Source organism: Carettochelys insculpta, chromosome 10 (genome assembly GCF_033958435.1).
Source record: "Carettochelys insculpta isolate YL-2023 chromosome 10, ASM3395843v1, whole genome shotgun sequence".
Classification (NCBI taxonomy): Eukaryota; Metazoa; Chordata; order Testudines; family Carettochelyidae; genus Carettochelys; species Carettochelys insculpta.
Window position 1 is genome coordinate 12,655,090 of NC_134146.1, and position 121,896 is coordinate 12,776,985.

The window sequence follows — 121,896 nt, forward strand, 5'->3', positions numbered from 1 at the left end:
AAGAACAACAAGCTCAGCACCCATCAGTGTTTGATGCTTCACTATTTCCTTCCCTCTTTCCCTGTCTGGTTCAGAGTGGCTTAGTTTCTTTTCACTACTTCCACACCAATCTACTATATAATCTACCCATTCTCTGTGCAGTCTGCCTCTCTTATTCAAACCGCCCATTATGCCGAATACCGGGGTCTTGGTTTTTTGTTCATTATTCATTCTGCAAACATCCATGAATAGCTATAACTAGCATTGTATAACCTTCTGCAATTGGCTCTCTTTTGACTGTATCTTCCTATATAATTCCTTCTTGGTGACCTTCTGCATCCACCCTATTCTCAGCATCTTTCTATAACAACTCCTCTCGAATGCCAATATTCTTCTCTTCAAATCTTTCGTTATCGCCCTTGTCTCACATCCGTACAACATGCTGCTGAACACACACATTTTCAAGATGCTCAACTTCATTCCTAAGCTAATCACTTTGCTTTTTCCAGATCTTATCCATCTCTTTCAAACTCACTCTTGCTTTTGCTATTCTAGTTACTATTTCCTTCTTACAGTCTAGATCATACATTGTGTTGCTCCCCAGATACATGAACTTCTCTATGTTCTCTATCCTATCTACACTGATCTTCCCTCCTATTTCCTTATCTCCAAATATCATTGTTTTTGTTTTATCAATGTGCATAATCAATCCGTACTGCTTCCTGCCCTCATTTAGCACCTGAACCATTTTTGCTAGCTTCCCCTTATCTTCCTTAATGATAACTAGATCATCCGCAAACCTCAAGTTGTTAATTATTATCCTGTGCACAGATATGTCTTCTACCTCTTCCTTGATCTTAGCCATTGCTCTCTCTAGATGCATGGTGAACATACTCAGCCATATCAGACCTCCTTGTTCTGATACCTCTACTCGTTCTAAATCAACTTCCCAACTCTCTGCATGATCTCACCACTGCCTCCACATTGCCATTGATATCCTTCAACAACCATATCAGTCTGCCATCTACTCTGTATAACTCCAACACCATCCAAGTCACTTTCTGATCTATACTGTCAAATGCCTTCTGAAAATTAATGAAGCAAGTGTAGATGTTCTTGTTCTTTATCAAGTTTTCTCTGCTATCAATCTTAGTGCCAGTATCCGCTGTACAGTACTTCTATCTTTCCTGAACCTCACTTGCACGTCCACTAAATGTTCTTCTATCTGTGATCTTAGTCTCTCCATCAGTATCATCATCAGCATCTTCCCTAGATGACTTGTTAGGGCAATTGTTCTGTAGTTCTTGCACTACAATGCACTTCCTTTCTTGTGTATTGTCACTAGCACGGATCTTGTACATTCCTTAGGTTCCTTCTCTTCTTTCCATGCCATATTACATAGTCAGTGTGTTTCCTGAATCATATTTTCTCTGCCATATTTAATCATCTCTTCCATGATCTTATTTCCAGGGCTCTTGCTGTTCTTTAGCTATTTCACTGCTCTTTCTACTTTTTCCTTTGAAATATGGGTCATGCTCTCGATGCCCAGTGGAGATATCTCTTTCAGTTCTTCAATCAGTCTCTCTGAGACACTCTGGTCGAACTGTGCTTCATATAGTCCGGTGCAATATCTCATCCATTGCTGAACAATCTTCTCATTCATGAGCACCTCTTCATTCTTGTCTTTGTCGCCATCTGCTTTGGCTGCCACTTCCTATTGATATTCCTGATCATTTTATACACCTCCCTGGTCTTACATGCACCGTAACACCTCTCTATCTCTCCACACTGCTCCTCTAAACATTTCACCTTCTTATCCCTGCCACCCATTTAAACTATTCTTTCCCAGCAAAATCTAATTCAGTAGTTGGAAGGAGTGCAGCTGACAAATAAGGGAAGCCAGATGTATTAGTTAATCAGAGCTGGATGGTTGTGGAGGATCAAGGAAATAATTAATGCCCAAATGAAACCTCTTGAGAAGCAAACATCTGGGCAAGAATTTATCAGAAAGGTCTTAAAATTAGCCAATAATTAGCTTTAGGAGCAGTAGGAGACATTGGTGTTGTTTGACAAGTCATAGATAAAGATTTTGATTGCATAACATCCAAACCAAACTGATACTTTACAGAGGAAGTTAAAATTCTACTTTGATGTCTTGTTGTTAAGGTCTTACTAGGGATAAAAGCATGGCTAGCTCTGAATACTGTGTAGAGGGCATTGCAAGGTAAGTAATGAATAAGTTACATATTCTATGTCTTTCAAAGGGAAATGGGTGCTGCAGTAAAGATGGAGATTGTGTTAAGTATTTGAGATGATTTAAAGAATATCTACTGAAAGGTATAGATTTTTGAAAAGTTTCGATAGGGTACATAAAATTGCAAAACACTTTGAGTCTTCCTCATCTCTGTAGTTACAGGTTACAAGGCCCCTGACTGATAAACAATTAGTTATTAAGTACAGTACTAAATTGCCCTTGTGCCAAATGACCCCACAGAGAAAAGCTGTCTGTCTGATTACAATAATAATAGGGCTCTAACAATTGGATTTACTTAGCTAGATGTTAATTGATCCACTTACATCTTCCACAAAACAGTTTATGACTGTTGCATAAAAGATTGCCAAGCTTGAGGGGAAAATTAGAAGATGTGGTGAATCAGGGGTTATGAACTGCCAAGCTCCATTGGAGGAAAGCTATTTTTAACAACAGTCTGAGTGTAGCTGGGCATTAAATGGATTAGGCAAAGTTTAATTACAGTTAGAGTTTTGTGAACCCTTTCGTTACAAAGCAATCTTAATTTTCACGTAAGAAAAATAGTGCTACTTTAATGACTCAAGATTTAGGTTATAAATAACAGGCAAATAAATCAGTCATTATTCCTCATTGTGTTACATTTCTCCTGATCAGAGATTACTGAAATTTTTCAATTTAAAATATATAGCTTGGATAGCTACCAGGTAAGTGTTAGCTACTAAACCAATAGCAAACAGTCCTGTAGCACCTTAAAGACTAACAAATTTATTAGGGCATGAGTGTCTTACATCAGGAATTGCAATACACACCAATCGATAGGGGAACACTTTAACAAACCTGGACATTCAATAAAGAATTTAAAAGTAGCCATTCTTGTACAAAAGAATGGTACCACAAGATTACAGCGGGACACATCTGAACTGGAATTCATTTGCAAATTTGACATATTTTACCTAGGCCTGAACAGAGATCACAACTCTCTTCTGCATTAAAAGGGCAATTTCCCCACCTTTGATGTTCAGAGAAATGGAACACATCCTACCTAATTTGCTTCATGAATTGATCCTACTAGTGACAAGCCTTACCCATTCAAGCTCATCGCCTAATTAAATTTGTTAAGCTCTAAGATGCTACAGGACGGCTTGTTATTTGCAAAGCTACAGACTAGCACAGCTACCCCTCTGAGCTCTTAAACCAGTATCTTCTCCAAGAGAAGGAAATAGCTGATGTACTGGAATATGGAGATTAGGCCATCCCCAATGCAGGCATGAGATTTTCTAAGTGGATAATTTTAAGTAATTGAACAAGGGCTCTTCAACAGCACCAGACCCTGAGCAGGAGATGAACTGAAGTTTTGAGTTTCCCCTCTCCCATTACACTATGTAATGCCTCTACTCCACTCACTTTCAGACATATTTGTATTGTCCTACTTCCCTGTTAGAGGAAGGACAGAATCCATGGTACCCCCTGACCATGCATGAGCTAAGTAGGGAAGCTGAAAGAATGACACAACTGCATAGGCATTCAGATACTGCAGTGAAAGCAAAACAGAGAAACCCAAAGGTGTCAGACAACAATCACCCTCTCCCCAGAATGTGAAGCCATTATTTCCATGTCTGTCTAGGCCAGCATATAGGAGTCTAAATATCAGTCTCAAAGCCTAAATACGGGCACTGTCATTAAATAACCACAAGAGATCTAAAGTGGATACAGCATATAGAAAGTTACATGCAAAGAGAACATCTCATCATGTTCATTGCAGATACCTAGGACAACTTGAATGAATAGACTTTGATGTACAGTAGAATGATATTACCCATGTCACGTAAACATTATAACCTGTCCATATCATGGCGCTATAGTTATGGCTCGTACCCGTACTTTTTGCGCCCAGAGCACTTTGTGCTATCTGCCAAGTGCTACAGGCCTGATCCTTAATGGGCTGAGCGCCCTCCGCTTTCACAAAATGAAATAGGAATTGACAGTGGATTGATTGCAGCAGTTGAGTTTAACTGACTAGAGCATGTTAGTGTGTTGATGTTTCCACACTGAAGTGGTACAAGTTTTAAATCACTTTTAATATACTTTGTTTTAAACAGATTTAATCACTGTCCTATCGCTGCTGTGTTTTACTCCTCCCTCAGCACACGGGCGTGAATCTTCTGATACGTCAATGTAAACTACAAATACTTCCATATGAAATCTTCTACATGGCATGAGATTATTATGCACCGTTTATAGCAGCCACAGTACAAACCAGCTTGTAGTTTTATCTACTTGCTTGTCGGTCACTTTGAAATAAGAAACAAAAATCCAAGTGCAAAACCTTGGAAAATGTCCCTAAAAGGGTTGTTCAGCCCTTGGTCACAAGCTTTAAGTACTATTTTTCCAGACTGTTGGTCCACGTCATTGCTTAACTTCACAAACTACAGTCTCTCTTCTATGACAATATTTTAGGCGGAATCATGCTCCAGTGAAGATAGCAGCAAAACTGCCATTGACTTGCGTGGAGCCAGGACTTCATTTTTTGTTTCTTTATAAGCCACAAAATACTTTTGATCTGAGCTGCTTCTACACTAATGCCCCTTCGCAATCTGGGGCACTGGAAAAGGGTCTCTCAAAGAGGGACTCACAAGCCAGACTGCCCCTTCATGGCTGGATGTGGTACTGTATAGTAGGGGCTGAGGTAATGTCTTCTGCCAATTGTCTCTTTGGCCCTGCAGTGATCTATGTCTTATCACTACTCATTGCTCTTGCCAGCTCACTTTAAAATTTCACCCTGCTTGGGATATGAATGCTGCACAAAACTCCAGTTCTCAACCTGGTGCAACCACAACCTGTCCTGTTCCCCTCTGTAGTCCCATTATCCCCACCCCACGGTGGAGGTGGGCTTCCAGATTTCTCCCCAGTAGAACTCAGGAAGTCCCAAACACTGCTAAAGAAGACTCCATCTATTTGGGTTGGGACATTCAGCTCCTCCAAATCACCTAGCCTCCCTGTGCCTGAAAATGGGTCCACAGGACTACTTTTCTAGAATTTAGCCCCTTTCCCCATGCCTAACACTGAGACTTGCCTCCCCATGGCTCTTTCCCCCTCTCTCTTGTCTCTTGGACCTGTCTGTCTTGGGTGTCTCCCCTCAGCCACTTCCTAGCTGTGGCTGATGGACAAATGAAGCCTGACACACCCTTCAGTTATAGCCAGGAGAGCTAATTTGAGGTCTCACTCCTGCTAATCCTTCATCTTTAGAATTTGCACACACCCCACCACACGATGTAACAAAGAAAGTCCACCTTAAGGCTACTTTACAATATAAAGTGGCCTTAGTGTAAATGAGATACAGCAATAACAATATTTTAAGACCCTCTAACTCATGTATTTTAAACTACTTTAAACTTAGGTCTATGGTGAAGTAAGGCATGCACACAGATCCAATTTTCAATGTCTTTTATTAGCATGTCTAAAAATGATTGTGTTTATTTAGAATGTTTCCTTTAAAAAATACGTGATGCCAACAGCACTACACAGGTCTACTTTCATGTGCACGGATGTTCACTGGGCTCAGCTGTCTGGATTTTCAGGATATACTTGTGCACTAACAGCATCTGGAGCTTTGGTAGCAAATCCATACATTCTATTCTGTTCTTCATCTCTGGGTCAGCAGCGGTCAGACTAGGTTTACTGTACCTTCTTGAAGACTTGTTTACATTTGACACCGCCTACCCTTATTTCCTGAAATGAAAATATGATTCGTAAGTGAAATTTGCATGCAGTAGCCACGTTTCTAAAACACCGGCTTATATGCTTAAATCAAACATTAAACTGGCCATTACTTGGATTCATATTAAGGAATAAATGTTAGAGTAATTAGATAATAGGAATGGATGATAATGATGATGATGATGATGATGATGATGCAGCAACAATTAAAAGTGGATAGATCAGTGGAAAGAAAATAGCCAATAATGAGACAAGGGCCAAATATCAAGCCTAGGATTTGACTATTGCAAGGTTTCTCACTTTTGCACCCTACTTGTCATGGGTATTCAAGCAGCATTATTTGCACATGCAAATTGAGCAGTACCCAAGGTACATGTTCAAAAACACATCTTTGCATGTGCATAAAGACAGTGTCCCCAACTAAAGTGTGGGTAATCCAAGTGCCTACAACAGAAGCTAGCTCAACACTTGAGCCAGACTGATGAATTAACTGGAGGAAATATTCTGAACAGTCTGAATGTATGTGCTATTTTTCTGCTTCATTAACAATTATGTAAAAGAAGGAGCCAAAGGGGATGCAATCCCTAATTTATGTTTGGACAATTCCCTGAAGATAATGGTTACTGAAGAACTGATGAGGCAGAAAAGAAGCTATTTGAAATGATCTGGAGCATTTTGTAGTGCTCTGGATGTCAGAGGGTTTTGCTCAAAAGTTGGACTTAAGCGAAGCCTGATTGGTTTGATATCCAACACTTTTGCCTGGTGGCTCCCATAATGTGTTCCATAACACAGTATAAGACTTTTATTTTAAATTCAGTTGCTAGCCACTGGGGCTGCAGAAACAGACACCACAGCATGAACTGTGACAGATAAACTGTTACAGTGATATCTACCCGGAGGTTTAAACATCAAGAAAGAACAGCTCTCAGTGAAGTATGAAACATCTTGTTTATCTTCAAGTATGTTCATACTGAAGCCTAACAGGAACACAGCAACAATTTGTTGCTAATCAAAGCACCCCAAAATAACCATTTTATGAAAATCTGCATAATATGCTGCAAGTAGCACCTCATTTTGGGGTCACAAGTGGGCAGTGATTAGGAAACAGCCACCACTTACTTTTTCAGATTTGTCTGTTGAATTTTCTTGAGGTAATTTAGCAAGAATGCACGGAATTAAACCAATACCATAAAGCAAAAGAAGACCAAGTGAAATATGTCCAAAGATAAAAATGCCCATGATTTAGCAAGGGATATTGCAGGAATACAAGAGATTAATGAGGGGAATGGAAGGAGAGCAGAAAATGATGAACAAAGCAAGTCATGTAAAGGAAAGCCGAATTGTATAAAATGATTAGACACAAATGAAGGCAAAGGAAGGTTGAATGTAATTGGACAATTATTTAAACAAGGAATAAGACAAGAAATATAGATAGAAAGCCTTCAAATACACAAGATACATAAAATAAAATCAAAGAGATAATGGAGCCTCTAAAAGATGATGACAGTTTTGTTGGCTCACAACTATTAAGAAAATTTAGGTAAACCCTGAATGGTTAATTAACATTTTGGAGTGAAATCCTGGCTCCACTGAAGGCAATGGGAGTTTTGTCACTGACATCAATGGGGCCAGTATTTTCTCTCTGAAGTCTAAGGCTCCAGTCCTGCAACTTGCTCTGCATAGGTAGACTTCTGTTCTCACTTAGTTCTACTTTTATACAACAGCTTGCAAAACTGGGACCAAAGCCACTTAACAAGCAAAGAGGATCTGTTTGAGAATAATCATGGACACAGCAAGAGAGATGAAGTGGAAAAACATTAACAACTGGGCGATTCCCATTAGCAGTAATTACATTTACCATGCTATTTGCAATATTTTCCCCACTGAATATAGAAAATATAGAACTAAAGAGAAATGCCACAATGTGGTAAATGGTCATTTTAAAATATCCACTGCTGGTGGTGTTCTGAGAAGATCAAACAAATTACAATTCTACAAACTTGATGTCAGTGGTGGCAAAAGTACTGAGAAATGGCCCTGAGAGAGAGAGTGCTGCACTTAGACATTTCTGGCTTAACTGAAGAAACCCAAGTTGGAGGACATTTTCTGATAAAATCTTATTGAACATTTTCAGGGTGTAAGATGGAGTTGGAAATCCTGAACATAATATGCCTGGGCTATAGGAAAGATCTTGATACAGTTTTGTACAAAAGACTAATCTAGGACAGCAAGCAAATAACTGGGATGAGCTGCTTGAATGGATGGCTGGATTTCAAAGGTACTAGGAAGAGGACACAATTCAGGAAAAATGGAAACAACTATTGGAGCTCTACAAGGGCTGGTATTAAGTGCATTTTTTTTCACTTTGGTATATCAAGAATCTGGAAGAAGGGACGTGCAGTAAAGTTATGAAAACTCACTCATTAAAAACGACACCCACAGATGGCTATGGGCAGTCAATATGAAAGAAAAAGGCTATCATGGACAGAAAGAACTGGAGAACAGTCAGAGAACTGCCTGTTTTAAGTTGTGGTCGTGAAACAGAATTTGAGGAGGGAAGGAAAAAAGGAAAGAGTTACAAAATTCAGCACGGGAGAACTATTAGGGTGCAGGCAGATATTCCTCTCTCAAGGCAAAACACTCAATATATTATAATACTGTGCAAAAGAGTAGATTAATATTTGGATCATTGTGCAAAGTTCAACAGGATCATGAAATAAATATTCAAGTGTCTTACAATGTGTTCTTGGTAATTTGCCTTGGTACCTCAGAAAGAGTCTCAGACTCTCACAGAGACAGAGGCTTTAAGATCTCAGTTATTCAGAAGTTTTACAAGGAATGGGGTTTAGATTTTTTTTTATGTATAAGGTCAAAGGAGGGGAGTCCACAATGCCAGTTCCAATGGGCCTGAAGATGCCTTTTTGAATTAGTGGAATATACCAGAAGTGACAACATTTATATAAGAAAAGCCATTGAAACAGTTCACTTTCTTCCTCCAGAGTATTTTGTATACAGCAGTGTCAGAGCTTGACTGGTACAAAACCATGTCATTTGGCACGTGTTAGGCTGAACTGAAAATGGCAATGGAGGTTACACCGCTGCTTGAATCGGAGCCCTGTCATTGGGCAGAAGAGTCCTGGAAGCAGTAGGCCTGCTGTGCCCTGGATGAGGGAGGCAGGCAGGATGATGAGAAGTACTTGAATGCGTAGGTAAGTGCTTTGCTGAAAAGAGAGAGAGCAACACACATTCTTATACATGGTGAGACTCCCCAGCTGTGTTGAATCCTTGTAACAAGGATTACTTTTGCCCTGGCTCCTTTCAGACTTCCCCTGCCTGGAGCCTGAGTACTCCAGATATATGGGGACTTGACCACCACTACCACCTGATGAAATAGGTCTTTGCCCATGAAAGCTTATACTCCAAAATATCTGTTAATCTATAAGGTGCCACGGGACTTGTTGTTTTTGAAGATACAGACTAACTCGGCTACCTCTCTGATACTGATTGCAGAATGAACTAACAAAGGCTAAAGAGCAATTAACAGAAAATATTTTAATAAGAGCTGTTTTATTTCCAGCGGTAAGTGCTCTGCAATGTCAGTGGGAGATCCAGCTTTGACTTCTGACCACTATCCCCTCACTACTTCTCTCTTCAGCAAGGTCCTGGGGCATTACTGAGACAACGTGTTCAGTCCCACAGAGCGAATGAATGCTCAAAAGAAGCTGCACGCAGATTGATTCAGAAGCAGGATTAGGAGGCTCAAAGGGGATTCCTATCCATTATTCCTTGACACAAAGGTGGTAGCTCTAGGCCAGCTTTCCAAGTGATGTAAACCTAGGGTCAATGAGGGTATATGGTGGACTGTGAAAAATGCATGAATGGGTGAAATCCTGACCCCACTGAAGTCTGTGACAGTTCAATTGGCTTAAACGGGACCATGATATCATCCATGGAGATGACACACAAGGGAGTTAGGCAGCAGTGTGGAGAAAACACATGGACTATCTAGATGTGTTCCCGGTCTCTTCCCTCCTAACGTTTCACAGACCCCTCTATCCAATACAGTTGTACTAAGTTGGCTCTAGATGCTGTTGCAGAGGTCTCTGATGGTATCGTGTTACTGATCTGGAGATGGGGATTCAGCATCCTGAAAGGAAGACTCCTAGATGCTGAGTGAATGTAATTTTGAGTGGGGCTAGAGGTCTGATTTGCTTTCTTCAGTGGGAAAAATGCCCTTTACTACATCAAATGAGCTTCAGAGAGCATGTTATGGACCTCTACCTAGAAAAAGAAATCTGTTATAAACTAATTTCTATTAACTAGGAAATACAAAGACAATGGTCAGAAAGAACTCAGCATTTTAAAACATAGCTGCTCTCTATTTTCCAGAAATCAATCTGGCCCATATTTAAAATGAACAATGGCATTTTTCAGTCCCTATGGCTTATGTTTTGGGATACCAAATTTCATCAGTCCTCATCCTGTTTATATCACTGGGTGCACGAAAGATATTTCCGTTTCATGTCGTCCTCTATGAACACAATTTAAATGGATGGATCTGGGAATAGACATTTAACACAAAGAGTGCCTGAATTTAGAACATTGCTCTTTGCAGACGGGGCATGAGAGAATAATAGCACTGCATGGAATGATTGTGTTAGAAGCAAGTCCAATGCAACACCAATGTTTAATTACTCCACGGTAAGCCAAGATAATCTGCAGCAAGCTGTGTGCTATTACTTTCATCCATTTGAATAAATAAAAGAACTATGACATCTAAAACATGTTCCATGACCATACCAGATGCATTTCATCTCCTTCGATCCACTGGGTCCAGCCACGGCCTTCTTTTTCTCCTTTCTGAACGCAAAGAAGTTTATCTCCATCCCAACTCACTTTAGTCTAGCAAAACATACACATGTTACTCAGCATTACTCTGACAACCAGTTTCATCTGTTACACTTACGTGGAGTCAATTTCTTTAAAGGAAAGCTCCAGGGCAATGCAACAGATATCTTAAACACTATCTCTTTACAAAGAAGAGTACATCACATGCACACACAGTTTTTTTAGGCTTTTTGAAGCCATTAAAAAAACAATTACATTCTAGTTTGGCAATAAACCCTAAGTCACAGGAAATGAAGCTGGGTGTCTGAAGCCACCTGAAAAGCAGGAGACGCTGAAAGCTGTTGTTGGGCAAGTCAGAGCTATGATTCTTAGGGATATTTCTGGTGATGCAAGGACTCTGCATGATTTCTTCACAAACGCTGACCCTCAAGTTCATTGGAAAAAGTTGCGTTACTGTGAATGTAAGAATGCCCTCCCCTTTTTGATGCACACTTGCACTCTTTTCATTGCTGTTCGAGCTAGGATAGTTCCAAAAGGGCTTGTGAATTTGATATTTTACAACTCCCTTTTTCTATCATTAGGAACCCTACACAACCCTTCCCTCAGATCCTACACGTGCCCGGAACCAACTGGACATAACAATAACTGTAAAAGCCTTTCCTGTGCATCCAGTGCTGAGCCACAGTTCTTGTTCCAGGCTGTCCTACATCAATCAGGACTTTCTGTGCAAGTAAGTTAAAAATAGCATCGCTGTCCCTCCTTTAGTTATGGGGATGCTGAAACTATGGCAGATTTCCTACACTACATTTTTGGTTTTATGAAATGCCTTTTTAGGCCCTGGCTCAGCAAGCCTCTCTTATTCAGCAAAGCACTTAACATGCCCTTAAATTTAAAAAGGGGCATAAGTCCCACTGGATTTTTAGAGTTATGCATATGCAGAAGTGCTGGGCTGAGGGGGGCATAATTCTGCAACCTCTTACGCATAACTGCCTGAACTATTCGGTGGGATTTCTCTCATGAATAAAACAACTCAAATGTGTAAGCATTTGCAGGATCAGGCCCTAAGGGAATACAGCTTATTTATCTTTAAAAGGAAACTACTAAGTTTTAACTTGTAACATTGTACAATGGGTTGAAACCAAACACTAGTTTGTGATACAATAAGGACCTGATTTTCTGATACATAGGTTTTAAACCAGTACAGCACAGTGGAGAACTGAGTCTGTACACAGAAAAAGTAAGGACTTACTATGCAGATCTTGAAAACCTTAAAGCCATTGCCTTTGTGGGCAGTCAAAAATGGAGAAAAAATTTAATTCTACAGACATTATGGAAATTCACTGGTTTCCACCTTGCTTTTGTAAAAATGATGTCAGCCTACATTTGTCATGCTCAGGGGTTGAATACTGAGTATGGTTTAAATACTACTCAGACCTATTCTTTTTGGAGGATGTGTATATTATTAAAAATAATTCTTAAATGTTAACCACATTAGGCACCATCCATAAATCAGGTACAGCAGGCGGTCTCTACCCAGGGAGAACTTTAGACTAAACAAGCATAGAAAATGAATCATGAGAAAGATTGCCAGGGTAGATAATCATAGGAGAGGCACTGTCTGCACCATATGGGGTCTCTGAAGACAAACTATTCTGAATGTCCTTGCTGAATGTCTCTCCAGTTTTTATAATGCATTCAGATTTCTGGAGGGTTTTCTCTCTAAAATAAACCCAGTACCAGATCACATTCAAAAACAGCTGTGATGGGGTGCAGTCACAGAAGACCCCTTGGGATGTTCCATGGTATGCTGACTGTGCCTCTGACATCCTCCTCTTTGCCTTCTGGGGCTCCCCACCCTCCTGTTGTGCTGGGTCAGAACCTCTGGTCTCCCCCAGCCAAGGTGCAGAGTTGGGACTTCTGTCCCCCTGCAGAGCAATGCAGACATTAATTAACCACAGCTCTGGGAGGATATACTTCTAGGGCACAACATCTGGGAAATCAACCCCCAAAAGGGATCAAAACCCCAAATAAATTCTCTCTATGGAAAAGATTTTTTGGTAAGCACCCTTTATCAATGACAAGAAGTAGTAACACTCCCCACGCCATAACTATTTACACTTGGCTTGATTTATAAACCAAAGAGATTTTATCGAGCAAAACCAGCAGGATCGAGGTGGTTATAAGTAAAACAGGCTGATCAAAGTGAGTTACCGAATTAAAACACATATCTAATTCTATTTCACTAAGAATGAAATTACATGTGTGTTTTTATCCTAACCAGTTGTTCTTCTATCAGGTGAATGCTTCAAGTCAGAAATTATCTTATCCTGACCTGGGTCTCCAGTACACTGTAAAATTCTTTTTCCTTCTTAAGGTAAGTCAGTTAATTTCCAAGGCAGACTGAAGACAAAGATGAAAGTACTCTCATGACCCTCTTTATACCTTTCCCCTCTGGAGAGAAGTCCATTGTTCTCTTTGTGTAAAAGCATACTCCAAGATGGAGATTGTCACCTGTCCATGTCCGTTTTAGTGGTCTGAATGTATACAGCAAATTTCTTCAACTGCGGATTGGCACCCATTAAAACCTTATTCCCCCAAAAAGCCATCCTCTCACAATATGATAGCCACATCTCCTGTTGAGGTCTTTACAGAACAAACATTTGGAATACAATTATACAGACAATGTTCAACTCCAAATACAAAAATGTTACATGCACAAAAATAGGATTTACAGATCCAGCAGTTTATACAACTGAAAATGATAGCTTACAAGAGGCATTTTGTCCAAAGCATCTCTGAGTTATTCATATTTATATTCATAATACATTTTCCATAAAGCACGATGTTGGTCTGTCACAAAAGCTACCTGCATTTTATTGTGTTAATACATCACTACATGAAGGACTACTGATTCCAGCATTCAGCACATTCATCTGACAGGAGAAGATATGCATTAAATTATTGTGAAATGAGTCACAAAGGGTTAAAATGGCCAGTTACAACATCTGAAATGCTAAGATGTTCTAGCCATGCAGGAGATTCACAAGCTTAACACTAGGTGCAATTTCTCTCTCTTTGCAATGTCTATTTGGAAAATAATTTAAATTAAAGATTCAGTTGGCTTCCTTACTCTTGGCTTGAACCACTCCATTCAGAATTAATGATAGCTGCAGATATGCACCATGCTACCATGGCAATCAGCAACATTGTTCTATCCACCCCCATCTGCGCTAGTATACAAAGTGTAGGAAGGCTATGTGGGCTCAGGAAAGGCACTAACGGAAATTATTAAAGCAAGAAGAAATATTGCTGAATGTATAGAATCATAGAACACTAGAACTGGAAGGGATCTCAAGAGGTTATCAAGTCCAATTCCCTGCCCTCTGCAGGACCAAACACCATCTAGATCATCCCCGATAAGTGTCTATCTAACCTGCTCTTAAATATGTCCAGCAATGGAGATTCCACAACCTCCCTAGACAAGTTATTCCAGTGTTTAACCACCCTGACAGTTAGGAAGTTTTTCCTAATGTCTACTCTCAACCTCCCTTGCTGCAGTTTAAGACCATTGCTCCTTGTCCTATCCTCAGAGGCCAAGGAGAACAATTTTGTTTCCTCCTCCTTGTAACCCTCTTTAAAGTACTTGAAAACTGCTATCATGTCCCCTCTAAGTCTTCTCTTTTCTAAACTAAACAACCTCAGTTCTTTCAGTCTGCCCTCATAGCTCATGTTCTCTAGACCTTTAATCATTCTTGTTGATCTTCTCTGGACCTTCTCCAATTTCTCCACATCTTTCTTGAAATGTGGTGCCCAGAACGGGACACAATACTCCAACTGAGACCAAATAAGAGCTGAGCTGAGCAGAAGAATGACTTCTTGTGTCTTGCTCACAACACTCCTGTTAGCATGCCCCAGAATTTGGCAACAGCATCACACTGTTGACTCATATTTAGCTTTTTGTCCACTATGACCCCTAAGTCCCTTTCCGCAGTACTCCTTCTTAGACAGTCACTTACCATTCTATATATATGAAGCTGATTATTTGTTCCTAAGTGAAGTACTTTACATTTGTCCTTATTAAACTTCATCCTGTTTGCTCCAGACCATTTCTCCAGTTTGTGAAGATCATTCTGAATTATGAGCCTATCCTTCAAAACAGTTGCAACCCCTCACAGCTTGGTATCACCTGCAAACTTAATAAGCATATTCTCTATGCCAATATCTAAATCATTGATGAAGATAGAACTGATCTCAAAACAGATCCCTGCGGAACTCCAATTGTTATGCCCTTTCAGCATGACTGTGAAACATTAATAACTGGAAGTCATCTTGTATAAAAGCCATTTCACATCTCTTACTTCTGCATGCACACAAGAGCCTGTCCTTTCCTTGACCTGTTTGGGAATGGCTGGGAGGATGAGCTCTATGGAATGTGTTAATGAACTGTTTGGAGTTGGGAATCCAGCTCCCTTGTACCTGTTTTTCCGTGGTCATAACGGTTTCTCTTTGGAAAGTGATTTACGATTCTCGAACTAATTGCCTCTGACACTGGGCTTGTTTGTGTAAAGGTATAAACTACTAGAGTTAGCTGCATCAAGCAGCCTTGCTGGACCTGGTTTTACTAGTGTCCAGTCTGGCTCATCTGTTGCCTTATTGAATTCAATAAAGCTGAATGTTAGCTGCCTAAACTCAGAGAAGTCTTGTGCTTCAACATAACTACTCCTTGAGAATGGTTATCCAGACAGTTATGCACCCACTTTATTGTGGCCCCACCTAAGTTGTCTTTGCTTAGTTTATTGATAAGAAGATCATGTGAGACCATGTCAAATGCCTTACTAAAGTCTAGTTATACCACATCCACTGCCTCTGCCTTATCTGCAAGGCTTGTTATCCTGTCAAAAAGAGCTATCAGATTGGTCTGGCATGATTTGTTCTTTACAAATCCATGCTGGCTGTGACCTATCACCTTATTTTCATCCAGATGTTTGCAGATGAATGCCTCAATTATTTGCTCCATTATCTCTCCCAGCACAGAAATTAGGCTGACTGGTCTGTAGGCTCCTGGGTTGTACTTCTTCACCTTTTTATAGATAGGCCCTATGTTTGCCCTTTTCCAGTCCTCTGGAATCTCTCCCGACTTCCAGGACATTTCAAAGATGATAGCTAAAGGCTCAGAAACCTCCTCTATGAGCTCCTTAAATATTCTAGGATGCATTTCATCAGGCCCTGGTGACTTGAAGACATCTAATTTTTCTACATAATTTTAACTTAGTCTTTATGTTTTTTATCCTCTAAACCTAACCCCTTCACACTGGCATGCATTATGCTAGGCATTTCTGGATCAGCCTTCTTGGTGAAGACCGAAACAAAAAAGTCATTAAGCACCTCTGCCATTTCCAAGTTTCCTGATATTGTTTCTCCCTCCTCACTGAAAAGTGGGCCTACCCTGTCCTTGGGCTTCCTTTTGCTTCTAATATATTTATAGAATGACTTCTTGCTATCTTTTATGTCCCTAGCTAATTTAAGCTCGTTCTCTGCCTTGGCCTTTCTAATCTTGCCCCTACATACATACATTGTTTGCTTATATACACATCTTTTGTAATTTCTCCTACTTTCCACTTTTATACGACTCCTTTTTGATTTTGAGATCATGCAAGATCTCCCGGCTAAGCCAAGGTGCTCTTTTGCCATACTTTCTAGCTTTCCTCTGCAGCGGTATAGTTTGCTTTTGGGCCCTTAACAATGTCCCTTTGAAAAACTGCCAACACTCTTCAGTTGTTTTTTCTCTTAATCTTGCTTCCCATGGGACCTCACCGACTAGCTGTCTGAGTTTACCACAACTGGATTTTCTGAAATCCATTGTCTCTATTTTTCTGTTCTCCCTTTCACTATTGCTTGGAATCATGAACTCTATGATGTTATGGTCACTTTCTCTGAAACTACCTTTTACTTTCAAATTGTCAAAGAGTTCCTCCCTATTTGTTAAAATAAAATCTAGAACTGCTTCCCCCCCACTAGCTTTTTCTACCTTCTGAAATAAAAAATTGCCGTCCATGCAGTCCAAAAAATTTTTGGGTATTCTGTGCTTCACTGTGTTAGTTTCCCAACATATGTCTGGATAGTTGAAGTCCCCCATCACCACCAAGTCCTATGTTTTGGATAATTTTGTTAATTGTTTAGAGAAAGTCTCATCCACTTCTTCTACCTGGCTAGGTGGTCTATAGTAGACCCACATCATAACATCACCCTGCTTTTTTACCCTATTTAACTTAATCTAGAGACTCTCAACATGTCTGTCTTCTGCATCCATCTCCCCCTCAGTCCAGATGTTCACATTTTTGATATATAAGGCAACACCTCCTTCCTGTTTCCCATGCCTAACCTTCCTGAGTAAGTGGTACCGTTCAATACTAATATTCCAATCATGCGTATTATCCAACCAAGTTTCTATGATACCAATTATATCATAGTTGTGTGTTCGAGAACAAGAAGAAGTCCTGTGGCACCTTAGGTTCTCGAAGATACAGACTAACACAGCCACCTCTCTGATAGCTGTGTGCGTTTATTAGGATTTCAAGTTCCTCCTGCTTATTACACATACTTTTTGCATTTGTATATAGGCATCTAAGACACTGATTTGCTCTTGCCTCACCAGTTCTGCCTACTCCCTCTTTTTTCTCTGCCATTATAGCCCATGATCCCTCCTATTTCCAACCCAGATCCCAGGTCTCCAGGATTTTTACTTACCCATGGGCTTTGGTCACCTGTCCCCATCAAACCTAGTTTAAAGCCCTCCTCATTAGGTTAGCCAGGCTCAGTCTAAGTGCATTCCTCCCATTCCTCGAACGGTGAATTCCAACCCTGCTTAGCAGTAGTTCATGGAACAGCATCCTATGATCAAGGAAGCCAAAGCGCTCCTGGCGACACCATCCTCACAGCCAGACATTTACCTCCAGAATGCACCTTCCGTGGACAGGAAGGATTGAGGAGAACATCACGTGCACTCCCAGCTCCTTCACCCATACTCCCAGTGCCCTGTAGTCACACTTGATCTGCTCAAGGTTACACCTTGCAGTATCATTCGTGCCCACATGGATGAGTAGCATGGAATAGCAACGAAGGGTCCTGTGGCACCTTATAGACTAACAGAAAAGTTTTGAGCATGAGCTTTCGTGAGCACAGACTCACTTCTTCAGATGCTGGTCTTGGAAATCTACAGGGCCAGGTATAAATAAACCAGAGCAAGGGTGGGGATAACAAGGTTAGCTCAGTCAGCAAGGGTGAGGCTTACTACCAGCAGTTGATCTGGAGGTGTGAACACCAAGGGAGGGGAAGCTGCTTTTGTATTTAGCCAGCCATTCGCAGTCTTTGTTTAAGCCAGAGCTGAGGGCGTCGAATTTGCAGATGAATTGCAGCTCAGAAATTTCTCTTTGGAGTCTGGTCCTGAAATTTCTTTGCTGTAGGATAGCTACTTTTAAGTCTGCTACTGTGTGGCCTGGGAGATTGAACTGCTCTCCTACGGGTTTTTGTATATTGCCATTTCTGATATCTGATTTGTGTGCATTTATTCTTTTACGTAGAGACTGTCCAGTTTGTCTGATGTATATAGGAGAGGGGCATTGCTGGCACATGATGGCATAAATTATATTGGTAGATGTGCAGCTGAATGAACCCACGATGGTGTGGCTGATCTGGTTAGGTCCTGTAATGGTGTTGCTGGTGTAGATATGTGGGCAGAGCACACATATGTTACATATGTTAGTCTGTTACAGATCCAGACTAACACGGCTACCCCTCCGATACTTGACACCATGCAAGGCGTTGCATTTAGCCGTATGGAATGGAAATCTATCAACCTCACAAGAAAGCTTGCACAAACTCAGACAGACATCATTTTCCTCTCCAAATGCAAACGAATGGACATCATACCAAATGGACTAAAGGTGAAAAATCCTTTGCAATCTACTTACTGCACAGACTACAGTGAGAGATTATGCCATACACTCTCAAAGAAACTGAGGAACCACCTAATCAGCATCCTGTACAACAAACAGGAGAACATCAAAAAAGAGCTCTCAAATCTGGAGTCTTTCATAAAAAACCAACCTTCAACACAAACTTCCACACCGCTGAACTTTACTAAAATAAGACAGGAGATCTACATTAGACACTTCACTGCTCTACAGAGGAAAAAGGACTGCAAGCTGTCTAAACTCCTGCCTGCCACACAGAGCCACAGCAGTGGTACCACTAACTCAGCCAGCAATATCGTCAATCTGTCCAGCTACACACTCAGCTCAGCAGAAGAGTCTGCTCTTTCTGGGGGACTCTCTTTTTGCCCCACCACCCGCACAAACATAATACAGTTCTGCGGTGATCTGGAAGCCTACTTTCGCCGTCTCAGACTCAAAGAATACTTTCAACACAACATTGACCAGCACACCGTTACACAGACACCCTCCCAGCAGCACAAGAATAACTCCACGCGGACTCCTCCTGAGGGTAGAAATAACAGCCTGGACTTATATATAGAATGCTTTCGCTGACGCGCACAGGCAGAAATTGTGGAGAGACAGCATCATTTGCCTTACAACCTCAGTCGTGCGGAACGCAATGCCATCCACAGCCTCAGAAACAACCCTGACATTATAATCAAAGAGGCAGATAAAGGAGGAGCTACTGTCATCATGAACAGGTCTGACTACAAGAAGGAGGCTTCCAGACAACTCTCCAATACCAAATTTTACACGCTACTTTCCTCAGATCCCACCGAGGAATACACTAAGAAACTACACCATCTGCTCAGGACACTCCCTACACAAGCACAAGAACAGATTTATACCAACACACCTCTAGAGCCCCGTCTGGGGCTATTCTACCTACTACCCAAGATCCACAAACCTGGAAATCCTGGACGCCCCATCATCTTGGGCATTGGCACTCTCGCTGAAGGACTGTCTGGTTATGTGGACTCTGTCCTCAGACCCTATGCCACCAGCACTCCCAGCTATCTCCGAGACACCACTGACTTCCTGAGAAAACTGCAAGACATTGATGACAAACCAGAAAACACTATCCTAGCCACCATGGATGTAGAGGCTCTCTATACCAACATCCCACACAAAGATGGAATAAATGCTGTCTGGAACAGTATCCCTGATGATGCTACAGCACATCTGATGGCTGAGCTCTGTAACTTTATCCTCACACACAACTATTTCAGATTTGGTGATGATATATACCTTCAAATCAGTGGCACAGCTATGGGTACCCACATGGCCCCTCAATATGCCAATATTTTCATGGCTGACCTGGAACAGTGCTTCCTTAGTTCTCGTCCACTAACACCCCGTCTCTACTTATGCTACATTGACGACATCTTCATCATCTGGACCCATGGGAAAGAGACTCTGGAGGAATTCCACTGGGACTTCAAAAACTTTCACCCCATCATCAACCTCAGCCTGGAACAGTCCACACAGGAGATCCACTTCCTGGACACCACGGTGCTAATACACGATGGCCACATCAATACCGCCCTGTACTGTAAACCCACTGACCGCTACGCCTACCTTCATGCCTCCAGCTTCCATCCCAGACACACCACACGATCCATTGTCTACAGCCAAGCACTAAGATATAACCGCATTTGCTCCAACCCCTCCGACAGAGACAAACACCTACAGGATCTCTACCAAGCATTCTTGAAACTGCAATAGAGGAAGTGAAAAAACAGATCAACAGAGCCAGACGTGTGCCACGAAGCCTCTTACTACAGGACAAGCCCAAGAGAGAAACCAACAGAACACCACTAGCCATCACCGACAGTCCTCAGCTAAAACCTCTACAGCGCATCATCAGGGATTTACAACCCATCCTGGACAATGATCCCCCACTTTCACAGGCCTTGGGAGGCAGACCAGTCCTTGCCCACAGACAACCTGCCAACCTGAAGCAAATCCTAACCAGCAACTATACACCAGACCACAGTCACTCTAACTCAGGGACCCATCCATGCAACAAACCTCGTTGCCAGCTCTGCCCACATATCTACACCAGCAACACCATTACAGGACCTAACCAGATCAGCCACACCATCGTGGGTTCATTCAGCTGCACATCTACCAATATAATTTATGCCATCATGTGCCAGCAATGCCCCTCTCCTATATACATCGGACAAACTGGACAGTCTCTACGTAAAAGAATAAATGCACACAAATCAGATATCAGAAATGGCAATATACAAAAACCCGTAGGAGAGCAGTTCAATCTCCCAGGCCACACAGTAGCAGACTTAAAAGTAGCTATCCTACAGCAAAGAAATTTCAGGACCAGACTCCAAAGAGAAATTTCTGAGCTACAATTCATCTGCAAATTCGACGCCCTCAGCTCTGGCTTAAACAAAGACTGCGAATGGCTGGCTAAATACAAAAGCAGCTTCCCCTCCCTTGGTGTTCACACCTCCAGATCAACTGCTGGTAGTAAGCCTCACCCTTGCTGACTGAGCTAACCTTGTTATCTCCACCCTTGCTCTGGCTTATTTATACCTGGCCTGCAGATTTCCAAGACCAGCATCTGAAGAAGTGAGTCTGTGCTCACGAAAGCTCATGCTCAAAACTTTTCTGTTAGTCTATAAGGTGCCACAGGACCCTTCGTTGCTGTTACAGATCCAGACTAACACGGCTACCCCTCCGATACTTGATATCATGGAATAGTAGTCAGTAGGCTGGATAATCCTTGACAACACTTCCATAATGTCTCGGATACGGGCTCCTGGCAGGCAGCATAACTCCTGGGATTACATGTCAGGGTGATAGATGGGTGCCTCCGTTCCCCTCAGAAGATAGTCTCCTACTACCACTACCCTACGTTTCCTCCTCATAGTGGTGGCAGCAGACCTCCCAGCCTTGGGGATACAAGGCTTCTCTGCTTCTGCTGTAGGGGGTGATTCCTTATCTCCTGTGTCTCCCATATCCAGAACGGAATAATGATTTCCCAGTACCACAGTGGGAGGATCGGGAGCAGGAGTGGAGCACTGACTGCGGCTGGAAGTGACCAGTTGCCTGTGTTCCCCCTGATCCATCTCCACCTCCACTGATGGTGTGTCAGCACTCTTTGGTGCTGGGACAGCTATCTTAACCTCAGCTGTCTCCACATGAACACTGTCCAGGAACTGCTCATGGAGTCTTATACTCCTTAGCCTGGCTACCTCTTCCTGTAGCTCCACTACCTGCTTCCTGAGAGCTTCTAGCATAAGACAACTTCCACATTGGATGGTCTCCCCAGCCTGGACTTCAGTAGGTGGGAACTGCAAGTCACAATCCCTGCAAAACTACACCAGGGTCTGGGTTGAGACATTCCTGTTCAGGAGGTCGGTCTGACTACAGGTGCAGGTGTGGGAGACAGAAGCAGTGCTGGCACACGTATTGTGAGTCTTCCTACCCATAGTAGAACTTCTCTGTCACACTCCCTCTTAAAACTGACCTGTCTGGAGCCCCCGGCCTGCTTTGCTCCCCTGATCACTTTGACTCTGGCTTGTAAAGCCAGCAAACCTCAGTCAGGCACCCCCCTCATTAGTCACAGAGGAGAAGGCTGATCCTGAGGCCGATCAAAGGCAATCAAAGGAACAAGGGATCAAAAAGATTTCAACCCTCCCAGGCACACAGTCCCAACTGCCACAGTAACTGAAACTGAAATCACCTGCAATTCAAAATCAAAATGTAAACAGTCAGGCAGACTCAACGTGGTAATTTGGAATATAGTTTTTTGTATAAAAGTTCTAGACAATGCAAAAATGGAACTAGCTCCCCTCTCAACTCTTCCTCAAAACTCCCTTCTCAAAACTCCCTCCTGTTTACAATCACCTGTTCGCAAGCTTCTCTGGTTGCTTACTAACAGGCTTTATAGGCTCTGGCTTTCCTGATTGGTAGCCCCGCCCCCACGGCTATGGCTCGACCAATGAGCAGAGGGTTCTAGATTTCAAATCCTAACTGTCACCCTCAGCACACGGGCTTTCAAACAAACATCTCAGCACATGGATCTCCAAACACACACACAAATAGATGAACAAGCCTAGTGCATAGTCACAAGTAACCCCGAAGCACAAACACACACACTCCAGACAGCCACTTACCCCGAGGTCCTGTGATCTGCTCCTCCTTCACTTGGAGAGCACCCTTCTCAAACCTCCCTCCTGTTTGCAGTCATGTGTTTGCAAGCTCAAGCTCATGCTTAAGGGACACTTCTTAAGACAAAAGCATCAAAACCCACCCATTATTATTTTTAACTGCAGGATGAAGCTCTTTAGTCTGGTACTGTCTCCTGTGGCAACATCTGTAATTCAGCATGATGTTAGTTAGCTGGACAACCACTTGTCATGGATGTGGTTAAATTTTCCGTTGGCCCATGAAGTTGGTTATGAACAACAGTCCTGGCTTTCAGTGTTCTCTGCTGTTATTTAGCTGTAACTTATCCCTAAATGTCTTGTAAGAGCCCAATAAGCAGTGTAAGTGTGGGTAATGCTGCTAGACAATATTGTCTTCCCATGGTCCAGCGAATTCTGTTGTTCAGCACAGTCAGGTCCTGAGGGTGTCAGACTAGAGAGGTTCAGCCTGTAGCTTGACTTGTGTAGGTTTTCAGTAGTCTTTATAGCATAGAAGAAACTAATCAAATTGCATTGGAACAAATCAAAAGCAGTTTGGGACAAACAACAAAGAGATTAAGTGAAAAATGGGAAAGGCAATGCGGTTGCATGGATTAGACTGAAGGCAAGATTCACACCTTAATTATCCACATAAATATAAAAGCCCTAAATATTCTATAGAAAGAAACATTAGAGATCAAGATCAAGGCATTCAGAGAGTGGGGTGTGTAATTTCAAAACAGAAACATGCATTTGCATTAGTGAGTTAGACTCTAAAGCTATGCTGGTTTATACTGGCTGAGAATCTGGCCCACTAACCTTCCTAGAGAACCGAGTCAAGTACATTCTTCCGATTGCAGAGTACTAGAGCATGCGTGTCCAACCTTTCGGCTTGCCTGGGCCACATTGAGTGAAGAGGAATTGTCTCGGGCCGCATATAAAATATATAATATAGTTAATGTATACAAATCACATAATAATGTTAAAAGTTTATGATCTTGTGGGGCCACATTACTAGCTGTCCAGGGTTGCATGCGGCCCATGGGCCGCGGGTTGGACACGCCTGTACTAGACGATGCAATTGAAGTGATAGCTATGTTCTGCAAAGCACAGCCACAGAAAAAGTTAAAGTCCATTTGTCCTGTAATGCTGAAAACAGCATAGAAAATCACTTCCAGGAAAGAAAAAATCATAAAGAAAATGCTCAGTCCTACCCACAGTGAAGTCAAATGAAGCATTTTCTACTGACTTCAAGTGGGCAGGTGTGGTCCCAATGAAAGCTAAATATAAAACAAATACCTGTGAATATTAGTCACAGCTGGGCAAATTTGGTAAATATTTGTTTTAATAAGAGCTGTAAATTTGCATTGGTGGCATTCGCAGTGAATGAATTCACAGTTCACAATGAATTCATAATTCATTCCTATAAACTTTGTACCAGTGATTTTTTTTTTTATTCATAAATTAGAAAAGCTGCAAACATAATTGTGAAAAATGTGTGTGTTCTCATGGTTATTACCAGAAAGGTGAACATGGCTGTCTTAAAATTAAATTGATTAATTTTCTTTGGTTAACAAATTCTTCAGTCATCCAATAAGGGAGCAGAAACAAGAGCTGGTGACTTAGGCAACCAATAGCAACTAATCAAAGTAAATAATTTGTCAACAATAAGTTCATATAAAACTGTGAAACAATTCTGAAAAATGAAAAAAATCCCCCAAAATGGATCCTCTATGTGAAGATAACTTATGGTCACAAAGGTGAAATGTATGGAGTAACTAATTCTCTACACACAGTTTGCACACGTAATGTAAATCATGAGCCACAAAGCAGCAGCACACTGGGCTCAATTTTATACTAATCTTATACTGTTGTATACCAGGAATAACTCCATTTCAATCTGTGGAATTGTGAAGTCAGTGTGAGACGAGAATTGTCTTATGTTCATTCAACACTCACATCACCAATAATAAACTTTACGCTTCTTTGGCTAAATTATAAGTGATCTGATAACTCCTCACTAATCTAGTTCAGCTGGGGACAATAAAGAAATCTTTCTAGCAGGAAAGGGAGATTTTCTTTTTATTTTTTTCAGCTTTCTAAGGTGATTAAAATTCTGCTTGAGCTCAGAAAAATGCGATGTTTTTATGTTCCTTTTTTCCAATCAATGAGACATTCTTTTATGTGATTTAACATGACCCACCAGAGGCACGAGGCAAGAGATTGCATTAAACACTTTTATTAGAATTCCTAATTTTTTGCTTTCTCTTTTGGATGCATGGATGTATATACACACTTGAATAGTGTAAGCAAACCAAACCTTATGTTATGCTCATTTTCCTACAGAGTTCAAAGAAAATATAATCAATCAGAGGATAGCACATTGTTCTCCTCATCTTTGTTCTGAAGGTAACAGAAATGGCTACCTGAGGAAAATTCATCTTCAGTAGTATTTTAATCACCAAGGCTTTTTTCCCCTTTAGTTCAAATTCTAATGGCTGATTTTAAAAAAAAGGCAGCTGGGAAAATACTACTGAGAGCTAATAAAATTTTCCCTTTAACTCAAGGGGAACAGAGCAATATTTTTTGCAACAGAAAAGTATGCTGGTAACTGTGGTATCTGGAGGTACAGCAGAAGTTCAGAGTTATGAACACCAGAGTTACAAACTGGTTAGCCAACCACACATGCCTCATTTGGAACTGAAATTTCATAATCAGGCTGCAGCAAAGAACCCCCTTTCCAATCCAAAAAGCGAATACAGTAAAGTACTGTGTTAAACACAGTATCAGAGGGGTAGCCTTGTTAGTCTGTATCTGCAAAAACAACGAGAAGTCCTGTGGCACCAGATGCATGATGAAGAGGGTCTCTGCACACGAAAGCTTATGCTCTGATAAATCTGTTAGTCTATAAGGTGCCACAGGACTTCTCATTGTCTTTGTGTTAGACATACACTACCCTAACAAAATACACTGAAAGTTTTTAAAAAAGATTTGACAAGGGAAGGAAACTAAACCAGCCCTGAACGAACTAGACTTCTATGGTCAGAAAACTGATATGGAGTCCATGCACTTCTCAAAAATCACTGTGCCGTTTGGTGCTGTGTGTCTCTTTTTGGCAGTCTTGCCAGGACTACAGAGGAATGAATGGACCTGGATACTGTACTGCTCTTGGATTAGTTCTTCCACAAAAGCGCATTGGCTGGGCTATGTAAGGGCTCGTGCACGGGATGTGGCAATATGCTTAACAGCAGCGTGATTTCTAAAGCACACCACCCTTGTTGCTCATTCATTTGCCCAACAGGTCCTGTTGCTGCACACTAAAGGTTCCCTAGTCTCCTTTATCATGGCACTGCTCCAAACAGCACCCCCGTAAAGTGAACCAATATGAAACAATTAATGTGCAAACAATATATTAGTGCCCTTTAGAAATCACTCCCCTGTAGAGCACATTACCCACTCCTGAAGAAAGTTTGCACGGCTGTTGCCTGTTGTATAGTGCCACCTGATGGACACCATATACGTCTAACAGACCACCCAGACTCTGGAGGAAATAGGCTGGACTAGAGAAAGATGTGAAGAGACAGTTTGGGAGTGGAAAAAAAAAATCCAGGTTCATCTGCTAAGATCTTGATGTTATAAATGAATAACAATTCACTAAAGCTTGAGCGTCCCTGATTTCTTAAAAATCCTACATTATCTGAGGGATAAGAGGAATATTTCGGTCTCCATTCCTGTCAGTTCAGTGGCATACTCCTATAATATGAGAGTATGTGTACACTATGAAATTTACCATAGTCCTGTTTGTAGCCCTAGATTTTATAAAGTTGAAGTTGAGCATCCGCACCTGCCCACAAAGTTGACTTAGAGTATCCCCACTAAGCGCCCAAGTTTGACTGTTACAGCATGCAATGTAGGAACCTATCTCCAAGTTACCTGACCCCTGTTGCATTCTGGGCTTTTTCACTGCTGCTTTATGGGAAAAAATTCCCCACAAGTGGTCGTGGGAGTGTGATGTCATCATCCCACACTGACTGCGTTCAAAACAAATGGCCCTTTTCAGAATCTCTTTCCCCAATGAGACATTGTTTGAGTAGTCTGAATCATGGACCTTTAAGCCAAATGTGCTATGACAGCACCCACTTTCAGCTTCCTGGAGTGCACTGCCCTCATTCCCCTCCCTTTCAAGCCAAATGGCCAGTTTTCAGATGGAAAGACAGAGTGCCTCACTTTCTAGTGCTTAGTTTCCCTCCCCCCATTGAAAATCACCAGTCCCCTGGGGAAGGAACACCAGTGTGTGCCAAGTGGATTGGCAAAGGTGCTCAGGCTACGATTATCTTTGAACACTTGTGAAACAAACAAGACACCACAGAGCCTGTGTGGCTCCCTGAGCCACATGCTTTGGGAATTGGGGGTTAGGGGGACCAGCCCACAATTCCACATTGGCCAGGGCCACCCCCACAGTCCTGTGAAGCCGGGGGAGCCAGGGGGTCATGAGGCTTCCATTAGCATGGTGAAAGCACCAGGCTCTAGGGCCCCAAGCAACAGCCATCCAGCCCCCCGAAAATCTTTGCTGCAGGGGGAGATTCCTCCCAGTGACAACCATCCAGCCCCTGAAAATCTTTGCTGTGGAGGGAGACTTCCCCACAGTGACAGCAAGCCCCCAAATCTCTCCCGCCTTTGGAGCTTCAGTGTGTGCAAGCCAGAACATGCTGCTGTCTGGAAGCCTGGAATGCACTGCATAGCAGGCATGCATTTTTATTGGGTGGGGGGCTAGCCACATGGTGTGGTTGGGCGTTAGATAGACCCCCTCAGTGCATGGCCCCTGCAAGTGAGAGGGGCTGCCCCAGTACAAATGTGACCTGCAGAAAAGAAGTTTCTTGACCTCTCATACAAGCATGATCCCCCACAGCCAAGCCACCACATGCTGTGTTGAGTTGGGGCTGGCGCACAAGATGAAATGAGTACCTGGCTTTCCTGATGGCTCCATGATGGAGCTCTATAAAGTAGCTACATGCGATCGCCACGTTGATCATAAAAAAAAAAAAAAGAATTCAAAATGCCAGGCTTCCCATTTCCTACTTCCTGCTCACCAGAAAGGACACCTTGAGGGGAACTGTGGGACAGTTTCCAAGGCTAATAAAATTGATTTTAACCCTGGTTAATCTACACTGTTTTACCACAACATTGCAAATTCAATTTTTTGAGTAGCTTCATTGGGAAGTCAGCAGTACATAAGTCAGTGTTACAGCCTCTTAGAATCAACTTATTGAACGCTGGGCAGTAGATGGAGAGTTTATAAAATCAACCATAGAGGTTTCTCCTACTGTAGACCAGGCCTAAGAGAAACATAAAACTCCAAAGAATATAAATAGTATTAATCCAGAATAAAATTGCACTTGAAACATCAACATGCTACTATATTACTGGCATGCACCACACAAATACTAAACCATTTCAATCTTAGATTAAACATGTTGCAAAAAGGCTCTAGTTCATTCCCATTATGAGTCACACATTCAGAAGGAAGCTATGGAAGTGCTCTGCTGGGGATTACATAGTAGAAGATAAAGCAGTTCTTTACCACTAGAGACTTATTTTTGTATAATGATTATTTCAGAGACACAAGGTGGGTGAGGCAATGTCATTTATTGGACCAACTTCTATTGGTGAGAAAGACAAGCTTTTGAATCACACGTAGCTCATCTTCAGGCCAGTGAAGGAACTCCCAGCATCACAGCACTGTTTAGAATATGTCAGTGACTCCTGGCTGGGAGCCACACAAATGTAATTTGGGATTTTCAGATCCATAATTGTCTTTGCTGCTGCTTCTACTTCCAATAGTAAAAAAACCCTCTAAACCTTCCTCACCACTGTTCATTCTCTTAAAAGAAAAAACCCTCTTGTATAATTGTGAGCGTTAACGAGGGCACAGAATGTTGGCAACAAAAGGAGAAGAAATCTGCCTGCCTAGAGTAGGTCAAGACCAAGATATGTACTGCAGAGCCACAGAACTCCCTAGCAAGCAACATGTGCTTACCTGGGAGGGAAATGCCTGTCCTGAAAATTGCATAACTTCTAACTGTCCATTTCCGCATGCCATAGAAATGGGGAGAAAAGGCAAAAGAGCTTGTAAAAAGGTTTTATGTATTTCACTGCACACATTAACAAACAGTTAGGATGCATAAAATTAAGTGGTATTGTGGCGAGAGCTGGGCAGTGAGCAAGGACTTCTCGCTTATATGTCTGACTTTGCTAGGTACCTGCAATGTGACCTTGGACAAATCACTTAAACCACCATGAGTCAAATGCAGCACAGACGAAGTGGGTACACTCTCCATGGAGATTATAGGGGGAAACCAAAACCACGTAACACAAATATAACTCACAGACTGAAAGAGCACCAGGGCAGAGTAACTGGCAAATTATCAGGCAGGGGTATGAAGACAAATGGTCCACCCTAGTTTAACGTATACTGCCACCAACTCCTCCTGACAGTACTGTGTCTGTGCTCAGGCATGCAGCAACTTCTCCACACTCAGGCCACAATCTCCAACAGCTGCCTGCATTTTAGGCCCCTATTCAACACTAGGAGCTCTAAAGTCACAACTGAAGACTATTATTCACCTGTACTAGTTCTATTTTGCCCCTATTTCCTTTCACTCTTTTTTGCTCAAGCCTCTTCTGCTTTCTACTTCCAAGTTACAAGAAGGTGGTTGTAAATACTATTAATTTACTTACAATGGTTTAATTTTTGCTGTCCAGTACATGGGTGCTTTAGTGAGAGGTGTGCGTTCATTCAAAATAGACTGGACTCTATCCACTGCCCCACATGGATATTCTAGAGAAGCCTGAGAAAACAGAAGCTTGTAACCACTCAGAAGGCAAATAAATCTTTCTTCTTTTGTCTCTGAGGTTTGTTTTATTATCTTTTTCTTTATATTCTGACACATTTTTGATAAGCTAAGCTGCACGGTGTCCATTAAACTGCTTTTCTTCAGATATCTTAATTTTGCTTTGGTGTTTAAGTCACTGAAAAAACGATTGCCTGATCTGTTCATGTGTTACAAACATTGTAATTTAAATATGCATCCAAAGGAGCATTATTTTCCTAAAAGGAGAGTTCCTTATACACAATATGCATGAATCAGACGGGTAGCCATGTTAATTTTTAGCTTCACAAATAACAAGCAGTCCTGTAGTACCATAAAGACTACCATAACATATTTATTTATTAGGTAAGGAGCTTTTGTAGGCAAGACCCACTTCCTCAGATCTGGAGTACATGCATATTACATGCATGCATATTACAGCAGCAGCACTATTGTCTTCCAGCACATGCCAAAGAAAATTTATGAATTGAAAATTCAGTAAACACAGAACAAACCTATTGACTATCGTTTTGCACTTCCCCCCACACTAGTGTAGTCTTCTTGGCAGTGAGGTAGGTCACAATTAATATGCTTAGTGATAAATTATATTGACACAAAGTCAGAAAAATGGACTACTGAGCTTTACTCTGACATTGATGTGAACTTTTTTTTAATCAGAAAACTATTTTTCCTTTTGTGGCCCAAATGCAAAAGCCTTTGATGCTCGCTTTCCAGAATGCTTCCTGTTGATTTTGCTGGTATCAGGAAGCTGGCTACCTACTCAGGCCAAATAGTGACTTAAGAAAATCCAACTCCATTAACTACAAATAAGGTCACAGAAAACTGAGAGAATTCTTGGCTGTCCTTGGCAACAGACCCATTTGAATATTTAATTAACAGCCTGTCACTGACACTGAAGTTGCCCAACATAATACCAATTTTCATTTGAGTCCAGTGTTCAGCTTTCAATGATTCAAACTATCCTAAAATTGTTTCCAGGTGAAAGTTCCATCAGCCAAAATATCAGTGGAATTTTGGTGACATCGGCGATTTTATCCAGTAAGGTACTTGAATAAAATGAATCAATGAAAAGCTACAGACTGTTCTGTGAAGGTGATCCCATCTTAAATTACTTTACACTGTTATTGGTGAAATGTTTGATTACCAGCATATCTACAAGTACATTATTGAAGCCTGACCACTATACAAATGTTGTTGGCTTCACATGTTACAGACTGCTGGCAGTTCATTATTGGCATAAAAATAAAACATATAACGGACACAGAAAATACTTTGATTTTCCAATCTGAGAATACACACTTGCCTTTAAGGAAGGGGATTAAATTCACGCTGTGGTTCTTTGAGAAGCATCAGCAGTCAGTGAAGCCACTAATAGTTGAGGATGCTCAGTTCTTTGCAGGATGAGTCCTTTTTGTATAATTTAAAGCAAGCCAAGAACACTATAAGGAAAAAACTCTGTGTTATACAGAGAGGTACAGTTGTTGTTGCCGACTCACCAGACCAGACATCAGGAGTATAAAAAGGGCATGTGTCAAAGGCTGAGAAAACTAGGGGCAATGTCCCTAGAAGGGCAAACACTGGAAATACAACTTGAACAGCAAAAAGTTTAGGTTGAAGTTGTGCGTTTTCTTATTTAAGGTAACACAGGCTTGCCACAGCTTTGCCCTTTCATTCTCTACAAAGCTTTGGAGCAGACCCATGTACCACGAGTCCCACAGTTTATTGCTGAAATGAACAAAATTATGGTCATTTTCTAATGTGATCAGACATGGAACAGAAAAGTCACAGAATCACAGAGCAGGAAGGGACCTCAGGAGGTCATCTAGTCCAGCTCCCTGCTTCAAGCAGGATCAACCCCCACTAAGTCATCCTAGCCAGGACCTTGTCCAGCCAGGAGTTAAAAACCTCAAGGGATGGAACTTTCCCTATGTCAGAATTTGAATTTACATCTCTAGCAATGAAAAGATAGTTGAAACAATCCGTTAATCTACCTTTTTTTTTTTTTTTTTTTTTTTTTACAATATTTTGTCAGTATTTCAAGTACTACAAAGAACTGTGAGCACTGTGGAAATGAAGTAGTCCTAAACATCAACATATTCTGTCTTTGAATCTGTAAGTTGTTTTCCAAAAAATAAAAGCAAGTTACAGCAGATGGAACATGAACTCAGGGGAGGAGAAGAAATGGTAGGTCTCCTCTGAACACACGACATGGCTCCTTTGCACATAAAAGATTACGTGGGTGATATAGTCACCACTGGATCAGAGACAAAAAGACAAGCTAGTATAATACCGACAGACCTGGGTTGCTGGCCCCAGGGATAGAACCTGCAAGCATAGGTTCTAAAGCCCTGCACTCTACCACATGAGCTAAAGGCCAGCCAGCTCCCAGCAGAGGCTGTAGAGCAGAGACTTCACTCACCCTAGATGAGGTCTCAGTGCCACTGGGTACGACACTAGTAAAACAGAGTAAACTTTAAGGGACATAGTAGCTACGTCCACACAGGGATGCTATATTGAAATAGCTTATTTCGATGCAGTGAAATCGAAATAAGCTATTTCAATGAATAGCGTCTACACGTCCTCCAGGGCTGGTGCCATCGCTGTCCAACGTTGACATTGGGCAGCACTACATCGAAGTAGGCACTGCAGGGGAGCATCTACATGCCAAAGCGGCCCACATCAAAATAAGCGTGCCAGGAACAGCTGCAGACAGGGTCACAGGGCGGACTAGCACTTCCGGGGCAACAGCAAGCCGCTCCCTTAAAGGGCCCCTCCCAGACACACTTGCACTAAACAGCACAAGATCCACAGAGACGACAACTGGCTGCAGACCCTGTGCATGCAGCATGGATCCCCAGCTGCAGCAGCAGCAGCCAGAAGCCCTGGGCTAAGGGCTGCTGCACATGGTGACCACAGAGCCCCACAGGGGCTGGAGAGAGCTTCTCTCAACCCCTCAGCTGACGGCCGCCATGGTGGACCCTGCTATTTCGATGTTGCGGGACACGGATCATCTACACGTGCCCTACTTCGACGTTCAACATCGAAGTAGGGCGCTATTCCCATCTCCTGTTGGGGATAGCGACTTCGACATCTCGCCGCCTTACATCGATTTCAACTTCGAAATAGCACTCGCCACGTGTAGACGTGGCGGGCGCTATTTCGAAGTTGGTACGGCTACTTCGAAGTAGTCGGCTCGTGTAGACGCGGCTAGTATGAGTTAGTGCCACATGGAGATTCTTCCAATCCTCTAATTATACAACATGAATCCTGGGATGTGCCTTAGTTGACAACACAATCTGAAATTATAATATTGAGTATATTTGCAGAATCAAAGTGCTACAGGCCCCTGGGAGTGCTGTGAAACAAAGCAGAGGAAGATGGTGACATGGAACGCAATCAGTTCCTTCATGTTTCCCAGTTGGCGCCATACTCAGCCCAAGTATATGCAGCTTTTTAACTTTAAGAACATCGAAATAGGACACAGACCTGCTACAAGTTTCTGTGTAAGGATAAAAGGGGTGAAAAACAAGGGTGATTTCATGGTAGGGTTCTACAACAGGCCACCTAACCAGGAAAAAGAGGGGGATGAGGCTTTTTCAACAACTAAAAAATCATTTAAAGCACAGATTTTAACTATCCAGACATCTGTTGGAAAAGTAACTCAGCGGGGCACAAATTATCCAACAAATTCTTGGAATGTATTGGAGACTTTTTTTTTTTTTCAGAAGGTGGAGAAAGCTACTGGGGGACATCTGTTCTAAATTTGATTTTAACAACCAGGGAGCAACTGGTTGAGAATTTGAACATGGGAGGCAGTTTGGGGAGTGATCATGAAATGGTAGAATATGTGATTCTAAGGAATCAACAGAGAGAGAGAAAACAAAATAAAGGCAATAGATTTCAAGAATGCAGACCTTTAGCATATTTAGGGAGTTGGTGGGTAAGGTCTCATTGGAACTGGGTCAAAGAGGAAAAACAATTGAAGACAACTGGCAGTTTTTCAAAGAGACAGTATAAAGAGCACAAATGCAAACAATTCCACTGAAAACGAAAGACAGGAAGTATGGCAAGAGACCATCCTGGCTTAACCAGAGATCTTGAATGATCTACAACTCTAAAAGGAGTCCTACAAAAAGTGGAAATTATGTCAAAACACAAAGGATGAAAGGAAACAGATTATACAGGTATGTAGGGGCAAAATTAGACAGGTCAAGGCACAAAGTCAGCTCAAAAAAGCTACAGTCATAAATGCTAAGCAAAAAGAAATTCCACAAATATTTCAGAATCACAAGGAAGACCTAGAACAGGATAGGCCAATTACTAAATGAAGAGACAAAAACAACAACAGAAAATGCGGAACTGCTTAAGGATTCTTTGTTTTGGTTTTCACCAAAAAAGCTGATGGCAATTGAATGGCAAATGTCAGTGAAAATGGGAGAGGATTAGAAGCTAAAATAGGAAAGGAACAAAGTTAAAAATTACTTAGATGAGTTAGATGCCTTTAAGTCACAAGGGCCCGATGAAATGATTCCAAGAATACTCAAGGAGCTGACTGAAGAGTATCTGAGCCATGAGCTATCTTTGAAAAGTTATGGACTATTGGAGAAGTTCCAGAAAACTGAAAAAGGGCACAAACAGTGTCCATCTTTAAAAAGGGAAATAAGGACAACTCAGAGAATTACAGACCAAAGAGCCCAGAGGAGGAAGAACTGTTACAGGAAAAGAAGGCAGAGACACAAGAATCAATCTGTGGGTCAAGTGGAAAGGCTCTGAATTTACAGGCAGATTATTCAACACATATCTCATTAAAATGGCACCATTCATAATGGCCTCATACTTGCACTGTGTACACTTTTTTCTCTGAATAGACATGGTCTTATTTAAGACTCCAAATACAAAATAGATTAGTAATGTTAATTCCTCCAGTAATACTCTGAGCTAGACCCTGCCGAAATATTTGTTAATTACCTTAAGGCTTTATGTAACGTTATCATCTCTGATGAGGTAACAAGCTCTGTGGACATGGGAAAGTCAGTGGATGTGATATACCTTGACTTCAGCAAAGCTTTTGATATGGTCTCCCACAACATTCTCGTCCCTAACTTAAGGAAATATGGATTGGATCCTTGCACTATTAGATAGGTAGAAAGCTGGCCTGATGGTCAGGCCCAAAAGGTAGTGGTCAATGGCTCAATATCTGGATGGTGGTCGGTTTCAAGTGGAGTGCTGCAAGGCTCGGTTCTGGGACTGGTGTTATTTAACATCATTATTAATGACCTGGACAAGGACAGGATTGCATCCTTAGCAAGTTTGTGGATGACACAAAACTAGGGGGAGAGGTAGATATGGTGGAAGGTAGAGAGAGAATCCAGAGTGACCTGGATAAATTGGAGGATTGGGCCAAAAGAAATCTGATGCAGTTCAACAAGGAGAAGTGTAGAGTCCTGCACCTGGGGCAGAAGATCCCAAGCATTGTTATAGGCTGGGGACCGACTGGATCAACAGCAGTACGATGGAAAGGGACATAGGGGTTATGGTGGATGAAAGGCTGGCTATGAGTAAACAGTGTGCCCTTGTAGCCAAGAAGGCTAACAGCATACTAAGAACATTTTGAGCAGATCTAGAGAAGTAGTTATTTCCCTCTATTCGACACTGGTGAGGCCACATCTTGAATATTGTGTCCAGTTTTGGGCCCCCCAGTATAAACAAGGATGTGAATTTGCTGGAGCAGGTACAGCAGAGGGCAACAAAAATGATTTACGGGCTGGAGCACAAGACCAATGATGATAGGCTGAAGGATTTGGGCTTGTTTAGTTTATAGAAGAGAAGACTTAGGGATGAGTTAATAGCAGCCTTCAACTTACTGAAGGTGAGCTCTAAAGAGGAGAGTGAGAAACTGTGTCAGATGGCAGAACAAGAAGTAATGGTCTGAAGTTGAAGAGGGAGAGGTGTAGGTTAGATATTAGGAAAAACTACTTCACCAGGAGGGTGGTGAAGCATTGGAATGCGTTGCCTAGAGAGGTGGTGAATTCTCCATCCCTTGAGGTCCTTAAGTCCCAGCTTGACAAGGTCCTGGCTGGGATGACTTAGTGGGGGTTGATCCTGCTTCAAGCAGGGGGCTGGACTAGATGACCTCCTGAGGTCCCTTCCAGCCCTATGATTCTGTGATTCAGTGATCATAGTACCTAATTCTGACCTTAAACTTGTGTAAGGCAGAAGTGACTTGAAAGAAGCAGACAGACTTGTGGGGGAGAGATCAGAACCTGTCCTATCAAGTCTACTTATTAAACTACTAAACATAATTGAAATAAGATTAAATTTATTTGTAACATGAAAATAATTAAACTATCATAATATGTGCATGTGGAACAATCACATCCTTTCACAAATTTATGGCTCAAATAATTAGTAAAAGTAAAGAATTTTTGTAGGTAATAAAAGATTAAATCAAATCCAAACAATAAAACATGACAGAGGGAAATCACTGCAAAAGTATACAGTAGAGTTGTGCATTTATGTGACTAGAGGCATCCTACATGCATTTCTCAATAAGATTTAGAAGTGCCAAACCACAGTGTAAAATGAGGTTTGCTCTGGAAACACAAAGAAGATAGCGTAGACTGTAGCTTCTGGGGATACCTTCAGCTTTAATTAGTGCCCACTCTTCTTCATCCACACATACCCATGTGGCAACCTCCTCTTATCTTTGGTTTTACAAAATGTGCTAATGGACACTGAAGTTTAATTGGCAGAGTCTTGGAGTTTCTCTAATGTCCCATGTTGCTTGTTTGCTTTGAAGAGGAGGAGCAGAAAACTTGAAGACATCTCTGACCACGTGGGATTGAAATACTCAAGTGTCTCCCATACAGAAACTTTTCATGCAAGACCGATACTTGTATATTTTTAATCAAAACAGAATTACTCAAAGTATGCCAAGATGCACACAAACTAGATTTGTTCTTGTAACTGTCTTATGATCTATTCCTGGTAATAGAGATTGCTTTAAATCTTCGGTATTTAGATAGCAGGGAACTGAAGTATCACAGTTCAGATCAACTGCACTCATATTCCCCTTCTGTGGTCCACCAAGGGCTCCCATTCCCGGATCCTGGTTCCTACCCATCACCCCTGTTGGCCAGAAACCTGCCCCTTCCTGATAAGAGTATTTCCACTTGCATGCCTTCACTAGTTATTCCCAGCAAGGCAGACTACTTAAAAAGCCAGTGTCAGTGCTTTGCTGCCTCTCAGGTTAACTGCCATCAGTTACAGGTTACCGCGCACCTCTTTCTATGCAAACATTTCTATCCTTAAGCAAGGATTCTGGTTGATGTCCATCCCTTCCCACCCTTCCTCAAGCAGTGGGGCTCCTCTTTGGACAGATGACCCAGTCCATTTACTCAATCAGTTTAAATTCAGGCTATTTAGCCAAAAGTCCTTTCTTTGTTGGTGATGACTGAGGAACATGATATATGTGAGCCTTTCAAAGATGTGGAACCTCTCTGGTGGGTTTGCAACCTGACCAATTTTAGTTCTTGGAGACGTGCATGAGGTAGAACATATCATGCATAAACCATTCTTCTAAAACAATGGCCCTGGAAGATACCTAAACTTAATTCAGTATGGTCTCCCACTGATACTGGAGGAAACTGCCCTGTCACAGGAAGAATTTGCCTCTTTGGGACACAAGAAACCAAGAGAGAAGTGCAAGTGAGTATTGTTTCTGTCTCCTTAGGAATTATTACTGCAATCACCATGAGGGATGGCCAATAAGTGGCACTAAACATGATCATGGCACAGCATAGCAGAGGCTAGATCAGAAGACATCCAAAGCATAAGACCTGATTAAATCAGTGACAAACCCACCTTGTTTTTTTCATACTTTCCATGAAGTGCTCATACAAGCCCAGATTGCACGTCTATTGTCATTTACTAACAGTACTAACATGATGTCAAAAGGCCCCCGAAAGTGTCTCATGGTAGGAGAGTCTCTGCCCTGAAGCACTTCCATTCCTCGCCTTGTCCATTTAGACTGTGAGAAATAAAGGTATTACCCACAGAGTACAGATGAGAGACTGAGGCACAAGGTCTCTCTCTCCTCTTTCTCAAGGTCCTATATGGAGTCTGTTATCTCAAGTTGCAGTCCAGTGTCATGACCACTGATCCACCTTCCCTCTGACAATACTCACATCACAATTCCCCCCAGCACACAGAGGGAGCGTGCAAGATGCAGCATCTCTTTGGAACGTGAAGCCATGAAACAGCTCATGCCAGTGCGGAAAAGAGAAGGAACCAGGGCCAAATTCCAGCTCACTTCTGCTCCCTTTGGAGACCTATGCTAGGGAGGAACAGTCCCAGTGCATCTTGTGCCCTCTCTCCATTCTCATTTTTGCTAGACTCAGAAGCTATCCGGTCCAGAGTGATTAGTCACTCTAAAGCTGAGGGACAGCATGTTACACCTTGTTCTCAGGGCCTGGAGAACAAAGGAACCTGAGACAGTTCCAGTGCACAAGTCTCCTACAATGTGAGAGAACTGGGATCTCATTCTTGAAAAAATAAAAAAAAATCCATTTATAATTCCACAGAAAGCACTGAACTATAAACTACACTGTTACCCAAGGCAATTATGATAGGTATACTGGGGTTCACATTACTAATGTATTTAGTTCAGAGCTGCAGTTACTGATCATTTACAGCGTTGATGGCCAAGATCATGGATTTGGTGAAAGAGGGATGTAATGTCTGATCTCAGGTATGTTCCCCTAGATTCATTCATTCATCCCAGGGGAGGGACAGCTGAATTGTTAGAGCATTGGCCTTGTAAACCCAGGGCTGTGAGTCCAATCTTTGAGGCGGGGGGGGGGGGCTTACAAGGCAGGTTAGATTAAAAACGATCTTCCAGGGATGGTGATAGCTCCTGCTGTGAGTGCAGGGGACTGGACTTGATGAGCTCTCAAGGTCCCTTCCAGGTCTACAAGGGGGGCATGGGGGGGTGAGATTCCTGACAGAAAACTTGGCACAAGTGCTAATCTTATGGGAATTCTGCATTGTTGCATATGGAGTCACAGTAAAATTGCAGTGTTCCTATGGGACTGAGTTGCAGCAAATGATGTCACTCAGCTAGTCCATGGCAGGCTTTCCAGCAAGCCCAGTGAATTCTGGGACCTGTCTTTGGGAATTCTCTGTGACTCATGCAAACCACACATGGTATAAATATATAAAGCATAAGTATAAATGGTTGTATACATCTCTGACCTGATTTAAGAAGCTGCCAGTAACTAGGAATACCACCTTCGGGGGGAGGGGGGGGCGTGTTTGAAAAGAGAAGAGAGGAAGAAAAAAGGCCCTTTCTCCCTCCACTACCCTGCAAGCTACCTACTCATTCCAGCTCTCTGGATCTCATAAGCCTTCCTTTTCCTGACATTGCTGGATCAAAAGTAAATATCTACATCCTGTGTCAGAGAAGAATCTTGATCAGTCACAGAGATAACCAGTTTTTTAAAGAATGGGAGCCATTATTTACTCTCCGTTTCACTTCCCTGCTGCACCAGCTTGGAAAAGAAATGTTCTTTTGCTCATGAGTAACTCCTGTACTCTGGGAGAACGCAGAGATGGACTGGACTAATAGGAGATATAACAGCCAGTCTGACTCAGCTAAGTAGCTTGATATTCTTGAGCCTTTCCTGCTAATTGGTACTACTGGTCATGAAGTACCTCTTGCCAGAGACAATATTTTGTAAAAGCTCGCAAGGGAGAGTTTTTGGAGCTACTTATCTACTGTAAGATTGGCTCTAGTTTTGTTGTGTTAAATGGGTGTGCTAAGAGTACTGTCTGTAGTATAGCAAAATGCTCCATTGCAGACCATGCTGGATATTTACATATATGTCATATATAACATGTACTATCCATGATTTTATATATATATATCTATATCTATCTGATACTAAACATTGAGCACAAATATTAAGCATGAATAATAATAAAGCCTAAATTGACCTTTATCTTTATTATACTCCTGTTCACTTATGCTAAATATTTCAGAACACTTTGCACAGTTGAAGCTATGACTTAATTAGACAGGAAAGCATACATCAGGGTTAGAAGGTAAGATTATTTTATTATAGCAACAGAATAAGTGTTACCCTCACACGCTAACTACCACAGAACAGACTTAGGAGGTCACTTCACTCTTTAGCGCCTCAAACAGGTGTGTTCACAACAAAAATATGATGTTCTGATGAAGTGACTCTGTGCTCACGAAAGCTCGTGCTCAAAACTTTTCTGTTAGTCTATAAGGTGCCACAGGACCCTTCGTTGCTGTTACAGATCCAGACTAACATGGCTACCACTGATACTTAACAAAAATAAAGAGTACACTACAGTACCAGAAAAAACAAGGAGAAAGCTGATCAGTTAACTCTAGGTTCAGATGACATATACAGGACCTTTTACCGAAAAATGGGGTACAGAGATAACTTGAGTGGTGTAACTTTGGGAGCACACCTTCCTACACAAGATGAATAGAACAATGCTACATGAGACAGCTTCATGGCAAATGGCATCATCCATATAGAATCATCCCCTGCACTACGTTATTATTGGCCTAAAACAATAAACTTGACTGGCATTCATTATGGTCTACTGAACGCATTTCATAACAAACTAGAGCATGGTCAAGCAACTGACTATACAATTGATCAACACCATAGAAGGGAGCAAGGCAGAGAAAGCGGACAGAAAGGACAACAATTTCTAAATATTAGGGCCCTCCTGTCAGTCACCCTTGCTCATATCAAGATGTAAAATACCCCACTGAAATTAATGAGGTTGCTGCCGTAGTAAGCACTACTCAATGTAAGGGTGGCACAATTTGGCAGGAAATGTCTTTTTGAATAGCAAAGCTCACTGTACAAGTACAATTTAAACCTTAATGCCTGTTCTTTAGTAAAAGAAATAGCTTCGCATTAGACAAGCTAAACCTGTTTACAGCCCTGCCTAAATGAAGCTGTCAAATACACAAACAAAAATGGTAAGTACAGCCACATAAAAATGGTTTACCTCTGCAAGGCCTGGGATTATTACTAATTACTTCTAATCTTTTTTGTCATGCAAGAGTAACAGTTCTAATTCTTACCATGCATTTGCGATCATCCACCCCAGCTAAATCCTCCTCAAACTCTTTTCCTACATCAAATTCCATGATGTAGTTCCTAAAAGTGCTTAGTGTCTTAATAATCATATGATCTCCATTCTGAATGATTTCTTTGTCAGGTTTTAGCAAGTTGGCAATTTTTCGCACAGCAATGTTTACATCTGAAAACAAAACAGGAAAAAAAAATTGCAGTAAAGCCACTAATCTACAACAATACAAGACCTGAGAGGACTGGGGTAGTTCCAAACCCAAGTAAAAAGTTCACTTGCAGTTTTACTGATGCTTATTTCCAGTGAGCTTATTTGCTTATTTGGAAAATCCTTATAAGCTTTAAATTTGTTACTGCAACAAATGTGTTTCAAAATAGACAGACAAAAGGAAACACATTGCTAATTCACACTAATTCACTTTGATTACCCCAAAAAGCTATTTCTGTAGAAACAACCATTTTGCATGCCTCCCTGCCAGCTGCATACAACATTTTTACATAAAGCACATTTTGTTGCCTTTGCACCTACGTACACTCATTTTCTTCTCATTTGAATTTTTTTAAAATTTTGAGAGAATAATTTTGATTGCTCTTTAAAGTTCTGCAGTTGAATCTCTATGTAGATTAATGGTAGGAAGGTAAAAAGCAAACACTATTTAAAGCAAATCTAACAGAAGTATTTTAACGAATGCATTAAAATAGTGGCTGAGCCTTTGACTGTCCCAGAAGAAATTAAATCCATCCCAAGAGTGACATTTGATTATTTACCAAAGAAGTAGGAGAGGAATCTTACCCAGTGCTTTCAGATACTCCTCAAAATTGTCATTGCTAAGCATTTTCCAATAACCATTGAAATTTGCAGGCATTTCTGGTGTACAAGATAGCAAAACCAAAGCCTGAGAACAGTGTGCTGATTCTGCACCACACAGCTCTATGCCTGTCCTCTCTGGTGAGTCTGAACTCTGGTTTCTTTTATCTGTTCTTGAGCCCCTGCAGTTACACGATCCCCTCCAATCCGATTACTGCTGAAGGGCTACCATTAAATCCTTCCACAAAGCTGAACCTTTTAGATTTATGATGACAGCAGGATGGCTTCATTTAAATGGAATGGAACTCACCTTCTGTACAATGGCTGGAAGGCCCCTAATTACCTGGGCATCCATTTAACCGTAGTACTACCTTCTCCACTTAATGCTGCTTAGAAATAAAATGTCTGGTTTAAGGCATGTGTGTGGATGTTACAATAGGCGGACACATTGGGTGACTTCTGCAGACAAGTGAAATCCCATTTCTTTGGAGTGTTTGAGAATATTTGCAGTGTTTTTCTCTCTTCCTTTCAGAAGGGAATCACACAAACTCTACCAGTGAAAAGTATCAGAGGGAGCCGTGTTAGTCTTTATCTTCAAGACCAACAAGAAGTCCTGTGGCACCTGGTAGACTAACAGATATTTTGGAGCATAACCGTTCATGGCCAAAGACCCACTTCGTCAGATGAAGCAGATCTTTGCCCACGGAAGCTTATGCTCCAAAATATCTGTTAGTCTATAAGGTGCCACAGGACTTCTTGTTGTTCTACCAATGCAATTGTTTTAGTTTAGTGTTTAGTTATAAGCCACGACTGTAGAGTCATCTTCAAATGAGGGGTGTTGACAGCAAATATTGACCGATACGTTAATTGATAGCTCAGGAAAAGCTAGTCATTATTCAGAAGAGATTATTATTAGGGAGTAACAGCCAATTCCAGTTACCTTATGTCTCCATCAGTGCTGCATGTCTTTATTAATCAAACAGTTCTGTTAGTTAAGGGAATGCAAACAACGTTCAGACACTGGAGCTAGAAGCATTTCAGGAGACATTAAATATTGCTGAAATGAGCAAGTGAAAAATTAATGCTGCAGTACTAGATTATACAATAGTAAGATATCATTACTTGAAGGAAGTAGCCCGAGATGTAGAATCTTCCTACACTTAAGGATCAGTTGTAGCTATCGTTTTAAAAACAAAGAAAACATTTCACATAAGCAGTAACCTGCCTGTGCCACCCACTAATGCAAGACTTCATAGAGTTAAACAGTGTAGCTAGATCTGATAAGAGTCTAGATAATTTGATGACCAAAGACCCCATTTTTAACTGTGCAAATTGAGATGATCAAATCTCATGCTTTTGTAAAGAAGTAAAATCTCCACAGGTCCAGGAAGAAATGTTTTTCTTAGATATATGTTGTATGATAAGCTAAGTGGGTTATAAAGAGAGGATATATCAGAGGGGTAGATGAGTAAGTCTGTATCTTCAGAAACAACTAGAAGTCCCATGGCACCTTATAGACTAACAGATATTTTGGAGCATAAGCTTTCATGGGCAAAGACCTGCTTCGTCAGATGAATGAGTGGGGGTTCCAGAGGAGGGTTTAAATATAGGCTTATGAAAAGGAGGGAGTCTCAGTAAAGGGGAGGGCCAGAGTTGACAAGATCTTTTCAGTCACGGAGGATGTGGCCCATCATCAGCAGTTAATGTGGAGTTTGGAACATCAAGAGAGGAGAAAACAGGTCAATTCAGTCAGGGAGGATGTGGACCATTATCAGTAGCTAGTGTGAAAGTGTGAACATCAAGAGCGGAGAAACTGCTTTTGTAATTGGCCAGCCACTCCCAGTCTCTGTTCAATCCTCGCTTGATGGTGTCAAATTTGTAAATGAATTGCAGTTCTGCAGTTTCTCTTTGGAGTCTGTTTTTGAACTTTTTTGGTGTAGTATTGCTAATCTTAAATCTGTTACTGAGTGTCCAGGGAGATTAAAGTGTTCTCCAACAGGTTTTTGTATGTTACCATTCCTGATGTCTGCTTTGTGTCCATTCCATCTTTTACTTAGAGACGGTCCAATTTGGCCAATGTATACTGCAGTGTGTTGATGGAGATGGTGTGGTTGATGTGGTTAGGTCTTGTGATGATATCGCTGGTGTAGATATGTGAGCAGATTTGACACTGAGGTTTGTTGCAGGGATTGGATCAACAGCCTCTGCAACAACTCTGAAGTCATCATCCAAGAGGCTGACAAAGGAGGTGCTGTTGTCACCATGATTTGGACAGACCACAAAAAGGAGGCTGCCAGGCAACTCTCCAATACCACATTCTACTAGCCACAGCCCCATGAGCCCACTGAGGACTATGCAAAGAAACTAGAGCATCTGCTCAAGACCCTCCCTACAAAAACACAGGAACAAATCTACACAGACACACCCCTAGAATCCTAACCAGGTTTATTCTACCTATTACCCAAGACCCATAAACCTGGGAATCCCAGATGTCCCATCAGCTCAGGCATTGGCACTCTCACTACAGGACTGTCTGGGTATGTGGAGTCTGTACTCAGACTCTGTGCTCCCAGTGCTCCCAGCTTTCTTCGAGATACCACCAACTTCATTAGGAAACTACAATTCTTTGGTGACCTTTCTGAAAACACCATCCTGGCCACCATGGACATAGAGGCCCTTTACATCAATATCCCACATGAAGATGGTCTTCAAGCTGTTAGGAACGTTATCCCTGATGAGGCCAAGGCACAGATAGTGGTGGAGCTTTGTGACTTTGTCCTCACTCACAATTATTTCAGATTTTAGGACAATTTATACCTTGAAATCAGCAGCACTGCTATGGGCACCTGCATGGCCCCACAGTATGTCAACATTTTTATGGCTGACCTGGGACAACGCTTCCTCAGCTTTTGTCCCCTACTACCCCTCCTCTACTTGTGCTACATTGATGATATCTTCATCATCTGGACCCATGGGAAGGAGGCTGTTGAAGAGTTTCAACGTGATATCAACACTTTCCACCCCACCATCAACCTCAGCCTGGACCAGTCCACACAAGAGATCCACTTCCTGGACACTACTGTGCAAATAAGTGATGGTCATGTAAATACCACCCTGTGCTGGAAACCCAGAGACCGCTATGCTTACCTACATGCCTCCAGATTCCGTCCAGGGCACATCACATGATCCACTGCATACAGCCAAGCACTAAGGTACAATCGCATTTGCTCCAATCCCTCAGACAGAGACAAACACCTACAAGACCTTTACCAAGCTTTCCTGAACTACAATATCCACCTAAGGAAGTGAAGAAACAGCTTGACAGAGCCAGATGTGTACCCAGATGCCACCTGCTACAAGACAAGCCCAATAAGGAAAACAACAGAACACCAATGGCCATCATATATAGCCCCCAGCTAAAACTTCTCCAATGCATCATCAGTGATCTACAACCCATCCTGGACAACGATCCTTCACTCTCACAGACCTTGGGAGGGAGGCCAGTCCTTGCCTACAGACAGCCTGCCAACCATAAACAAATTCTCTTTTATTCTTAAGCATACAATATTAACTGTACTGAATCTTGTAGAGCATGGCAAGAGCCAAAGGTCATTTTAATTTATAACCTTCTCAATTCAGACCATGTAAATCCGGAAATTAATCAGCCACACAGCAATATCAGGGTGACATCATAGTTTAGTGACCACTCCCTGAGCTACAGGGCAAATCCCAAGGTAATGTATTGCTGCTGAGGGAATGGCAAGACATGATTATCCTCTAGTACCTTCCCGTTAGCCTTGGACTGGAGATGGACTATCATTCTGCTAACCACTGTCCTGGTTGCAGCTTGCCTTCTGCCAGTTTCTCTGTCTTCATGTCTTGTGTCTGAGACAGCAGAAGAATGACAGTTAACAAACCCATGTGTCAGTATGCAGCCACCAGAGACGGTGTTGTCCCACAACACCTTATCAGTGTGAGCCGAGAGCAGTACAGTAAAGGGTGTGCGTTAATCTTGGGGTATGGGCCCAGACAGCTGTAATGCTTGTCACAGCATGCAACACCAGAGCTGAGATGGGAAATGACAACACAGCAGTGTGGTTGCACCATTGCAGGTTAGGCTATCACAAGCTAAATTACCCCATGTCTGTCTACCCCAGCCTTAACATGCACTGAAACGCAAAGCTACTGTGCTCAGAGACCACACTTGAGGCAGTGCAGTTTCTTCCCTCCCTTTCTTTTGAGGAATCTTCTAAAACAAAGTTGAACACGACTGGATGTGTAAGATGTTGTCAGCCCTGCACCTGGAGGAATGCATTTGAATGGCTTATTGTGACATTTAAGAAAAAGCTGCTATGACATTTAAGAAAAAACTATTCAGTAAGCATCTTAACTATGTTCACTGCATTATTCATTATGCAAACACTACAGTTCAAGAGACACAATCACACTCAGCTGTAAGAATGGCTATACTGGGTCAGACCAAAGGTCCATTTAGCCCAGTATGCCAGGTGTCCCAGAGAGAATGAACAGAACATGTAATCAACACGTGATCCATCCCCAGCTTCTGGCAAACAGAGGCTATTGACACCATCTCTTCACATCTTAGCTAATAGCTATTGAGGGACATATGCTCCATGTACTTCTCTAGCTCTTTTTGAATGATATTATAGCATTGGCCTTCACAACATCCTGTGGCGAGCAGTTCCACAGGTTGACTGTGCATTGTGTGGAAAAAATACTTCCTTTTGATTGTTTTATACATGCTGCTTATAAATCTCATTTCATGACCCCTAGTTCTTGTGTCCTTAGGAGTAGTAAATAACATTCATATTTACTTTCTCTACACAGCAGTCGTGATTTTATAGACCTCTGTTATAATGCCCTTAGTTGTCTCTTTTCCAAGCTGAAAAGCCCTGTCTTATTAACTTTTTCTCATATGGCATGTGTTTTGTACCCCTAATAATTTCTGTTGCCCTTTTCTGAACCTTTCCCGATTCCAATACACCTTTTTTGATATGGGGTGACCATATCTGCAAACAGTATTCAAAATGTGCACGTACGAGGGGTTCTACAGCAGCAATATATTTTTTGCCTTATTATTTATTCATTTCTTAATGATTGTTAGCTTTTTTGACTGCTTCCTCACATCAAGTGGATATTTTCAGTGAATGGTAACAATTTAGGACTCATCCTTATATAGTTGGGATTATGTTTTCTAATGTACATTACTTTGCGTTTACCAATGCTGGCCAACAAAATGGCAGATGAAATTAAGCCAGATTTTTTTTTGGATTATTTTATAGTTCATTGCAGTATGCATGTAACTTAACTATCCTGAATAGTTTTGCACTATTTGCAAATTTTGACTCCTCTCCATTTTACCCCCTTCTCTAGATCATTTTTCAGCATGTTGAATAAGACTCGGGGACACAGTCCTGGGGAACATCAACATTTCTTTATCTCCATTCTAAAAACCGACCATTTATTCCTATCCTTTGTTTCCTATCATTTACCCAGTTATCAATACATAGGAAAATCTTCCCTCTTGTTCCACGACAGCCTGTTTTGCATAAAAGCCTTTAGTGAGGGATCTTGTCAAATGCTTTCTGAAAATATAAGTACACTATATCCACTGGATCTTCCTTGTCCACATTTGTTGACTGACTCAAAGAATTCTAGTAGATTGGTTAGGCATGATTTCTCTTTACAAAAATCTATGTTGACTCTTCCCCCAACAAATTATGTTCGGTGATGTGTCTGAAACGTAGATGTGTTTGGTCCTTCATTATCATTTCAACCAGTTTGCCTGGTACTGAGTCAGGCTTACTGGCCTGTAATTGCCAGCATTACCTCTGGAGCCTTTTTTAAAAACTGGTTTCACGTTATCCTCCAGCCATTTGATAGTGAACTGATCTAAAGGACAGTTAGTAGTTCTGCAATTTCACATTTGAGTTCCTTCAGAACTTGTGAGTGAATACCATCTGACCCTGGTGACTTACTACCATTTACTTAATTAATTTGTTCCAAAACCTCCTATAATGAAAGCTCAGTCGGTTCCTCAGATTTGTCACCTAGAAAGAATGGCTCAGGTTTGGGAATTTCCCTCACATTCTCATCATGAAAACCAATGCAAGGAATTCATTTAGTTTCTCTGTAATGCCCTTATCATTGATCCTCCAGTGGCCACTGCTGTTTTTTTCAGCTGGCTTCTTGATTCTGATGTACTTAAAAAATGCTATTACTTTTGGCGTCTGTAGCTTCACTGTAAATTCTTTTTTGGCCTTCCTAACTACATTTTTACATTCATTTGCCAGAGTGTATGCACCTTTCTGTTTTCCTCACTAAGATTTAACTCCCACTTTTGAAAAGATGACTTTTCATCTTTCACTGCTTCTTTTACCTTGTTGTTTGGCCACGATGACACTTTTCTGGTTCTCTATTTTTTAAAACTTGGGGTACACATTAAAGGTGAGCCTCTATTACTGTGTCTTTAAAAAGTTGCCATGCAATAACCCACTGTTTTGGGTAAAAACATATCCCTTTCAAATTACATCAGATTTACTTATTAGTAAACAACATGCCCATCAACATAATATTCAGCTAGTATATAAAGTTCTGTAATTGTGTCTGAAACACCAAATTTTGCTGCCATTCCAAACATAGCCACCTGACAATCCAAACACATTTTATGACCAACAATATCAGCTAGCTGATGCAACATTTCTTTTTCTTTTATTCTTTTCTCAACTATGTGCTGTCCAGAAATCCAGAAGACATGGTTGACTTAGGCCTTCTCAGACACACAAAAAATGCATTTTTGGAAAATATCTTCTTTTATTGCAAACTTCTAAGCATTACACACAAAGCAGAATGCAGCATGTGTGTGCTCCGAAAGCCAATGCAAAACACTTTCTCATTGTTAAAATTAATCCCACAACACCAAAAGAGCATGAGGTGTGAATAATCGTACTGAATTTGTATGATTTTTATATAGGCCATCCAGAAATTGCTGAGTTGGGAAAACTCAGAGATTACTTGAGGGGAAAATGGTAGATAAATTTCACCACTCCCTATAAATTATTAACAAAATCTTTCAAAATATTGGCTGGCATTACTAGGCTTCAGAATTGCTGGGACATCCCTGGGGGCTATTCCTGAAGCACAAGAAGGGAACAAAGACAGTAGAATGAAGTGGGTTGTTTGGATATTCTCACCTGAATGCAAGGAGAGACCAGAAACTCCAGCGCTGCTTGGTATTGACATAGCGGTCATGGCTGGACTCCCTTGTAATTCAGCAGCCATAACAATAGCTTCAGGTTTTGACAGCCAGCTACTCTAAATTATATTAGGGGACTGGACAAGCATGTACTGGACTCAGGAAAAGGAACGACCCCTCTTTCAACTTTTCATTAGGAGTTGAAATTAATGAGACATGCATAAGTACCTTCCTGGGTCAGAGCTGTATTTCTGATTTATGAACATATATACACACAAAACTGAATGGTATTAAATAAAAAAAAAGCAATCATTTTTGTTTCAGGATCTTGTAAAGTAGAAATGTGGCAACAACTATATATTTTTGCAGTTTATTGAAACTATTCCTTAGCAAGAAATATGATATAATTTTATTCTTACTGCCTGCAAACCACCAACACATTCAAATTGAAAAAGTTCTTGGTGTTACAAAAGTACAGTACAAGCACTCATTAAAGCCACTGAGGTCATTTAAGTCACCACAAGAATCCTTCAACAATTATTAAACATTTTAATATTTGTGTTAAAAACAGAAGAAATGTAAGATGTTAGCTATTAGTTTGCTCTTTAATTAACTCCTAGTGGAGATCCTAAAACTAACAGCCCTTTGTATATAACAGCTTAGGAAAGCATGGACTCGGTACAGAATCAGTAACAAAAACTTGTTTGAATTCTGCTGCAAGCTTTCAGAAGCACAGCTAGCTTCAAACTCCCCAAAACACACTTTGCTTTCTTCCATACATAAATATTGTGGGCTTTTTCAGGGATTTTCCAAAAGTATATGCCATTGTCTTCCCCCCATGACATCAATCACCAATTGTGTGGTGTAGTTTCAGAAGCTGAAGTTAAATCCCGTCTATTTTCCTCTCTCACTCTCTTCTGTGTAGATATTATGGTGTTTAATATAGGAAATGACAGAATCTGGAATGAGATACTTCACACTTAGGCCTTTGCATAAGGCGTGTCGTATACGTGTGGCACTGATTTCATTCTGAATCCATTCTGTGACCAAGTGGATATTGTGCTGGAATTGAGTTAGAAGTTTTGATTCACTGATGTACTGAACAGGGTCAGACCTAGCACGGCTAATACAAACCAAACCAAACTTTTCTACTATTTCTTGTATATGTTCGTCTTTCCAGAGATTAGGTGTACTAAATGTCTTCAGAATGTCAGCTCCACATAGCAGCTTTAACTCTGGAGGAAATGGAAAAAAAAAAGGTTTTATGAAGATCCTTATTAAAGATGAAAAAAGTTGCATAGATAAGTTTAAGTTTTTCACTTATTTCTGGTATTTTTCTCAAACTTCACCAGCCAGATCCCAAAACAACTCCACTGGTGAATTATGTCTCAGCCCAAAGGTCTTAAAAGATGATTGGCGTGATTTGAAATGACAATTACTGCAGCATTTTTATAGGGAACAATACTGAGGGCATGAATTTGGCTCATAGGTATTAGGCTGGATAACAGGCCACACATTGAAGAACTAGTACTCTACTTATTGAATTTCTATTCCCTACTCAGTGTAGGCTTGATCATCTAGTCAAGTTAACAGAAAAACTCCAGTTGACTTTCACAGTGAAGGATGAGGCAACTACTATGCATTCAAGTCCCACCAACATTTTAGCCGTATGCACTGGGAATGATGCTATCCCAGTTGTGAAGTCATTCTCTTTTTCCAGAATCCTCCTAATACAGCTGAGGGAGCTTCCAGCATTTTTCCAGAGCAACCAAACTTAATATTGCCGTTGCGTACTGGTGCAGTAAGGCTGTTAGAAACCTATCTTCCATTGCAGCAGCATCTCCTAAATATAGGCTGGCAGGGAAAAAAAATCTAACATTAAATCAAACTTTTCTAAAAATTGAAAAATAATGGACTAAATCCCAAAGACTAGGGAATGCAGCACAAAGGCTGCCTCAGTCCTTAATTCACCGTTGCATGGGAGGACATAAGACTTTGCAAAGGTGACCATCTGTCCCATATTGGGTGGGACAGTCCCGTGTTTGGAATGCCAAAAAGGCATCCCAACTTATTTTAGGAAAGGGACAAATTGTCCTGTATTTGAGCCATTCCCCCCCAACCACCACAGGAAGCAGGGGGAGCATGGGCAGCTGCCGCTTCCCCAAGGCTCTGGGGGAGGGCCAGCAGCTGCCACTTCCTGGAGCTCCTGGGGATCGCCCGGGGCTGCCAGGGATCACCGTGGGCTGCCACTTCCCAGGGCTCCCAGAGAGCTCCAGTGGCTGTCGCCTCCTTCTCCACTCCCTGGGGCTTGGAGGAGCTGCCCCTCCCCCGTGTATCTCCCTGTCCCGTACTTGGGACAAGGAAATATGGTTGCCCTAGTCTTTGCAATAGTTAAGATCACATATTTTTCCAGTACCCAGTGACCATACAAGCAAGAAGGGGTGAATGAAGGACGAATTAGTATTACTGTAACGTGGATGTTCCTCCTTTAGTTGGTTGATCTCAGAACTTCCTTACAGTTATTGTCAAAAGTATGTGTTTATGGCTTACATTCCTACTATATTTAAGCTGAAGGTTTCTCTCTCTCTCTCTCTCTCTCTCTCTCTCTCTCTCACACACACACACACACACAAAGAGTTATGAGAACAGTTTCAAAGTCAAGCACTCAAAAGTTAGGAAATGTCTGAATTAAGGTTGTCCGTGAGACTTAGGCTATGCCTAGATTCCAGGCTTCTGTCAGGCGCCCAGAGGTCTCCTGACAGAATTCTGCCACTCCACGAGCCTTCTGCCAACATCCCAGTCATCCTTGTTCCATGAGGAAGAAGAGATGTGTCAGCAGAAAGGGTCTTCCCAACATTTGGTCATGTGTGGATGGGCCAAATGCAGGGAAGCTCTCTCCTGACAGAACTGTCAGCAGGAGCTATTCAAACACATTGAACAATTTGCATAGCTTTTTCTCACAGTGCTTGGCAATCTAGACACATCTCTGCACAAGCTTTTTGACCGTCTTTAATTACATTGCACGAGCACAATGGTTTATATAGGACCATCTCGTTCAATACAGAGTGGACGCGGCTCAGCAAAAATTACCTTTTCATTATTTCCCATCTCTTCGCTGTTCAGCGTGTGGACCCATGCTGTATTTACTGCACTCTATTCAAGCCCCACTCCAAAGACAGAATTCTTAATTTCCTCATGGACTTTTCCAGAGTGCACATCATCATCATAATTTACCAACATTAATTTATTTCACAGCACTCTCATAAGGTCAGGAGACATTATCATTCCCATTTTACAGATGGAAAACTGAGGAACACAGATTAAGGCCAAAAGTATCTACTAATTTTGGGTTTCCAATCTGAGCTCCCTAGGACCATAAAAAACACTAGGTAATGCTGCATATGTTGAAAGCACATCTCCAATTGATTTCATTTGCACCAGTGAGTGCTCAGCAATCTGTAAATCAGACACCACTGCCTCAGATCAGGTACTCAGAAAGTGAGGAACACATAACTGGTTTCAATGACTAGCCTCGAATCACGCAGGAACTTCGTGAGAGAGTCAGGGATAGAATTTAATCTTCCAGAGCAACATTCAACAGCCTTAATGACAAGATCATCCTTCCTCCTCCTCCAATTTTCTGTCTCATTAAATACAACTTCTACAACAAATGAAGCAGAAGTCTGACAGGCAAATGTCCCTTACTGCACAATTCTGACTCATTCCCAGAGCAAGTCCACCACCTGTAGGGGCCCCACCAATTTCACAACCTTGAAAAATGCGTCACAAACTGTGAAATAGCACTTTCCCATGAAATCTGATGTCTCCTTGCTCCTAAGAGCACCCCCTCAAAGGTGCTTTCTAGCTCTGACTGATCAGGGGAAGGAGAGCACTTGTCCCTCCCCAGCAAACTGCTCTGGCAGTTGGAGGGTGGGACCAGATCAGAACCACCTATGGGTGCCTCCCTCTGCATCAGGACACTGTGGGGGACAGGGCAGCAGCCTGAGGACCCTGAAGCTGGAGAAGACTCATGGAGTTGGATTGTATCTTCCCTGTGCTGCTGGAAGCACCAAAAACAAAGAGGGCTTCCTAATGCTGATTGAGCATGGGAGGGACTGGACTTGTCCATCTCCTACATAGCAGTTGGGAGGTGAGAAGAGACCAGACAGATCCACCTCTGGAAGCCTCCCTCTGCTGCAGGACACTCTCTGGCCTTTAGTACACATGCCACTTGTTCTGGAAGATGATCCTCCAGAAGATGTTTTCCGAAGGATCATCTTCCGGAAGAGTGCATCGACATGCTGAACGGTCCCCTGAAAGAGCCACCCCTTCTTCCAGAAGAGCACATCCACGCATACACTGGTGCTCTTCTGAAAGAACAGGGCAGGGAAAGGCATGGACAATGTCATATGGCCAGGGAACCCTTCCAGGGCCGCTGGCCACCAAACAGGCCCTTCCTGCACAAGATGCTGAGGCCTGCCACATCTGTGTGCAGCAAGACAGACCCAGGTCCCTGTCCAGCGCAGGTTGACCAGGGGGCATGGACCCCCAGCAGCTGCAGGCCAGCAGGCTTGGCCTTACCTGCAGGCTAGCCCTCCTCCTGGCCACCCTCCTTGGCCTCCTGTGGAGATGAAGGCCCAGGCCCCTGGGTCCTGAACCCCCACCACCCCTGCCGGACCATCCAGTGCCTCTGGACTTATGCCACCAACATGGACTGGTGGGACAGGGTCATCATGGGGGAGTGGAATAATGTCCACTAGCTGCAGAACCTTCAGATGAAGTCGGAGACCTTCCTGGAGATCTGCAGCTGGCTCGTCCCCATGCTCTGACACCAGGATACCTGGATGAGGCTGGCCCTCTCCCCAGAGAGGTGCATGACCATTGCCTTCTAGAAACTGGCCACCTGGACAGTTACTGGTCCACTGGGCAGCAGTTCGGGGTGGGCACATCCACCGTCGGGGCCATCGTCCTACAGGTAAGCCCTGCCCCGGGCCCTGCTCCACCAGAGGGAGGGAGGGGGCTGGTAGGCTTGGGGAACCCTGGGAGCCCGAGTGGGAGGGGGATGGGCAGGCATAGCCCGGGGGGATACCACATGCCTGCTGCTGGAGGGGTCCCCCAGCAGGGGAAGCCTGGTAGGGAGGAAGGGGGTGGAAGGGGAAGGGGACAGGGACCCCCGTGTATGCCCATGAGTACGCATGCTCCCATTCCCCGCAGGTCATGAGGGCCAACGACCATGTGCTGGTGCGGCAGCGGGTGTGTGTCGGGGACCTGGATGCACTCATCGAGGGCTTCGCTGTGCTCAGGTTCCCCCAGTGCTTCGGAGCAATCGATAGGACACGTATCCCCATCAGGGCCCTGGGCCACAGCGGTGGCCAATACGTCAACAGCAAGGGGTACCACTTGGTCGTGTTCCAGGAAGTGGTGGATGCCTGAGGGAGGTTCACGGACATTTACATCGGCTGGCCAGGAAGGGCACATGATGTGCAGATCCTGTGGAACTCCACCCTGTTCCACAGGATGGAGGCCGGGACATTTGTGCCCTGGTGGGAGAGTTTCACCAGAGAAGTTGCAATGCCCTCTGCCTCGTGGGCAACCCGGCCTACCCACCCCAGCCCTTGTTGATGTGGCCCTACGTGGGTCACCTCACACCCTCCCAGGAGCTGTTCAATGCCTGGCTCACATGGTCCTGGTATCCAATTGAGTGCACCTTCGGCCATCTGAAGGCGCAGTTCAGGTGTCTCCTCACATGCCTTGATGTGGGGGTGAAGAATGTCCCGCAGGTTGTGGCTGCCTGCTGTGCACACCACTTCCTCATCGCAGAATGTGAAGGAAACCTGCCCCAGAGCTGGACAGTGCAGCCGGCCCCCAGGTACAAGCACCCCGCTGCGGCCCTCGACATGTGGCTTGACCGTGATGGGCTCCAGATCTGTGAGGCACTCTGGGAAGCATTCACCCAGGGACAACTAACCCCCACCCTTCCCCACATGTCCCCTTACACACGCACCCACGCGCACACCCCCAACCCCTCCTACCTTCTCCCACAATAATCAGGGACACTGGGGGGGAGGGTGTGCAAAACATAAATATGTATTTAATCCACAACATAGAACAGTAGAAAACAATGTAAATAGTAACTAGGAAATAATAAAACTAACATCTGTTAATGTTTAGTTTAGCCATGGGGCACTGACTAAACTATATACATGGGGGTAAGGGAGCAGGGGCATTTCAACTTGGACAGGGCCTGGGACAGGGATGGTGGGGGCCCTAGTCAAGGGACAGGGTGGAGGGTTGCAAGCCCCAGTGCCTGTGGGGTACTGATGGGGCCAGGAGCTCTGGCAGGCAAGGCTGGTCTGAACTTGGCCCAGCCTCAGCACAGGGGCTGGCTGGGGGAGGATGGGTCACAGCCCATGGGTAGGTCAAGGGCTGGGGGCACAGGAGCAGCCGAGGGACCAGTGGGGGAGATGGTGGTGGGGCAGCTGGGGGGACAGCGGGGGAGGACTGGAGGATGGTTCACAAGGGCCCCGCACACCGTGCGGAGCAACCCCACCACCTCCCCCCCATGTCCCACCTCCAACCGCAGCTCGGCCTCATCAAGGGCCAGCTGCCTCTCGGCAAGGGCGTTCTGGGCAGAGGGCTGCGGTGTAGGCTACAACCTCGTCCTTGTGGTCCCAGCACCTGGTCCAGCACACCTGTGGCCACAGTGCTGTTGGGCTGCTGGGTTCTCCAGCCTGGACAGGGCTGGCAGGCCCTGGTCTCCTCATCCGGCTCCCCCAGCCCTCGGATGGTGCCATTGTAAGAGAAAGAGGGTGGGGTGTGGAAGTCAGTGCCACACCTGGACCCTAGGGGGCATGGCCCTGGCTCCCCTGGGTGGTTGCCCCCCTCCCCAGACTAATGGGAAGGCCGTATACCAGGGGATGCTGCCATGCAGGCCTGCATGCACTCACCACGCTGGCCCCTGGGGCATGGTGCCGGGACTGGGGCACTGTCTGTGGTGGCCCACCCTGGCAACAGGCCTGTGGGCTGGCAGGGCTCAGCCATGGGGGGTCTGGGCACAGCTGTGCTGCCTGAGGGGCCCTTGGCACACTCGGGGGTGCTCCATGGGGGAGGGAGCCAGATGCCGCCTGCAGGCATGGGTGTGCCCTGGGCCCTGACAAGGGTTGGGCCATAGGGGCCCGGTGTTGGGGCCCGGGTGTGCCCCTCCCCTCCAGGCTTTGTCATGGTGTGCACTTACCTGAGGTGGCCTCGTACACGTCCGGTGACACCTGACTGGAGGGGGCCTGGCTGCTGGTGGTGGACGGCAGAACAATGACAAGGGTTCCGTCCAAGGACTTCCCACCAAATGGGACATCAACCGTGGCAGGGCCCTGCTCCGGTGCGGCAGGGGGCTCATGTGCAGCCATCCCCACTGTGACCCAGGGTGGTGAGGTGTCGTCCATTGCCAGGAGGTCCTGCAGCTCTTTGCAGAAGGGGTAGTGGTTGGGGCACAGCCAGATCTGTGGGTGCTGTCCTGGGCCTGCATACACCCCTGCCGCAGCTCCTTCACCTTGCAGTGCACTTGCTCAAGTGTCTGGAAGGGGTGGCCATGGGCAGCGGGGCCCTGGGTGAGGCAGGCAAAGGCTGGAGCGTTCCTCTGGTGCTTGCTGGTGTCTCAGAGGACCTCGTTATCACGCCAGAGCCCCAAGAGATTCTGGAGCTCTAGCTCAGTCCATGAGGGAGCCCTCTGTTTGGGAGCCCGGCTGAGGTCCTGGCTTGCCAGCTGTCTCTCAGGGTCTGGGCTCCGTGGGTCGCACAGAGCCTTGGGGGAGTGTGGCTGGCAGCCCTGCACATGCTACCTGTCTCACACTCTCAGCTTCCTGCCACAGGGCCTCAGGGTCCTTGCAGCTTTAAAAGCTGCAGGACCTGGAGACCACAGAGGCCTGCTGGGGTCGCCTAGAGCACCCTCCACTCTTCGGCTGGCTGCTGCCATGGCACACCGCTTCTTCCAGAAGAGGGCCTTCTTCCCAATTCCTCAGCAGAATATGGAATTTGGAGGATGGGGCGCCCTCTTCTGGATTCCTTCCGGAAGAGCACCTTACGTGTGTAGATGCTCCATGGATCTTTCGGAAGATCCTGCATGTGTAGAAGCAGCCTCTGGGATTGGGCAACATCCTGAGGTTCCTGCAGCTGAGTTGAGGGCAGGGGGAGCACTTATTGTCTCTTCCAAGCCAATCAGGACCGCAGTGAGGAGCCCCTAATTACAGTGCTCTCAGAAGCACAGGGGAGATCAGACCCACTTCTACCTCCTGGAACCTCCTGCGGTTGCTGCCTTCATATTCCAGCCTGAAGGCAGCATGTAAGTGACGGTGGCACTCTCAAGGCCTCCCCACGACAGGTTTGCAACACCCGCCCACAGATCATCTTTTGGATTGGGACCCCACACTTACAACTCTGAAATTTCAGGTTTAAACATCTGAAAAGGTGAAATTTACCAATTTTCAAATCTTATGGGCCTAAAATTGGCTACGATCGGGCCCTCAACATATTCACAGAATAAGGCCATTGTCCTGCAGAAGAAATGTGACTATCTACTTAAAAAGCATATCAAATTTAGGCTGCACCAGGAAAGAGAAGTTACTCACTTGTGTAGTAACAATGGTTCTTCCAGATGTGTCCCCGTGGGTGCTCTACAGTAGGCGTTGGGCTTGCCCCAGCACTGTAGATTGGAGATTTCTAAGCTGTATCTCGTCAGATCGCGCATGCGTAGAAACACGCTAGTCCTTTGCATGCTTTTGGTCACGTGCGCAATCTGGTCCACGCCAGTTCCTCAAAACGACCACTCCGGGTGCCTCTGAAAAACAAAGCAGAACTCCGAAGGAGGGAGGAATGGGTGGGTAGTGGAGCACCCACGGGGACATCTCGAAGAGCCATCATTACTACACAAGTAACTTCTCTTTCTTCTTCGAGTGGTCCCTGTGGGTGCTCCACAGTAGGTGGCTACCAAGCAGTGACCCAAAGATATGGAGGTGGGTACCGGATTATGCGTAGCTTGCCCCGAGAGGACTGCTGTTGGTAAGCGTGCATCCTCCCCCAGTAGCCGATGAATCGCGTAGTGCTTGGCGAACATGTCATAGGATGACCACATTGCTGCTCTGCAAATGTCCTTCAAGGAGACTCCTCTGGAGAAGGCTGTCGAGGCCGCCATTGCTCTGGTGGACTGAGCCTTGGGTGGAGTTGGTAAAGGGGTTTTACGTAATGAGTAGCGCATCTTTACACAGGATGTGATAATATTTGAAATTCTTTGCAAGGATAGTCCTTCTCTTTTTGATCTGCATGCAAGTGACACCAGCAGTCTATCCATCTTTCGGAAGGGTTTGGTTCTGTCTATATAGAAGGCCAGTGCCCTTCTCACAGCAAGTGCATGAAGCCGTACTTCTCTATTCGAGGTATGTGGCTTAGGATAGAAAGATGGTAGAATTATCGGCTCATTTGACATGGAACTCCGAGAAGATCTTTGGGAGGAATGTGGGATGTAAACGTAGTATTATCGCATCTTTGAAGAAAGTTGTATAGGGAAGGGTCGCCATTACCGCAGCCAGCTCACTTACTCTAGGAGCAGATGTGATAGTGAGAAGAAATGTTGTTTTTAAGGTAAGTAGGCGAAGTGAAATGGTGGCTAAGGGTTCGAAGGGTGGCCTAGACAGCGTGTCCAGAACCAGATTTAAACTCCACAAGGGTGATATTGTCTTCCGAGGAGGGTATAAATTCGTGAGGCCCTTCAGGAACCGCGCTGTAATAGGATGGGTGAAGAGAGTTGACCCTTTTACTGTGTGCCAGAAGGACGCTATAGCTGCCAGGTGGACCTTTAATGACTGTAGGGAGAGTCCCCCTTGTTTTAGATCCGGTAGATAATCCAAAATTGTAGGAACTGGGACCTCCAGGGGGCTCAATTGCTTGGATAAGCACCAGGAAGTAAAGCATTTCCACTCGTACACATAAATCTTCTGGGTGGAGGCCCGCCGGCTGCATTCTAGGACCTCTTTAACCTTTTCTGAGCATAAAGTCTCTAAGGTGCAGAGCCAAGGATTAGCCATGCCTTGAGGCGTAATGTTCGAGGTTGAGGGTGCCTCAGACCTTCCTGGTTCTGTGTGAGGAGGTCTGGAACAATCGGGAGGGGGAGTGGTTGGCAGCACGACATACATTGTAGCACAACAGAAGGAAAGCATCCCCCAATGAGCCTGGACTGATGCCCACTCTGGAATAAAATTGAGAGCATTTCTTGTTGTTGCAGGTTGCAAACAGGTCTATTGGAGGAAACCCCCATATGTTGAAGATATGGTGAAGCAGATCCAGACGGATCTCCCATTCGTGATCGAGAGCAAAGTAACTGCTCATCCAGTCAGCCTTCACGTTGCTGATGCCTGGTAGGATTATGTTGTTTGCAATGCACCAGTTCCACAGGTGGACAGCCTCCACACGTAATGCGCAAGATCTGGCTCCGCTCTTTCGATTGATATAATACATTGTGGAAATGTTGTCGGTGTTGACACCAACTACACTGTGTCGTAGGTATTGTAGGAAGTGCTTGCATGCACTGAACACTGCCCTTAGTTCCAGCATATTTATGTGCATTGCCATCCTTCTGTTGGACCACTGACCATTGCCCTTGCACTGATCTGTTTCCCATGTGTGCTCCCCAGCCTATGTGGGAAGCATCTGACGTGAGAAAAACCGTGGTTTGCGGTTGGTGAAAGGAGACCCCTGACAGCAGATTCTTGGGGTCCTCCACCATCTCAGTGACTTTTGCACCGCTGCTGTGGGTGACACCTTCTTGTGAGTGGTATGTTTCATTCGTACATATGTGGTCTCCAGCCAGTGCTGGAGGCAATGACAGTGCAGCCTGGCATTCTGCACCACACATGTAGTGGCAGCCATGTGTCTCAGAAGCTGCAGGCAAGTTAATACTTCCACTGTGGGGCTGCATACCAGCACCTGTATCGGAGACTGGATAACATGAAAACGTACAGTAGGTAGATACACTCTTGCCATGATGAAATCAAGGCGCACTCCTATGAACTCTATGTCCTGTGTAGGTTCTGTCATCAATTTTTGGAAGTTGATAATGAGGCCCAAGGAGTGGAACGTCTTTATAGTAATGTCTATCACGCGTAGCACATCTATTCACGAGGTGCCTTTTAAGAGGCAGTCGTCCAGGTACGGGAAGATGAAAAATCTTGACGATGCAGGTAAGCTGACACTACTGAGAGTGTCTTTCTAAAGACTCTCGCACTGAAGACAGGCCAAATGGCAGAACTTTCTACTGGAAACGTTCTGTGCCCAGGGTGAAATGGAGAAAGCGCCTGTGTGAGGATGAATAGTTATGTGGAAGTACACATCTTGTAAGTCAAGGGCTGCGAACCAGTCCCCATCACCCAGTGCTGAAACTATAGAAGTAAGAGTGACCATCTGGAAATGCTGCTTGCGGAGGTAACGATTGAGAGCCCGTAAGTCTAGTATTGGTCTCCAGCCCCGTCCTCTTTTCTGTGAGGAAGTAACATGAACAGAAACCTTTCCCCTGAAACTCGTCCGGGACTCTCTCCACCGCTCCTATGGAGATGAGGGGATCGACCTCTTGTTTTAACGAGATCTCATGAGGGGGTCCCTGAGGAGGGACTGGGTAGGGGGATTTGTTGGTGGAAGTGTGCGGAATCGGATGGTGTATCCTGCAGCAATAATTTCCAGTACCCATTTGTCTGTGGTGAAACTTTCCCACTGCCAGTAGAATGGTTTGAGAAGGGGTGAAACAGGGGATGAGGTGACTATTGGCACTGAGTGATGGGTGTGGTGTCGCAGTCCTTGACATAGTAGTCAAACTTGCTGCCTGTCTGCCTGTGGTGCAGGGTTACAGCCTTGCTGGGCACACTGCCTAGATGGTCTTTGATGCTGGTGGTGCCCCGGCCCATAATCCCATTGGTACTGTGGGAGCTGAGGTTGGTAGGTGTGGCGTCACTGGTACAGGTAATACCTCTTCCTCCTGTAAGGAGGGGTGTACATGCCCACTGTTCTTAATGTGGTTCTCGAGTCCTTGCTGGAGTGGAGGACTGCGTCTGTGGTTTTAGCGAACAGTTTTGATCTATCAAAAGGAAGGTCCTCAACATCTGTAATTCTTTAGGGATGCCAGATGTCTGCAGCCAGGATACTCGTTGCATCACCACTGCAGTGGCTGTGGAACACGTTGATGTGTCCACCACGTCCAGTGTGATTTGAACTTCTGTAGGTGAAGCTGCGTACACTTCCTGGACTATAGCCTTTCGGATTGGCTTCTTATCATCTGGGAGATAGTCCATGAGTGATATTAGTTTTGTATAATTGTCAAAATTACCATTGGAGAGGTGTGCAGCATATAGTTAGTCATACACAGCAGTCGGGTGGAGGATGAATATACTTTCCACCCAAATAAATCTAATCTCTTTGCATCCTTGTCTGACACCGTAGATTTGTACTGTGGTGTCTTTGACCTCTGCTGGGAGGACTCAACGACAAGGGAATTTAGTTGGGGGTGGTTAAATAAAAACTCCCTTCCCTTTGATGGCACAAAATACTTTTGTCTGCCCTCTTATTGGTTGGCGGAATAGAAGCTGGAGTTTGCCAGATGCTTGTAGCAGCCTCTGCGATAGCCTCATCCAACGGGATGGCTATCTTTGATGACGTAGGGGGTCTCAGATTTTTGAGGAGTTTGTGCTGCCTCTCTTGTACTTCTGCCACCTGCATATCCTGAGACTGGGCAACCCTTCTGAACAGTTACTGAAACTGTCTAAGGTCATCTGGAGGGGATATATCTCCTGGGACGACTGCCTCATCCGGAGAGGACAAAGAGGCATCCGTGTGATATGCCTCTGTCTGTTCCTCAGACACTTCCTGTGTTCACTCCCCTAGATGTTCCAAGGGGGGATTGACAACAGGTTCTGGACCCTCTCGGAGGGGAAAGATGATGCCTCCTTGGAGGAGAAGATGAGGACTGTCTATATGAGGGGCATGGATGCAGAAATCTATCCCTGGACCTTGAGTAACGTCAGTGCCAGTGATAGTCCTCCTGATGGTACAGGTGTTCATAGTGGCAGGGACATGAGCCTGGTAATGAGGATCTGGAACGTGAGTGTTGCCTGTATCTGTGATGGTGGAAGGAGTGAGACCATCTAGCTGATATAAATGGGAGGTGGGGATACCCTGTAGGGGTATCATGTAGCTGATGCGATTGTCAAATGTCGAGTGATGGGTGCCTCAGCCAGGGAGAAGGGGGCTGCAGAAGTGGAGACTATGGCTTAAGGAAGGGCAATGGTGGTGTCAAAGGCCATTCCAGTATGTATGATTCTGGAGGAGAGCTTGGACACAGAGGGTATGGTAAAATGAAGAAGTCCGGGGAGGGCCTTCAGTGCCGTGTCTTAGAACATGTTTTCCTTGGTTCGTGAATTAGGTGGGCTAGTGCAGATACAGATGGTGCTATGCCTGGTGCTGAAGGTTTTGGTGCCGGTATTGCTATCGCCAGTTCCGCGCTCAGTGCCTGGGCCAGTGGTTCCGCATGACCAGAGGTCTTTAGCACTGCAAGCCCCCATTCTGGAGCCTCTGGTTCCGATGGTCTCGGTACCAGGGTTATTTGTCTTGGTGCCACAGTCTCCGGCACCTGCCGCTTAGATGCCTGTGGGATCTTTGGCGCTGCATCTTTGGAAGTCTGAGACCCTGGCACTGCCTCTTGTTCCCTGGGCTTTGCGTCTCCTTTACATATAGATGCATTCCGGCTCTGTACCTCACTCATCCTGCTCGTGGATAATACAGGCAAGGATCGAGTAGGAGACATTTTCTCTCTCTTATGACCAGAGGAGGTCAGAGAAGTCACTTTCCGTTTCTGAAGTGCTGATGGGCCCTCGGGGGGAGTCAGCTCAGTTGTTTCAGGCTGAAGAGCCTTATCAAATAAAATCATCTTCAGCCTCATTTCTTTGTCCTTCCTCGCTCTAGCAGTGAGTTTAGAGTAATGAGGACACTTCTGAGGCACATGGGCCTCGCCCAGACAGTGAATGCATTTGCTGTGGCCGTCAGAGGCCGGTATAGCCTCACGGCATGTCTTGTACTTCTTGAAGCCTGCCAAAGACTTTTTTTTCTTCTTCTTCTGTTTTTGCTTTTTGGGTGCTTTTCAATAACTTCACGTAGCTTAACCTTAACGAGGGTGCTTAATGGATACCAAGACAACAGTCTATAGATAAGCATTAACAATCAGGCTATGCTAAGGATAAGAAAAGTCTGGTGGCAGAGCCCCCCCCCCCCAACCCCCCGCTCTCTTCCTTCTTCTTCCCCCTTTTTTTTTCCTACTAAAACTATATACACTAAAAGATTTCAAGGAACAGTTCTTAAAAACGAGCAACCAGTAAAAACAAATAAAGGATTTTATCTTTTCAGACGTTGGAGCCGAAGTGAAGTCTGTCTGCAGCTGCTGGCGGTTGAGAGGAACTGGCGCGGACCGGATTGCACATGTGACCAAAAGCATGTGAAGGACCAGCATGTTTCTATGAGTGCACAATCCAATGAGATACAGCTTGGAAATCTCTGATCTGTGGCGCCAGGGCGAGCCCGACACCTATTGTGGAGCAGCCACAGGGACCACTCGAAGAAGAACATGAATTATCTCATTTCCTAATTTGCAAATGATTGACTTTTCCACCTTAATAATCTTCTTTTTAAGTTGTTTCTCTGCACAGTTTTAGCTTTTCTAACAAACAAACTGAGAACCCAGAAATTGCATCATGTTGCATTATACTGATCTACATCTGGATGCCTCCCTCTGCTGCAGCAGGGTCATGAGGTAGGTTGGAACCACACCAACCTTTACCACTTGAGCTGAGTAAATGACAGTAGCAGTAGTTTGTTAATCTTCTATGCGGACCAGCACTACAGCAGAATGGGGCACTTTTTGCCTGGGTGTCTCACAGGCATTAACTGATGCTGAGTGTACAGTACAAGATAAATTTGAATTTATTTATATTGATTTTCTAATTCTGGAATTTATAAGTTCAAATTTGACCATCCTCACTTCAAGTGCTCCTCACAAAGTCGAGTCATTGCTGCCACACACAAATTGTCTAACATTGACTATTGCACTAGTGCACTGTGGGAAGCTATCCCACAGTTCCCTCATCCCCATGGCATTCTGGGTATGCTTGCTGGTCTTGGTGTCATCTTTCCACATTTCAGGGATTAGGAAGGGAATGAGGAAAATGCAAATATGCTGATCCCTGGAAATAATGCAGAGACCCTGAAAGTTACAAGAAAGAGGACAGAAAAGTCTAGGAAAAAAGAATTTTTGGTTTCTCCCCACATTACATTGCCAATATGGGCGCAGCAACTAACCTCAACTGTCCATCCGCTTTTCCCACTTCCCATTATTGCCTGCATGTGACCCCTGAAATGAATGCATGGGCCCAAACTGTTTTTTAACGTGAGAAGAAAGAGGATAGAAAAGTATAGGAAAAAAGCAGCAAGCGCTGAGGGACCCGTTGACATAGTCACTTCATAGGGAATCAGCTCATAAGACTTCCTGGTGGCAGATCCCCATTATGGGCATTTACCTAGCGGCAGCAGAGGTCCCTGTGTATCTTAGCTGCCAGGGGAGACTTTTCCCTGGCAGCAGCAAGCCCAATAGCTGCCGATGGGAGACTTCCCCACGGTGGCAACAAGGCTTGGTAGGGGCAAAAGGGGGGGGTGGTCCAGTGGGCAGCCAGTTGAGGTGGTCCTTCCCCACAGCAGCAGCAAAGCCCCCAGTATCTTAATCACCAGGGGAGACTTCCCCATGTTGGCAGCAAAGCCCCCAGCATCTTAGCTGCTGGGAGAGACTTTTCCATGGCAGCAGCAAAACCCTGAATATTTTTCCTGCCCTTGGAGTCCAAAACACACAACTGGCAGCATGGTCAGCACCGAACAGCAGGCACGTCCTTTTGTTGGGTTGGGTTGGGGGCTACCCACATGATGTGGCTGAGCACAGGAAAGACGTAGACTGTCTGGTGCCTGTGGGGGAGGAAAGGGGGTTTGCACTCAAATTTAAAACCACTAAGAAGAAGTTTCTTGGCGTGTTATGCAAGCGCAACCCCCAGCACAGCCTTGTTGACACGTGGTACAGCGGGGCAGAGGCTGGCGCCAGGCAGCCAGACAAAAACAAGTGTACAGAGAAAGTTGCGAACTCCCTGCAGGGGCTATTTGAATGAGCAGATGCACTCACAGTGCTAATAGCAAGCAAAGCAAGAAAGAAAGCAAAACAGATATTTCTCAGACTCTCATACTAACATGAGCCCACAGCTAAAGACCTGCTGCTCCTGCTTGAAAATCATGGTCTTCCTGTGACTGGAAAGCAGTGGCTAGAGCAGAGCAGGGAGGGGCATTGTGGATTACATACAGGACACCACTGGAGGATAATAAATTCAAATTTAAGACGTGGCAGTTCCACACTGGACTTTAATCAAACTTATGAATTCAAGCTTCACGCTACACACATCAGGAAACCGCGATTTTGTAAGCTCAAGATTAGTGCTCCCTAAATCGAGCTAATGGTCTTTACAGTGAAGACAGTTATGGTAAAAATCCAACCAACTGAATTAAATTAAATTCAAATTTATCTGCTAGTGTAGACACAGCGCTGGAGTGGAGGAACAGTGAGATTTGGGAATTTTGGATTCCATTTCCAGCTCTTCTCAGGCATATGCTCTAGGATGGCCAACACTGACTCCTTCAGCTCCATCTCCTTCAACCTGTCCCAACCCAACTCTGTCTTTGCCACTCCTCATCCTGACCCTAGTTTCCCCTCCAGAATACCTCTCCAGCTCTCATTCAATCACTCCCACTTACCTTCCTCCAGCACCCAGTCCCCAATCTCTTTGCCCAGGCAGTCCTGCTCCCTGTTCCTCATCTGATTTGTCTCTCCCCAGCCCACCAATCTCTAGTTACCCCCACCTCAAATTTAACAAACCCTAACCCCCTCCCCAGCTCCTTGTCAAAAATCAATTTTGTCCCCGACCTCCTCCCACTCCAGGTCTGCTCTCTTTGATTAGCAACTCTCAATTCTGCTCCTGATTTCTGACCTCCATCAGATTTTTGCCTTCCCCCAATCCAGTCAGTCCCAGTGTCACTCCCAGGCCCCTCCCTTTGTTTCCTTCCATGGTTCCCAGTCCTAGTCACTGTGTCCAACTAGTCCATCTCCCACCCCCATCCCAAATCCCATTCCCAGTCTTCCTCTGTCACCTTTTATCAGCTTCATCCCAGTTCTCCCCCACAAGCCTTCTTGCACCAATCTATTCTACCTCCGCAATCATTCTCCAGGTCTAGCTTTTGCCCCCTCTGCATCTGAAATTGGCACTTTCCTCCTACATGTTTCTTGGATCCTAGAGCACATTGAGGACAGGAGAGACAGACTCCCAGCTTTCAGTACAGGTGCCTTCCCTGGCCCCATCTCTAAGTGGCAGGGAGCAGCAATTACATCTAAGACCTGCTCAGCTCTCGGCTGAACAAAATCTTCAGGAAACAGAACTGAAAAGCTCTAACAAGCCTCTACCGAGTACTTGTAAACTGCAATTTTTCAGAGGCTTATAGCAGGCATATTTAGGCAGATATTAATGGGAACGTCACCCATGAAATAATGGTGACTTCCCTGCCAAATAAGCTCCTGCTCCAAAGCATGGAAGAATAATGCTAAAGGCCCGCTTATGGCTAGACCTCTGCAGTCTCACAGTTCCCTTTCACTTAGGATAAATGTGAAAAGCAACTGAACTCCTTTAAGATAGCTGGAAAAAAATGCAAAGGCCTCCATCCAAAACAAAGCCACATGCAAGTCTCCAGAAGGGAGTGTGAGACACGTGGCACAAGAGGTGAAAGTACGATTATTATCTAATAAATTCAGAGGCAAAGTATTGGAGAGGCACAACCATATGAGAGAGATGTAGTGAGAAACTCTGGCTAAACACACAAAGGAAAGAAGCAGAAAGCCAAAGAGAGAGCAGAACAAACATTGGGAACATAGTTCTAATTAATAGCCCATGGAGAGAGCTTTCGGGGGTGAGTGCTGGTTGAGAGGGGCTTGGAATCATGAGCAATGAAACTCTCTTCTTCAGTTTGATTCCCACATGTTCAAGGAAACAGAACTTTGTAACTCCTTGTAAATAAACAGGACTACATCAAAGAAATATCCAACTCCATCATCAATCTCTCCACCTACTTGAAACAAGCAGAAAGTCTGAATTTCTTCTGTCGGCAGAATACAATATGAGATGATAAAGCTTCCATGAAAGTGTCTCTAGTTAGTGTGCGTCTCATTAGAAGATAGCAACATTTTCTCTTTAAAATATTGCAGATTGCTTTTTTAAAGGCCAAAATAAATTTAAAAAAAAAATCAAAAAGTAGACTCTGGCCTGTGTCTCAGGCTCTACTAGAGATAATACTATATCACAGAATGTTTTTTGCTTTACATGGTTTGACATAATACTCTCTGAATGTGCATGCACTGCCCTTTGACGGATTACTTTAAGCAACCAAGCTTGCCATGAGTTCAAACTACAGACAACACACTATTCATCCTTGCAGAAAAAAATCTAAACAGACTAAGAAATCCTTTGAAAGAGGAAGGAAATCTTGGAGTTGAGTCCAAATTTAACAAATGGTTAGTTTTACAAAAAGGCTGCCAATATAACCAGCACATTTTTTCCTCCAAAGGCAATAAAGTGGGGGGTGGGTAGGAAGTAATGTCTTTGGACTTTCAAGGACATCTTGCAAATAATGATCTGCACCTTCCACAACTGATAATAGATCTAAAGCCCAAATGCCCACACACCAGTGCTCAAATTTTTGATGAGTACAGCAGCCTTTATTTCGGGCCACAGCTTTATAAATTGAAAAAGAAGTAAGACTGGGAAAATTTTTGCAAGTTTTTGATTGGTATGTCTGAATCAATAAAGGGCAGAAATGAACTACCATACTTTGCAGCATGACTCACAGAAGAAGGACAAGGTTAGGCAAAGGAGAAACAATCATTAACACAAAGAAAGGAGCTGGATTTAAGATCCAGGAAGCTTTAATTAGGAAAGACTGTTGTTGGACTAAGGCATATATAACCATTTGAAAGGTGACAACGAATTTACTCATGTAAGGCAACCTGGAGTCTTGAAATGCAAGGAATTCAATTTAAAAATGAAACAAAGATCAAGTATATCTTATAAGCAGGAAAAGAAATACTATATGTGAAACTTAATTCAGTGACTATATCAGGAAGGCCAGAGAATAATGTAAGGGGATGGAGAGAAGTGACATAAGCTACTGTAAATAATTTTGAAGTCCTTTCAAAGAAAATTATTAGCAAACAATTCAGAGGATACCATGCCTGTTTGTTAGCCGGTGGCCAGGTAATGTGCGGTGAGGTACTCCCCTGGGTTGCTTTGTCTGGCTACAGTTATAGTATTTATTACCCCAAAAAGAATGTTCTTATCATGAAATACGTAAAGTACAGCAAAAGTTCAGTGAAAAATAACGGAGATACTGCTGATACATCACAACCTCTGAGGAAGAGGACCAGGCATGAGGGAAGCCTGAGGAATCTTATGAGGGCAGAGGGTTTTCTAGCCATTACAGGCTACAGGCCTTGAGAATGCTGTAGGTTCTGGTAAGGCTGCAGGTTCTGGTAAGGTTTTAGGTGACTGTTGATTCCTCTGGCTGAGATTCTAAGATGACACAAGATGACTTCCTCCTTTTCACTGCTGCCAGAATGGGTTGCACTGAGTAGTAATACTACAGAATTAATAAAACTAGTAATTTGTCCTAAAAATCGAGAAGTCTGTATCTGTCCTCATTGACTCCTTCTATTTACAATGCACATTAAGTACAAAGAGATGACTTTAGTAAGGGACAAAATTTACAATGACCAGGCTGTAGAATAAAACCTAGCTGTCACTTTGCATATATTTGGCAGCAAAATAATTGTTGGACATTTGCTTCCATTTTTATAAGCAAAATTAAAAACTTAAAATTTCATCATGCTTCACAAACCTGCCATTAGAGTCTGATGACTGAGCCTGATTGCCTGTCTGACCTGCTGCCTGGCGGGGTGGTTGCAGAATTGTTTGCAAAACTGGTGAAAAGCCCAAATTCACAAGCTTCCACTTTTTACTTTGGCTCTCAGAATTCTATAGTTATGTTGGATTGTCACTAAAAAGTCAGCATCTACTAACACCTCTCTTGGGAGTATAGTGACTTCTGGCTCTAGGGTGCACAGCAGCCCCCAAAGGGCCAGTCCTGCAGCGGGGGCCAGAGGAGTGCACCTGTCCCCACAACTGTGCCAGCTCTCTCCTGCTGGGGATGGAGGAGTGTGCCTCTGTCCTAGCAGCTCCCTACTGTTGAGGTCAGAGGAGCGTGCCTCTGCCCCAGCCCCATCAGGGTGCTCACACATCCACAAGAATGAACCTCTCCCACTGGCAGTACCAACATGTGTGGCAGCCTGGTGCCTCTTCATAGGGTTTATTAGGTGGCTGTGCAACTGAGAGGGAACCTTGGCAAAAACTATGCTGGCTCCCACAGCAGCCAAGTGTAGGGGGAAGGGTGGGTGCAAAACTCGATGATACTCTGCTTCCACTATGTCCACCTAATTCCAGCCGACATAGATTAGAGCAATCCTTCACTACTCTGGCCTTTGCCTGGGGATGGGTGCAGAATTGTGAAGCTGTAACCAGCTTCCCGAGAGTATGTCTACAATGCAGCTGGGAGTAAATCTATCAACCTGGGTAGACAAATGCAGGCTACCCTGATTCACGTAGTCTGAGTCTGTCTTCCTAGGCTTGGAAGCTCACGACTTGCTGCAGTGTAGACATACCCGGACTGTCTCACCCAGTCTGTACTGCACTGAATGGATCACAACAAATCTGGCCTGTTGCCTGCAAATCACCTAGAAATTGAAAAATACTTTATGGGAAATTAAATAATCATTTTGAAAATTAGTGTTTTCCTTTTACTGTTACCTAAAGTGCTACCCAAAACATTATTCAGTTCAGAATGGCTAAAGGGAATAGTTCTATGGTTGCCAGAAGACAGTTGTATGCAGCAGCCTATTAACCTGTTTATACCTGTGACAGCTACCACTGTGTATTCTTCACACAGAAGTCCATTACGCCTTTCACTACGTAAGATCATTACATACACTCAGCGGATACAGCAAACAGAAAGATTTCCATCTCTCCGTGTGTAGAATGGCAAGATTCAAACGGAAAAATCAGATGAAGCACACAAAACTCTGCACTTCGGAGGCTTCTTGGCAGCAAGAAATATCACTAGGACATGCCAAACTTAACAGTAGTATCCTCACAGGCATAGAGATGAGTGATGAACTCATCCATCCACAGTGTACTGTTCGAGAGGGAAACAACTTGCTCCTAATCTGTGCATAATTCAAGATGAGGAAAAAGAGATCAATTATGACCCTCTTCTAGGCAATCTGTCAACATATAACTTGACCTCTCACTGGGCAGCACTCAATGGAAGAGTGGGTGCTTTTATAGCCCTTATGTCATCATGAGAAACTTTTATGTAAGAGAGATTATTTATGCCTAAAAACATTGAAAGTATTGTGAAGAAAAAAAAGGTTAAAAACCCTTAGACATTTAGTAGTGTCTCAATAAACCACAGATCCAGGGAATAAAATGGTGAACTACAAAGTCCTCAAGCAGAGCATTCATCTTGTTTTTAATAACAGTATTTTTAGAGTCCTCCATCCCAAATTGTAGTAACAAAGTAAGTAAGTAGTCATATTAACATATCGCTGGAGCATATTGCAGCAGAGAGAGAGAGTCTTATATGTTTTGGTATCTTTTTTTAACTGCTTCCTCATTTTTGGTTCATTCCTGACATGTAAGATCAGAATGGTAACAACAACTCATATTCTGACTGTTAACCTTAAAGAGAAAAATATTTAGATTTTTAAAAGACTCATCATGGATTAGAAACTCAAAAACTGAAAATACCAACCCAAAATGGGAAAAAAAATATTCTCTGTATAGCAGTCACCAAAACCAAAGATGCAGCTGCAGTTCTGCAGGCATTGGGACTTATTCATTGATGGTATAAAGCTCCATCCATCTGAACAAGATCTTTTATCTAACTTTCCCACCAAGGTGTCTCGCTTTCACTAATTAAATAAGGATTATTGGTTACCATAACAAACAAACCTGGGTCCAATGAAGAAAAGAACTCTTCAGTAGCTCCTTCTATGGGCAAACTATTTCTCTTGAGTTTCTTCCTGAACTGGAGCGAGTTGAGCATGTCATTATAATGGTGCCTGTGTTAAAATAAAGGCTTTGGTGTGAGGTAATCCTCTCAGAGATACACAAAGCGATTACCTGGCACTTTCAGCTTCTAGAACACAATCTGCTTTTATGCACTCCAGACTTTAATGAGATGCGTGAAAAATTCATTCTCTATGTCACAAGATTAGTTTCAATGGTAGTTAACATTCTTGCACAATACACAAAAGTTCTACACACTGGTTACAGTTCTCTGTCCTTTCTGAAGTCCTCTTTACTTATAATGAGAGCAACTCCATATTTAAACAACATTGAGATTTCTACTTATAAGAGAATTTAAAACCCTCAATTTTTCCACTTTGTCACAATGAGTTTCTTTATTAAACACAGACTTTCCATCACCATCATCATTATGTTAAAACATTCAATCTTGGAGATCATATTTTGTAAATGACACACTTCATTCTCACAAGATTTCCGACTTGGTTACTTTTCAAATTTAAATCCAAAGAAAGTTATTCCCATTACATCTCATGACTGAGTTTAACTGCAAAAGGACAGGATAATGAAGCTGCCCAGATCTAACAGCAACTTATACACCCCTCTGCCACCTCACCAGCCTTCTGGCCTTCCCGGTGTGTCTCCTGGTAATAGCCCTTACTACAATGCCTCTGTCCTTCTTGACACCAGTGTCCTCGTCACTTTAGTATTGTTGTAGTAGTGGGAGAAGTCCCAGTGCAACAGATCAGCTTAAGGTCTATGAGAACAGGGCTCCCATATGGAGAGCCTACAGCATTTTGTCCCAGACGATGAGACTGCCTTTGGAGAGCTGAAAACTTTATTCCTCAATACACTTGGCCTACAAGACTCTTCCTCCAACCATGACACCGTTACCAACAGGGAGCACAGAGAATAAGGAGACTGTGAGAAATTCAACCAAAAATATCATAATAAATACCAGAGGTAAGCCCCATTCTGAGGGACTTTAGCAAGGCTATTAGATGGGACACCTGATGCAGTGGTTTAAGATATCGGAAGGAAGACAAACACCAGGATAAATGGGTCAGTGGCTTTCTGCTGTTTCTGTAAACCTCAATGCATACTGTTCTGAATTCCCAGTTTGCCAAGTCCAGTTCCCCTATGTTCAAAATATTTTTCCAGTCCATAATATCTTATTGAGGCTACAGGTAAATATTTCTGCTTTCCTCTCATTTACTACTTTGCTTTTGTCAGTCACTTACTTCTTTGTCTGCATTCTCATTTGGATTTTGCTCCCTCTCTCCTGTATCATTTCTCTCTTGCTTCACTCTCCTAATTCATCTTGGATTGGCAAAAGAACAACCTGTCCTCCATTTTGTGCCCCTTATCCTTCAGGCTTTTGGCACCCTTTTTCCAGTTCAGTGCCAAAGCAGAGGGAAAGGCAGGAACATGGAGTGCCACATGATAGTAAATATGCCTAGCAACTAAAGTATATATAGGGGAGTCTCTGTTACTTTGACAGCATTCTGTGTCGCTGAATGCTGTGCAAGCAGGTCATCCCAGTGGGACAAAGACCCTGCCACAGAGAACCTGCCTTGATTCGAGATAGAGCCTCAGGAGACAACATCTAATACGCACCCTAATAATCCACACTCCACAAGCAAGATGGCGAGTCAAGAATGGAAGGCATTAGATCAAGAGAAGTCTCCTTACCTATTCCAGTTTTTCTGATGTCAGACTGAGGGGAGTCCATTTACCTGTTTGAAGGTTCCTGGGATACAGCTCCTGAAGGCCCAGTGAGCTCAGCGGTGTAATCCACAGGACATGGTATAGTCCTTCCCTATTATTTCAGTATCCCATTGTAAATGTCTGGGCTCGGGGGTGCATCCCTTGTGGTACCGTATGTTAACAACTGAGACATTGTGATTTTTGCAGGGAGTCCTAGTTTATTGTTTGTGTTATTTCCAATAAAGACCTTTTATTTCCACATAACCTGCCTGCATCTTAATTACACTACATACAGATGATAGATGCAGAAGGGGTAAGGTACTGAAGGTAGCCCATCTTCTGACAAGTAATTTAAAGATAAAACTATACATTAATTCGTGACTCTGAGTTACCAAGGGAGGCGGTGGAATCTCCATCCCTAGAGGTTTTTAAGTCCTCGCCTCTTCCAACCCTTTAATTCTAAAACCTCACCTGGTGATATTCAGAATGGTGATGTAAGTTTCTACCCTTCAAATAATATAAACATGATTGCAATAGTTTCTGAAGTTATTTTATGGTGTTTTTTTTTTAAAAAATCAACTCCTTTTTGTAAACATAATAGATGAAGAAACATAAAATGCAAGGCAATAATTTTTGGTGGGGAGACCACTCCAAGAATTTGGAAAGAGCTCAAGGGCCATGATATTAATGGAGAAGGTGCAGGTTCTGTAATGGAAATTGGGTGCAGAAGAGAGCTGGGGGTAAGGGAATGGGCTGCAGGAGGGGCTGTAGGATCTAGGAGGGAGTTTGGGTGAAGAAGGCAGTTGTGCAGGGTCTGGGAGGGGATACGGGTTCAAGAAAGCATTCCGAGCTGAAGGAGGGTGCATAGGAGGACAGGCAGAGGCTGGAAGGGAGTTGTGATCTAGGACAGGAACGCAGGAGGGGGTGCAGAGTCTGCGAGAGGGATGTGACTAGGTGCGGGACTGCAGGATGGGGAGGTAGGAATTTTGGCTGTGACTGGAGATAGGGGATTTGAGTGCAGGAAGGGGCAAACGGGTGCAGAAGATTTGGGTTACACAGTGTGGGGATGGAGTGGGAAGCAAAAAGTTTGGGTTATGTGAATTGGGGGTGTAGGAGGGTTGTATTATGTGGTGCAGAGGTGCAGGAAGGGATGCATAAAGTTTGGGTTACATGGGGTAGAGGTGGAGGGCTTAGGTTATGTGGGGTAGGGCAAAGGGCTGGGGGAGTGGGGCTTGAATGTCAGAGGCAGGCTCTGGCTTGTGCATCTCCCTGGTCAGCAGCCCAGCAGCTGTTTCTAATTAGCCATATCAATGTGTTTATAGCAGTCAGTCTTGAGGTCCTACTGCTCAGTACAGGAACTGAACACCAGTCAGCCCTCTGCACCCTGAGTCAAATCTTGTAAACATCTGGTGGGGTACATGAGACACGTGCTGACTCTGGTTATCTTGTTTCTTGCTAGGAGCCCAGGAAATGGGTGGAGGAGTAGTTTGTGCACTGCCAGTCCTGCAAACAGACAATTTCTATTGGCCACAAACCAACCAGTGGGAGCTGTAAGATTTTGCTGAGGACGGTGGGGGGGGAAGCACACGGAAACTCTCCTCACATTCAGAGATGGCACATGGCTGACAGCAGCTAGCTTCATTCAGCTGCGTGCAGAGGTAGGGCCGGCAGGGAGTGTCTGTGTGTCGGATGCGGCCTACAGGCCAGATTTTGCTACCCCTTTTCTACAGTACGAAACTGCTACATAACCCAATGCAGAAAGTTCATTACAAACTGCGTTCTTGTGTACTACAAAAACTGAACTGCTCTTCTGTATTGGCACATTTTGTAGGCTGTTAGCTTTTGTTTTAAACAAAGCCATAATGTACCTACTAACCTACAATTTCCCAGGCTTCTCAATTTATATATACAACTTTATTTAGATACATATGTTTTCTGCTTTATATATAAACACACACATTATATTATAAATAATGAAGTAAAACATGGGAGAATAACGAGGCAGCAACTTTAAAATGTATCTATTCTCTCTCCTCCAGGCAATGCTTCCTACATTATTGGTGGAATTAAATTATTGCTACTTTGATTATCAGTATCACTAATAACCTAAATTGCTCAACCCTGGTGCAAACATGTTGCAAGCAGCCTTCTGTCCAAACTAAGGTACAATATTGTCTTCACTATCAATATTGTTTTCTGGTCTAGATGAAATATTCAGAAATACACAGTAACTGACTGATCCATTGGGTCCCTCACACCCCTACGATTATGGTGCACATGGGACATATTACACTTGCATGCAGAACCTGAAATTCACCAAGAACTCCTCCCATTTCTCCTCTGCACTGCAGGATCTGCTACTCATGTTACAATTTATATCAAAACCAGAACATTTTTTTTGTTAGCAATCCACCAAATACATATTTACTGTGACCCACAGTGAGAAAAACTCAAAGAACTTCATTGAGAAGTGGAGTGGGGGTAAAAATCTATAAATCTTCCTCACTATACAAGGCAAAGCAAAGCCACAGAAGCCTTTGACTGTTTCTATTTTGTGAAATCATACCCCAAAATCAGAAAGGAATAAAACCTTGAAACAATGATTTTATTTTCACAGAGCCTCTCGATCCCCTAACAAATTTTGTGGGCAGATTCACCAAAACATCTGGAAAGATAATCTAGATTGCCTGCACAAAATCAGTATATATAAATAATACTTATGCAAATTAGAATTTTGCTTTACTATCATACCTACAATCATGAAGCTAAAAAAAAAAAAGCCACAAAGAACTGTAAGTTATCAAGTTCCCTAACACGACACAATATACCAACACAGTAATGTGTGTAATTCAAATTGCCTGTGAGAAGAAAAAGCTCTGTACAATAATCCTTGATTCTGAGCCCCTCTCCTCCACCCACTCCCCTTTTCCCCCTGGTGTCCGAATATCTTGCAGCTTGCTACTAAAATTCTAGAGATGCTTACAGTGAGGAAAGCAATCAGGTCTTAATTTCGTAATCAGGATAAGAGTAGATTGTATGGACCTGATCCTCAACTGATCTAAACCAGCATAGCTCAGAATGAAGATAAACCAACCTATGCTAGTGAAAGCCCCATCTCCACTATATCTCTAATAAAAAAAAGCAGCGGCAATGCAGATCACTTGGCATGCCATTTTACCAAATTGTTGCCTTCCCATTTAAAGCACCAGGCATCAGGTATTAGCTCTTACGTCAGCTAGAAAGCAGAGAGCTTTTACTGCTTTGAGGCAAGCTGTTACTCTTTATGCTTGCTAAAAAGCTTGTGTCACTTTTTCTTCTCCATTGCCATCTTAAAATTTAGCATTTAGGCAATAAGAATTTACTAATAAAAATAAACTATGAGAAATCATCACCACAGAGGTGGGTTATGAGTGCTGTCTAATGAGTGCTCTCTGTGATAGTTAAAGGGATAAAAAGAAACCAGAATGAACAGTTTAACACATGAATAATTGAACTTTCCACCTCAACTGCTGGGGCACAAAAATTTATTCAGGTACATTCTCTGTACAGATTGTGTACTTGCTTGCTCACATGACCCTGTGATAATGGGCACTGACAAAATATACGTGTGTATACTTTACTCTTATCCAGCACCTCTTATCCTGAAGTATTTCCAAGTATCTTACAAACCAAATGCTTACAAGCGCATGTTTCCTGACTTCAAAGGGAGCTGTGGATACAGAAGGCTTGTAGGATCAAGATACTGCAGAAAATCAACCCGCTCAGGCTGATTTTCCCATAGTTGTTTCATGCATGCACAAAACAGCACTTTCTGGGGTCAGAGTCGATTCCAGAACTCCTCGCGAGCAGTGAAGATTAAGGAAGGTTAATGGGAGAAATTCTCCCATTGACCTTCTTCTGTGTAGACAGACACTGTAGTTGACTTCAGCCAGTCGATAAATCGATTTTAGCCACGCAATTGGCATAACTAAAATTGTGTATCAGCAGTTTGACTTCTATGTCTAGTTTAGACATAGGCCTAGATATACAAAAGGATTCACTACTTTTTGATGTTGAACTAAGCAAGAAAGTCACTTCTCTTGACACAACTGCAGCTGCTTCTCTGATGGAAAGTCACAAAATTGTCTAGTAATGATGCAAAGTGATTTTTAGGAAAAAAGTGAAGAATAGCATGCCCAATTTGATAGTAATTTCTGGACAATCCTGGAAGGTTTGTGTCTCTGTATTTAAGCTTTGTGCAACAGGTCTAGAAATTGGCTCTGATCAGAGGGAGAAAAAAGCATATCCTTTATTAACGATGGGTTATTATGGCTGAGAATGCTGAATCAACAACACAACTACAGCACACTCATATTCTCACAAAGAAAACAGGCTAAACCTGACCAAACTTAAGGAAATGTGTCTGTCAATTGATTTATTCAATAATGTCCATGTTCTCCAACAGAAGTGGTGCAAGAAGTAAAAGGTTGTGATATCACACACCGGCTATGTCTACACTAGCCCCAAACTTTGAAATGGCCATGTAAATGGCCATTTCGAAGTTTACTAATGAAGCGCTGAAATACATATTCAGCACCTCATTAGCATGCGGGCGGCCACGGCACTTTGAAATTGACGCGGCTCGTCTCAACAGGGCTCCTTTTCGAAAGGACCCCGCCTACTTCGAAGTCCCCTTACTCTTGCGAGCAGATGGGAATAAGGGGACTTCGAAGTAGGCAGGGTCCTTTCGAAAAGCAGCCCCGTCGGGACGAGCCGTGCCAATTTCGAAGTGCCACGGACGCCCACATGCTAATGAGACGCTGAATATGTATTTGGCCATTTCGAAGTTTGGGGCTAGTGTACACACAGCCACCATAATGTATTTTAACAAAACTAAAATGCAGTCACGTAGCTCCTCAGGTAATGAGCCTTTGTGGGGCAGCCCCCCTTCTTCAGATCTGGAGATATGCCATTTCCAGTACAACACTGACTTTTATAACTCCAAGATCCAAAAATCAGATACATAAGACAGAAAGAGGGTTGGGGCAAAGGGCAGGGAAAAGAGGAGATACTTACTAACTGTAAGTGTCCTGCCTGAGATTACTAGGAATATCAAAGATGGGGAAGCAGTCTTTCTAATGCATGAGGTAATTGCTATTAAGGCCAAGCCTCAAAGTATCGAATCTGAGCATAAATAGCAGTTCAGATGTCTCCCTTTGGAATCTGCTGCTAAAGTCTCTTTGTTGTACAACACATATTCTCAGGTCTTTAACAGAATGGCCCACGCTACTGAAATGCTCACTGACACGTTTAATATGTATTCAGATTCCTAATGTCTGCTTTGTGTCCATTCATTCTTTGGTGAAGTGATTGTTCAATCTGTCCAATATACATATCAGAGGAGCACTGCTGGCATATATAACATTGGTTGAGGTACAGGAGCATGGCCCCTAATCTGATAATTAATATGGTTAGGTCTATTGATGGTATCTCCAGAAAAAATATGCAGACAAAGTTGGGTTGTAAAGAAAAGTTCCAGGATTAGTATTACTGTGGCTACTAGTGAGAATTTTCCTGAGGTGAGGTGCTTGTCTGTAGGAGAGAACGGGCCTCTCACCCAAGGCCTCTTGGAGTGTAGCATCATGTTCCAGTATAGGTTGTAGGTTGCTGATGATGTGCTGGAGGGGTTTCAGCTGGGGGCTATAGGTAATGACAAGTGGTGTTCTTTTATTGACCTTCCTGGGCCTCTCTTGAAGTAGTTGGTTTCTGGGTATTTGTCTGGCCCTGTCAATCTGTTTTGTTTACTTCTCCCAGAGGGTAATTAAGTTTTACAAATGCTTGTTAGAGAGCTTGACATTTTTGGTCTCTGTCAATAGGATGGGAGCAGATGTGATTCTATCTAAGGGCTTGAAAGCTCATCATCTAATGTAATATTTTATTAGTCTTTCAAGAGCTACATGACTCCTTTTTTGTTCTGTTAGGATACAGACTAACATGGCTACTCTCTCTCACTATTCATAATTATTAGTTTACTTCTTTATCTTTCCCTGCTCAGCAGTACCATAGCCAGGAGAGATTTTTCTCCATATTTGGTCTTTAACCCATTTAGATTGTGCAACCTAAGAACAATGCTTATTTTCCCCATGCCTGTTTTCATATGTCCCGGATGGCGTGTGACCTCTAGTGTAAGGTGACTTGTTCCAAAACCCAGTATTACTGCTCTTACTGATTAAAAAGCCTGAAAGTTGGGGGAATTCCACCAGCCTTACACTAGGGAATATTGGACAAACAGAGTCTTGCTCAGATGGTTTTCTTTCAGAGAAGAATGTTTAGTCCATGAGGTTTCATAGTGCACAGATCCAGCTCCTTACCAAAGCGTTCAACACACAAAAGCAATCAGTCTCTCTGTGGGCAAGGATGACACACTTCCCTTTGTTTCTGCTTTTGTTTCTGCTCAGATAGATGGCTGAGAACCACTGTTTTAGACCTTTCTTATTGTCCCTCTTCCAGGAGTTTGATTTACCCAGCGTACTCCAAGTTTCACCTTTCTTAAAAACTAATTGTCTACAAATCACGCATAAAAATACAAAAAGTACATTTAGTATTTGCACACTACCACTAAAAAATAGCTTACTTTTTTTTTTTTTTTACAGAAATAAAAAATAAGTCTATTGGACTATAAATACTGTATTTACATTTTCACATATAGAGCAGTATAAAGAAGTCACTGTATGTATGACATTTGAATTTGTATTGATTTTGCTAGTTCTTTTGCTGTAGACTGTTGTAAAACTTAGCAAATATCTAACTGAGTTGAGGTCCCCCATAGAAGGCCTCAGTGTTCCCCCAGTGGTACTGGCATCCCTGGTTAGGAACCACTCGTCTAAAAGGCCTAGCCAATTAGTATTTTGCCCTAGTGACCATATAGAACTCATTGCCCTTTCCATTGCATTATAGATCTGTTAAAATACAGACATGATAAATGCTGCCCCTTGAGATCGGTTGTGGCCTCTGGAAATGCCATAAACAAAACCAAACACAATTACCTAAGCACATTTACTGTCTCGGTCCACTTTTCCTGTTCACTCTCCCATGGATCCACTCTAATCCAGTCTGATGTCTCCAGCGCAAGCTGAGCCATTGCTATCCGGTGCCTTGCTGAAACCAAGCCTTTCTTTCCATAGTTATCGCTCACTGGAGAAATGATACCTTCAATCACCTGGTACCTTCCTTGGGAAGACAAGAAAGAAAATCAGCTTTTTAGATTTTTTTTAAAAATAGGTGATAAATGAGGAAAAAACAATTTATGCAGACATTGAAAGTAATGTTCTTCTGTGATTAAACTGTTCAATGTTCTATTATTGAAATGTTAACACCACTAGACAATATTAAATGCTCACCCAGCTTTCATTTTAGCTTCCTACAAACAGAAATGTTTGTCATTTATAATGCAGACGATGAAACTCACCAAAGAGAAGGTTAATGAATTTTTACTTCAAGTAACTGTACCATTGCAGCTTTCAGACAGCTTAGATGATGAATGTTTTAATTGACCAGTTTGCTTCCAAGCAGCTCATGCGTACCATTTAACAAGATTATCGTGCTTCCTCATCAGGCAAAAGCAAGGATTACACTAGAAACAACCAGAGCAGTTCTCTGCTCTAGTGTTTAATAGCAGAAAATGGGCAAATCAGTACATTTAAACATTCCATTTTTTGTACGGTATAGGCTGGGTGATGAAGGTATTTTAAAACAAAACTTAAAAGGACTGTGGCAAAACATCCTTACTGAGTTTATCTGCCATGACTCTTGATTTCCATTTGGTTGATCATGTTAATTAAAAGTGAAAATATGTCCATATTTTCCAACTACAGTAATCATTAACATAAGCTCTCGTCAGACTCTGCAACTCCTTATTCAAGTCAGGAGATAAAAGCAGATTAAATCTTCCCATGAAAACTATAACATTTATCCAATTAGAAAAAACAGAGAAAGGCAGCACCAAGACAAGCTTCATGTCCACGGAAGGGATCAGAACAGAGTGCAGAGTAGAGATGCTTCTGTAATACAAATGATCTGGCTAAAATACTTATAAACCTAACATTCGTAATTTCTACTATCTCTATTGTATATGGGGCTGGAGGGAGAGTGGGGAAAGAAAATAACATCTCTTTATAACTGACTTGTTGCTGAATAAAGAAATCTGAGGCCAATCTCTATTATTCTACAAAGAAGGCTATCCTTAGAGCCTCATAATTCGTTTCCGATGCTCAAACTTGACACAGTGCTCTAATGGTTTGCAGTTCGATTTTATACATGAAGGGTAAGATTTTCAAGAGAGTCTAAGGGAGTTAGACAAATAAAGCGCATTAATATTGAACAGGATATGCATGCATTTGCTTTGAAAACCCCAGCTTAAAATATCGTCTCTTTTAAACCATACTCATGTAAGCAATGCTGTTTGTGGAAATGGAAAAAAAATCCCAGAAACAGGCATATTACTTTAATTAAATCCATCTCAGTTAAAAAATGAAAAGATTGGCATTTACTCATGGTGAAGATTCATCTAAAGTACTAAATATGAATATGAGAGGTATATAAAATGTTTCAATGTTGTCTATATTTACAGTAGTAAATATGAGATTATTGTTAACAATCCTGATAAATAAATCAACTGCTTTGATAATACAGGGCTATAATGGATTCTCCGTTAGGGAGGGAGTTATATACAGTATGGGTTCATATATTTTATTTTTATTTATATAAAGGTACTTTGCTTATAACATCTTGTACAATAATTCTCATTTCTGGGCTTCGATTCATTAAGTTTTCAATATTTCTATAAAAATAAGATGGAAGATATTTGTTCTGTTATAACTACATACCACAGCAACTATATTTAATAGAAGAACTAAAAGCTCAAGTTGATCTGTGGTCACATTGGCCAAGTAAGGGTAAATTACTTTTACTGTGGGATCCTGAAAGAAGTACTGAGTGCCACAGGTCATTCACTTCCCACCTGCTTTTTGAAAACTGGCTTAGAAATATGCAGAATTTGAAGACGTTTTCGGTAAAATGCATCATGTGAATTTTAAAGTTACAATCTGCTGAATTTGTATATTCTTCTTGTGTGCATGTGTCATTCTTGTATGTGAAGTTAGAAATTTGAAATGGGAATCTGTTTATAATTCTAAATGTGCTATTGGGGGCCATTAGTGATACTCTGGAAAAATAATGGTCCAGGTCTCAAGGTAACATGGTTTTGGTTTTTTTTGTAAGCCCAAATAATGGTTGGTCCAACCAAAATATGTGAGCATGCCTCCTGATACTGGAATCCAATCTTCATCTGGTATTTTTCCACGTGGGTGAGGAGTGTTAAGCAAGTGGTTCCCATCACAGGGAAAGCAATCAGTCTTCTGTCTTCAGCTGGCCTTTGAAACTGCTTTCCCACCCAAAGAAGATACAGAAGTGGCTGTGAGACCAAACCAAGACAGAAGTCAACTCTGGCTTGTGAAGAATAACAATATCTGAGATAAGGTCTAGGGTGAGAATTATGATCTGTAACAATCTCTCGGTGTATTAGGAACAGAGAGGGAGCCATGTTAGTCTGTACTCCAACAAAACAAAATAGCAGAAATGTAGCACTTCAAAGATTAACAAAATGATTTATTCGGTGATGAACTTTCATGGGACAGACACTTCAACAGATCAATATCATTTCCAATAGAGACCGACATTTATAAGTACAGAAGACCCAAAAAAATTGCAATAAAAACTGATAAATCAAATAGGACTGAAGGAGGGGAAAAAGGAAAGGGGTATCTTAAGTGTTTTGCCTGAGATAATTATGAGCATCAAAGGAAGGGAAACAGTCCTTGTAATGCATAAGGTAATTGATGTCTCTGTTCATACCATGTGTTAATGTGTTAAATTTGAATATGAATTCAATTCACAAGTACTGCTTTTCCTGGTGCTTGTATTTAACACAGGCCTTTAAAATCAATTTTTTCTTTAAGCCAACATAGTTTAGTAACTACAAAATACAAAAACTCTATGTGTGTGATTTCCACCCCCCTTGAGCATAAGAATCCTACTTCTTCTAGTACCAGTTTCTTCATACCTTTTAGTAAAGACTTTTAAGCAGAAATTTTCAAAGACTTTAGATATTTCTTTCATTTGGTGTTGTAGACTCCCCCTCTGGTCTTTGACACAAAGGATTTCTGTTTTCTTCCATTCTCAGATACAAGTGATTCATTTGCTTTGTCTCCTTACCCGTAGCAGTTTTGTTCTAGCCCATTAACTGTTCTGTTTTTCCCAGAGAGAATCATGTCTAGCTGGCCTCTTCAGACTGCAGTTTCCTTCAATGTTTTTATTAGAATGTTCTCTTTTGTTCTCAATAGTTTCTTTTAGCTTCTCTACCTTTTCCTGATATTATAATTTATAGTTTACTATGTCCTAGCCTGTGGCCCACATGCATCGTCATTTTAAGTATCTTCCTTTCCTAGCTGAGTTCATAATCTGCTAATTAGTGGTTGTTAATTGAGAGTTGTGTCCCTGAAGTTTAACCAATATTTATCTTTACTATTACTTGGGCACACATGCCCCTACAATCTGTTTCATTTCTGCCTATGTTAATGAATGCCTAATTGTAAGCAAAAGAACAATTGTGTATACTCAGATATGGCATAGCTGATGGGAATGAGGGAGAAAAGGTGTTTGTGATTGCTCTTAATTCCAGCCAACTCTTCAGCCAGTCTTTTAATCTTTTCTCCATCCACAATATGTCCTGTCTCATTTATGAAATACTGTAACATTGAGATCTTGTTATAATTTACCATTTTGTACATTTTTTCAGTGTATGGAAGATGTTCTCAAAGAAAGGCCAGAACAGAGAGACCAAGAAGTTTTAATCCTAGGCAAATTTAATTAATCCAGTAAATAATCAGACCACAATACAACCTGGGCATACAGATATATAAGTAGAAGGAAATGTTTAGTCAGGTGCGATCAGATTATTTTTTTATTTTGGGTTTGGTGCGGAACTGCTTGGGTTGGCTGATACAGTCACCCATGTAACTATCTTCCAAACTGAATCCCAGGGAACTAATTCCCTGTGCTTTATCACTTTCTTTGTATATTTTATCTTTTGTTAATACATTACCTTTTTAAAGACAGTGATTGGATTCTTGTGTCCTAGAGAAGTGTCTGTGTATACCTCTACCTAAAACTGAAAGGTCATCTGTCAAATGGCAACTTAATTTCCTTTCTTTTCTTTTCAAGCTCCCCCTTAAGGGAGGGTTAAAAGCTTGGTGTTACCCCACAGGGAGACGTCTCAAGTGTGTCTTTCTGAATTTCAAAGGGGAGTTCTCATTGGGTGGTGGCAGCTACCTCCCAGGATCAGGGAATCTGAATTTGGGAAGCGTTTTAAGCAGAGCCTATACAGGCAAGCTATTTTTAAGGTCTTTTGCAGGCCTCTACCTTCTGCACTCAGTGTCACAGTGAGGGTCAGCCCTGGCACTCCCCAGTAATACAGGGGAGTTTAAATCAGCAGTATGTCTGGACAGATATATAATGGCAGTGCGTACTATACATATAACTATTACCAATACCAAGGGTTCTATGTCCTACATTTAGCTCCTTCTGTGGAAAATTTAGTTCTCTCTACTGAAATAGTTTCATTTCATTAATAAATCTCCTAAATTAATCAAGATTAAGACCATAACAAAGACTTTATATATTTGTTTTATGCTGTTTCGCACCCTTGGAAAGTCCAGAAAATAGAAGTTAGCACTGCTGAAGGCTTAAACATAATTACCAGAGATTACACTTCAAACTAACTTCTAGATTTCACTGAAGCACCTTACCACGCAGTATATAATTCTCCCAATTTACATTTTGTAATCAAAAAATCAAAGTTAAACTCACAGCTGTAACTGCTGTAACAGTAATTAAACCTGAAACTGACTGGACACCTAGGAGCAGATATTTTTCTTTACTGCACTATGACTGCCAGTTTGTATACATTCTAATTCTCAGACTACTCCCGCCCCCCCGCCCCCGCAAAAAAAAAAAAAAAGCAGTATAATGTTGCTCCTATCCATGTGGGACACTGCATTTCCTATTGACTTTGGACCTTCAACATTAAGGGCTTGTCTACACTGGTTGTATTTTTAGGAAAAAAACTCTTTTGTCAAAAAAACACCCGAAGTGTTCATGCAGCCAAGCAGGATAATTCAAGACAGGAGGGTTTTTTTCATCAAAATAACTCCATTTCTGTGACTGCCAACTCCCCCACTTTCAAGGCTGAAAAGGAATGTCTGTGAACAAAGCACAGCTATTACTGACTCCTGTGAAGGCTACTTATGTAATGTTGTGGCTGTAAATGAGAACGCTCCGTTTCATTATGCTGTGGCTGTGTGAATGCAATTTTCCAACACTACATATTTGGACATTAGAACATTGAAATAAGGACCCTGCAGTGTTTACATAGCCTAAGTGAACTGCCATTTTTAACGTGTTAGTGTTAACAAGAAGAATGATGAAGAGCAGTTTGGGATCCATGGCAGGGTGAGCAGAAAACAAGGGGAGGTGGTTGAATGTCCATCCTGAGCGGTTTTTAAGGCCAACCTTGATAAAGCCCTGGCTGGAATGATTTAGTTATGGTTGGTCCTGCTTTGAGCAATGGGTTGGACTAGACAGCCTCCTGAGATCTCTTCCAAGTCAGATTTTCTATGATTCCAAGGAATGCTGAAAAATGCCATGAACTGAAGACAAAAACACATGGAATGTTGGGATAGAAAGCAATTTATTGTAGGACACTGAGCCCAGATCCACGATGTGCTGTGACCTCTTTTGTCTTCCCAAAGTACCTACAGGAAAAAGATGGAGTGCTGAACTGTTAATTGCTCTCACTGTTGATGCGAGTGCCTTAAGTGTGGATGCACAATGCCAAGAGAGTATGAGTGTGAATACACACAATAACAATATCTTTTACTTTTTGATTGTCAACCAAAGTCTGGATGAGAAGAAAACCTCTCTGAAAGTGTAGACATAGACTTAGAGTGTACTTCTCTTTTAAAACAGCCTCTGACACCTTGTCTCTTCTTGTTCAAATTTCTAGGCTTTAATCACTATCAGCTTCTAGAAAGAGTCATTCAAAGACATTGGCCCTGCTAGCTGCAAACCCACTGTTCAGTTGGGAGTAGAGCCACGCAGGAATCATAACCCTTCATGGCTCTGTCACAGCTTCCAGACACAGACTATCCATTAGGCGTCAAGTATGAACACTCAAGTCACTCAAAAGGTTTCACTCAGACTGAAGGCTGAAATATAACAAGACATTAGCTAACCCAAAATAGAACTCATAAGATTCCCGAATCTGTCATAGTTACTGTCTTTCATGCTACACTAAGTAATAAGAAAGTGACAGAAAGTAGATGAGGGAGTAATGACGACAGAAGAGGTGGAGAGTTGGAAGTTTCCAAACTCTGAGTTTAGACATGGGTTTGGGGACAGAGCTAGGAATGCAGACAACTAGAGGAAAGAAGAAGGCTTCATGTAATGATGTGAAATGCAGACCAGTGAGGGGCCACGTCAATACTTGCACTCTAACCCTAGGTGTCGCGCAATATTTTGCTGCTGTGGCTCCCAACAAGAAATGGTTAGGAGGTAAAGAAAATGAAACACAAATAGGAGCCTCAAACAAGATTCAAGGCTTTATTCAAGGTGGTCTCTCTCCCTCTTCTGTCCCCAGTCTTTCAGCAAGATGGTGACAGACCCTCTCCTTAGTCAGGATTGCACCCGGAGGTCCAAAGGTGGGAGAGATGACTTGGTGTTCTATATCCCTTTAAAGTGGATTTTTCTGAAGGTTACTCTTGAGAGTAATGTTTATTCAGACACTCCCTTCCTTCCCTTCCTTGTGTTTGCTAAAATGCAAGAATTATTCTGTTTACTGTCCTCTACTCCCCCAGCTATCCTAAGGAAACCATTTACCACTTATACATAAGTTGAAGTAAACACCATTTCCTTGATTATAGAGAAACTTGTTGAACAACTTTTGCCTATGGCAGGGCTGTTTGGTTTTAAACAAGTGCTAATATCACTATACAGGAGGAATTCATAACTTTACATATCGCCATATTGACCATAGACTTATCAGTTTTCACAAAGCGTTTTTTGATACAAGTCCAGTGCTTTTTTGTGCCGGGTACTTGCCAGTACTGAGTACTGGCACCCTGGCAGCTCCAGCCATGGGATTGGCTGGAGGAGAGGGAGGGTGAGCCAGCTGAGTACTAGCACTTCTTCCTCTCTCCTTTTATTTTTTTTTAAACACAAAAAAGTTACTGACAAAGATTATTACATTAGTGTTGTGACAGGGAGAGCTCTCTATTGCCTCTGCTCAAGCCCACAAACAGATGACAGACCTCTTTGTTAGTAAAACACCCCACAGACTTTATTAACAATATTAGTTACTATCACCCTTATACACAATGTAGCCTTATCCCTACAGTCCTAGGGAGCCTTTAGCTCCTAAGGAAAGCAGGAGAGAGATCTCTCCCTGCTTCCCCCAGCATCTTTTTTTGCTAACTCTTTTCTCATGTGGCAGACACAGGGAACCAAGGCTACATCTACACAGCAGCCTTATTTCAAAATAATCCATTCCAGAGTAGTTACACACACAAATGAATTTTGAAATAGCCTGCAGCTATTTTGAAATAGCATATCCACACACATAGGTTGTGGCCACACTAGCCCTTCCTTTCAGAGGGGGCATGGTAATGAGGCACTTTGGCAGATGCTAATAAGGTGCTGCCATGAACATGCAGCGCCTCGTTAGCATGATGGCGGTCGTGCACGCTTTGAAAGTGCTGCTTTTGAAATGCACACCACCCGTGTAGACTGGGCCTTTTGAAACGATCCCCTGATTTTGAAAGCCCCTTCTTCCCATTTGGTTTTGGGAAGAAGAGGCTGTCGAAATCAAGGGGTTGTTTTGAAAGGCCCCTGGCTATAGGGTTGGTGTGTGTTTTGAAAGCAGTACTTTCAAAGCACGAGTGGCTGCCATTATGCTAATGAAGCACTGCATATTCATGTTAGCGCCTCATTACCACAGCCCCTCCAAAAAGAGGGGCTAGTCTGGCCACAGCCCTAGTGCCTATTTCAAAATAGCATCACTGGATGCCATTATGGCTTATTTCAAAACAGCGCTACTCTATGTCTTAACAGTGCCTATTTTCAAATAGTCATTATTCCTCCTGCAACGAGGTTTACAAAATTCAAAATAACGCACCTGGTATTTTGAATTTATTTGGAAATAGTGTGTGCATAGTGTAGATGCTCACGAAGTTATTTCGCAATAACCATTTTTTCGTAATCACTTTGCTGTGCAGATGTAGCCCGACAGCCCCTGGCTAAGATCCAGTCCCCAGCTTCATCTCGCCTGTGAAGTTTTAGGCTCCCCCCAGCAGCAGGAAGCCGGTGCATAGTTTCTGCACGGCTGCATGACTTTTTGTCCCTGAAATCAGCAGGGCCCCACCCAACCTGTCTAATGTAATCTAACCCAAAAGAAATTTCAGTTATGTTCATATAAAAAAAAACAAACAAACTTCTGGCACGTGTAAGAAAATAAGTCTGTAGAATGAAAAAACTTTGTTAATCGGTATAGAAATGTGAAGACACATACACAAAAACAGTAACATATTTCAATATTTTTAATGAGATGGATAAGCTTGAGACCCAGCAGTTGATTGTGCTGTGCCCCCCTAACAAATCTTCATGCCCCTCCCAAGGGGGTCCGCCCCCCACTTCACACCCCCCTGATCTAGAGGAACTCAGGGAACTCAATAGAATGCCATTGCTAAAGCGGAAAAGTATGCAAAGTGGACACCACATGTAAAACTGAAGAGATATGGGGAAATTATGAAAGGTGATGTCAATGTTACATGCACAAGGATAAATCATGCCATTCATAACAGTGAAGAGGAAACTGAACCATACTGTTGCAAAAGTGCTGCATGGTTCCTGCCTGACCAATCAATGAGCAGACACAGCCGATCAGTGTCAATGACCAAAAATGCTTTCTTCTACCTTCAGCTTCTGAAGAAGGACCATGCCACAGATTTCTTACACTTGTTAAACAGGAATTGTAACAATGTTGTCTGTGGAAGCCATGCAAAGTACAATAGACTACCATTCCCTTTTTAACATAGCAGGGCTCTTTGACACCTTACCACCGAGCTCTGACCATGCCACAGGTTTCCAGTCTGCTTCTAGGGCAAGGTCCTGATCTTCCAAGACATGAACTGAACAGGACTCAGTTACATCAGCAAGCACATATCTAACCATATCCTGCCCAGATATCTGCACCCCTTTGGAGCAATGAAGCAGACAAAATAAAGGAAAAAGCATTTAAGCTTCCTGTGTAGAGGAGCTTCTGGAGGAGATTGACTCAGAGTGTGACCAACTTTTAGGGCTTTCTGACACACCCTTCTCTTTGAAAGAGTTCTCCATCACAGTCAGAAGGATTTTTTTTTTTTTAATTTTAAAATATAGTTACTTTCTCTCAAGGAAAACTTCCTATATCCAGGGAAAAGATTCCACAAAGCTATTGGTATGCAGATCAAATTTAGTTAGGAAGCAGATAGAAAGCATAGCCAGGGTACTATGGAAAACCACAACAAAGATAAATATTCTCTGCTTACTGTTTCCGCTCAAAGCATGCTATTAGCATGCAATTGGCTCTCTAACCAATAATGCAGATCAGCAGCATTTCTGGACTGCTATGTTCGAGCAGCCAGTTCTTGCTATTCTCCAACTATTTTTAAGTTCGTACCCATTCCCACTCTCCCCATACTCATTTCAAATCAATTTCTTAGCCCTGCTCCCTGACAATTTCTGGGAAATAGCACTCAGGAATCAAAAGCCAATCAATTTTGGGATTCTCCCTCCTGCAAGCATTACACTGCTTCAGATTCTTGCTTTCTTTCAGACTCCCAATTCTCTAGGTCACTAGCCACTCTACTTTGCAGCTGAGACTTCCTAGCTCACTGAAATCTAAATCTTCTGACCTCTTGTCCTTCGTGTAGATTATTTTGCAGGGAGAGGAAAGTTCTACACCTTAATGAATATCTCACCTTTTTCCCCCTTTCCTATTTTCCCTGGTAGTCAAAACTGCAAACTGCATCATTTCTTCATATTAAATTACATCATAAACGCCCCAAATTCAACATAAATGTTTCTTTTCCATTTAAAACAAGGATATCCTTTCACCCAGGTCAGCCTGCATCAAATTTCCACTGAAAATGATTTTTGTCAAGATTTTAAAGATTTAACTGCAGTTGCGTGAACACTGTGTTATAAAATCCCCATGGTGAGTGCCTAGACTTAGAAGGAGGAGGTAACACCACTACAGCCACATCTACATTACAGCAATAGTTTGAAAGACGATCTTGGGAAGAGGTCTTCAGAAAGAGAGCGTCCACACAGCCCCACTCTTTCAAATGAATGGGCAAGGGATTGAAAAATCTGGCACCATGAGGACTGCTCTTTTGAAAAAAATGGCCCAAAGAGCATCCACACATGCCTTTTTTTTTGTTTTTTTTAAATAAGAAGCTTTCAAAAGGAGGTGCTCTTCCTGATCTGGGAGTGGAAGAGGGCTTCCGGAAGAAGAGCCGCATTCTCTTGATTACAGATCAAAAGAGTGCAGTGTGTGTGGAAGCGCCGTGTTTTCTTTAGAAAAAGAGCCTCACTTTCCAAAAGAAGTTGTTAGTGTCGATGCCGCCTAGGATTTCTTTACTCAACATTCCATCCAGTGTTTTATGAAAAACTCACACTTCATTAGCAAAAAATAAAATCCAGAAAATGAGGAAGTGTTACTATGACAGCAAATTAGTCCTCAGAGACAAGACTGGCAAATCCAACCTCCCTTTCATTCCAAATACTCTATGTTCCCCAAGAGGGCTACATAAACTCCATCCTACTGACCTGTTTGATGAAGGTGATCTCGAGCCAGCTCAAACAAACGCATATGCATGTTAGTGATGGGGTTAAAGGAACCACAGGCAAGGAGAACAAGAGGTATCCGGTTCTTCATCATGACATATACTGCACACCAAGATCTTCATGCGTATTCCACCCTAAAGGAAAAGTAACTATTAAAAAAACCTTTGCCTTAGTGAGGTGTTACATCGCAGTTTCTCACAATAATGAATAATGACTTATTTTTAGAATTGTTCATCACTGGAGCATCAGTAAAATATCAAGGGATCAGCAAAGAGCACCATCAGAATATATGTCAAGTGAATACTAAATAAAAAAATGTGTATCTGTACAGAAAAGACATCTGTGGGCACTTCCTCCATAATGTTCTAGAAAACAGAAAAGGTAAAAAAAGTGATGCTACCAGAAATTAAAATGGCCTTCTGAACAAGGTTACTGCTCTTTAGAGCTATCTCTGAAATCTTCACAGTCTTAATATTTTTCACAAAACATATAGTTTAGTGTCATTAAGACAAAACACCACACATCTAAAGAAATCTGGGTCTGTATCCACATTTCCAGAAGTAGCACAAGTAAAAAGTAGCACAAGTCTATTTATGCTACAGTAATCACAATGGTGGGAAAATCTAACTACAACAAGGTGGCTCCCTGACAAAGTCGATTTCTGTACTGGTGCACTGACAGGACATAAATAGATTTAAACTGTCTGGAAAAAGAATCACAGACTGGTAGGACTGGAACGGAGCTCAAGAGGTCGAGTCTAGTCCCCTGCACTCTTGGCTGGAGCAAGTATTATCACCCTGGTAAGTGTTTGTCTAACTTGCTCTTAAAAATCTTCAATGATGGAGATTCTACAACCTCTCAAGCCAATTTATTACAGTGGTTAAATACCCTGAAAGTTTGCAGGTTTTTCCTGATGTGCAACCTAACCACCCTAGCTGCAATTTAATTTAATTTAATTTAATTTAAGCCAACTGAGGAGAGGAGAGGAAGCAGAGATTAAGAACACTTTTTCATCCTCCTCCTTGTAACAACCATTTGGATACCTGAAAACTGTTATCATGTCTCCTGTCAACCATCTCTTTCCAGATTAAATAAGCCTAATTTTTCAATCTTTCCTTGTGTAAGGAGTGTGCCTGCAGGAGCCCGATACTGCTGAAGGATTTGGGGAATGCGTCCTTTAGAGACCATTTGCATGAAAATGCAAAGATGCGCATATGTAATGTCTTGTAAATAAAACCTGATGGGTAGCAGGTAAAGCAATGAAGTTTCATCTCGTCTATAGTAAACAATATATTGTTGTAAAGTCACAATTTATGATATCACCCAGTGTAAGAATTGTGGAGTCTCACCAATTCTTGAAGTTGTTCTGTAGGTACAGGGCAGTCATCATCACTGTGTAACATATGGCTCGCACAGGGCTCCCCTGCATCTGAGAATAGTGGTTGAACCAGCTGGTTGGGAGCTTTTTTGGCCATACAGCTGTAAGACTGGTTTGACAAATTTTCCTCCCCGCTGTTTAAAGATAGATCTAAACCTGGGGTCTCTAATTATTTTGAGAGAATCTATCTTGGTAGACATTGTGGCTAGGCCCAGATCTAAAGCCACTATGAGCTGAAGCTACAGAGAGCTGCAATCAGAGACTTTTGCCTATAGCAAAACCCACAATACAGAAGACAGGTAGCTGGCAGGAGCAACCAGTGGGTGGCCAGTGTGGCTGCTGGCAGGAGCAAGCAGGACACTGGACCAGCACAAAGGTGGCACTGCCTTAGACGCAATAAGGGAATGAATCAGGGTGATGTGTTAAGGCCTCCATGGACTGGACAGAGTGGGACACTTGAAGTGGGGTAAGGAGAAAGTCTGGGTATGTGAATGAGACCTTTACAGTACTGGATAGGTGAGCCTGAGAGGCAAAGGACACTGCTCAATCCATTTGAGCTGGGACAGTTACTGGAGGGTTAGTTATGAATTATGAGTGCAGTATTTTCCCAAGCTAATGCCATGTGACATCTCTGTCTCTTTCATTTAAAGTTTTTTTTTCCCCTATACTTAGACTCTGTGCTTGCGAGTGGGGAAGCACTGCCTCTCTGAAACACGCAAGGGTGTGTGAATTACCCAGGCTACTGGGTGGAGGCTTGAGCCAGTTCTATGTGAGATGGATGGAAAAAAACCCTCCTAGATATTGAACCAGGCCTGGACTGCTGCCAACCACTTCTGGAGGAAGGGTTACACTTGCAAGTCTTGTTTTCTATACTTTTACGCTATGCCTACACTAGAAGCATCTGTATACAGGAGTTATTGTTGGAAGAGATGTTCTGACAAAACTTCTGTCGAAAGATCGCATCTACACATGAAAGCAGATTGATCTTTTGATCCACTCTGATAAAAGGGACCCTACCCCAGCGTCTACACAGCTTTTTTGTCAACTGTTTCTGTCAACAAAATGCAGTGTGCGTGTAGAGGCTCTGAGAGTTATGTCTACAAAACTCTAGTGTAGATGTAGCCTTAAACATTTTTTGTTGCTCTTCTCCAGATCTTCTCCAAATTGCACATCTCTTTCCTATAATAAGGCTTTCTAGAACTGGACACAATACTCCATCTGAGGCCTAACCAGCATGGAACGGACTAGAAAAATTACTTCTCATATCTTGCCTGCAACCCTCCTACTGATACACTCCAGAATGAGGGTGTTTGGCATTTTGTTTTCTTTTCTTTTGTTTTGCAAAGTGTTACACTGTTGACACATTTAATTTGTGATTGACTACGATTCACAAGTCCCTTTCCGTAATAGTTCTTCTTAAGCAGCCATTTCGCATTTTATGTATGTGTGACTGATTGCATTTGCCGTCTTTGAGTTTCATCTTATTTACTTGGAAGCACTTCTCCAGTTTGTCCAGATCATTTTGAATTTTAATCCCTTCCTCTAAAGCAACTGTAACCTTCCCATCTAGGTATCATCTGCAAACTTTATAAGTGCATTTTCTAGGCCATTATCTAAATCACTGATGAAGATCTTGAACGGAGTTGGACCCACAACTGATACCTGTGGGAACACACTGAATATGCTCTTCCAGAATGACAGCGAACCCCTGGTCACTGTTCCGGGAACAGATTTCCAAACAGTTATTCACCCAGCTTAGCTCCATCTAGGTTGTATTTCCCCAGCTGGTTTGTGAAGCTGCCATGCAAGGCAGTAACTAAACCCTTACTAAAGTCATCTACTGCATCTAGTGGTTCCCTGTTGTCAGCAAGGCTTGATACCCTGTCAAAGAAAGTAATTAGTTTGATCCAACATGTTTGTCAATGAGGGTTGCATGTATCAGGGACATGGCTGCAAACACAGCTAGATGCATCCTCACAGCAAGTCAAAACTGTGTTTAGATTTTCCATCACAATTATTGTGGTAGTGTAGTTGTCCTTAAATGACCCACAGTGAGGAAGCCTCTCTTCTTCTTTACTGTCTGTTGGTACTCAGAACAGTTTAAAGGTACTGCTATGACAATACATACATAAGCGCTACATGTATGCTGCCAATATTGAAGAAAGCCAAACTACTGAAGTCACTGTCTATGGACCTGGAACTAGAGTTGACTGAAGTGCTAACCCACTTTCAGACAGTAGTAGCCTCTTCTGCAGTGCAGAGTGGGAGTACTTTTTCATTTGTGTTTATTCAACTACTTCAGCCATCCAATTCAGACAAGATCATTCAAAATTGAAAAGGCAGAAAGGCTTGCTTTCCCTCTTCCAATCTATGAATAAAAATGATGTGAGAGGACGAGATTTACTATTTCTAAAGTCTTCCACAACATGGGGACCAAAAACAATTCAAGTTGCTAACTGCAGGTTATACAGTATTTCTTTTGTATGATTAATCAGTTTTAAATACAAAACGTGTTGAGAAGCTATTTTTCTTGGGCATCCAGACCATTTAACGTGGCATTATTTACCTAAACAAAAATTCTGGTTTAGTGTATTTCAACTGGATTTTAATTTCCATCCAAAAAGCACTTGGTAGAAGTAAAAGTTTTAAAAAAATTCAGCTAGTAAACAAAATACGTATCTTTCACTATTTTTATCATAATAAAAATAATCTGAGTAAATGAACCAAGATATACCTATATTTGCTTAAATAATAGTGTTACTATATAGCAAAAACAAGTTCCATATTTAGCAGAAAGACTAAATTTAATTGCAAATCAACATGTGCCAATTGTTTCTGACCATTAAAAAAAATCAGCCTCTCTTTAGGGGGCAAAAAAAAAAAAAAAGTACAAATGCAAAACAATTAAAACTGTATTATTTAAATCACAATTAAAATCAGTAATCTAAATCAATCTACCCTGTTGCCAACATGCCTAAACATGGCCCCAGTTTCTTGATGACTCAGCTATACTCCACCCAGAAACCACCTGCAATTCACCCAGAAATGAGCTATTTCAAGACAGGCCCAAGAAGGTCAATAACAGAACAACACTTGTCATTACCTATTGCCCCCAGCTGAAACCCCTGCAATGCATCATCAAAAACCTACATCCTATTCTGAGACATGATGCTATACTCTGGAAGGCCCTAGGTAACAGGCCTGGTCTCTCCTATAGACAACCTCCTAACCTAATGAAAATTCTCACTAGCAACCACAGGCCCTACCACAGTAATACAGAACCTGGAACTTTTCCTTGCAGCCAACCCCATTACCAGCTTTGTCCACATATGTATTCTGGAGATACCCCCACTGGACCTAACCACATTAATTACAAGATCAGGGCCTCTTTAAAGTGCTACATGACTGCTGGTTTGTTTTGTTAGAACACAGACTAACATGGCTACCTCTCCATCCCTATGCTGGTGATAAATCAAAGTTGTACCCCCTATAATATTTCAGTTAAAACCAGGCCAAGTCATTATTACTGGACATCTCATGGCCCCAATAACTCAATTTATATTTTTCCTCCTCTGCTCCCAAACCCCTACAGAGATGTGCAGATGGCAAGATGAGGTCAGCTCTACAAACAAACACACAGAGCCCTCAATTGCAGCGGTTGTGTCCTCCAATCCTTCTGGGGCCCTCTATTACTAAGAGCAGCAGCAGCTATGCTCCTTTCTGCCAACAGAGGCAGTGACACCAGGGCTGTTTCTTTACAGACTTAGGGAGATATTACTGCTTTGGTTATCCTTCAGAGTTTCATTCTGCCCTCACAAAGGTTACAAGTGGAATTTATTTTTAATGAAAGCTTACTTATAATTCTACAGAAGTGGATGGTTCCTTCCCACCTGGGAAAAATTTCTACGTGCCCTGGAAAACTCAGTCCCTGGTTTCATATATTTATACTTCAGACTCTAAAGATGGACTCTAAAAATAGATTTTTATTCGTACTAACCAGACAGCACTGCTAGTATAAACCATGTACGTTATTTTCATTTTGACTTAAATGCTCCACACAAAAGAACATCCGTGCAGAGTTCAAAGCGCCACTGATGTAAATTTAAATGCACACCAATGAGGAGTTACAAACCACCTCCTCCTGCCACCCAACCCAATACATCCTAACCAACACTCAGCAAGCCCCATATGAATTAAACCTCCCAGTCCACCTTGCTCCCGGACAAAAAAGAACTCAGCTCAAGGACTTCAGCCCTTTTTGACAGTCTGCTCAAATAGACGGGCCTTGCATCATGTCTGTAAGGCTAGAGTAGGCTCATGTTATTTCACACGGGCTGGAAGAGAGATATACAGTAAACCCTCAAAACGCGCAAGTTCGAAGTGCGCTTAACTTACATTAACATGAGTTAAATGCAACTCAAAATCCTACTCCCCCCAACCCTGGCTCAACCCCCCAGCTCCATTCAGTCCTGGTTCAGCCCCCCTCGCAGTCCCGCTCACCACCTAGCTCCAGCTCAACCCTCCCAGCCCTGGTTCAAACCCCCTGCAGCCTGACTCTCCACCTGTGCACAGCTCCAGCTCACCACCCCCACGTGTGGCTCTACCTCAACCTCCACCTTCAATTGCCCCACTCGCATGTGGCTCCACATCCACCCTCCCATCACGTGCAGCTCCAGTCCAACCCCCCGTCCCCCCCCGGCACACGGCCCTGGTTCAAACTCCCTACGGCCTGGCTCACCACCCCCACATGAGTCTCCAGCTCAGCCCGCACACCCCAATTCAACATCCCCAGTTCCAGCTCACCCCCAACACGTGGCTCCACCTCAACTCTGCCCCTCCGCGCCCCCTGCCTCCCTCCCATGGCCCCAAACCACCGTCAGGTTTAACCGTCCCCACCTGCCCCCCACCAACCCTAGGACTTACTTTCAAAAGGCGCTCCAGGTGCTCCTGCTGCTTCCCTGGCTGCAGAACGTGCGTTCTGCCAGGAAGAAAAGCTGTCCCACAACTTACACAAAATGTCAGTTATGCGAAGGTACGTGGGACTGAAACTCTCACGTAAACTAAGGCAACTGCTGTACTCTAAAGGGGAGGTGCTCTCATGCTGTCAGCACCTTCTTCTTTTATACCAGTGTTTGGGGGAGTCCAGCATACTAGTCCCTGTTGATCGAACTGCAGCCAACATCATCATCTTCCCATCATTTCTAATCTGTCAAATTTTGCTGGACATGAAGATTCAAATCCTCTGAGCAGCTTAAGATAGGTGCCATTAAAAAGAAAACAACATCTTCTCCAAATGAAAGAGACATCCCCTTCCACTGATCACTAGAAGTTCAGCAAAATTCAATCCGAGGCTACTTATATCTTTCCTGTAATGTTAAATCATTACTATTTAATCCCAATATTTTGTAGCACGACATGACTAGAAGGTGAAAGTTTATGCAACTCGAAAGAGGAGACCTGTAACTTACTAATGTGACACAGCAATTGTGTCTACCTTGGATTACACACCTAAAGGAAACATGCACCAGGAGAGAAAAAGCACTCAAAACAAACCTAAGACTCAAGCCTGGTCTGCACTACAAAGGCAAGCGGATGGAAATCACCTTGTATAAAACTATTTGTGCACGTCTACATTCAACTTTTTGTTTAGTGGCATAAGGACCCCATTACAATGATGGAATAAAAACACCTCCTCCAAGAGCCATGGTCAACACAGTGCAAGTGAGGATACTACAGTCGACCACTGATTTATGCAAGGGCTGCGTTCCTGCACAACCCACCTCAAAATTCACCTAACTCAGCGAAGCCAGGAAACTTACCAGTGCTGGTCAGTTTCCCATCTCCTGTGAGTAGGGCTGCAAAGGCCCTGGGTCTGGTCAGGTTCCCCACTCTTCTTTTCTCTTGGCTGCCATCCCTGCCAGGAGTGAGGAGGCTGCCACCCCGGACATGTTTCCCTGGTCCTGTCAGAGGTAGACGCTGCTCCTACCAGGCTCTCAGCTGCTGCCCCTGACAGGAGCAAGGAAACTGATGAGGGCATCCTGGCTCCCTTCTGCTTGCAGATCTAGGAAACCGATGGGGGCAGCAACACTGGTCAGTTTCCCTGCTCCTGTCAGTGGCAGCAGCCAAGAACCAGGCACCAGTTCCCTGCCACTCAGTCGCAGTAACCCAAGAGACGTGTAACTCAAGTGCACGTATCTCGGGGGTCTACTGTATATAGTTTGGGTGACCCTCCAGCAGCTGTCTCACAATTCCCCATTTCTTGCAACTATGACCACTCTGGCCACAGTTTTAAACTTTGCTGCCTGGGGATCACACAGAAGAGATGCAGTTCCTCTCCCCTGCATGTTTTTGATATGCCTTTTCCCGATTCCTCACCTTAATGAATACACCTAGTAACTTGCCTTTGCTGCGTATGACTGTCCAACTGCAATAAACTCCTGCCTGGATTAAACAGAAATTACTGGGCCTCTTGGGCCAATCGGGAAATGGGATCATGGAAGCACAGCTATAGACCTACCATAAAGAAGTAAAACTTCTACAACCAGATTACACGTAGGCAAAAGGGTGAGTACACTAGGGACTAGTAGCAGTGCCACATGACAACAAAGGAACTTCACCAGGCATACCACAAGGCTAAAGAGGACAACAACAAGTCTCACACATGCTGTGAAGTAGACCTGCCACTTCAACAAAGGTATTGCATGCCATATGACAAACAGAAGTGAAGCTGACATATGTTTTTTATTCCCCTATTGGATTAGGAGGGAGAGGCAGGGATGGGAGAGGGACTTGGGAAAGAATCATAGAAGATTAGGGTTGGAAGTGACCTCAGGAGGTCAACTAGTCCAACCCCTGCTCAAAGCAGGACTAACCCCAAATAAATCATTCCAGTTAAGGCTTTGTCAAGCCTTGTTTTAAAAATCTAAGCATGGAGCTTTCACCACCTCTCTAGGCAACCCATTCCGATGCCTCAACATCCTCCTAGTATATAGTTTCTTTTTTTAACCTAATAATCAATCTAGATCTTCCCTTACTGCAACTTGAGACCACAGTGGTTGCATATGACTAAACAGGAAGCAGAGAATAGCCTGGCTCCATCCTCTTTCGCTCTCCACCTTCAGGTAGTTGAAGGCTGCTATCAAATTCCTGCCTCATTCTTCTCTTCTGCAGACTAAATAAAGCCTCTGTTAATAAGTCATGTGCCCCAGCCCTCTAACCATTTTTTGTTGCCCTCCATTAGACTCTTCAATTTGTCCACTTCCTTTCTGTAGCACAGGACACAATACTGGATGCAATTCTCTACATGTGGCCTGACCAGCACTGAATAGAGGGAAATAATCACTTCCTTTGATTTGCTGGCAATTCTCCTGCTAAGGCAGCCCAACATGCCTTTCATCTTCTTGACAACAAGGGCACACAACTCATATGCAGCTTCTCATCTACTGTAATCCCCAGGTCTTTTTCTGCAGAACTACTGCTTAGCCAGCACGTCCCCAGCACGTAGCAGTGCTTGGGATTCTTCCATACCAAGAATAGGACTCTGCACTTACCATTGTTGAACCTCATCAGATTTCTTTTGGCCCAATCCTCCAATTTATCTAGGTCTCCCTGGACTCTATCCCTACCCTCCAGCTTCCCTCTCTTACCCCCCAGCTTACCGTCATCTGCAAACTTGCTGAGGACATAAAGTAACCCATCATCCAAATTGTTAATGAAGATGTTGAACAAAACTAGACCCAGGATCAACCCTGGGAGTACTCTGCTTGAAACTAGCTGTCAACTACACATTGAGCTACCAATCAATAAAGTTACTGAGTCCAACGATCTAGACAGCTTTCTATCCACCTAATAGTACATTCATCCAAGCCATACTTCTTTAACTTGCCAAAAAGAATACTACAGCTGCCTCTATGCTACAGCTATGGCTACACTTGCCTCTTTTTCGAAGGGGGCAGGGTAATCAGGCTGCTGGGAGATTACTAACGAAGTGCTGTGATGCATATGCAGCAACTCATTAGGCTAATTATGCCCCATGGCAACTTCAAAGTGTCAAACTTGGAAGTGCCAGCATGCCATGTAGCCACGAACACTTCGAAGTGTCCAGGTTACTTCGAAGTGCCTTTACTCCCCAAAATTATCTGGAGGCTAAGAAATTGACTTTTAAGACATGGTGCTTCCACACTTCTCTTTAATCGAACTTTTCAATTCGAGCTTGATGCTATACCTGTCAGGCAACTGTGATTTTGTAATCTCGAGATCAGTGCACCCACAATCAAGCTAATGGTCTTTACATTGAAGACAGTCACATGGGAAAAATCGCGCTAACAGAATTAAATTCGAATTTATCTCGTAGCATAGATGCAGCCTGTGGGAAACCATACCAAAAACTTTGTTAAAGTAAAGGTATCTCACATCCACCGCTTTCCCCATATCTACCAAGCCACCTATCTCATCATAGAAGGAAATAAGGTTGGTCAGGAATGACTTGCTCTTGGTGAATCCAAGTTGACTGTTCCTTGAGGACCTGCTCCATTATTTTTCTAGGGACTGAGCTGAAACTGGCTGATCTGTAGTTCTCCAAAACCTGGCACTTCCCCTTTCTAAAAATGGGAACTATATTTGCCTTTTTCTAATTGTCCTCCCCCAGTTACCAACAGTTTTCAAAGATAATGGTCAGTGGCTCCGCAATCACATCAGTCAGCTCTCTCAGCACACTCAGATATATTAAATCCAGCCCCTGGATTTGGACACCTCCAGCTTCTCTAAACAGTCCTCAGCTTGTTTTTTCACTACTGGTGGCTGCTCTCCTTCTCCCCATACTTTGCTGCCCAGTGCAGCAGTCTGGGAGCTAACTATGCCTGTAAAAACTGAGGCAAAAAAGTAGAGCAGAACCCTGAGATATGCACATTCAAGTTACACAAATGTCAGGTAAACATGACTGAGTGGCAGGGAGCTTGCACTTGGCTCCAGGCTGCCTGCCACTCAGGGGAGCTGGGAAACTTACACTGCAGCACCCCGGTCAGTTTCCCAGCTCCTGTGAGTGGTGGGCTGCCAGTAGCCAGGCTCCAGCTCCTGGCCACTGACAGGAGTGGGGAAACTGACCAGTGCAGCAAAACTGGTCAGTTTCCCCCCTCCTGTGAGCAGTGGACAGCCCAGGGCCAGGTTGCTGCACTGGTCAGTTTCCTGGCTCCCCTTGTTATGCAAAATTTGACTTACCATGGGGTTATGCAAGAACATAACCTCTGTGTAAATAGCGAGTCTATTGTATTGAATACTTCATCTTTTTTCACATCATCTGTCACTATGTTGCCTTCCCTATTCAGTAAGGGTCCCACACTTCCCCTGACTACCTTCCTGTTGATATCATACCTGTAGAAACTCTCCTTGTTATCCTTTCCTAGGGAAATAAGAGCATTTGGGAGGATGTGTTCGGTGAGGTTTTCAAGCCACTGCTAGCCTGTACCAAAGGGCTTGGAAGGCCAATGCGTCTGACACCACAGAAGAAGACTCAGAAGTCCCAGCAGGAAAAGAAGAGGGAAATGCATCAGATATGGGTCTTTAAGGAAGCAAATATAAATGCTGCAGATCATGGCTGATCTACAGTTCAAAATATCCAGACTTCCCACCCCTTGCAATCATTACAGAACACCAGAGTTGCTGTTCTCTACCCTCCCCTAACTTACAATGTGGTATCACAATGCACATTGTTACCCATCCACTCCATGCCAGCTTTACACACCTTCTGTGTGAGAAGCACGGTTGGCTTATGTGTATCCCCAAGGGACTGTATTTGTGTACTCAAATGTACCAATGTTCATTTCTGTTCTATATGTTTTCACCTGTTACGCTGAATGATTACATAAGGTTGCCTGGGTGGGAGGGAGGTTTACACATTGGTTCTGTCCTCATTGAATAAAGTTCTATTTTTGAAGAACTAAACTACCATTATTACTTCAAAACTAATAGTGTAACAGTGGTAGTCAAAGAAAACAGTACTTGTAAAGGTATAGCAAGCACCACACACTGCACAGATTAATGAAAACACCTACACACACAGGCACATACCTACAAGCATTACACAGTTCTTAGCAGCGCCCAACAAGGGGGACTAGGGGAAGGACAGAAAGGATCACATGACCTTTCACAAATGCTGTGGGGCAGGCCAGGGGCCAACAGCTGGCAGGGAAGAGGTGGGGCCAGAGCCATGCTGCTGGGCTGCTGCACTCTCCCAGGCAGCCTCTGGCCAGGCTGCCCAGCGCAGTGCAGCACAGTGAAACAGAACTCGCTCCGCCTGGGAGGGAGCGGCAGCACTCTCCCAAGTCACAGGCAGCCTCTGGCCATGCTGCATGGGAAGTCGCTGCTTGGTGCAGACACACTGACACCCTCCCCAGGTAGGATGGGGAAGGAACATGATGGGAGAAAATATGAAGGCCCTGTGCTGGTGGGGGCAGGGAAATGTCAAAGGTGTTTCGTCATGTGGCCTCTTTTGGCTGATGCTCCTTTTGTTTCTGCCCCTTGCCCCACACACACTAGTTGCCTGCTCTATAACGATAAAATATTCCAGCACAGAACACTATCGTTGGCTGAGCATTATAGCGCCCTTTCCAACCTTCTTCAGGCCCAGAACTCCAAGCTGGGCTCATGTAATAGTCTTTGTGCCTGGCTGTTCAAAATCAGCATCCAACTGTTCTACCTCCACGCTGGTGGCAGCTTTCCCTCTGCAACAAGACACAAGACACAGCACAATGGGGTTCATATACCCCATTCAGACCACAGGCAAAAAGTGAAGGAAAATCTCTCAAACTTACAAGCAAGCAGCCTGACCAAACACGCCTGCAGCTGCCACAACTGACAAGCTTGGAAGCAGGCACTCACAACCACAACCAATACAAGTCTGTTGGAAAAGGAGGGAGCTCAAGGAAGGTAGGGAGGCAGAAAGCCCTAGGACAGCGAATGAATAACTCTTCTGCACCAAGCTGCCTCCAGAAACACAGCCCAAACCACCTGAAAAAGGCCATGGGCTCTAATTAGAGGCTGAGGCCAGGAATCATCCTGACCAGGTGCTAACCACAGAAAACCATTTGGGAATGGGGCAGCAGAGACCCTTTGAAAGATCACACAAGGACGAGTTACAGGCTGCTAGTCTCACAGAGACCCAATCTACCAAAACCACAGTCAACAATCATTGTGCACCTGCTGACCCAGTAGCTCATTCTTGCCTTGGTGCTGTCCAGTTGGTCAATTTACAATTACAGCTCATAAGCCAGGGATAGGCTGAGTCCCTCAGAATCACTACTGGCATTTCAATCTGCCTTTCAGGAAAGAACGGCATGGACTGCATTTTTCTGAACAGTCTTGTCTTCATGAACAAAGAAGTCATGCACTTTCCCTGACTAGCCCGTATTAGTAGTGATGAAGTATCTCCAGTGATCCACCAGTACTTGCATTTCCATAGAAGAGTGGCTTTTTTTGTTGATGTGTTCTGTGGCAAGATAAGCAGCTGCCAAAATAGGGATAAGCATGTTACCTTTTACCCCACAGTAGTTCAGAAACCCCATTGCTGCAAATATATTTACTATGTCCTGCACACTGCCAATAGGCATAATTCTGCATAGCAGGAGATGATTAATGGCCCTAAACACTTGCATGACGATGCCCCTCGCTCCGGATTTTTCAACTCTAAATAATTTCCCATTGATTGGTAGCAATAGAGCACAGAAGGCTTGCAGAGAGCAATTGCTACTCCTGGGGAATTCTGTGCACAAGTCCAGAATTAATGTCCTCTGCAGATTCCCACTATACACCTCGCCAAGCACAGAATAATTGATTCTGATGGGGACATGAATCAAAGCTCCAGTTACACCCTTTGTCCATTCGGGACCACTATGGCACCAGAAGAGTGGGCAGCTAGAGCAGAAAGCCACAGAGGAAGGGAGCAGAGGCTACCTTCCTCACAGTGCCGTGCCCGCTAGGTAGGGTGAGGAGGTATGAGATATGAGAGGGAACAGACAGGGAGAAATCATACAGGCAAGGGTCAGAAAAGCTTCTTGGGACAGACTAGGATGTGCACAGGAGCTACCAGGCGGACATTGACCCAGGGGCTGAATGAAGAATGGGGGTGCAGGGACAGGGCAGAGGTGCCTGACTAAATTGGAGAGGGTAGCGTCAGCTGGGCTCTGCTTGCAGGAGGCTCCCCAACAGACCCTTCCCCTGCAAAACCCTGTGCTCTGTGCCTCCCACAAGAGCCAACTACCCTTTGAGTTCACTCCCAGGTTCCTTCCCAGCAATTACTGCCCTCTCGCTCAGTTCTTCTATTATCCCAGCTCCCCGCAAGCCTTTGCACTGCTTCTGAGGGGTGCAGAAAAATGTTTTATGTGCAGTTTAAATGAGTTACAGGTTGCACGTCCTAAAACTGACACTCTCTCGTCCAGCAACATCCCCTCATCCAGCAGGAGCAGGGATGCTCCTGGACCAGAGAGCCAAGGCAGGAGAGCAAGCCAAACAGGCCTTCTGGCAACCCTGTGGGGAGCACTGAAGCCGGGGCCAGAGGCAGCATTCCCCGGCAGTCCTGTGGGGGGCGCTGGAGCACACGGGACTGGGACTAGGGCCAGAGCACCGGCATCCCCTGGCAGTTGCCTAGGAGGTGGGCCAGGGAGCCACACGTGGCAGCAAGTCATGGCAGGTGGTCCAGGGAGCCTCAGCCACAGGGACAGAGGGGACAGACAGGATCAGGGAGGCATTAACTTCCCTTACTCTGGAAAAATCCCATGTTTAGGATCACTAGCATCCTGAGGGTGCCAGACCAGGGAGACATACCCTCTAGTACTTGAACTTCTGTATTAATACGCCTAGTAAGCAATGTAGTTGTCTTAAAACGTTTCTTGAATTTTTCTAATTGTCTGTATTGATACGGACATACTTGCTAACAAGTATTTGGAAGAAAGAACCAAAATAATAAAACTTATGGTTATATTGTATCATTTCGACAAATAAAATATGCAGAATTTCACAGAATTTTAAAATATTGTGCACACAATTTTTTTTTTTTGGGTAAAGAATTTTCCCAGGAATAAAACACCAATCCATTCTCTACTGTCACTGCAGCTCTCCTTTTGGTGTCTCTGCACTGGAGGGCTGGGGCAGACCTGGCACACAAAGCCAAGGAATGCAGCTTTTTGCATTTAAAGGTTCTGCAGCCATTGCTCATTGACCCAAATCTTCATTATGAGGCAATCCCACCCAGAAGCAGCACTACATTATGTGCACCTACTCCAAGACCACCACCACTGACCATCTTGAAATGTTCCCCCCGGTCCCAACATCTATCAGCAAACTGATCCCAAAGAAATTCTAGGGAGGCCATCGAATCTCCATCACTGGAGATTTTTAAGGACAGGTCAGACAAACACCTGGCAGGGAGGGTAGGTAATACTTAAATCTGTGTAACATGCAGGGGACCGGAATAAATGACCTCTCGAGATCCCTTCCAGCAACAGGCACCAACTTCTAATTATCCCGAGGGTTGCTCAATCCCAGGCCATGCCCCCACTCCACCCCTTCTTCTAAGTCTCATGCTTACCTGGTCTCTTTCCACCCCGCAGCCCACCTCTTCCTGCCCCACCTCTTTCTGCCCCTCCCTTGAGCATGTCCCATACCCACTTCTACCCCTTTCTTCCAGTACCTCTTGCATGCTACCGAACACCTGATCCATGCAGGGTGATCAGGCACTGGGAGGGAAGGGGAAAAGTTGATCGGTGGGGGCTGCTGGCAGGCAGGATCTGGGAGACTGTTTTTTTCTGTGCGTTAGCCCTGTACAAGTGCTCAGGGCGTGTGTGCACAGTGCCAATGCAAGTAGCCCCTACATACCTGAGGAACATACAAAATTCAACAGCTATACACTGACAATGTGCACTGTATAGTGTAGACATGGCCGTGATGTGGCAGTCAAGGTTGCTGGGCCAGTGTCAGCCCCTGAACACAGAATAAGACAGGCTAGCATTTGTGTCAACTGAGTTAGTGTTATCCTTTCTTGAAGCTGTCTATGCACAGAGCTCTGCACTAACACAGCTACACTACCAGCTGGATGAGGTTCTTCTCAGATGTAGACAAGACACATTCACACAACCTTCTGTATGACATTAATTAACTAAAGGTTTAAAAATCAAGCAAAGTAATAGCAAAAAGAACAGGACGAAGAGCGATAACTGCTTTTAAATCTAAGCTCCTTAGACAAATGAAATACAAGGGAAATGTTAACTTTACTATTCTAAAAAGGGAGCATTTGATCTCTCAGATTCAAGAAAGGCTGGGCAATTTACGTTCTATTTCAGCTGTACTGGGGGAGATAAAGAAATGAAAACCAAACATGCTTGTTTTAGGAACTAGGTAGATGGCTCTAGGCCTGAATGGAAACTGATCATAAGTTCTACAAAGCTGTTTAAGCTGCAGTGCAACTGACAAGACACCTGTTTCTCATGAAAAAATGCTAGTGCTGACTCTGTATCAAAGGCAAAAATCTGCCAGTACCAAGAGAAAGAAAACCACGCATTTCTCTGTAGCTGTCAACCCTGTTACCCCAATGTAGATGTGTTCTTTTAAAATTTGAGTTCTGTTGTTAATATGGCTAATAATGTCTTTAAACTTTCAATAAATATAAAACATGTAGTTTACTTACACCCATATAGAGTAGAACTCTCTTAACTAGTCAAACAAAGTAGAAATATCTTGCCAATTAAATGACTGTCAGTTGTCAAATCTTTACACTTCGTGCCAAGAGGCTGACATTTATTTCATGTGTCACATAAAAATAATTATTGTATAAACCATAGTACTTTGATTCATTTGTTTAATGTCAGAGCTGCAACATAAAGTTAGGAAAAGCCTGTAACAATTTAACTACCAGTATGTGCCAACACACACCAATTTGTACCTGTTAGTATAAATGGGTTTGCAAACAACACCAGGTACAGCATCTATACTGGGTTTAGTCAGTGAAAATCTACTGTGCTAAATTTAATCCCTAACAACTGCTCCAATTTGTCAGGGCATGCCACTAATGGTTTTCAGAAAAAGAAACAAGCTGCACCCCCTCTCCTACATAGCATAGCTTAGAATTGAAAGGGACAACCATCTCCTTTTGAGGGAAGTTGTGCACAAGTAATTCACCAGTTTTGACTGCTGATACACGTTTGTTTGTTTTACAGGCATTGAACAGGAGATACCTAACAGCCAGACACTTATGCAATGCAGTCTTAAGAGAGAGTTATATGGCAAATAATATAATTAGGGAGAATAACCTTGTGGTTGAAGCCAAATACTATCAGGAGATCTGGGTTCTATCACTAGTTATGTTACAGACTACCTGTGGAACCATAAACCTTACAATAACGTATGGGCTTGTTTTCAGAAGCTCTGAGATTGCAGTATTCCCACTGACCTTAATGGAAACAGTCATTCAGCACTTCTGAAATTCATATCCTTATCCATCTCTCAGTCTATAAAATGGTGATAATAATAGTTAGCTACTTCCCAGAGGTGATATTAGACTTAGGTGATACACTGCCTTAAAGCTGTCAAAGATGTGGTTTCTAAAACAAGGCCTTTATTTTTAAAATCTCCTGCTATATGCTCCTTTCAAAACTTAAAACTACTATATTTATGGTTTAAAATAAAGTTTTAATATGTAAGACTACAGTTCCTTTCATCTAAGGATCTCTGAACACATTCGTTACCTAAGTGCTCAGCCAAACATCCTTTTAAGGACGGCTAGGAGCACACTTTATTCCATACTTACATGAAACCAGTTTACATTAGCTACTTAGCAAGATACAGTAGCTCTATGCATAAATTGAAAACAAGAAATTAATAAAAATATTCAACTGAAATGGCATGGGAAATGAAGGTAAGTAGAATTTAATTACCTTGGAGAAATCAGAATTTAGGAAACACCCCTTCTCTTACAAAAATATATGAATTTTAACAGATGAAAAGGTTCAAAACTTGTGGTTTATGCCTCAGATGTCCAGTGCTGCTCAACAAGATGCTAGGGCACCGGTTCTCTCTACCAATGCTGTTGAAGGCTTTTTCAAAGTCTACGAAGGTTAAGTATGGCAGGAGTTCACTCAAGCGACTGTTTTATGATCACTCAGAGTTGCTATTTGGTCAGTACAAGATGCCTCGCTTCAGAAGCCAGCCTGTTCTTCCCTTTGCTTTGCGGAAACTGCTGCGACACTCTGACATCCCATCCAAAATTATTAACCTGATCCGTTGAATGTATGATGCCTTGAGATGGCAACTTGTTCACAACAGCATCTTGACAGAATCCTTCAGCATACTCTCAGGAGCATGACCAGGGTGCCTATTATCACTTTTTCTCTTCTTGATCACAGTGGACTGTATTATGAGCAGGACAACAGATGGCCAAAAACAGGGCATATCAAACAGCTAGAGGACATTGATTTTGCTGACAATGTCACCTTCCTTTCACATCGACATGAAAGCATGGCAGACAAGATTTCAACATGAGACAAAACTGCCTCCATGACTGGACTGAGCATTAACAAGGGAAAGACCAAGAAGTCGAGCAACACTACCATCACACAGGGAGAGGACAACCTGGAAGATGTGGAGCAGTTCACCTATTTGGGGAGTATCATGGGCAGAGATGGAGGAAGAACCCAACCTATCAACACCAGGATAAGGAAAGCAACAGGTGCATTCAAGACTCTCTGTCCCATATGGAGTTGACAAACAACATCTGCAAAGATGAAACTGTGGGTCTTTAAACAAACATGAAGGTATGGAGGATTTCACTTATTTTCTCTAATAAATTGCTATTTTTAAAATTATGCCTTTTATTGTAATGCTTAAACTGTATCACATTTTTATACGTTGTGTATTACTGCAGGCTTATGCCATTTCATTTCTTTATGTATCTACTTAACAAAACTAGAGCATGTCAGACTAAAAGCCTGGAGTCATAAACCACAAAAAATGTCCCTGCGCAGCATGTTTGACATGCTTGATCTAAAACAAAGTTCCAAGCAGCTATCATACTAGTAATAATAATACAATTAAATTAAAAACTACTAATAGGTTCATTTCTAAAGTAGAAAAATCATATTAGTACCTTTCATACTGAAGGATCCCAAATCATTTTACAGTTTGTATGTACAAGAATCACTTTATCCACTCTTTAGGTGCAGAAGCCATTTAGCAGCACAAAGTAAGGATACAAAACCACACAGGACACTAAGTAAAAGCTACATATTGACTGGTAACTTCAGGAAAAATCTGAGCATGAAGCATGTTATTATCCAAATTGGAGTTTGATCCAAACACTAACATCTGAATTTCTACACTTTTAAAGAGTTCCATGTGATTTGTAACTTCCAATCCTGTAAACACTGGCATGTCAAGAACTCATATGCGTGCTTGTAGAATTGAGGCCTTCATAACCACAAGTAATAAGGGCCTCTGTTTTGCTTTACACTGCACCACTAAAAGACAGAACAAAAGACAAACTGTTTCAATGCTCTTTTATAGCAGGCACAGGATCAACACTGATCCACAGAAAAGAATCACCAACTGCACTTCCAGCAAATACATCTTTGTTTCTTTGAGGTCTCTCCACAGGCCTGACCCAACCCATGTCAATGCTGCTTATCTCGCAAAATCTGGAAAGCTCACCCTCTAAAGCAAAATAACTGCAGGTCATCTTCTGTTTAAAAAGTGAAATTCAGGAATTTGCACTTCTAAAGTTACAGAAATAAATTACAATTTACGTGTGGATGCCAAAACCACGCAGAGGTTAAACCTCTCTAATCTGGAATGATCTCATCTGGCTACATCCATAATCAGGCATGATTTTAGTTAAACTGGCTACCACTTACCAAGGGTGTGGCCAAGTTTCCCCATAGTCCCATAAAGTTTGTTTACAGCCACTAGTCCTGGCTCTCAGCAATCTCTGCTGTTAATTAGATGTATTTTACCCCTAAATGTCTTCTAAGAGCCCAGTATAAAGTGGAAGCATTGTGCTAGACAATATTGTCCTCCCATGGGCTAGCTAATTCTCTCATTCAGCATCAGTCAGGTCCCAAGAGTGCCAGACTAGAGGAGTTCAATCTGTAACACACTTTATACTGTCATAGTTGGGTCAAGATAGTAAATAAAAGTATAGGGTAAATGAACTAATTACCCATATTGTCACACTACAAAGCTGAAGAGGCAAACTATGCCAGCTCTGACATTGCCTGACCCTTCTTGTTGAAGCTTTGAATGTCATCACATTTGGCACTGTTGGTAATATTAGGCACCAACTGATGCATGTCACAAAAGCTCTTAACACTGAAGGCAAGGAGGCATGCCACATATTACAAGAAAATCAAAGCAAAACAGTTGAAGTGATCTGGTTTTGCATTTTTTCCCCTCCCTTTTTTACTGGCATTCTCCTATGAACAGCTACAAACATCCACTTTTTGACATAGTAGCTATCCATCCTCACCACCCCTCAATTTTCATTTTCACTGCTTGTTAAGAGAAAATATTTATGTGGCATTTCGCAGCCACAGATAATATACTCTACACTCATTTAATTTAAAGACGTGTATTTATTTAACCTGGTGTGAGGAGAAATGGCTACTGCAGCCAAAAATGATAGAAAACGTTGTCTCTTAAAAGTGCCTACAAATCATCTTGCCTCTGTTTAAAAATCCAAAACAGATTTAAAGAGCTACACAAACCCAATGCCTTATCTCCAGTCACATATACATCGTGGGGGTTGGTCTATTTGTTTCCTTGAACTAAGTCTTCTTTTTCTCCTCTGGCTTATGGACAGATCAGGCTAATAGTGAAGCCTCAGCCGACACCCGCCATCTCCACACTGCTACCCCCTATGCCAGCCACTCTGGGTGAGGGTAAAGCGCAGGCCCCTGCACCACAGAAAGGCAGCTCAAGGACACAGCTCTTGTGTTGTGCTATGGACACGTGAAAGCCAACGTTACGGGTAAATGACGAGACGCGTCCCCCACTCTGCCGGGGTCGGGGAAGGACACAAGGCTCCGCAGGAGGCTCCCGGGCGGCGAGCGGCTGGAGGGCAAACCGAGGCCAGCCTGTCACCACCAACCTCTCCAGCGAGCTGCCGCCGTAAGGCCGAATCCGCTCGAGTCCGGCCCGAGCTCAGGCCTGTCTGCCCGGCAGCGGCCAGCCGCCAGGAGAGGCCGAAGTAGGGGGCCGCGGAGGGGCGGGGGGGCGGTAATAGCTGTGTCCGCCCCGCCCCCAGCCGGGTGTGTCCCCTATGCCCGCCGCCAGGCGCAGCTGCCCCGGGGCGCTCACAGGGCGGGCACGGCGCCTGGGCCGGAAGTGACTTTGCTGACGTGGGGCCGCCGGCCTGGCCCGGGGCGCACGAGAGGCTCCGCACAGCTCTGCCTTACCCGCCACCTCCTTCCTGCGGCCCGGCCGCCCAGGGGTGGGGCTCAGTACGTGTCAGGCCCCTTACGCCGGCCTCTAGGGCGGAGCCGCAGAGGGTCAGCGCCGAGAGCGAGGGGACTCCCCATACGGGGGAGCCGGGCTCTGCCCCCTCAGCCTCCCAGCGCCCCCCCCTCCCGTCGGGGAGCCCTGGCCCGTCTACAGCCCCAGCGATCCCAGCTCCGCTCCCATGGGCCCCGCCCTCCAGGGCCTGAGCTTTGCGGGAATCTTGCTGGTGGGCAGGAGACGGGGTGTGAGGGTGTCTCTGCGCACAGCGCTCCCAGCAAAGCGGGCGCGCACGCACGGCTGCCGGGGCGGGTGGCGGAGGTGTGGCGCAAGCAGCGGGGAGTTGTTCTAGCCCCACCGCGCGGCTGATGGGGACGACCCCCAGGCCCGGGTGCAGCCTGCAGGGCTGGGGCGTGGGGCGGGTGCGGGTACGGGTACGGGTACGGGAACGCCTTAGGAACAAGCAGAACACGCCGCTGCGCGGGGCACCCGAAGATTTGGAGCACGGAAGTTTTCGGTTCTGTGCAGCCACGTGCTGGAAGGCCCGGGCCGGAGTCCCCTGGTTCCTCCCTGGCACAGCCGCTCGCCGCAAGTGCTCTCTTGGCCACCCGCAGGAGGGCTGCCTTCTTCCGGCCCCGCGCCTCACTACCGGCCCCCATGCCCCTGTCAGCCATCTGGCCAATGAGCTGAGGACTCCCTCCTGCCACGCTGGAGGCGAGAGGATACCTCAGTCTCTGCAGGCTCCAGAGAAGCCCTGAGCCCCAGCCAAAGCTGTGCCAGGGTGGGTGCAAGGGAAGCCCTGAGCCATGGCAAAAGCCACATGTTGGGGAGCACAAGGGAAGCCATGGGAGGGGCAGGCAGGAAGCCCCAGCAGAAGCTGCATCGGGGTGGGGAGAAGTGGAACCTTTAGGTAACTTCGGTAGGCCCCAGAAATTTCAAGGAGAGCCCTGTGCGGGGAGCAGCAGGGGCAGCTGGCAGTGCAAGGGGAAGAACCCACCCCAAACTTTGCTGGAGCCAGGCTCTGGGCCAGGACGATTTCTGCTGTCTGGGCACCACAAGCCTATATAAGTTGCCACCTTTGCTGTTCCCTATATAACCCCATTCCTGGGGCACCCTGCCTCCATGTACCTTCCCATTGCCCATATCCCATGCCCAGTGACACAGGTGACTTGTGGTAGCATTCAGGAGGTACACCGCCCCTCTAGGCCCCAATTAACATTTAAATTACTAAGTGGAGTGCCTGTACATGCCCCTACCTGCCCCTCTGGGTGGCCCTCTGTGTATTCTCTCACCCCCTAGGCACCAATTGTCACTGCCTTACCCCGTGCCCTACAGAGCCCTTCCTCCAGTGCAGTGCCCTCAGTGACCCCACTTGCCCCAAGGAACCCTTTAGCCCCATACCCACCCCTTACTCTCACAAAGGAACCCGCCCATTGAAAGAGCCATTCCCACAGAGAACATCCTCACCACTCCCACAGACACCCACTACTACAGCAAAATACACAAAGGGGTTATCTGACTCCCACAAAGGGAGCTCTTATCATCCCAGAGAATCTCCAGGCCCCAGCCCTGAGAAGATATGCCCGACCCTCCATACAAACCCAGGGAGACTGCCTGCCTCAGAGAATGTCTCACATCCTCACCAAGGAGTCTCCAATTCAGGACAGATCAGTGACCCAAGTAGCTAATGTGGGCCTGATTCCGGCCCAGGAAATCCCTAATCACTTGATGAGGGGAGCTCTTCCTCCATAAAATCATCAACCTGGCAAATTAACACCCTCCATTGCAGCTCACTGCCAGCCAGGGGAATCCTGCAGGATCTTGGCATCCTAACACAGTGAATTGTGCAGATTCTAGATGCCCCGAGGAATTCCACTCCCAGGTACATCCACTCCTGAAGGCTGTTGACTATAGAAAGAAGGCTGGCTCAATTGTTGTGCTCAATGAGTAGTGATCAATGGCTCAACATCTAGTTGGCAGCCAGTATCAAGTGCAATGCTCTCGGGGTGCCAGCACTGGAATGGGTTGCCCAGAGAAGTGACTGAATCTCCTTCCTGGCTTTGTCTACACTTGCCCCCTTCTTTGAAGGGGGCGTGGTTAACAGGGTGATGTGAGATTACTAATGAAGTGTTGTGATGCATATGCAGCACTTCATTAGGCAAATTCTCCCCACAGCAACTCTGAAGTGTCAAACTTTGAAGTGCCAGCATGCCATGTAGCTGTGGGCACTTCGAAGTGCCTTTACTCCCCAAAGTTTTGGCACTTTGAAGTTGCCGCAGGGGAGAATTTGCCTAATGAAGTGGTGCATATGTATCACAACACTTCATTAGTAATCTCCCATCACCCTGGTTACCATGCCCCCTTCAAAGAAGGGGGAAAATGTAGGCAGGGCCTCTGCGAGGTTTCTAAGGCCATGTTTGACAAAACCCTGCCTGGAAAGTTTTAGTTGTGGTTGGTCCTGCTTTGAGCAGGGGGTTGGAATAGATGACCTCTTGAGGTTCCTTCCAACCCTAATCTTCTGTGATTCTATGACATTGTCTCTTTTGCGTCCCTAGTTGCAAGCTGTTAGGAGCTTAAATTTAGATGAAAAATCTTAAAATTATGGCCAAATTACTGCAATTGTGTGAATAACTGATTTTTTGGGATTTGGTGAAGGAACTTAAAAAATAGTCTGAAACTAAAGTTTTCCAGTGAATTTTTAAAGAACCTGTACAATACTATTGAGCCACACTAAATGTTTTGTTTAAACATATTGTTTGAGGATTGTAACCTTTCATTAATAAAATAGCAGTCTACTAATGACATTTGGCACCTGTATGCATAGCTAGGCAAGGACCCTAGCATCTATGAAGTGAGTGGAGAAACTAATGAAGTGCTACTTACTCCTTCATGCTATATAAGAAATTAACCCAATGAAATTAATAAACAGCAGGTTTAAAAACAAAGAAGGAAGAGGTATTTTACACAACTCACAGTCATCCTGTGGAACTTGTTGCCAGAAGATGTTGTGAAGACCAAAGTAATAACTGGCTTTAACAAAGAATTGAATAAATTCATGGAGGATAATCAATGGCTATTAGCCAGATGGCCATGGATGCAATCCCATAGTCTGTATGTCCCTAGATTTTGATTGCCGGAACCTGAGAATGGATCACTCAGTAATTGCAGGGCCATCCCTTGGGGATTTCAGGGTCTGGAATAAGACCTGTATGGGGCTACCCATTAGCCTTTTGATACAGATGAAATCATTACAGTGAAGTTCAAGGGCACTTTCTGGCTGCAGGTTAAATATTGATAATGCCAGCAGTATAATTATAATGTTATGTCATAGCTCTTTTTTATAATTATAATTAAGTTCATGTAATTAAAAGAAACCTCACTGATCATGATCAATGACACATCCCTTACATTTTGAAATCCATCTTCCTGGACTTCAAACTGGGAATCCAGTTCCCACTGCTGGAAAAGGGAAGGTTCTGGCTAGCCAAGGCAGAAGTCTGGAAAGGCAAGGATTATGCAGGCTGCCTGCAGGAGAGGCATTAGTGAGGGGGAAGACCAGAAGACAACCCCAGCAGCGAGAGGAAGAAGGAAGTGTGAGGATATCAAGCCCAGGGGGCTGCAGGCAAGAAAGAAAAAAGATGTGTGTGCAGGACTGACCCCTACTGTGGGCATCAACCCTCCCTTCCCCCTTCCCCTCACTCCTGAAGCACAGGGCCTCCCAAAATGCAGGGCCTTTTTGAAGTTGCCCCACCTCACCCTATGGACAGGACAGCTCTGAGCACTTAGCACAGGCTACTCTTGGAAGACAGGATGCTTAGTCTTAGCTGGACCATTGGTCTGACGTAGTAGGGTAATTCTTCTTAGATAAATTATGTTATTGTGTGTTTAATTTCTCAACTATATCTTTGCAGTAATAGCCTCAACATATCTGTATTAAAGGCGTTTTCCGCAATTTTTTAACCTTGTCAAGCTATAAAACAGAAGAATAAAACCACGCCAATTCCATGGGGCACTAAAGCAATGGAAGGGGATATACTGGGTTTCAAAATCAAGTGCTGGAAATCAGTATGTCAAAACAAAAAAGCGGTCAAGTAGCACTTTAAAGACAAAATAATTTATTAATTGATGAGCTTTCATGGGACAGACCCTCTTCTTCAGATCATAGTCTTACCAGAACAGACTCATTATATAAAGCACAGAGGTCCAAAAATTATCAAGGTTGACAAATCAGAAAAATTGTTATCAAAGTTGGCATGTTCAGTTCTTGTGAGCAGCCTGCCTAGGCTCCGGAAAACCCTATGAAGTTGGTGTGGTTTTGGATACGCTTGTTGGACCTTAACTGGGGCTATGAAGGAAAGGTGTTAACACTTCTGCTGCAGTAAAGGGGACCTCTCATCCCGGAGTTTGCTGCTGACCAATGCAACAATGAATCACTTCTGCTAGTACAATCTTAGTCTATAGAATTTTTGTTGGAGTACCTTTGTTCTCAAAATGGCCCTGGGAGTCACTAGGGAACATTAGAGCCCAAACAAAGTTTTGCAGCAGCTGTAGCTACTCCACCGATTCTCCCATCGGGATCACTGTAGCATTTGCTGGGTTGTGAGAATTTGTGCCCCGAGTCTCCCTGCCATATCCACAGCCAGACTGATCTTTTTGTGTATGTGAATGTGGGAAAGGGGAATTCTTGTCGTTGTTCTTCTTACCTCTCTCTGGAGGAAGGGATTAGTTCCCCTCACTTTCCTTCAAGGTCAGCAGGGTCAGGATTACAGCAGCATTTACATTTCAGTTGTACGCAACTCATAAGAGTGATCTGGTGTCTTCCCAAAAAACCAGAAACTTCCCTTTTAGGATTTAAATTCAACCTCCCTTTTTCTTTGAGGTCTCTCATTTTTCCTGTCTGAAGTGGTGATTTTTCAGAATTGCTTAGTGCACACACTAAGTCACATTCTTTGTCATTTATCTATATCAGATATGATCTATCATGGACAGCCACTCAGAAAAATCACACCTTGGAAGAATGGAAAGAGCAAACGATTAATTTTTATATGGTTCTCTTCTGTCCTTTGCACAAGCCCTGAGATTTCTGTTAAATATTCTGTTTAAACTCTCTTTTCCTCTAAAAAACAAGCTGTTGTGCGGTACCTTATGGACGAAGAAATGTATTTGTTAGGTAATGAGCATTCATGGGCAAGACCCTCTTATGCACAAAAACTCATTACTTAAACAATTGTGTTAATCTTCAAGGTGCTACAGAACTGCCCTTTTTTTGTGAAGCTACAGACTAACACAATTACCCTTCTGAGACTGTTTTACTCTTAAGTTATTCACAATTCAGTTTCTTATGATGTCATAATTCCACCAGTTCTCTAGCCTTCCAAGGCTGATTTTAATAATAGAAAAAGCAAGCAGGGAAAGAAATATCCCCAGGCCCAAACATGTGTTCTTTATACATTATAAAAATGTTAAAAGGTTTACCAACATACTTTTTTTCCACTTTAGAAGTGATAGATAAAGCTTCTTACACTATTATTTTTGAGACAAAAAGCAGTCAAGTAGCACTTTAAAGACTAGCAAAATAGTTTATTAGGTGAGTTTTCATGGGACAGACCCACTTCTTCAGACCAAGTGGGTCTGTCCCACAAAAACTCACCTAATAAACTATTTTGCTAGTCTTTAAAGTGCTACTTGAGTGCTTTTTGTTTTGATAGTGTATAGACTAGCATGGCTTCCTCTCTGTTACTATTATTTTTGAGGTTCCTTTATTTCAAGTGAATTTATACCTTTGTCTATACAATACCCTGTGTTAAAATAAAGTTCTGCTCTGAAGACACAAATTATACTTTCGCTTTTATGCAAGCTCTCTGCATAGGATGATTTTCTCATCTTTTGGATCTTAATTGCAACCCTGAGCTGATTGAAAGGTGCAGTTTACATTGTTTGGGTGTAAACTCTGGACTGCCAACCACAGTCATTTGGGCTGCGTCAACACTAACAAGTTCTTTTGAAAGATTTTTCAAAAGAAGGGGGATCTTTCAAAAGATCCCACAGAGCGTTTACACACAAAAAGTTTTTTCAAAAGTAAATCGAAAGAATGTGGCGGTCCGTTCAAAATCACTCTTCCTTTCACATTTCAGGAAGAACGCTCCCTTTCGAAAGCTTCTATCAAAAGAGAATATGTGTAGACACTCCTCCGCAGGCCCTTTTTTTCAAAAGATCAGTCCTCATGGGGCATCATTTTTCAATCCCTGACCCCTCCTTTTTGAAAGAGCAGGGGCTGTGTGGACGCTCTTTTGAAAGAGCAGATCACTCTTTTGATCCCCTTTTTTGTGTGTGGATGCACCCTTTCAAAATAAGTTCTTTTGGAAGAGGTTTTCTGGAAGGGCTTCCTTCAAAAGATTTCTGTAGTGTAGACATAGCCTTAGAAATCATGACCTGGAGCCATCAAATCAGAAGACCAGTTACAAATCATGCAGATAGAAAAGTAATTCATTTCTGCTGTCTTTTTATGTGCCTTTTGCTGTTTTTAGCATTTAAGAGTCACATTTTCAAGATTTCTCAATGAGAGCCTTGAAAATGAAAACTGATTCTCCAGAACAACATGAACCAAGAAACTGGGTCTTTAAGAAAAAAGCCACAAAAGAAAGTCAGAACAGTGAAATTGCTTACATTTATGTGTAGTTATGTATTTCTTCATGAGAGGGCTTTTTTGCTAAATTCAAAAGGAACACAAAGTAATAGAAAAATATGTTATTGCTGAAGTGTTTTTCAGCACCATTAAATACAGAAAATACGCTGGAGCAGCAGACAACAGGAAGTTTTACTTAGCAGCACCCCACACTCACTGTTTAAAATCATGCCACCTGTGCTTGCTGCCTGATCCCCTGAAGCTGCCGGGTGAGCTTCTCACCCTGCCCTGCTCCTGCCTAGGATTGCTTGCTCTGCTGACTGGATGCCATTTGTGGCAGTGGCATCCGGTCTGAGAGAGTTGACAAAACTACTTCTGCCCCCAACAAGTTTTGCCACAGCAGTAGCCTCCCCACAAACCACCGTGGAGCAGACTCTCCCTCTGGGGGCCAGAATGGTGGTGGTGTCAGTGCTTGGCTGTATAAGCCACTAGCATTGGCAGGGACAGCCCTCATAGCTCCTCATCCTGCTATTCTTCTTTCTCTATGGTTCTCCATTGTATGTGATTCCCAAGCAGGATCCCACACTGGAGACTGGACGTTCAGAGTGAAGTCTATGATAGATGATAGTACTGTGGTGCCAAATCTGGCCTCTGCAGCAGAACCTCCCGGATGCCACAGTGTTTGGTAAATGTAGATGTAGATGGCCAGGTATTTGCTCTACAGAGAGGACCTTGGAGAATGTTCTGGGGGTCAATGAGAGTCTAAAAGGGAGAGACCCTATACTGATAGTGGTCTTGGCCTACTGGGAATCTGAGGGATCTTCTGTGACACGGTTGGATCAAATTGTACAAGTAAATGTTTTGGAGGTCAACGTCTGAACCTGTCTCCTTACCAAGGAAATCCTGGGTGAGCTTAAACTCAAAAAGGATGCATGTAAGAAGTGAAGACTTGGACAAATGACGAGGGAGGAGTATAAATATGTGACTTGAGAAGGTAGGGGAGTGATCAGGAAAGTGAAAGAACAGCTGGAACTGCAGCTAGCGAAAAATATGAAGGGTAACAAGAAAGGTTTCTATAGGCATGTTAAAAATAAAAGGATGATCAGGGAGGGTGTGGAGGTCTTCTTGGATGAGAAAGTTAGCCTTGTGACAGATGATGGGGGAAAAGCTGAAGTATTCAACGCTTTTTTGCCTCTGTCTTCACAGACAATGTCAGCTCCCAGACTACTGCACTAGGCAATGCAGTATGGGAGGGAGGAGGTGGGAAGCACTTGGTGGGGAAAGAACAGGTCAAGAGCTATTTGGAAAAGCTGGACATACACAAATCCATGGGTCTGGATTTAATGCATCCACGGATACTGAGGGAATTGGCAAATGTCATTGCAGTTATTTTGGTCATTATCTTTAAAAGCTAATGGAGGTTGGGAGAGGTCCCAGATGATTGGAAAAGGCAAATATAGTGCCCAGATTTAAAAAAGGAAAGAAGGGAACACATGGAAGGGATCCTCAAAAATCCATTGTGAAGCAACTGGAAGAGGGGAAAGTGATCAGGAATAGTCAACATGGATTCACCAAGGACAAATCATGCCTGACCAATCTGATTAGCTTCTACGATGAGGTAACTGGCTCATGGGGAAGTCAATGGATGTGATATACCTTGACTTTAGCAAAGCTTTTGATATAGTCTCTCACAATATTTTTTTCTGAAAGTTAAGCAAGCATGGATAGGATAAATGGACAGAAAGGTGGACAGAAAGCTGACTATATGATCAGGCCCAACAAGTAGTGATCAACGGCTTAATGTCTGGTTGGAGGTCGGTTTCAAGGAATATGCCTCCAGGACTGGTTCCAGGTCTGGTATTGTTCAATGTCTTTATTAATGACCTGGATGAGGGGATGGATTGCACCCTCAGCAAATTTGCAGAAGACACTTAGCTAGGGAGACAGGTAGATATGTTGGAGGGTAGGGATAGGGTCCAGAGTGACCAAGATAAACTGGAGGATTGGGCCAAAAGAAATCTGATGAGGTTCACCATGGGCAAGTGCAGAGTTCTGCACTTAGGATGGAAGAATACCAAACGTTACAGACTGGGCAGTGACTGGTAGCAGTGTAGCAGAAAAGGACCTGGGGATTACAGTGGATAAGAGGCTGGATATGAGTCAACAGTGTGCCCTTGTAGCCAAGAAAGATAATGGTACATTGGAGTGTATTAGGAGGAGCATTTTCAGCAGATCTAGATAAGTTATTCTTCCACTCTATTTGTCACTGGTGAGGCTACATCTTGTGTGTTGTGTCCAGTTCTGAGTCCCCCAGTATGGAAAGGATGTGGATGCGTTGGAGAGGGTCCAATAGAGGGCAGTGAAAATTATTAGGGACTGGATCACATGACCTATGAGGAGGGGCCGAGGGATTTGAGCTTACTTAGTTTGCAGAAGAACAGAGTGAGGGGTGATTTGATAGCAGCCTGCAAACTGTTGATGGACGGCAGAACAAGGATCAATGGTCTCAAATTACAGAGGGCGAGGTCTAGGTTGAATATGAGGAAAAAATCATTTCACCAGGCTGTTGGGAAAGCATTGGAATGTGTTACCTAGAGAAGTGGTGGCATTTCCATCCCTAGAAGTTTTTAAATACTGTCTTGAAAAAGTCCTGACTGGGATGATTTAGTTAGGGTTGATCATGCTTTAGGTAGGTGGCTGGACTCAATGACCTCCTGAGGTCCCTTCCAGCCCTAGGATTCTATGATTCTATGGGTCTAAAGTAATCCCCAGGTCTTTACCCCCTACCCCTTTAGATCAAACTAAAAATTGTATAGTTTTACACTGCACTGAGATCTGCCCAGTGTAAACTCACAGAGTTCATTTTCTCCTTGATGTAGGACTGGTATACACAACACTTTTGTGTTAACCAAGCTGAGATTGTCCCCAAACACTTCACTCAAAGGCACACTGGTTTACACTGAACAAAAACAAGCTTATTAACTACAAAAGATAGATTTTAAGAGATTATAAGGGATAAAAGAAGATCAAAGAAAATTACCTCATAAATAAGTAAAACTGCAAATTAATCCAAACATCCTAGATAAGATTAGTTATGAATTAGCAGTTTCTCACTTGATACAAGCTGGCTTGCAGATTTCTTGAATTTGCTTTGTAGCTTGGCTACCCACCCCTGTTCTAAGTCTTTTTCTTCTGGAGCTTCTCTTAGGTGTTCAGTTATGGGGAAGTGAAGGACACTGGATGATGTCACTCACTGCCTTATACAAGCTTTCAATATCGTGGGATCCCTTTGTTTCAAACTTAGCTCCCAGACTGCATTGTGGAATAATACAGGTACACAAAATGGAACTCAGTGTCATGTGGTCCTGTCACATTCCTTTCCACAGCTTGACGAGTCATAGCAGCCATTACCCATCAAGAGTGCATTAGGAGAAGCATTGCAGCAAATCTAGAGAA

At 43.4% G+C, this 121,896-nt stretch overlaps 2 protein-coding genes across 11 annotated transcripts; both read right to left on the reverse strand.

The window, feature by feature from the left end:
* Positions 1 to 5,681: 5,681 nt before the first annotated feature.
* RBP1 (retinol binding protein 1) lies at positions 5,682 to 41,877 on the reverse strand. The gene is made up of 4 exons (XM_075004653.1): positions 41,762 to 41,877; positions 40,962 to 41,140; positions 10,748 to 10,849; positions 5,682 to 5,959 (listed from the first exon to the last, which is right to left on the reverse strand). Exons 1-4 carry the CDS (start codon positions 41,832 to 41,834, stop codon positions 5,906 to 5,908), a joined length of 408 nt encoding a protein of 135 aa, XP_074860754.1. The 5' UTR covers positions 41,835 to 41,877; the 3' UTR covers positions 5,682 to 5,905.
* A 7,501-nt stretch (positions 41,878 to 49,378) lies between these two features.
* On the reverse strand, positions 49,379 to 111,924 carry NMNAT3 (nicotinamide nucleotide adenylyltransferase 3). 10 transcript variants are annotated; one of them, XM_075004644.1, is made up of 7 exons: positions 111,347 to 111,753; positions 109,580 to 109,843; positions 108,266 to 109,026; positions 90,950 to 91,101; positions 80,017 to 80,200; positions 71,210 to 71,319; positions 49,379 to 50,227 (listed from the first exon to the last, which is right to left on the reverse strand). In XM_075004644.1, the coding sequence occupies exons 4-7, from the start codon at positions 91,059 to 91,061 to the stop codon at positions 49,887 to 49,889; spliced, it is 747 nt and encodes a 248-aa protein (XP_074860745.1). In that variant the 5' UTR covers positions 91,062 to 91,101; positions 108,266 to 109,026; positions 109,580 to 109,843; positions 111,347 to 111,753; the 3' UTR covers positions 49,379 to 49,886. The 10 variants fall into 10 exon arrangements, with proteins under 10 accessions (XP_074860745.1, XP_074860750.1, XP_074860748.1 ...); XM_075004649.1 differs by lacking the exon at positions 111,347 to 111,753 and adding an exon at positions 111,086 to 111,325; XM_075004647.1 differs by lacking the exons at positions 108,266 to 109,026; positions 109,580 to 109,843 and adding an exon at positions 92,317 to 92,396 and having other exon boundaries at positions 111,347 to 111,754.
* Between the last annotated feature and the right edge of the window lie 9,972 nt (positions 111,925 to 121,896).

Coding starts and splice junctions, on each gene's coding strand:
- RBP1 (XM_075004653.1), bottom strand. CDS start 41,834: ATGCCTGCAAATTTCAATGGTTATTGGAAAATGCTTAGCAATGACAAT. Junction 10,850..40,961: donor TGGATGATCGCAAATGCATG/GTAAGAATTAGA, acceptor ATGTTTTGCTAG/ACTAAAGTGAGTTGGGATGG. Junction 5,960..10,747: donor AAGGAGATGAAATGCATCTG/GTATGGTCATGG, acceptor TTTTCATTTCAG/GAAATAAGGGTAGGCGGTGT.
- NMNAT3 (XM_075004650.1), bottom strand. CDS start 91,061: ATGATGAAGAACCGGATACCTCTTGTTCTCCTTGCCTGTGGTTCCTTT. Junction 80,201..90,949: donor AGATCACCTTCATCAAACAG/GTCAGTAGGATG, acceptor TGTCTTCCCAAG/GAAGGTACCAGGTGATTGAA. Junction 50,228..71,209: donor CTTTTCTTCATTGGACCCAG/GTTTGTTTGTTA, acceptor CATTTCCTCCAG/AGTTAAAGCTGCTATGTGGA.